This window comes from Rhipicephalus microplus, chromosome X, assembly GCF_043290135.1.
Source record: "Rhipicephalus microplus isolate Deutch F79 chromosome X, USDA_Rmic, whole genome shotgun sequence".
In the NCBI taxonomy this organism is placed as follows: Eukaryota; Metazoa; Arthropoda; class Arachnida; order Ixodida; family Ixodidae; genus Rhipicephalus; species Rhipicephalus microplus.
In genome coordinates, this window is record NC_134710.1 from 135,539,275 (window position 1) to 135,650,804 (window position 111,530).

The window sequence follows — 111,530 nt, forward strand, 5'->3', positions numbered from 1 at the left end:
TCGTCGAGGTAGACAAGACAAGTCTGCCACTTCAGCCCTGTGAGGACAGTGTCCATCATTCGCTGGAAAGTCGCCGGCGCTGAACACAAGCCGAAAGGGAGTACTCGAAATTGGTATAGGCCGTCTGGAGTCACGAAGGCTGTCTTTTCGCGGTCTCGCTGATCTACCTCGATTTGCCAGTACCCGCTTTTGAGATCGAGAGAAGTGAAATAATGGGCATGACGAAGTCTATCTAGCGAATCGTCGATACGCGGTAGCGGGTACACATCCTTTTTGGTCACGTTGTTAAGCTTTCGGTAATCGACGCAGAAGCGTAGCGACCCGTCCTTCTTTTTGACAAGCACGACTGGAGATGACCACGGGCTGTTGGATGGTTCGATAACGCCATCGTCAAGCATCTCGCGAACTTGCGTACGTATCGCTTCACGTTCTTTAGCCGACACGCGGTAGGGGTGCTGGTGTATTGGGCGTGCGTCCTCGTACGTGATGATCCTGTGTTGAGTGATGGACGTCTGGCGGATCTTCGAGCAACTTGCGAAGCAAGACCTGTACTCGAACAAGAGCGCTCGCAGCGCAGTCTGGTTATCGGTGGACAGATCAGGATTGATGTCAATGTTGCTCATTGATGTGTCTGCGTTATCCACTACTTCTGACGTGAGACAGTTGGTTACGTTTGCTACTTCGTGGGCAAACGCTATCGAAGTGCCACGGAAAAGGTGTCGATGCTCATTGCTTAAGTTGGTAACGAGCAATTCAGATCGGCCGTCGCGAACGTGTATTACACTTCTCGCTACACATATGCCTTGCTGCAGGAGGTGTTCTAAATTTGTCTCGGCCACCACATCGCCAACGCTCAAACCACAGCATGTTACGTCGACTAGAACACTGGCTCGGGGAGGAAGCGTCACGCTCTGTTCAGAAATACGGAGTACGTCGACACGCATTCCGTCATCCTGCACGTTGATTGCTCGCTTGGCTGAGAACGTGACGCGGCGCTCTTGCAGATCAATGATAGCTCCATTTTCCTGTAGAAAATCAACTCCCAGAATGACGTCACGGGAGCATTCACGTAGAACAAGGCAGCTTGCTACGAATGTGTACCCTTGAATCTGTACTCTAGTTGTGCAGGCACCCAGTGGAGTAACGACATGGCCACCAGCTGTCCGAATCTGCGAGTTATGCCATGGTGTGATTACTTTCTTCAGCTGCGTTGTCAGTTTCCCGCTCAGTATGGAATAGTCTGCGCCGGTGTCCACTAACGCATTAACTACACAACCATCAATTGTTACTGCTATGTCGAGTGAAAGCCGGCTATCCTTTGCAGCAGCAGGTGATGTCGGACCAGTTTCTGTATTGTTCTGCGTCAATAGGAGGTCTTCAGCGCTTCGACGTTCAGCGACCCCGCCCCCAGAGGTCGCTTCGGCTAGTTTTCCCGGCGGGGGCTGGGAGATCGTGCGGTAGAATACCGCTGGGGCGTTGATGAAAATCGCCTCGGTGATGGCGAGCGCGACTGGCGCCCAGCAGATGGTGGTGCATGCTGCTGGGAGAGGTAGTTTTGGATGTCGCGTGGTCTCTGACCGTAACGGGGTGGCGGCGAGTACGCAGAGAAGCCGCGAAGCCCAAGACGGCGATATGGGCACTGGCGGTACAAGTGATCAGCTTCTCCGCAGTGAAAGCACAGAGGCCGGCGATCAGGTGTGCGCCAAACATCAGACTTACGAGGAGACGTGCGCCGATCGTCGATGTACTGAACTGGTTGCACTGAACGATGGGCGACAGAAGCACCAGGGACAAAGGGCAGCGGCGGTGGCGTGTACGTGCCTTCGTAGTACGGTATGTGCTGCGCTGACTGTAGTGAAACAGCAGGAACAGGATGGACGAATAATGGCGGCGTTGCAGCAGGGCGTTTCAAGGCTTCCGCGTAGGTTGTCTCACGGCGGTATTCAGCAGGAGCTGGCACAGCTGTATCACGAGGCAAGGTGTCCCGGAGGGCCTGGTGCAGCTCATCCTTGATCACAGTCGCAATAGAGTTGACTGTAGGATGAGGTGTTACACCAGCCTTTTGTAACTCTTCACGTACTACATCACGGATGAGTTCACGTAGACAGTCGTTGTTGGTTATAGTGGCGGTGAAAATGTCGGCAGTAGACATGCCACTGACTCTCCTGTCGTATTGGTTGGATCGCTGCTGCAGCATTTTTTCCATTGTCACGGCCTCGGACAAGAACTCCGCGACCGTCTTCGGAGGACTTCGCACGAGGCCGGCAAAAAGCTGGTCCTTGACACCGCGCATCAAGTGACGCAACTTCTTGTCCTCAGTCATTCTCGAATCGGCCCGTCGGAAGAGGCACGTCATGTCTTCGACGTACGCGGTCACAGTTTCGTTCGGCGACTGGACGCGGGCAAGAATAGCTCGTTCAGCTCTTTCTTGGCGGTCAGTGCTGGCATATGTCTGCAGAAGTCTACGACAGAATTCGGGCCACGTCGTCAGCTGCTCCTCCCGATTCTGATACCACGTGCGAGCCCCGTCTTCGAGATAAAAGTAGACACGACCCAGTTTCGCCGCGTCGTCCCACTGATTCAAGTTGGCTACGCGCTCGAAGTCCGCCAACCAGTCCTCAACGTCTTCGTGCTCCGTACCATGGAACGTCGGCGGTGCCCGTGGGCTTTCCAACGTATAGCGGTTCGGCGACGTGCTTCCCGTGCCGGTTGCCAAGGTTTGTACCGAAGTGCTGGTCATGTTTGTTGATGTGGTGGGAGCAGTATCGTTGACTTCCGGAGGCAATCCCCTGATTCGGCGGCTGGTCCGATGCACGGGAGTGTTGACTGGCACTGGACTCGTATTACGGCTTCCTGGGGGGGTCTGCAGCATCCGTGAGGCTACCCAGCACCTTCCACCAGTTTGTCACGATGAGTCACAAGTACTGGGGGGATTTATTGAACAACCGGGTGGCTAGCTCTAGGACGATGCGTCAGTCGGGGCTGGCTCTCGAGCAGAGAAGGCGATCTTCTTCTTTCCTCCAGATTTAGAGCCGCTCTTGCTGCCAACCCACTACGTGCTGGCGGCAATATATATATATATATATATATATATATATATATATATATATATATATATATATATATATATATATATATATATATATATATATATATATATATATATATATATATATATATATATATATATATATATATATATCGAACGCGTTATTCGAAGGTCGTAGTTTTGTTTCCTGCTCACGGCTGGTTATTTTTTCATCCACTTTTCTTTCTTCTTATTTACATTCCATTGGTTCTAATAACTTCCCCTGTACATTCCTTGGCATTACTGTCTGTTAGATCTCATTAATATTGTGTTAAACCACGGGAAAACGAGCCCTTAGGTTTACACTTCTTTCCTTTATTATATATATATATATATATATATATATATATATATATATATAGAAGAATAACTTCGGTTGCCGCAAGGTTATAAATATGAAAGTAAATGCGCTTTCACATAACAACTGTTTATTGTGCCGATGTTTCGACGGGAACCCCGTCTTTTTCAAGGCATAATACTATTTACACATGTTCCGTGTCTTCTTATAGCCTGTCGAGACAGGAGGGAAGGGGTCAAAAGAAAAGTGAAAAAGAAGAAAAAAAGAAAAAAGGAAAGAAAAGAGAGAGAGAGAAAAGAAAAAAAGAAGAAGAAACAGTGAAACGGGAGGACAAACATTAAATAAAATATAGAAAATCTAGGAGAAGAAGCAAGACCGACACGGCGTAATTAGAAAGGGGCAGCATCTCATCAGAGTAGGGCAGAGGTAGATGAGCAGTGTCATCATTGTCAACAATACCTCCCCCGCACCCATTCTTCCCCAAGTGGGCAGTGAGCCGCCGTTCTTGTATTTCACCTTTCCGTGTAGTCCGCTGGCGGCTCGTTCCTCTTTGAAGATAGTTATAGCGCGAGAACAAAACGATGACACAGACACAAGAAGGACAAGTTAATGGGGAGGGCTTAAGTGCTTCGAGTGCGTGCTGGTGGCGTCGGGAGGAATGAAAAAGCCGGTGATTGAGGCAGAGCCATCGATATTCATTATATGTAATGGCTCCTTGTCAGTGAAGGAACAGAATGTGCGTTAAAAATTAGAGAAGAAAAAAAAGAGAACAGGGGGGGGGGGGGGGTGGACTGTACGACATTCGGGACAGTCACCACACAGTTGCGGCTCACTGGGAAGACATGCGCGCATGTATGAAAAAGTCAACGAAACCACCTAGCTGTCAGCTCCTTGTCAGTGAAGGGACAGAATGTGCGTTAAAACTTGAAGAAGAGGGAAAAAAATAAAAGAAAAAGGGAGGGGGGGGAAACCGCACGGCATCCGGGACCACTTATCTGTGCGTTCCGGCTGTGCTTGATGAGGCAAATCATTTCTATGTTGTCAGATGCATAGGCCAAAAGCTTTGTTAGCGGGTAATATTATTGTCGTAATGAAACCGGACTGATTAGAGAGAAGCGTTTGCGTCCTTTAGCGGTCGTATAACGCTGACAGAGTGCCTGGGTGTTCATTTATTCCGTATTTTATCGTGTTAAATTTGTAGATAAAATAAGATTCCCGTTGTTCCCGTTCTCTGATTGTTCGAAAGATGTTTTCTAGTAGTGTAACCCTGATGTCATCAAAGCTGTGGTCTTTTAATGTACAGTGTTTTGAAAGTGGAAGGCCTGGCAGAGATCGTACATGTGCCCGGTGGTTGTTGAATCTAATTCGAAACGGAGTGTCTGTCTGGCCCACGCATTGCTTGTTACATACCCCACATTCCAGGAGGTATATGACGTTGTCTTAGTCACAGTCTAGTGCACCTCTTATCCTGTGCTTAAAATCCGAGTGGGTGCTTTTCGCCACTGTCGTTGTCTGCATGTGTTTGCATACCTTGCATCTGCTTTTTCCGCAAGGGTGACACCCAATTTGAGGTTTCACACCTATCTCTGAATTTATTAAATGATCTTTTATATTTTTCGGCCGTCTGTATACAACACAAGGAGGAGAAGTGAAAATTTTGGATAGTCGCACGCTCTGTTCCAATATGTTGAAGTGTTTTCTTAGGACCTTGTTTATGTTCGGTGGGTTGCTCGTGAAAGTTAATAGCAAGTTTTTGTTGCGGTGTTGGTCGGCGTTTTTCTGGGGTTGAGAAGAATCTGGCGGTCCAAATTTTCAGCTTTTTTGATGGCGTCATCGATGATAGCTGGCGGGTATTCTTGATTAAGGAGTACTCCGCGCATATGTGTGCTGATTTTGTGGAAGTTCTCGGTGCGGGAGCAGATTCGTCGGAATCTGTGTGCTTGGGAATAGGGAATGCTGGTCTTGCAATGTCGCGGGTTGCAATGTCGCGTATATATATATATATATATATATATATATATATATATATATATATATATATATATATATATAATATATATATATATATATATATATATATATATATATATATATATGTATATATATATATATATATATATATATATATATATATATATATATATATATATATATATATATATATATATATATACATATATATATATATATATATATATATATATATATATATATATATATATATATATATATATATATATATATATATATATATATATATATATATATATATATATATATATATATATGTATATATATATATATATATGCAAGAAAGAGACGACGAAACTTTCACGGAAGCGTCTTTACTTAACGTTTTCAGCTGGTGGACCAACCTTCGTCAGAGTAATGTTACAGGAATTCATAGATTGCTTTAAAAGCTCCTTCCAAAAAAATCTTTCTGCCAGTGAATTTGATGCCCCGCCGCGGTGGTCTAGTGGCTAAGGTACTCGGCTGCTGACCCGTAGGTCGCGGGTTCAAATCCCGGCTGCGGTGGCAGCATTTCCGATGGAAGCGGAAATATTGTAGGCCTGTGTGCTCTCAGATTTGGGTGCACGTTAAAGAACCCCAGGTGGTCGAAATTTCCGGAGCCCTCCACTACGGCGTCTCTCATAATCATATAGTGGTTTTTGGACGTTAAACTCTACATATCAATCAAGCCAGAGAATTTGATGCTCTTGGAAGTTTTAATGCACGTATATTATCATAAAACCAACACACAAGGGCGGCTCGATTGTGATAATGGGCAAAGAAAGTTACGTAAAAGAAGCCGTAGGACAGTTATCTGACACTGCGTTTTACAAACAACTTCCCGCTGATTCTACCACTAAGTTTCTTATCATCATAAAAGACACCATTAAAGCATTGGTAAAAAAAAGGGGGGTCGACGATAAGACAGCACGCAGCCTTATTCCGCTTAGCCCTGTTGCCGGAAGATTTTACCTGCTCCCAAAGATACACAAGTCAGGAAATCCAGGCCGTCCCATTGTTTCAGGCATTCGAACAGTTACAGAAGACATATCTCGTTACGCTGAGAGTTTGATGAAATTTCTTCCGCTCACATTCGCTTCCTTTGTTAAGGATAACAACAATTTCCTCAATAAAATACCACACCTAACTGTGCCTGATGGTTCGCTTCTGGTGACGATGGACCTCACCTCCCTCTATACTAACTTCCTCCACAAGGACGGTATACAGGCTGTTTTAGATTCATATGACCACTCCGAATCTGACAAGCTAATGGACACGACAACTCTCGAAACAGTGCTGAAGCTAATTCTCTAGTTGAAGAACTTCGAATTCGATGGCTCTCATTACGTACAGATCAGTGGAACATCGATGGGTACAATTATAGGCCCTGCATACGCAAATATCTTCATGGGAGTGCTTGAAGACTCGTTTTTTTAAGAGTGTACCACTAAAGCCTGTGCATTTCAAACGCTACATCGATGACATACTTTTTCTTTGGACACATGGTGAAACAAAACTTCTAACCTTTATAGCGAAATTCAACCAGGTACATCCCGCTATAACATTCTCTCATACTTACTCAACCTTTTCTGTAGCCTTCCTCGACGTTACTATTGCCATTTCCCATGAACGCCTAACTACGATAGTTTTTAAAAAGCCAACAGATAATCACCAGTTTCTTCATTTTGAAAGTAGCCACGTGTGCCATTGGAGATTGGAATTCCATATAGCCAGGCACAGCGCTTTAGGCGCATATGCTCTGAAGATCAAGATTTCAATTCTTGCCCGCTTCTTTTTACCTTCTTTTTTACCTTACTATCCAATCAATTGTGCCAAGCATGACATGCCCAACAGCAACCCTGTGCACAATCGGGAGGCCCCTACTGCACGCGTAAACCATTATCGGGCAACAATTGACATTGCACCCGCTTTCCAGCCTCTGCGGCAATACGCGGCGCCCCTCTTTCAACGACGAGATGTCGACGAAGCGCTGAATAGTTAAAGGCTTAAACTTCTTAAAAAAGCTCTTTTCCCCCACACCGAACCGCCAGAGCCAGGAGGCGCCGTCTGGTCCGAGGGACAATGCGTCAGTGAAAGGAAGGATACACAGACCGCAGACATCCTAAAGGTGAAAAGGAGAAAAGGGAGAGGGAGAAAGAGGGGAAGGGAAAGGAAGAAAGAGTGAGAGGTGGCACCCGGGAGAGTCCACCTTATAATCTCTTTTTCTTCTTATTTTCTTTTATTTCTTTTTTCTCTCTTTATCTCTCTCCCCCTCTGATTTGAGATTGTATAAAGCTGAGCACCAACGAACTGTACCCCCCTCAATCCTACCTCTGAGGACGGGCCCCTTGCCACCCCTGCCCTTGCTTCCGGACTGCTGTTCGGGCTGATGACGACCGTGCATTGCTCACTTAATCTTTTTCTCTTCTTTCCACTTTTCTCCCTTTTTCCTTCCCCGCAGGCACTGCGCCGTGCTCCCGACCGGGTTGCAGAAATTAGGTGCCTTGTCTCATCTTCTAACCACTACCACCACCACCTGATGAAGGCCAGACTGGCTGAAACGTCGAAATAAACCACGTTGACTGCTCACGCAGGATCTACTTGACTACTTGCAACGCTACGGCCACTCAACCACCATGCCTGCATATATATATATATATATATATATATATATATATATATATATATATATATATATATATATATATATATATATATATATATATATATATATATATATATATATATATATATATATATATATATATATATATATATATATATATATATATATATATATATATATATATATATATATATATGAGATATAACTGACAGTAATGCCAAGGAATGTACAGGGGAAGTTATTAACATTAATGGAATGTAAATAAGAAGAAAGAAAAGTGGATGAAAAAATTACCAACTGTAAGCAGGAATCGAACCTACGACCTTCGAATTACGCGTTCGATGCTCGAACGCGTAATTCGAAGGTCGTAGGTTCGATTCCTGCTTACAGTTGGTAATTTTTTCATCCACTTTTCTTTCTTCTTATTTACATTCCATTAATGTTAATAACTTCCCCTGTACATTCCTTGGCATTACTGTCAGTTATATCTCATTATTATTGTGTTAAAAACACGGAAAAACGAGCCCTTAGCTATACACTTCTTTCCCTTATATATATATATATATATATATATATATATATATATATATATTGTCCCGACGTCAAGAGAGAGGTCGTACTAGAAGACGCTGAGAAAACAGCAGCGGGTCGGTCTTTTTGTTAACCGCGTGAGAGAGAGTTCCTCATCTTTGTCGTTGTTGCATTCTGCATAAAAGCGTGCAGATGCGCGTATGCGCTGTCGCCTTCGTCTTTTTCGCGGGACGCACGTGACAATATATATATATATATATATATATATATATATATATATATATATATATATATATATATATATATATATATATATATATATATATATATATATATATATATATATATATATATATATATATCTTAAGAATTGGTTGTCGGTATCTTTCACATCGAATAGTATAGTTCACATCTGAATGCTATCAGTACACGCTCGAAATTCAACTTTAGTAGAAATGTTCAAGTATAACAACCACACACCCAAAAGGAGTACGGGAAATACAAATACCATGCAGGCTGCTCCTAATGGTAAAATATCCCATGCCAATAATAATAATAATAATAATAATAATAATAATAATAATAATAATAATAATAATATAGTTTTCTGATGTTTTACGTGCCGCAACCAGGACATGGTTATGAGGCATGTGGAAGGTACTCCGAATTCATTTTACTGAACATGCGCCTACATCTAAGTACACAAATGCTATAGCATTTCCCTGCTGCCAAAATTCGGGCGTCGTGGCCAGGAATCGAACCAGAGCCTGGCCTCATCAGTGCTATACCTCATACGACTGAGCTACCTTCCACGGGTTATGTGCCAAATCGAAGTTATGATTGTGCTTCACCGTGGTGGTCAAGTGGCTAAGGCACTCGGCTGCTGATCCGCAGGTCGCGGTATCGAATCCCGGCTTAGGCGGCTGCATTTCCGATAGAGGCGAAAATGTTGTAGGCCCGTGTGCTCAGATTTGGGTGCACGTTAAACAACCCTAGGGGGTCGAAATTTCCGGAACCCTCCACTATACGGCGTCTCTCATAATCATGTGGTTTTCGGACTTCAAACCTCACATATCAATCAATCGAAGGTATGATTGTGAAGAGTACCATAGATATGAGACGTGCCATTTCATTTGACTTGGACGCAGCGTAAGAATTCCGGATTACGGCCTCGAACAAAAGAAACCGTTTTATCATATATATCGTGTACATCAACAGGTAATGAAACAAGCATGCAGCGTAAAAACATTTGTTTGTTGGAGTGTTGCACGGAATAGGCCTCTATCGACAATTTTAGGCATGCATCGGGTACTCATATGTATACCGGCGGTTCAAAGATAAGCGTTCTGATTTTTTAATTAGGCGCTCGAAGGCACGTGAAAACCACTTGTGCAATTAAGTTAAGCGGTCAGGGGGACAGAAAGTTAAATGAGAATTATCGCTGCTAGCAGCCCAATCAACTAAAATTTAATAATCAACTTTTTACTAGCTGTGATAAGTTGGCATGTTTATATTGACAAAAATGTTGGCATTTGTGTTCACAGTTTCAGTCGGAAGATTTTTTCTAGCACGCCTGTGCTCCGAGATATCCGGCTACAGAGTTTAATGATCTTTCGCTTGATTATACGCATGCAAGAGGGTGAGGGTCCGCGCAAAGCTCCTCCCTAAAGTGACGCATCTGTTGCGTGTGTGTGAAGAGGGTGGAAGCGTAGGCATACATGATAACAATTACGCTTGCTTTCTCGGCCGGCGAAATTAAAATGAGACAGCGCGGGGCGCCATGAGCCTTACGCATGATCCTGATGAACTCGATAGCAGGAAACCGTTTCTCACGACGTTTTTTGGTGACTCTAGATCACACGGAGACATCATCTTGTGAACGCGTTAGCTTGGCCGTTCTGCACTATATCACAGCATCTCTGCATTGAAGGTCTACCAAGGAAATCCCCCTATTTCGACGCTTTTGCATAACAGGCTCTGTCTCTCGGGCTCTGACGAAGGCAATCACGAAGGCAATCGTCTACGAAGACTGAAATCGACGTTCTCGCGTGCGTAACGTCGTTACCGGGGCTCAGCATCCAACGATCGATCAATGAACAGGCTATCGGTGGCTACGAAGGATGTTAGACGAGGGAAGAGGAGGAGCGAGGGGGAGAGAAGCAGCGCGTGCGGCGTCTCTTGATGTTTGTTTCTTCATTGCGTCGGTTCCTGTAACGTCATGTATGCGCCTGGTTTTCACACCACCGTTAAAAATTGAAGGCGCGCGCTTCCTTGGGCGCTCGTTTGTGACACTCACATTAATTAGGCTGTCACTGAAAGTAATGAACATGTTCCCGACATGTGTGTCGTTACGCACGAGAAACTATCTCCTCACCAACGACAGGTGCAGAAAGTATACACAGAAAGCAGTAATTGTTCTGCACTTTTACAAGAAAATGTATTGATATTTGGTATCACGTTTTTCATGCTATTTCCAGGCACGACTAAAATGACGTACGTTCATTACATTTCGTTTTGAAAATGCTACCAGTGATGTGTTAGAGGGTATGCGCAACATCCAAACGTTAATCGCTGTTTCTACTGCCCTTAGACATTAAGCCGATTCGGGATTTTATGCTAGAATGCAACCGATTTAGCATTTGTAATATTTGATTTTGTACTAATAACTAAGAGAAAAAGAGTGGCATTCGCTTGAAACTGTCACAAATCGATCATCTGTTTATTTCATTTAAGAATATCATGAGCGCTATCGAGTACTATATGCGGTTGGTGCACGGGACGACATATTCGATCATAAAAAACGAACTGATTACCGCTCTCGTCTCTCAGTTAACAGTACTCGGAAGCAACTAAATACATTTTATTTATTTTTTATTTTTACTAAGAACTCACCTGAATAATTACCGGTTATTACTTGACTTGTAATGTGGCTTAAAAGGAATGTTTTCAATGGAGAATTTCCTATCATCACAAATAAATTTCATTCTCTGATGATAGCTGCTGCTGTTTACTTTTTCCTTGGCTTCAAAAAAAAAAACCGTGGACGATGTTTATTAAAGTTCTACGTAGCAAGGTGCTGGACCGCAGTTACGTTGATGATCTCAAACATACTAAATGTACAGTGTCAATTTTTATAAAACAGAACACGGGAGCGTGTGACCTGCTTGCTCCGGTGGCTACTGGCAGCGCGTTCAAGCGGGAGCGAGAGCAACCACACTCTCTTGTCGCGTCATCTCACGGTGAGCAAAACAACCGTTCATTGCTGATCTGGAACCAGCGGAGAGATTGCGACCCCTTCCCCCTTCAAGGCGATTACGCGAGATCCGGTAATCGCCTTGAAGGGGGAAGGGCTGCAAGCTTGCCGTTCTATATCCGCAACAAATGGTTGTTTTGCTCAATCAGCATCAAATGAAATCCGAACAGCGGTGAGCTAGCGATATGGTGCGCGCCCTTTAATCATCATCATCCGGTTCAGCACGCTTATACGGTTCGGCAGCAGTGCACATATAGGCGCACTATATATATATATATATATATATATATATATATATATATATATATATATATATATATATATATATATATATATATATATATATATATATATATATAGAGAGAGAGAGAGAGAGAGAGAGAGAGAGAGAGAGGGAGGGAGGCCAATCTACAATTGTTTTAGGAGACGAAGCGAAAGGCCTAAAACGTGCCTGACCAGGCTGCATCACCAAAAGAGCGGTTGCGACAGTGTGTGACGTCATTCACAATTTGACATAACCACAATAGCAATTGCATGGTGCAATAAAAGAAATTAAAAATAATAATAAAATCTGCTCTTGCAGCTTTGAGAAGAAAACAAACAGTAAAACAAAAAGCGACAAGACAGCTGTGCAAATGTGGCAGTATCTGTTCTCCGATATACATTGCTCCACATATAACAACACTTCAGTACATAACTGAAGACTACATCTTAGAACTATATAGTTGCATCATCTCTGCAACATTTAAACTGAAAATTTCGGAAGTAGAAAATTGTATAATTCTTGTTCCTCAATTAATTATGTAAGGTTACATTAATAATTAATAATACTCTCATATAGTTTGATTTTTCGCTTACATTCTAGAACGCCCACAATGACGCCGATACCAGAATTTCTGCGAAAACGAGATCTTTAACGCTACCGCATTAATAACGTCGGAAGCCTTTCCCTTAGAGTGAATATGGGGGCATGTGAAGCTTGGCGTGAACGTGTCTTTCTTTCTTTCTTTATTTCTTTCTCTCTCTCTTTCTTTCTTTCTTTCTTTCTTGCTTTGTTTCTTTCTTGCGCAGTGAGTTCGCATTCATAGGCCACTCAATAATGGCTTGACTTGAATAATACGCATAATAATAGGTTGATATGGCTCTGCGTTCCCATCAATACACTTGCTCAGCTCCCTGTACGCAGCGTGATTAATGCTAATAACCCGAACCAACGCTCTAGGGGAACATTGAAAAGCTAATAGATGGTCAAATTTTAACTGAATTTGTCAAATACATGCTGCAGCGTTTCTTGTAGCGCCAATGTTACTTTTGATTGAACCACTTCAACTTCAAAAAGCGCGCTATTTGTAGTGTTAATTTCGTAAAAAAGTAGTTTTTTAATGTGTTAAAATTATTTTTTTGCGTACTAAAAACGCACATTTTTTAATATAAGTAAGCTATTGTAGTTATTACTTGCAGCGGGAGCATTTTGTTTTTTCTCAAGTTTTTACCGTTCGTCAACAAAGATGGCGAGCTTGATTGAGGCTCTGACTTCGGTTTACATATGGAGCCAATAGGGACATATTTCGCTGTAGCTTCTGCGGCGGTTGCCGCTGATGACGCCGTTTTCTGTTCGTTCTGCGCGTGATCGTCATAAATAGCTGCATCAGCTTTGATCAATATGCGGTAAAGGTAAGTGCGATCGCGTCCTTAAATTTCTTGTGTTCGTTGCTTGTTGTCCTGATGTAGTTGCGTTACTGATTGTACTGTGTTTGTGTCACGATGTTTGTGCCTTTGGTTTAGTTATGTGCAACTTAATGAAAAATTTTGCAGCCGCGCTAAACATTCGTTTCTGTGTTTCAGGATGGTTGCATTCTAAGGCGTTAAACGTAGCTTTATTGGAACCATGCTCAGGTAAGGGCCAAATGGCAAGTTAGGTTGTGTTGGTGGGTGGTTGGTCAGCGAATGAAAACTGGGCATTAATTGTGTCACCGCATAATTTTGGCTGCTTCTTGTGATGGTGCGATCGTTGTCCAATACTTCGTAGTGTTAATTGCTAACGGTTGTCATTACGTCGCAGAACAAACTGCTTTGTGGTTTAGGAAGGGTGTGGCATGCATGACGACACTAGCGCGAAATACCATTTGTCATGGTAGGACTTGCCTTTTAAAGGACACACTACATTCCCCGCACACATGCTGCTTAACCTGGACATTTGAACGTACTGCCGCTACGTGGTGGAGCACTTGGCGACACAAAGCTTTTGTTTCCAATGAATAACCCATGTGGAAGCTGAGGTTGCAAATATTTCATTTTGTCAATTTATTTCGCTTACTGGTGAAGGGAAGTTTTGTGCTAGCTGACCGTTATTCTTCCGTTCTACTTTTGTTGCAGAAACTTGCAATGCAACGAAGAAAAAATCAATATTTCGCACTTCTAAGAAAACATGAGCGGTAACGTCTATGTGCTGTACAATTCCCGCAATTTGTTTGATGTCTTGTTGCTTGAACCCTATTTCGCCTCTCCGAAAATTGCTTTTGAACCCTGCAATCCTGCTAATATGTCCTTGTCTGGCTACGTAATTTCCATGTGTGTGAGAGCTATGTGTATTGTTCTTTTTCTTAGCTTTGCTGGGTGTATTCACACCCACTGCTACTTCATGTTCCGAAAGGTTGTGCAAAAAACTGCATGGTAGGTGGCATCCTATGGGAATGTGTTGGTATATGCTAAGGATCAGTCAAGTCAAGCTATCACTTCAAATCTTTGAGAATCATGAATTATTGTGGGAGCATCACTTTCTGTGCTGCTAGGAAGCAAGTTGTGCTCAAGAGTGTCACAGTGCCATGGAGGAAGAAAAAAAAAATGAGGGAGCGTGACATCTCGCGGACAGCCTTGGCAAGCCGTGCCGTTTTGAAGCCAGCATTGTCGGCCCAACATGTGACCTTTTCCGCAAATCCATTACAGCAATGAGACTTGCCGATACTTCGGAGTACGGCGCTTGGGGACTTTTAATCAAAACGCGCTGGTTCAGTTCAGACCGGCCAGCTCACGCAAATGGTTCAAAGACTGAACAGCACTGAGAGTACTGAAACATACCGCAAGCTCCGATGTTTTGATCACGTATTGGGCTGGCAAGGTGGGCTTCACTCGTGTCACGTAATGCTCCCTCCTTTGTTTTTCTTCCTCCATGCACAGTGCACTGAAAGTAAATACATTGTGGCCAGCCTTGGTGGCTTTGTGGCTGGTGTGTTATGCCCTTAAGAAAGAGGTCATGTCAACAAATTTTTGTGTCGAAGGTAACATTTGAAGACATTGCAAAAGAAAAAAAAATAACCATAACAAATGTTCCAAAAGCCTGGCAAATTCAAGTTTAGGAAAACGTGGACTCTGACTTATCATGAAAATTAAGGAAAAAATTATATCAACAATTTGCCACCTATGAAGGTGGTACCTTTGTTCAGTGTATGTTGGCACAGGTGAGGGCAGGATGACCAGTTCACTAACCACATACACTAGTCTTTTACAAAAGGAAACATGCAAGTGCATGGTTGCCTGCAGCACTGTCAACTGACTGCTAAGAAAAATCCGTCCACTTTTACATCGTCTATAGCCAAACAAGGTAGCAATTGATGGCTGGTAGACAAGCACTGCTATGTTACGTTCCCTCAGCGCTTGCGCAATGAGTGATATTGGGTGATGCCTGCAGCTTGTGCTATTCTCGCGCACCACGTTTGATTGGGTGGCAGCGAATTACGTGCACTAGGCATCTCCCGTTGCATTAGCCGGGAGGGAGCGTAATCTAGCAGCACTTGTCTGCCGGCCATGACTCATTGCCTTGTTTGGCGATAGATGATGCCAAAAGTGAACGCGTTTTCTTTTGCTGTCAGTTGATGAAGCTATGGGCGGCCGCTGCAGAGCACAGGCCACGATGCACTCGTGTGTTCTCTTTCATAAATGATGACAGAGTACATCCTTGGGAACATATGTTAGATGGCGTTTGGTGGCCGTATACTTGGATGTATGTGATTAGAAAACTGATCAACTTCCCCTCATTTGTGCCAGCATATGCTGAAGTTGCCATCTGCATAGATGGCAAAACGTCTGTGCCTCTTTTTTTTTGTTAAAAATTTTTGTTATGTCCAAGTTGACCTTTTTTTTTTTCAATCAAATATACCTGGATGCTGTGCATTTGGTGCACATTAAGGGAATGCTTAGTGGTTAGAACTAATCGGCAGTGGGCATGCCTCATAATATGATAACGCTTGTGGTACATAAATCGTTTGAAAAGTTATGTACATTATTGTGCATGTATGATTGAGGAAATTTCGGGGGGATTTGAACTCTATTTTTAATAGGTCTGTATCTGTTACTGGTGTATTTGTTTCATTCATGTTGAATTGCTTAAAAAAATGGGCAGAGGACACCCTTCTTTTCAACTTCTGTAGTTACATCAACAAATTTATAAATAGTAAGCCCTGTCATACAGGTAATTCTTTCTAAATTTCTCATTTACTTTGTTGGGAGCACGCTCAAAAATTTTAATAAACTAAGATGATTATTCTGTGATGAAGTTGTGCTTCAAATGGTGCCAGAAATTTTTGGAGCGTATTCTGTGGCCTTTGCTTACTTTCTAACGCACTTTAACTTCATCTAACCCCAAGCATTAATCATGTTGCACTCATGTTATCTTGCTCGATATTCTGATGCATGTAGGGGGCTGTTTGTATAATTACTTAAACACATTTCTCTGTTAGAGTAACATAATACACAATGCAGCACTATGCATGCATTGTGAGATTGAATATCATAAGCTCTTGAAATTTTTAGTCTTTGCTGTAATGCTTATGCCTGACTGCAGAAGACTGTTCTGCGTATAAGTAAACTGACATATTACTGTCTGAAAAGAAGAAAAAAAAAACACGGGAGGGGAGGGGCAAGTTTTTGCGGGCGATTTCAACTCCCCCTTGTTTCTTGTATTGCATCACATATAATTTTGTCTTTTCAAGCTAATTATGCAGAGTTTATAAAATTTAAAAGCAAGTAAACAAATGCTCTTTTAATTTGATTGTGAAAGTACATTTTCTCTGATTGCATAAGGAAGCATTGCATTTTTTTCACTCGGTCTTACGGTAAAAATGATCATATTACTATTTGAGTTGAAAGTTTCCATCTTACTTAAAACTTATAGTTATGTGTAACTCACTATTGGGATCCAATCCAGTAATCTAAATAATATGTTTGCATAGAACTTTAAAAATGCAATGATGGCATATGAGGGGCTGCTTTCTGCTACAAATTAACCCCCGTAATCAGAAACACTCCTTGACTTGAACTTGACTTGAAACAGCCTTCAACACAGCACATTGGAAACGCTGCTGTGTGTTTGTGCTGCCTTGGCACCACTTAAAGACAGGGCGTTCAAAACGCATTTGCGCTGCATTGAAGTCGGTGTCAAGTTCAAGTTAAGCAGCGTTTCGGAAAACGGTTGTTAAATACGTTTCTTCTATGAGTAGTACTTATTATTGAGGCTGCTAGTCATTGGAACTTATGAGATTGCTTGCTTTAGTAGGCCACGTTTTTAATCAATGTCCAATTGTTTTAATACAGTTTCAGATTCAAGAATAAAAAAAAGCTTACATATATAGGATTTCTAAGGGCTCTTCAAAATTGTCGCAATGATAATGGCTTGCTTGCAAGTGAAATCCAGATCTGTCCATGTTTTAATCTAAAGCTTTATGATGTTTTTCCAGTCAACTTTTGAACTGAAAAAAATTATATTTGTAATGTGCTGTGAATCGGTGTTGCTGCATATTGGTTTCAAGGTTGACCTCAGTTTTAATGCTGGCATTGTTGCCAATGCTGCTTTCTAGATAGGATCACACCATAGTGCTTTTCCGCATAATCAGACTGTAAGAAAATGGGACACAAATCTGTTCTGAGGCTACATTATTGCTGGATTTTTCTTGCCTGACTATAATTACAGCTTATGTGCTTTTATGGCTATATTTATTGTATGGCTATATTAGTAGAATGAAATTCATGAAAGGCTGATGTTTTTTGTGCACTCCATGCACATGAAGCAAACAATCGTGCCTTATGCCTTATCTTCACGTATGTTGCAGCTAATGTTAGTTGTGACATGCACAAGTCAGTAAGAATTATTGAAACTAGGTAAAAACAGTTCTTGTTTTGTAAGGGCTTGTATTACAGATTTTATTCATTGTGACTGCTTTATTGTCAAGAGCCCTGTTAAGATTGCCAGCATATAGTGATGGTGCAGCTGTGGATTATTGCTTTGGCTTACAAAAGTATAAAAATATATGGTGTCTGTACTGCACTATCATAGCCAAAATGTTTTTTTTTTCTTTTTTCAACCATATGTGTGTTTGTGCATGTATTTTGGGGCATGTGTGTGTATATACACATGCAATATACAAAACTTAAGTGGGAGAGGGGGTTGAACTCACTTTCCCCCCTGGCCATGCCATTTCTGTGGTGCCTGTCAAAATGATGAGTTGAAGGCACCAAGTACCATATGGACTATTGTGATGTGCGGGATCTGGCAGTGACCTCTGCTGGCAAGTAACTTCAGAGTCTTCGGGAATCTGTGAGCCTTCGTTTCAATGTAAATCATGCTGAAAAGTCTATCACAAGTTGCTTGCAGAAAACCTGGAAGTACTCGTAACAGGTGGTCACTTTTTTAAAACCACTTCTGAAGCATTTGCTGCAGAGGCTCTATGAATGTCTCAACAAAATGACATTGTGAAGCGTGGAAACTTGGGCAAGTTGGTAGGACATAACTGAATTCAGAAACAGCGCAACCTACAAGTAGTTACTTCGTAACTACGGAAGCGAAAAAAACCAGCCGATGCGACACGTTAGCCGATGTTTCAGCCGATGCGACACGTTATGCAGATACGGAACTGCAGCATATTCCATCAGTAAAAAAATTTGTAAACGCGCTGGTGTTACTGTTATTTTTTCCGCCCCAGAAAAGCTTGCAAAGCTTTGTAAGCTGGTGAATAATCCAGCTGCTATTAAAGGAAGATGCACTGTGAAACACAGAACGCGCTTTGTACCTTGTGTCATTGGTGTCGTGTATCTCAGTCCGCTTTCGTGCGGAATGATATACATAGGGCGAACCGGAAGGTGCCTTAATGACCGGTTAAGAGAGCACAATAACAATGTTCACAACGCAGTTCAAGGACACCTCGGAATCCACTGCAGAGACTGCGGCTGCGTGCCAGTTTTTGAGCGTTGCGAGGTATTAAGCAAGCACAACTCGCAGGCCACGCGTGAGATTATTGAAGCTTATCAAATAAACAAGTTTGACGGAAAATGTGTAAGTTGCCCATCGGTTGCATTGTTGAAAAAGGAGATTGCGTATCTCGATCTTTTTTAAGTTACATATGCATTGTTTTCTCAGCCCTTTCAATGGGAGACAAGAGTTTTGCTGACAGTGTATCGCAGTTTGTCCCTGCACCCTTCTACGCATGCCCATTTTTTCTCAATTTTCGCCTATATATGTACTTCACTCCGATATTAAATCTTTGTTGAAAGTCAGCGCTCTTTTCTGTCCTTGTTTTTTTCGCTTCCGTAGTTACGAAGTAACTACTTGTAGGTTGCGCTGTTCCTGAATTCAAAATGACATTGTTTTTGTTGCAGAAATGATTCATAACTGTTTCATGTAGCAGTACTTACTATATACCTTTCACGAAAGCAGCCATTTCATGTGGAGTAAGCTGTTTCAACAGCAGGTGTTTCAGATGTTAGGACATGATGTAACGTATGCAAGGCTGGGACAATATTTTACTGTTCGTGACAGGTAATCAGGCAGTGTGTGACATAGTGTGAAATTTTACAAATAACTGAAAATATTTGTTCTTTCAGGATCTATTCAGCTGCATCAGGAACAAAAATACCTCTATACCTTCTGCCATGTGCTCCAATATACTTTCGATACAAGGGCATTGCTTCAGAGAAATGGTGTTATCGTATGGCTGCAAAGCTAAAAAGCTGTGCAGAACGAAGCAAACCTTGTAGATGCTCTTCTTATTTTATAAACTGATACCTATGCTGTTGTGCTTATCCAAAATGAATGAAAATAGGATCGAGAGCTTTTACTTTGAAAAAATGCATACTCACTCACATAGAAATACTGATATATGTGGAACTGAGCTTTCTAAAAAAAGTCTGTGTCTAGATACAAGACATGAATATACATGCGGCTAATTTATCTGTGCTTACTTATGTACAAAATTTTTATCATAGCTAAATGTTACAGCTCCAAGCTACAAGTCTTAATCTCATAATTTCTCCAATTCTTTTTTGAGGACTCTTTTGATATTACTAGTTTTGATGATTGCTTCAAAAGTCATATCAAATTGTGTCATAATTATAGGAAGCATTAAATTATAAAGTTGGGAACTAAAACTGAGAGCATTTACATTTAATTGATGCATTTCGTATTAAAAGGTGAGCTCTATTAATATGTTGTATTGTCAGCATTACCATGCTCATGTAGCTTATCGAGGTCAGTTTACCATTCTGAAAAATATTTAAGTTGTATGTACTATATTCATAGCATGGTCACTCATTTACGTCGTGTCACTGTGTGTTGAGTAGCATACTGCTGAGCGGTAACTGAAATTTGATCTCAATTTAGATCACATGAAGGATTCGGTTCACGCTTAAGTCTAAGTAGTGACGACGGATTTGATGTTGGAGAAAACGACAGCCTTTTGGAGAAACGTTCCGCCAGTCGACATTGCAAGAAGACTACTATGAATTGCTGCAGTTGCCTGACTTCAGCATTCCAGAGGTAAATAATAAAAACAATATAAGACCATAAATTATACTTCTCAAGCACAACATTGCTTTATGATATTGTGCAAAGGCAATTAAAAAATGCATATTTGGCTTCGGGGCACTCTGTGCACCCGACTGTTTAAATTCAATTCTTTCGCTACCGTTGACTTGTATAATTTTCGGGAGATTTTGTTACAAAATGATGGGCGACAGTTGTACTCGTGAACCAATATTATTGTGGCACTGAACTAATTAATGCACACTACACTCGTCATACTAGTGTTTCTTGATGCTAGGTGGCTATACATGTCCATGTTGTGGCTCTGCTTTCATTTTGTTGGCATTGTTCATTGTATTGCTATGCAGTGAAGCCATCTTTAAGTAAACCTTTTTTGTATTTGTAAGCCTTTTTTTGTATTCAGAGAAAAAGGCCCAAAGGATCAGGGGAAATTTTTTTTTAATTTTGGCACATTTTGAATTTTTTTCTTATGCTAACAGAAAGGTTAGTAAATGATGGTTCTGTAATGCATGAAAATTCAATGGTTCTAAGGGCTGCCGCATGGTGCTCGCCATGTTCATATCTGCAGTGTGCAGTGGTCATGTAGCTCCAAGGGCTGTTTTTCAAATGTTCTGTGCTGCAGGTGCATAGTTGTACTCTGTAAGTGTTAAGTATATCTGAGTGATCCATATGCTTCCACCAATGAGAGAAGATCCTGTACAAAGGTGTATGTTAGTACTTTTATGGCATGTGGCAAAGGTCCATGGTGAAGATATGCCTAGTTGATGCGTAAGACAAATGAAAAAGAAAAACCAAACAATTTTTTTGAAATCTTGCTAAAGATGGCTTAATAAAGCAAATTGATTAGCTTAATAATAATGTTTGCTGTCAGGCTAGTGGTGCATAGCTGAACTTGAATTGATGGCACTAATGTTTAGACAGAAGCAAAGAAGACACGTAAGATGCTTTTCCGTGTTTGTGTTTTGTTTGCTCCTGTCTAAACATTTGTCCCATCAATTCAAGTTCAGCAAATTGATTAGAATTCAAGTTTTTGTTCTTTAATGTGCATGCGGCCATGCATTGGATCATTTCCAATGAGACTAAGCAATAGTTCGATAAGTCAAACTACTCCGTGGTCCCCTCCTTTCGAGAAGTTGAGATGGGCAAGGTGGCATGCAATTTGCCTGTCTGAATGAAATATTTCGAAATGCTTTCAATTTCTTGTATTGCACGTGAAGCTACTACTGTAGAGTATGTAAGGCATAATTATTAAAGGGTCGCAGTTTAAATTCAAATGGTTTAAATTCAAGATTGTTTGTTTTAGTAATAGCCATTACTTTCCTTTAAAATGTGCAGCTGTTGTAGAAAGCTCAGCATGGGTTGCTGTGGTGCCCATGAGTATCAGCCAAGAACTGTATTTCTTGGAAGGCCACCATCAGAAAAGTTCCCACCTAACAAAATATGCAACCAAAAGTACAACATCTTCACATTCTTTCCTTTGGTGAGTATTTTGGTACAATATTCTTTTTAAAGCAGATAGTAGCAATAAGTTAAGTAGAAGTTGACATTTCTGTAGTCTAGGAAAAAAAGCAGTTTTGCCAACACTTCCTTGGCCAGTGCACTTCTGTAGTCCTTAAAAAAAAAAATCCAAGTCGCCCATCCCACACTTATCCTCAAACTCCTCTTTCAGTTTATTACAGTTCACTTCCCTCCTCCCAACTATTGAACATAACACCGGACAAGTGAAGATATACTCATGATAGCCAGTGCAAACAGAAAGCAATACAATTAAAGGAAACACAACGCAGGCATCTTTCCTTTTCTTGTATTGTGATGCTTGCGCTGGTCATTATGTAATTTTTGAATTGCACAGGGGCACTCTAGCATTTCCATTGTGTTTTCGTTAACTGAAAAGTGGTAGAACAGTTCATTTTCTGAAGTGATGCTGTAAATGTCTCGAGAATGAAAAGCCCTGGCACCCCTCATAAAATCTTTCCTATATAGATCACTTAAAAATCCTATTTGTTGAACCACTCACTGTACATATTTAAAGAAAAGAGAAAAAAAAGTTAAAAAGTTGTGTGTGAGTGCAAATTGTTACTGTTTCATAAAGCTGATATGCGTGAAAGCTTTGTTTTGTTCTTTGTGGCTTCTCGAGATTAGCTGTTTGCTTATTTTTTAATATTGCCTTCCTTTTCTGCTCTTTTCCAGGTCTTATTTAATCAATTCAAGTTCTTTTTGAATCTTTATTTCTTGGTTGTGTGTTTGTCTCAATTCATACCTGACATAAGAATCGGCTATCTGTACACCTACTGGGGCCCACTTGTGAGTTCGCGTTTCTTTGTATTGTATGGTATTGAGCATGAGAAAATTACCTTGACCAACTTCAGTGATTGGTGCATATGCCTATTATGAACTAGTACTTGTTTTATGGTAAATAACATAAAAGACAAGGCTTAAGAAAAGGCAAATAGTGGTACTGACTAGCAACCTAAATTTTTATATTGAGTGCACGCGAAAAAAAAAACTTAAAGGTGCATTTATGTGCTGTACCCCATAAAATATGTGCCGCCTTGCCCAAGCTTTTACTTTCTTGTACTTGTTTGGAGTGAGGCAATATAGTGGAGAAACTGTGGCTGGTAAAAAAGTAATGATTACTGTAGCTCGATTCTGTTCTTTTCATGTTCTCAACCATTCACGTCTGGCCTACATAAGTGTGCACGGAGTGTCCCTTAGGTCACTGACATGTGGAAAGAAGTGTCTTTGCTGTGAAATCATTACAATATACTAACCTAGGATTGTAATTTGTAACTTTTGGTGTTTGTTTCTGTACTATCAGTTGTTTTTAAAAGGGGTGGTGCTACCATATTTATTGGTTGCCCGTTCTTTGCTGCAAGCATTTCTGATAGCTTCAGAAAGCATGATACATGCACCAAGATTCTTTTATTATTTTTGCTAAATAATTTAATATCTCCTCTTTTATGTGGACAGTTTTTGGTTTCAGTTTCTCGTAGCTGAATTGGGCTGTGACGTGAAAGTGTAAGTGGCTTGGTCACGTGACCACACAGAGATGTGACACACGTCGGGCTGATTATCGCCTGCTCTCGCACACACGTCCACACGAGCACCTGCAAAGCATATGTGCAGCTGCTGCGATGCTTTGCCGGTACATGCAAGACACAGGTCTATGGAGGGTGACTCACCTGACTACAATAGGGGTGCGTTCTGGAGGGGTTTAAGGGAGCGGCCAATCCTGTAGTCGGTCAACTAGGGGTGGGGGGAGTGCAAAGACAGCCCCAAACATTGGCGTGATAGGAGGGGGTGCGCTGCAATGAACCTTTGCCCCCCCCCCCCCCCCCTGAAGGAGAAACCTGTGCATGCCTACACTCACTACAGATCTGGTGTGACGTCACTTAAACTTTCGTTGCCCTTATACAGAGCTATGACAGTTCTAAACGCGCTTCAATGGGCTTCGGTCAGGGGAATAAGCATTTAGGTACACTTTGGAGGTGAATTGAGATATATTCTAAATGTTTGCGGTGTCCGACCATTCGTGTGGAGTGTCCTATCATACAGAGGAAACCCACAGGAGTCTTGTCTGCCTCAATATTTGATGGCACCACCCCTTCAATGCTGAACACAGTAGCTGAAGCTGAGCCTTTAAAGGGGCCCTGAAACACTTTTTTGAGTAACTATAGAATTAATTCACTGGAAAAGCATATTACCTCACAAATTGAACACCGCAAAAGTTTTAAGAATCCGTCCAGTAGGAGTGGGGTTACAAAGATTTGTCACATGCTGCAATCACATGATCTCTTCTCTCATCCCTATAAAAGTGCTTGAAGCTGAGCAGGGAGGGAGGGATGGGAAAACAAAAAACGTCACTGGCACCTTGCAACCTTGAGCATCTTTTCATTTTATTTTCGAATACGCGACTTTTTCAGTGCGATCGCGAGCGCACGCGTAGACAAGCCCACATATGTGCTTACTGGGCTTAATTCCGTGATTTCTCAAGATAAGAGAAAGCTATTTTTAGATCGGCAGCGCTTTGTAACCATGCTCAAAAAGTGTTGCAGGGCCCCTTTAAACTTGTTAGAAAAAGGGGCTAAGACCATTCAACATGACTGTATTCGGTGAATTGAAACGACATACTTAACAAGATAAAGTTGCTCTGGTATTTGCAGTCTCGGAAATAGCAGTCACAAATGCGTTAAAAAAGAGAAGGTGGGGCTTGGTTGGGAGAAAACGTTTCTCGGGAAATCTGTATAGTGATCTATCTCTTATGTAGCTAAGTGGATGTGCAGATGCAGAGGTAACTTGAAAATGCGAAGGTAATCTTACACAGCAGCATTGCATTACGAATGTATTACCACAAATAGTGTCTAAAATGTACCATTTCAGCTTAGTGGCCATTGCATCACACTACTTACATCGCAGGCTGGGGTTTGATACTAATCATAGCTGCTGTACATCATTGAGGGTGAAATGGCGAAATGCAGATGTGTGCGCACATTCAGGAACCCAGGGTTATCAGAATTAACCTGCAGTCCTGGTAATATAATAAAAAATGAATGTCCTATATTAGGCAGTGTATAAATTATATTGACATTATTGAGTTGCTTTGAATGAATTTATGATCAAGGGAATTTCAAATTGTGCAGCCTGTTATTTCTGACCTTTTGTATATAATATAAATTTTAATGTTTCAGGGATTCTTATGCATGGGCTGACTTTAAAGGGATGCCAAAATGAAACAACAGATCAGTTTATTTTGATAAATTATTATTTGATAACTCTGTCTTCATCTGCTATTGTAGGTTCTTATTAGAACAAAAAATGAAGGTCCCTGTTTCATTACTGAATTTGGAACGAAAACCAGATGCCGGTATATCAGCGAGATGTGAAGCATGTCGAAGTAATCTTTAATATCCTACCCACACTGGCTCAATAATAGTTCTAGAGACTTTCCATACCCTTAAAGGTACTGTCAAAATTTGTAATGGTGCAGAAAGTTGGTGTGGAAACTTCAGAGGCATCATTTGTTTTGCATCTTTTCTTGCTTACCCAGATCTTCTAGCAGCCACAGTGGTGTTTTGGGCATTGTGGAAACATTGCATCTTTGATTTGTATTGTCTTGTTCAATGTCTTATAAGTGTGATTTGTTCCACGAGGACCAAATAGTTTACTTATACAAAAGAAATGTTGTTTCACCTTACTGTCCCTTTATCATGTTTTAGGGCATAATGACATATCCTAAACTTAAAAGCTTCATGTTTTTGTTTTTATGATGTTGTGAGGTGGGAAATTAAATAAGCACTGATGTTTTTGTACATGTGGGCTTTAGGAGATATGCTTATCCTCTGAGGATTTTGAACTTGAGTTTTGTTTAACCTTTCAAATGAGATTCCTGAGTATATTTCTCTAGTCGCCAATACACACCCCTATAAGTACCTGAGACAGTAATTTACAAATTTATAAATATGAAACATCTATAGACTGATTTTGCCATATATGCAGAAGCCGGAAGGTTGATTACAAAGGTTCTGCCTTCAAGGGACAGTGACAAAGAGACCATGTTGTCTGATTCACCTATTTCTTTTCTAGCTCAGTTCTAAATTAGAATAGTTGTAATAGTTCACATACCAACTCATAAAGGGCTGCATTTTTATGATGATGTGTTGCTGTTCGTTATATTGGACCATACAGGTAGACAGGACTTTATTTTCCTATAAATGTCCTGTAATTGCTAGTAAGCAATTATTCTGATTTGTTATAAATGTCCCAAACTCCTTTAGGAAAAGACATATTTTTGCTATTGTATGTCTTTATGCTAATTATGCCATAAAATTTCTAGTGTAAGCTTAGTACACCGTAAAAGGCGTGTACATTTTCAAGGTTTTAATTGTTAGCCATGGTGTCTTTGTGGCTAAGGTTTCACACTGCAGTGCCTCAGTATTCAATTTCAATTCCCAGCTATAGTGGCCTCATTTTGAAAAGGGTAAAATGTATAAACACCAGAGTACTTGATTTATGTGCACTATAAAGAACCCTCATATGGTTGCTACTAATTGGGATCCCTATGGTGTTCCTGATTATTATATATTGGTTTTGCATATAAAACCTCAAAATTTAATTTATGGTTGACATCTTAGGGCATTTTCTTAATTGCAGTAATTGAATCTGTTAATTTGCTAATGAAATCATGAATAAGTGAACCAAACTTTTTCTGCTTTCTATGTTCTGTGCACAACAGGTAATATATGCACACAGATTTACTCAAAAGGATCTCATGCCTTTCTTTGCTGTTCTGCAAAATCCCTGTCATCCCAGGGCCACTGTGGTCATATGTGCTTCAAAAATAACTGGTTGGGCAGACGAATTGGATTTTGTGCAACCAGTCATGATGAGCTCGTAAATGAAATAAACTCATGTACACACAGGCAAACATGTTCAGCACTTAATGACTGTTATCATTTGTTGTTGTAATGCTGAATGACAAATGGCAGCACATAGAATTAATTGTTGATGGCTCTAGAAGGATGGTTACTTTAGTTGGCCCTTCTTTATTTAAAGCTGCTTCGGGATGCTTATTTAAATGTGCAAGGTTCATTGTCTGTAGCCCCTTTATGCAGTTTATGCTGTGCATTTGCAAGATATGCTGCATCTTCTCACATTTTTTTCTATATAGGGATTTGTGCTAGCTGTCACACTGATACGAGAGTTTATCGATGACTGCCGAAGATATGCACGAGACAGAGAAGTCAACTCTCAAAAGTTTCAGAAATTATCAGTGAACGGAGTCAGTGCCATCCCCAGCTCAGACATTCGTGTCTCTGACCTAATCATAATAGAAAAGGTAAATATATTTTTTGCGTTGCATTACATCCCACGAGGAATGCATTGTTGAATTCGCTTTGCTATATTTTTATGTGTGTGTGTATGATTGCTTGATCTTTGAAGTAATTTAATTTCACTTCAACATATTAAACAAAGAGTTGGGAAAGGCAGGTGTGTATGTGTGCGTGGTTGTGTGTGTAACCACACACGCACTCACTCTCTCTGACGCTGACTTAGCAGTTGTATCTAATTTATGATATTGAGTGAGACCTAATATAAAAAAATGTGCAACTGCAACTTTATATGAAGAAGTAGGCGAGAGCTGGGCTGCTGCCATTTGGCATTAATTGTGGTAGGATCCACTAATGAGTAGACCAAAATTGCTTGCTTTTTAAAAATGAGGAGAGCAAACTGTCTAAAAACTGATCCATTGAGTGAGCAAAACCTGTCCCCTCAAGGGTGTATGGTATACTAAATCAGGCGAAAGCCCAGTTTTTTTTATTTTGGTTTTAAAAAATAATACACACTCTAAGAAGCAAAATCATTCAGTGGCGAGTGCACAGGTGTGCCCTAAGCCATTTAAGAATGACTCCAAAAACTGTGCCTTTTGACAAATACAAGGGCTTAATTACATGCTGTTTGATATCGTAATGTTGCATATATTTATTTTTTAAATAACAATAGATATTTCTATTTTGTTGTTTTCATAAATTGGGGCTGTAAATTTTTGTACTGTAGGTGCTTTTTTAGCATAGTCATTGATTTTTGCTTTGAACACTTTCTACAATAGTTTTTAAACTTACAATTGCCTCTTTCTTAACATCATTTTTTTTAATATTTAGACTTGTGATCTTTTTTTTTATGAAACAATCCAACCAACAAATATGCTCGAATTTCTTGCAATAATGCCTGAATTTCTTTCAAAGAGCTTTATTTAAGCTTTTGAATGAATGAATGAATAAACTTTATTTAAAGTCCGGCAGTTTTCACACGGCGAGTTGGGGAAGAAAAGATTAACCCCTGTCCCTTCCCACGCTCCATCGATTATGATGGCAGTGCCTCAGGTCACCGCTTGAAGTCCTTGGCCTCGGGCGGCATCTTCAGCTTGCTGGACAGCCCAAAGCTGGTCGGCCAGCTTGTCGTTGATTAGAAATTTTTTTTATAATTCAGTAGAAAAAGAATAATTGAAAGTCTTTCTGATGTTATTTAATAAGTGAGGGCAATATTAATAACAGGGAAGCTTTTTGAGCTAGTCGTATTTTGTGTAGCTTATCATGAACCAAGATGGTGCCACGGCCTATCACTATCGTCATCATAAATGAGTATGTGTCACTGAAATTGAGTAAATCCCACTACTCGCAGATAATCCACTAAAAATGAAAACTGTCATAAATGAGTATGTGCCATATAAATTGGGTAAATCTCATCACTTTCAACTGGTCTATTAAAAATAAAGAAAGCAATAGTTAGATAACGAATGGCTACAAAGCAAGCGGCTGCATGAAGACCCTCCCCCGAAGCAATAGAAGACCTACACAAACGACGACGTCCCCATAGATCTATGAGAGGTGCAAACGCTTAATTTTAGCACGAGGTTCAGTCACTGGTGTTCAGACATCCGTGTTCTGTCTGCGACTGTCTGTGGTCTAACTCGAACCTCCCTGAATGGAGAATCAGCGTGAAAACAGCATAGCATCACCTAGCTAAAGCGTATAGCAATGACCTAGAAGCAACCTAAAAACAGCCAGTGTTCGGTATTGTCCAGTTTCAATTTTTCAAGGCTTTAGTGACTTAGTTCAAGCTTCACCAGTTTCTTTTCTTATGGAGAAATGTAGGAACCCAGTCTTTTTTGGTAGGGATAAAACCAGTATCATGTGGCATTAGCGTGGAAAATTTCATGGTCAGGCTGTTTTTTGTTTCTGAAAAAAAAAAAAAAAAGAGGGGAGGGGGTACCTTCAATCTTACATTCCAGCCTAAAAATTTGTTCTCAAACAAAAAAGAAAAAGGTTGATGAAAAAGAAATTATACCATAAGAATGCCAGAGGCATTCTTAAACAACAGGCAAAAGTTTACACTGAAATATGAAACAGATGAGATGTAAAGCTAAAACAAAGATTACCCATTTGCTCTATCATACTTTAAAGAAAAGAACAGTTTCAGATCATTCAATACATCTTGATTTTATTATAGTTGGTCATTTCCACTTGAAAAAAAATGTACCGTGATTTGTGAACCAAAATTGAATTGGTTCAGCAAGGTAAATTATGTCCTTTGCCTTATAATAATGTACTACACAGTATGTGGTGCATGTACTGTTATGAAAAATCCAAAAACAAACAAGCCAGGTTTATTTAAAACTCAATCTTTCTTTCTTTTTTCTGTCAGTCCACATGATATCAGCATGATTTCGGCAAAGCTCATTTAATTTGAAATATAAAGAATCTTTAATAATTGTTTAATTAATGGTCTGAGTAGTATGTTCTTGAGTTCTCACTCGTGGTACCCTGTTATCTTTTTATTTGCTGTTCAAGTTTAATTTTTCCGACATGTTTTGACGGGAACTCGTAAAAGTAGATCCTTGGCACATGGGATACAACAATCAACGTTCTTGCATAAATATCAATGAAGGTGAATGCTATATGTCAGGAGCATTGCCAGTGTGTTCAGTATGTGGCATGGAATCTTGGTGAATCCACCATTTTGCTTCTACATTTGTGCATTTCCTTTTATTGTTGTCAATACTCTGCACAAAAAGTAGAAACGTATAGGTGCATTTGAATAGCGAAATTTTCATTTCCAATTTGACCATTCAAGAAATATATAATGATTTGATATGCACCAATCATCCCTAGATCATATACTACCTATATTATGCTATTACCGTCTTTCATCTATTGGGTGAGAGGCAGGGTAAACAGAGTTCTTCAGTGTATCTTCACCTCTTGATTTGTTTGAGCTGACTTGATTTGTTGCTGATTAACAGAACCAAAGAGTGCCTGCAGACATGGTGTTGTTACGAACAACGGAAAAAAGTGGCTCTTGTTTCATACGAACTGACCAACTTGATGGAGAAACGGATTGGAAGCTGAGAGTTGCCGTTGACACAACACAGCGCCTGCCAAGCATGGAGGTAGGTAGCTGTGCAGAGGCTTGCATTTTTTATTTACTGTTTTACTGTTACACTCGACTGACTGCCTGTGTTTTGTTTACCATCTTATAAATGCTGCAGGAATTGCTGGAGATCGATGCTTGTGTTTATGCCGAAGAACCAAAGAAGGATATTCACTCATTCATAGGAAAGTTCACAAGGGTATGGAACCGCTGGTCTTAAAATTTAGAGAAAAAAAAACAATAAAATGAAGGTAGATTCTTGAGATTGCATAGCAAAGCAAACTCTGCTTTCAGGATTAGTATTGTGTAGCTTCACAGCTGAGCTGGCATAGCTTTTGTGGTTTTCTTCTTTTCTATAACTTTCAGTGGCTGTTTTATTACGTTTCTTGCTTTTTTGGTATTCATTAATATTCAAAGAGTATATGTTTTGTTTTCTTGTTTCCTCTAGCATGATGGTGATGGGGCTGAAGATGCCTTGAATATTGAAAACACGTTATGGGCCAACACAGTCGTTGCATCTGGGACTGCCATTGGCATTGTAATTTACACTGGTCGTGAAACAAGGAGTGTGATGAACAACTCCGAAGCAAGAAGCAAGGTTATACATTTTTAAAATATGTGTTTTCTGGTTTATGTTGTGCTCGGGGAACAAAACACTGCGTCAGAATGTTACATACAACAGCTGCTATCCACAATTGCTTGAGATAATGACATCATGTCTATACAAATCTGGCTACTAAAGGTGATGTGTGCTGTGATGGATGTGCATTTCTTAGGCTTAAACTGACTCGTTTCATTCCATGAGCACTGCAAATCGTACTCTCATATCGCAATCATTTTCTTCCTAATGCTTTCGATATTCAAGGCTTTGTTGACTGACCTTTCATTGGTTTTTAATTTCTCAATTAGTCAGTGAAGTTTGTGATTGATTGCAATGCTGTTTATTTGAGGCAAACTATTGCCCGGTGATTTAGGTGCTCTTTACTGGCACAAAAATAACAGTGCTTGAGGTTTTCTCTGTAATATAAGGAAAATATTTTCAAAATAGTGAACATATATCAATACATCTGCAACTGAAACTCAAGGCACGTTATTATGATTACCATTAGTTTTGGAGTGGTAAGGAGCACTGGCGTAGCCTCAAAGGTGTTAAATCCCCCCCCCCCCCCTCTTTTCCTGTAAATTTTGAAGCGGTAAGCTGGTAGGTTGGTGGTAGTTTCTTGGCTCATGTCAATCAGTTGGTGTGCATGGGGGTGCAATTTGTAGCGAGTGTGAGCCAAGAAACCACATCGAATTTATTGGCCTACCGTTGTAACAGAGCGAACGAGCCACGGCTGCAGCCGATTACGTAAAATTCAACCGCGGCGGAGAGCAGCACGATTGTGGTACATGAATGCGCAAGTCATGCGGTATTTTGTGGTTTGAGGGCTTTCCTTGCAGCCTGAAAAAATGGTAAACGTGAGAGCTTTTTAATCACAAGTATTGAAATGGGAGCTTCTAAAAACGCTCTTGAACTTTGCAAATTCCATTTTTCTGCCTAAAGGCAATATTTAGCAATTTATTTAGATTATTCAAATTAAAAATAAGTAATTACAAAAATTTCTCTGTGGCACACAAGGTGGCTGTCAGCAATGTGCTACTAATTTCACTCGCCTGCCTCTAATATTGCATATTTTCGTCTTTTGCACAAGTTAGCTGGGACATCCAGTCACACCTAGCTTGTGCTGCACAACTCCGCCCTCTCCAAATAAAACATTTCTGGCTGCGCCACTGGTAAGGACTGTGCACATAATATATGTTTCGTTGGTTGAGTGTACTGGAACTAAATTATCAGTCCATATTTTACAGAATTTCTTTAGTGTATATGGGAGTAACTAAGTAAAAAGAAGTATATGAGACAGAACAAACGGGCACAGCTTTCATGCATGCATGTCATAATATAGACAAAGGCCATAAACCACAATGAAATTGTACTGGCACTACATCTGCTTTCTGGTTGACAAAATTAGCAGTATTATTTAATGATGAAGAAAGAAGTATAGGAGAATCTTCGGTGAACAAAAAAATCTGTGAAATGGAATCGACCTAAATGGAACAAGGGCGTCTAACAAGATTGTTTTCGTTCTTACATTCTGCACCCCTTGGTCATCTCTCAGTAAATGGAACTCCCGTTAAGTGAAACATAATATACTGGTCCCTTTAGGATCTGTTTAATGAGAGTCTACTGTATATTGAACTTTATATTGCCTAGGATTTATTATTGTCTGCTATTTAGTAGAAAGCAAAAAAAAAGCAACGGCATAAACTGATATACAAGAAGCCAATCAATGAGCTAGCAGTGAAAGGGAAAGTACAGAATAGATTCAATGTTCTAAACGAGGTAACCGATGTTAGCATTGACACAATGAACGATAATCTTACTACTATTATAAAAGGGTGTGCAATGCAATGGAAGTCGGAGGTACAGTTACTAGACAGGACACTGGCAAACTATCTCGGGAAACGAAAAATCGTATTGAGAGACAGCAAACCATGCAAGCCTCAAATTCAACTGGCAAAATAGAGCTAGTGGAGCTTTCAAAGTTAATCAATAGGCGTAAGGTAGCCGACATCAGAAGTTATAACATGGAGTGAATCAAGCAGGCTGTAAAAAGCGGTATAAGCCTAAAAGCTGCGAAAGCAAACTTGTGCATTGGCGAAAATCAAATAGATGCATTAACTCTTTCGTTACCTTGCAAAAATGGTTATTTTGCATATGTCTCTAGAAGATGGTTTTTGCCATTTTTGTGAAGTACTCCAGCACGCATTGCAGCATACCAAATTTTGCACAGTGAAATGCTCTTTCCAAAAAATATATGTTGTACAGCAACTAAAATATTTTGGAGTGAATAAAAATGTGAATGTGTAATTTTTGGTTACTAGCTGGTAAACATAGCAAGAAAAAACACTATATGCACAAAAATATTCAAAACGAAAAAATTTCAGATTATACATTTTGAGGAAAAATGACTCGGGAACAATATAAAAGTAATAAATGTAGTACAAAAAGTTTCTATTCACATAGACGAAGAAAATCGGAACCGAGGTGCTGCTTCATTGCTCTAGTCATGCAGTGAAACATTGCCTGGTTTTTCATGAGACACAAGTGAACCTGTACACATTTCTCAGCAAGTTTTTGTTTTCTTGGAATAAGAACCTCCAGGTGTTTCAGCCCCTGATGTGAATAATCTCTCTATAAATCAAATGTCTAATGAACTTTGCTATTTCGTCTAGCGTCACCTCTTTCCATGAGCCACTTCACTTTGCTGAGGTTGGCGTTTCTATATGTGTATCCAAACATCTTTCTTTGCATTTTGCACATCGTATTACAAAAATAACTATCGGGCGCAATTCTAAAACGTTCCACGCTGCTCCATAGTGAGACCTGAGGTGCGCTCTGGTGGCCTTCTTGTCGTGAGGAGAAGCTCTGCAGCTGGTGCCAGCCCATCCCACCCCAGCGAAGTGTAGACCTCGCACGTAACTAGAGTAGCAATAAGATTGTGCATTAAGGTCAGCAGTTACGCACTTGTGGCAAAGGAGACAACTTGAGGCCGTGAGCAAAACAAACCCATGAACAGCTGTGGATGTCTCGGGCTGTAGCTAAACATTGTCTCCATAAAATTTGAAGCTGAGATGCTGTCATCCTCGAACTCAAGCTCGCCCTCACTCAATTCAGGTGAGGATGCAAGGCAGTTTGGAGTGGCGCATGTATTTTGTAGAGCTGGTGCACACCCACACGCGTGACGACTATGCCATAGGAGCGACTAGTGACACTATATGCCACCCTGTGTCTGATATAACGACACAAGCAAAAGCAAAGCTGCTGGAAACTGGCTGAGATGGCCATGTCAACACTTTAAACATGCTGTGTACCATCGGAAATATTTTTCGCGAAATAAATTTTCTCTCGCTCCTAGCAACAACAGTCTACTGAATAGCTGGCGTGAATTTCTGGCAAATATTATCGCTAAAGGCTATTCAATTGTGAAGCTGACACTTTCATTTGATATTTGGCTTGCAAAGGTACCTTTTATAACAAAACTTCGATGTTATTTGGGAATAATCACGAGGGGCACGTGCTTTTGTCAAGTTCGCCATTCTAGTGCAGTTTTCCAACAATACACGCAACAAAAAAAAAAATTTAGGAAAAATCACTATGTTGCCCATACAGGCAAATTAAATTTCTTCTGGAAGTTGAGTGGCTGGACTAACTACTAGAAAGTGCTGCGTGCACGAGAAACAAATTTAACATGCTAAAAATGACGATCCAAAGCATCGATCACCGGTGATCGATTTGAATAGACGTGCTAACGAAAGAGTCAAGGAGACAAGGAAGGCGATGTCATAAACAATATGGATAGGATAGTTGAGGTGGTGGAGAAATTCTACAGAGAGCTGTACAGAAGCCTAAAGAACCTGGATGATACCGGAAGAAGAAATAATAGCCCAGATGAACATCCTACCAATAACGACTGGGGTAGTAAGAAAAGACCTAGAAGGAATGCAAAGAGGCAAAGCCACTAGATAGAATAAGGTAAATATGGACCTGCTTAAAAGTGGTGGAGAAATTGTGTTAGAAAAACTGGCCACCTTATATACAAAGTGCCTCTCATGGGAAGGGTGCCAGTATCTTGGAAGGACGCCAACATCGTCTTAATTCATAAAAAAAGGTGATGCCAAGGACTCCAAATATTACAGGCCTATCAGGTTACTGTCCACTCTCTTCAAACTGTTTAAATAATAGCTAAAAAAATTAAGGCGTCATTAGAGTTCAATCAACCAAGGACCAAGTAGAATTTTGCACAATTGACCATATTCATACTGTCAATGAGGTGATAGAGAAATGCACAGAATACAACTAACCCCTATACATAGCCTTCATAGATTACGAGAAGGCATTTGACTCAGTTGAGAAATTAGCAGTACATTAGAGATTTGCAGCATTGATGAACCCTACATAAACATACTGGAAGAAATCTAGAGTGGATCCACAGCTACCATAGCTCTCTATAAAGAAAGCAACTGAATTCCAATAAAGAACGGTGTAAGCAGGGAGACACGATCCCTCCAATTCTATTCACCACGTGTTTACAGGAGGTTTTCAGGGCCATAGATTAGGAAGTGTTAGGGATAAGAGTTAATGGAGAGTTTCTTAGTAACCTGTGATTTCCTAATGACATTGCCTTGATGAGTAACTTGGGGGATGAATTACAGTTGATGATTACTAAACTGTACACGGAAAGCAAAAGAGTAGGTCTGAAAATAATATGCACAAAACAAAAAAAATGTGCAACACTCTCGGCAGAAAACAGCGCTTTGCGATAGATGAAGGGACGCTGGAAGTTTTAAAGGATTATGTCTACTTAGGACAGGTAGTAACTGCGAAGCCAAACCGTGGGAGTGAAGTAAATGGAAGAATAATAATAGGGGGAGCATATTTGGCAAGCATTCTCAAATTAAGACGGGTAGATTGCCACTATCTCTCAAGAGGAAAGTATATAACAACTGCATCTTGCCAGGAGTACTTACCTACGGAGCAGAAACCTGGAGCCTTACAAAGAGGGTTCAGCTTAAATTCAGGGCTACGCAGCGAGCGATGGAAAGGAAAATGATTAGTGTAACCTTAAAAGACAAGAAGAGAGCAGAGTGGGTCAGGGAACAAACCGGGGTTGAGGATACCATAGTTGGAATGAAGGAGAGTAAATGGACATGGGCCGGGCATGTAGCACGTAGGTAGAATAACCACTGGTCTTTAAGGGAACTAACTAGATTTCCAGAGAAGACAAGTGCACTAGAGCGAGCCAGAAAGTTACGTGGGCCGATGAGATTAAAAAGTTCACAGGTGTAACGTGGCAGCACAAAGCACAAGACTGGGTTGAGTGGCGGATCATGGGAGAGGCCTTTGGCCTGCAGTAGGCGTAGTCAGACTGATAATGATGATTTAGTAAAACTTGTCAGGAACACGTCTGTGCATAATTGTGTTTCTTCACTATCTGCATCTCTTGCTTTTACTTTCTCTAGACATACCAGCTCACCCAAACATGAACAACTTTTTCATTTTCTTTCCATATACTTGCTTTGAGGTCACAGGTTCAATTGCCAATGGGGCACCGTGTGTTAATAAAGTGGAATGCAAGAATGCTCATTTACCTTCCTTTGAATGAACAGAAATGGTCTTCATATAGGCCAAATCATTCCAAAGCCTTCTATCGTAGTGTTTCTTGTAACCAGCTGTACTTCTTTAGACATCGAACTCCAAAAGATATAGTTTTTAAACTTTCTTCCTTTCACTGCAGACGAGGGAATCTTATGGTCGTGAAAAAAATTTTTTTTCATATGGGGTTATTGTGTGCACCATTGTGCAGCACGATAAGGAGTGCTGATTATTTTTAAGAATTCAGTATGCTAGTGCAAATGTCGCACACAAGGATGTTTCGAGTAGTATACAAGTGCAGCTGTTCCTTCTTTTATTTCTAGCACAGGTGTTTAATGTTGCACATTAAGTTAGCTTTGGGAGACGTATATAAGGACACCACCTATGCACAATCTAAAGAAGGCACAGGTACAAGTCTCCAGAGACACCTAAGTAAAAAATTCAAGAACATTGACAGCCTATGCTTTTCATAAATTTTTGTCATTAAAGGGACACTAAAGTCAAATAATTTACGTCAGAGTGAAAGCTCAATCTATGAAAACATCTAAAAGGACAATATTATCAACAACAGTGCCCTACTTACCGAGAAATTAAGGTAAATGCACAAGAACACCAGCGCCGCAGTAGGACATCTTCAAAATGATCACAATGACATCACATGGATCGCCTACAATTAATCACGAGTAATCGATCTAACTGTACTAAATAAAAAACCTTCTGTACATCAAGAGACGCAATAAAATGGTGCTTGTTTGTTTCTGTTTGATTCATGAAAAAAACAAAAAAACGCCGGACGTTACTATAAGGAATGTCGCGAGTGGCTCAAAAATTATATTTTCGCATGGTTCCACGGGGCAGGTGGTGCCATCTAGTGGGGCGCAGTTTAAACAAAAGACGTCTGCTGTCTCGAAGCCAATGATGGAAAATTGATCAATGGCCGTTGTTGCTGCTGTGGCTCCCGCTGCTTTCGGTCTTCTGCTACCAGCGCAGTAAAGCCAGGCAACATGCACGGCAACAGGGACGTAAGTCGGTCCGGTCGGTCCGCTTTTTAAAGCGGGTAATTTAAAGTTCGCTAACCCAACGCGGACCGCTAAAATATGATTTTATTTCAAGATAGGCTCTTCCTTGGCACTAAAGTAACACTACGAGGTTTTTAGACCACTATTTCAACAATCAACGTCGACCTAATAGTTTCCTTTAGTGTCCCTTTAAACTATTGTTTGGTGATGCAAGTCTAATTTTTATATTTGAATAATTGGTGATTGACAGGTTTGTGCTGGCTGTGTCGAGCATGCGAAAGATGACACTTGGGACACACTGCTCAAACACAAAGAAGAATACACAAAAAACACTCGCACTTATCCTGTGTACTGAGTGTTTCTTTTGTCAGTCTTTTTGTTTGAGCAACGCATTGCCAGTGTCAACTATGCATAACCAACTCTACCTACTCTGGCTCGTCATGCAGGCCAGTCACCTGTAGAGAATTGGTGAATAGTCTTTTGCATATAACTGCCAGTGAAAGATTTGTTTCCTGCACAGCTTTTAAGTAGACCATAAATTCTTCTGAAACAGGTAATCTTGTGGATGGTGAAGCCTTATAAAAGCTCATTTATTCACACAGTGACAGCAAAGACAAAAAGTGTGTTGTTTTATCTATGGTAGTTGACTGTGGATGTGAATGGTAAGCAGAGTTGCTAAAATGCGTACAAACTTTGACAGCTCCTTGTTATTTTTACTAGCTGCATTGAGACCTGAAATTTTCCTATTGGCATTTATAAAAAAATTGTGATGCTGTTATCGTGCATGATGTGCAGTTATCGTTGGTCTGTTGAATCTGCGCTCACATTTCGCATACATCGGGCAACATCTTAAATTGCAGGTTGGCCTTCTCGATTTGGAAATCAACCAGCTCACCAAAGTTTGTGTGGCTGCTGTTGTAGGTTTGGCCTTGGTCATGATCCTTGTAAAAGTAAGTAAAAGCGTTTTAGGCATTGGGAAAGCTAATTTCAAGTTGTATGGGGAATGTCAAGTAATATAGCCAAATAATAATTTTGGTGGCAGTGATAGATTAACACTTAAAATAGGCAAAAATGTATGAACGACCACTTAAGAGCAATTGAGAAATTAAGGTTAATGTATGGTGTGACTTGCAGTTCTAGCGGGATATTCTGGTTTTAGCCTGATGTAGAAATTCCTCAGTATGAGTGTCGCATTGATGCACAACTACTTCTGATAAAGAAGGCCAGTGCACTGCATTAGGAGATGGAATTCTTACGACCGTATGCCGAATGGTCGTCCTTTTATTTAACAATCATTTTCAGAAAATCTCTTGAAACGTCCTCATTACCGCAAGACTGGCGCACTGCAATTGTAAAGCCTATATACAAAGCTGGCAATCGGCTTCATGTGAACAGTTATCGCCCCGTTTCACTGACCTCTGTGTGTTGCAAAATCATGGAACATTTCATAGCAAGGCACATTATTATTTTTCTTGAGTCAAAAGAGTTTTTTTATCCCCATCAACACGGATTCAGGAAGGCGTTGTCAACCGTTACTCAACTGGTAGAAACAGTTCATGATTTTTATTTATCTCTCCAAGGTCAACAACAAATAGACGTCATTTGTGTAGATTTCGCCAAGGCATTTGATAAAGTTCCTCATAGCAAATTAATTTTTAAGCTTCAGCAACTAGGACTTAGCTCAGATATACTAAATTGGATAGCCACGTATTTGGAGAATCGTCAACAAAAAGTACGTGTAGATGATTGCACATCTAGTTCATTGAAAGTACTGTCTGGTGTGCCACAGGGGTCTGTGCTGGGTCCTTTGTTGTTTTTAATTTTTATAAATGATATTTCCGCAGTTGTCGAAAGCCCGGTTAAAATCAAACTTTTTGCAGACGATTGTTTAATTTACGCTCCTGTAACTAACGCAAACGACCAAATAAAAAAAAATTAGTCGCTGTCTGCAAGCCTTGCATAATTGGTGCACCCAGTGGGGGATGGAAATTAACTTTTCAAAGACTACGTTCACCCGTATAATCAAGAAAAAATCCGTACTCGCATATGATTATAAAATCGGAAATAGCCTTCTGACCAGAACACACAGCTTTAAATACCTGGGGGTGACTATTACCAGCGATTTGGGGTGGCACACTCATGTTGAGGAGGTGTGTTCAAAGGCCTACAGGAAGTTGTTTTACTTGAGGAAAAAACTCGAACATTCCCCTAGAGATGTCAAATCACTAAGGGTGTGGGAATATTCGAAAGTTTTGAATATTCGTCGAATATTAAATTCGCACTATTCGTATTCGATTCGAAAAAAGTGTATTCGAAAAGTTTGAATATTCGAATCACTTCGAATATTCGACAATATCTAATATTTGATTGGATTATCATGCAGAAAATAACTCTTCTTTAATATTTCCACTGGGTTCAGAGATATTAAAACGCTGCCCAGAGAGGCGATAAGCGTCAGAAGTGCACGGAGGCACTATGTCGGCCAGCGACGGTCAACAATCAGCAGCAAAGTTGACGTTCATGTAAACGTATTGCACGCTTTTCGTATGCTGCCGTAACGTGCTGCACTACCACACGTTCACTATGCGGGACCTCGTGTGCAGGAACGAAGCTTAACCGTTGCCGCGTTGTCTCATCAAAACATCGCTTGATAACGCGCGACCGTGCACGCGCGTGCTAAAGCAGAAACTTCGTCACCGTCGGCAAACGCTTCAGTTAGAAAACATAATAAGTGACAAAAAAAGTTCTAGTGGTAATTTGTACCATGACGTCGCATTTATTTCCTTTTACGAGGAAGTTCCGCACGTGAGCAGCCGCACAGTTATACAACATGATCGAAAGCGGTTAGTCCCAACTCGGGATTTAATTGCTACCTTGTTATGTCGTATTCCCGGCAAGTGTGCATTAAATAACTTGGACTGCATTCTAAACATATTGAATATATGAAACGGTAATCATGCGCCGACCTTTCAGTTTTATATATCTGTATATGCATATAAATATTTTTCGTGCTGGCCACCAGAGCGCATGAGTAGTGGTAGTGCGCCATGTAGTGCACAGTGCTACGTTAGTAGGGTCAGCGGCGTTGGCTAGTGCTGTCAGCCGCTACGATCAGTTCTGCTAGCTGCCATAAGTGCCATGGCAGATAGTGGAGGCTATGAGGATTCGCCTGCGAAACGGAGGAACAATCAAGACACGGCACCGAAACGGAGGGAAAGAAGCGCTATCTGGAAGCACTTTGTGAAGACATCATCGTCGTTGGCGCAGTGCAAGACATGCGGCGCAACACTTAAAACGCCGACGGGTACGACTAGTCCTCTTGTTAACCATCTAAAACAGCACCCAACCGCGATGATGGAGTACCGGATGGCTGCAGCAGGTGCGCCAGAGAAAGACCAGTCAATGATATTTGATTTTGTGCACCGTACTGACCGTTTGTCGGAAAAGAAAACTCAAGCACTCAATGCCAAGGTGGCTGCTATGGTAGCGCTTGATTAGCAACCATATAGTTTTGTTAAAGACCGCGGATTTAAGGAACTCATGGCAGAGGCTGTGCCTAACTATCGCCTACCGTCGCGCACCACGCTTTCACGTACCCTTGTTCCGCGCTTGTTTGATGACACACGGAAGAAAGTGAAAGACGAGCTCAGCAGTGCTTTTGAAGGGTGAACATCTGCAGTCACCTTTACCAGCGACATGTGGACATCACGCGCCAACGAGAGTTATGTGAGCTTCACTTGCCACCTTCTCACTCCAAGTTTTAGGATGAAGCGGTTCACGCTTAACACTCGCCACATGGAACTTGCTAGCCACTCCGCCGAAAACGTTGCGCAAATGCTTGTCGAGATGTGCGCGGAATGAGAAATACCGGATGGCTGCTGCAAATACATCGTCACAGATAACGGACGCAACATCCGTGCCGCGGTCAGAAGGCTCCCCGTGCGTGTTTCGCCCACACCTTGCAGCTAGCAATTCACGATGCAATCTCCAACACACCGTCAATTGACCGTCTGTGCAAGAAAGCGAGGCACATCGTGGGCCACTATAAGCACAGCTCGTCTGCGCAAAAGAGATTAGATGAGTACCAGAAGAAGATGGGCAAGGATCCACTTCGTCTGGTGCAAGATGTAGATACGAGGTGGAACAGCCAATACCTAATGCTGTCCCTCCTCTTGGACTTGAAGGAGGCTGTCTCTATTGAGCTGGCAACGTCAAATTGCAGCATTGGTGGTCTCTGCTCAGCAGAATGGAAAGAGGCTCTTGAATATCTGGACGCACTGAAGCCCCTATATGATGCAACTGTGATAACTAGCGCAGACAAATACCCATCACTTTCCACTCAGATACCAATTATTTTTGGTATGCTAAGTTGCCTCAGCAACTTTAGCGGCACAACAGGCTTTCATAAGGAACTGGCAAGGTCTCTCAATACCAGATTCCCCTTATATACCGAGGACAAAGAAGCATGCTTGGCTATGTTTTTGGACCCACGCTTCAAGTCAACGGTATTCAGAAACAACAAACAAAAGTTGGTGTGGCTGAAAGATCTGGTGTTTCAGGATGTTGCCCTAGGCCCTGCTGTGGAAGTCGTGCAGCCAGCAGCAAAAGTGCAGGAGCCACAACAGTGTGTGCAGCCATCCTCTGATGTTTGGAGTGCATTTTATAATCCTGCAAATAGTCAAGTAGCAAGTACACCACTGTCTACTTCAGAATGGGAAATTAAAGCGTATTCTGAAGAAGCCCTACTGAAGAAAGACAGTGACCCATGTGACTGGTGGCGGACTGTGGGCACCTTCAGATACCCCAGTCTGGCAAAGCTTTGCCCCAAGTACTTGCCCATACCAGCCACTTCAGTTCTAAGCGAGCGTGCCTTTTCAGTGGCAGGGGAGGTTGTCTCTGTTCGGAGGGAGCGCCTCCTGCCTGATGAATAATTTGAAGTGGTGGTCAGCACCAGATCAGTTAATTCGAAAACTTACTGATTTTGCTGCAAATTTGCAGAAACCCCAGCCCTTAGGAGCAACAATGCAATGCAGTGTAGCAATACTAATGATTGACAGGAGAAGCACCTCAGCTTCGATGATGTAGGCATCTTAAAGAAGAAAAATACTAAAAGAAGTGGTCTCGTGGTCAGCTCTAATGCGCATCTGTGGATTGGAAGACGTACTTTACTCCAATACTGTAGTGATATGTGGGCAGCGTGTCACATGCTTCTCGCAACAACAGCACATCATGATTCACCCATCCTTTCTGGGAATATAAAGAAGTTTATAAAGGATGGTCTGACAAAATTCGCGATGTATGTGAACCTCCGATTGGCCATTGCCCAGGCCATTCGTGCACTTGCACTGCTGGTGAAGTTCTGGCCTGCAACGCCTACTTCTAACACTTCAATGATAATGTTTTCCGGCCAAAACGCATCGCGAATTCCATCCCTTTGGCCATTAATAAATTCTTTATTTTACCAAAAAGAATGGGCAAATGGTTGCATCATGGCGCACTGACACTGCGAGGAGCAGCTGACATACTTCCCGCATGTCGCTTCTGTGTTGCAGTAAAGCATGCATTTTTTTTTTTTTTACACAGGTGCACACTTTTTTTTTTTTTCACTGGCAGCAGTGAGGTTCAGTGTTACATGGTGCTTACGGCGAATTGGGACCAGGCATTGCTACAAAACATAACCTTTTGGAGCTGCAAACTAGCTGACACAGCGAACGACCACCTCTGAGTACTTTCAGTAATTCAATGTTCCATTTGCATATTTCGCACGTTTCGCTTCAAGGTTTCAAATAGTACAAGTGCCACTCTGGTAACTTAGCTACCTGTTCCAGCAGGTGTCATTGTCAGCCAGACCTTAGAAGCGCCACAGTTGTATCCGGATTCGCGACCTAGAGGTACGAGAGAAAGAGAGATCGGAAGCCTTCACGATGTGCAACCTTGTCAAATATTTAGTGTTGGTGGGCCATCTGTATTTGAATAATGATGGAATGTCATTTTTACATAGAAATTTAAATATTAGACTTGGGCACAATCGATGACGTGATGCAAATGGTTGTTTGCCTGTTGTGTGCTAAGCACATGCCACCGCTTTCTTTCTTTCTTTCTTTCTTTCTTTTATCCTGTACATATGAGTCATGTTTTCATTATCAAATGCTCATGTTGTGTACTACATGTTTTTTTGGTAGTATTTCTTCCTGTTCAGTGAGCGTGTCGCAAGTGTCAGTTACGTGCAACCAACTAGCCCCTATTCTAGTTCGTCATGCATTCCACTTTTTGTATGTTTTGTTAATTTGAAAACCCGCTTAATTTGAAGGGTTGTCGCAGTCCTCAGTGGCTTCAAATTAACAGGGTTTTACGGTGTTGTGCTGGCCTAATATATAACATTGTCTTGTAATGAAGCCAGAGACTTAAAATGACAGTGAAACTTTATTTGGGCCGAGTTGTTACATAATCGTGAGGTTGGAGTTCGAGCACGAATACACAATATGCCCCACGACACCAAGGCACAACCCACACAAGCACTGCATCTTTTTTTCGTGAGGAGTCTTGTGTGTTTCCATTACTACTTTACCTCAGAATAACATGACAAGTTTCAAGGAAATTTTATTGAGCTAGAGTTGTCATATTGCAAAAAAAGGGGGAGTGAGGTCAATGATATCACACTGACGTTTGGTGGTTGTAGTTTCAGAATGAAATTCGAAAGGGAGACATTGACCTTCATTTTGTCGTGTGTTTAAAATCCGTTATAGTGAAATTAATGAAGCATGCAATTCCTCAACTGAAACTGTGCCAAGAAGCAATACAGAAAAAAAAGCCGAATTCGTCAGGTCTAATAAAAAAAATAGTGTTCCATTGCCTCTGGCAGTAGTATGTGTGCAGCGCTTGTGAAGGCTAGCCAAGAAAAAGGGAGAGAGCATTCTTTTGAAAGTGAAGCTTGCTTCCTGAAAGCACGGTAACAGTCACTTGAATTTTTAGTAAGATGCCCAATATGTAGTAAAGAAACTTGAACTTTTTCAATTGAGTGCTTATTGATGCCTTACAACTTCCATCAGTCAACACAAGAGAATATGTCAATACAAATACACGTATATAAAGCCTTCATTCTGCAGGCCACATAAAATATGCTGATGTTCAAGGTGGCTAATTCATGGATAGCATATCCAGTGCATCATCATAGAGGAATCTGGTTTGCATTTTGAATGCTGATCTGCCTGCCTTCGTTTAGTGCGTAAATGGAATGAAGGCATTAGACATCTTCATTTGTGCTTTTTAACTTGCCTGTTTAGGTTTTCAGCCTCAAGTGTTCTACATGCACATTCGACAACAGGGATGTCAACAAAGAACACCGTTCTGAGTCCCTATAATATCGCTATTGCTTTTTCTGCCAAGTTTCTGATAGGGTAGCTTTTTTATTGCAAACACATTCATACACAGACAAGTGAACACCCTGGCACAATGAATGAAGGAAGGTAATGTTTAAAGGCCTGTTTATTTGGCACACCCTTGATGAAAACCAGCAGGCCAAGGAAGGTACAGGGCACGTTAATAGTACTGTTAAATGTGTATTGTAATAATTAATATATAGATTTGAAGAAAGTAAAGTGGACAAAAAGGCAACTTGCTGCTGGCAGGGACCAAACCCGGGACCTTTGGATCTGAAGGTCGCAGGTTTGCAAAGGAAGATTTAGCCTGTATAGTTGCTTTTAGGTGGGAAAGAAACCATGTGTTAAGAACTCTCTTTTTTTTTTCTTTACATGATAACTGTTTCAGCACCCACCAAAAATAAAAGGGGAAGATCTTGTAGTAAAATATTGTGTGTAATGGAAATTACAAATGTGGGAATAACTCGCAAGCAAAATGTCAAATATTAAATTTTGCTTTCTCTTATCCTCCTTTCTTAGGGATTTGATGGTCCTTGGTATCGCTACTTTTTGCGTTTTGTCCTGCTATTCTCCTATATTGTTCCAATAAGGTAAGTGTGTGCTATTTCTGTTTGACTCAAATGGAGCCAAATGAGGAAGCAGTATTCAAATGATTCTCGGTAACTTCTTGTCATGCAGCCTTCGTGTAACCCTGGATATGGGAAAGATGGTGTACTCTTGGATGATACAACAGGACAAGGACATACCTGGGACAGTTGTGCGTTCCACCACAATTCCAGAGGAAATGGGCCGTATAGTCTATCTTTTCACTGATAAGACTGGCACTCTGACCCAGAATGAAATGGTATGTTCTGTAAAATGTGGAACTGTAAATGTCAAGTTGTTAAATGTCAAGTGTAAATGTCTAGTTGTTGGTGGTGCTGCTGGAGACTATCGTACAAAAGGAACTAAAGAAAAGTGCGTACAAGCAACGCATGTAACTGCTGTTCCTAAATTATCTTTTGGTAAGCCAGCAAGTGCAACCATTCATAAATAGCTTAACTTAAGGAAGTACTAAATGCAGCTGCCAGGTGATTCAAAGGCTTTGGCAACATACCAGTCCTTCTAGACTGGTTAACATCCCTGCCTTTTTTTTTCTTCCTGTTGTTTCCTTCCTTCTTGGCGACATTGCCACTCTAAAGGTGCTTCTCGATTCACTCATCACTGCTTGTGGAACATGAGTACATGCACAATCAAGAGGCCTTCCTAGTTTTTGAAGCAACACAGTGGCCCTCTTTCTGATAACCTTAATTACAAGTAGTATGCTTCACTGCACGGTGGTTAGTTCTTTTGGCTGTTAGTGTTTCTCGCCACATTACACGGCTGTGCCGCGATGACGCTTACTGAAGCTAATCTGGCATAATAAAGCACAGGTAAAATTCCTGGTGCACAAGACATCTATATTTTACAACATACACTTTGCTCATTTTCCTCGATAGCTTGCACTGTCCTTCAGTAGCTGCGCTGCCCTTCCTGGCTTTATGACATGATGGCTGCACGACGCTTTAGTGTGCTTTAGTCTCTGCACGCTGTTCGATCAAGCTCATCTGCCAAAAGCAGTGCCTTCGTGTCAGCATGAATATTTCTATTTGTGCAAGTGATTGCAGGCCACTTAGGATAATAGGCACTTGAGAGATGCAGTGCAGTGTATCATTTAGTATATGTAATGTTGAAGTTGACTGCAGTTCATTATATGTATGTACATGCAGCATAATGGCATACTTTTCCAAAGAATTTTCAAGGAGGTGTTCCTGCTGATTCGATATAGTAAATAATGGGATATATCCTGGTTGTGTATGTCTGGGTTCAACTGTAGCGACTTGTTCTGGACATGCATGATAGCTAGGATATGAGAAATGCTTTCGAGCCAATGCCATTGAAATAGCTACTGCTATGGGCATTTGCCAGGTCTTTTTTTCTCTTACTGTTAAAATTCTTTCTTTCTTCAGGTGCTGAAAAAGCTTCATCTTGGCTCAGTGTCCTATAGCTCCGAATCTTTTGGTGAAGTGAAAAGTAACCTGAAGGCTGCATACACCCCTGGAGCCTCCACAGTGACACCTTCTGCTGCTAGCGCTACCCAGGGGGTTCGCGTACGGCGCAACATGGCCACTCGAGTGCAGGAAGCTGTTAGAGCTGTGGCCCTGTGCCATAATGTTACACCTGTCTATGAAAATGGTGATAGTGATTCTGATGAGCAGGCAATGGCAGAGCTTTACCAAAAGCAGCCCACCTACCAGGCATCTAGTCCTGATGAGGTATGAACTCGCCACTTTTTTTTTCCAATATTTATGTCATAATAGTTCATTTGGAAATTATAATTTGGAGTGCATTTTGCTATTTTTACATTTTCAGGTGGCTTTAGTGACCTGGACTGAGAGCGTGGGCCTCGAGCTTGTCTACAGGGACCTCAGTTCGATGAAGCTCCGCACTCCACATGGAAATATCCTACACTACAGTATACTGCAGACCTTTCCCTTCACTTCAGAGCGAAAGCGCATGGGTATTGTTGTCAAGGTTTGCGGCAGTTCTTGCACATCTTAATTTGCAATGCAGATAAAGCCCAATCGTGTTCTAGCTTAATATTTAGCAGTATTTTTTCTTAACGTTTATAGCGATGCATAATTGGTCTGTAACAGAGGTCACAAAGATTGTGCAGTTGGTGCATATTGTCATAAGGTTGTAATGATTCTTGATCTGAATGGTTAATGATATAATTAAGGAATGTTTTTCAGGGAACTTTGCCCATCATGGCAAGATGACAGTTCTATAGCATCTTTACTTAAAGCGTGAAAGGCACAGCACTTGCATTTTGTACTCATTCTTCAGTTTCTCAGTCATTTCATTCATGCTGTAAGTAAACATGTATTACTGGTTACACTAGAAAAGACTATAAGCTTACAAGCATGACAGTAACCTTCATAAAACAAGTTTATAATTGTTGCATACATTTAAAAGTGTAGTCCATTCAAACATAAATGTGCTAGTAGGGCTTATGATTTATCAGATATCTTTTCTGGGATGCTGGCACTGGGAAAACTTCCTGAAGTACTGTAAGTGCAGTGAGGCTTGTGCTATATATAAGGTATGCACTATTATTTCCAGGATGAAGGCACTGGCGAGATATTCTTTTTCATGAAGGGTGCTGATACTGTGATGAGTGGTATTGTCCAGTATAATGATTGGCTAGATGAAGAGGTAAGCGGGGAAAGTTAAGGGCTTTCTAATTTCAAGAATCTTTTTTTTTGCATTTTACAATTCAGACAACTACAGTTTTGAACTGATGTTGATTTTCAGTGTGGCAATATGGCTCGTGAGGGATTGCGCACCCTTGTCGTAGCTAAAAAAAATCTCACCGAGGAGCAGTATCAAGAGTTTGAGGTAGGTGTCAACCACGCAACGGGACTTTGCTTTTGTGGTAAATACCAGTATGGACTGCTGTAGTAGTTTGGATTTGTGGTTTTATAGTGCCGACTGTTCTAAAGTTGTTTCTGAATATTCATATAATGTTAATTCCAAAACCATAGGCTTTCAACATAATTACCCAGCACAAGAAAACGAGTAGTTGCAGTGTAACTACGGAAGGAAGAAACATAGACTGGAAATTGTAAACTAAACTATCATGTTAACTCAGCTGTTCAAGGCCATCTGGGTATAGTAGAAGTTGTAGTTGCAAACCAGAATTTGAAAAGTGCACTGTTGTCGCAAAACATTGTCAGTCGCTAACATGCAAGATCATCGAGGCTAATGAAATGCAACTTCTGGGTGACTTATGTGTTAGCATCCCTTTGGTTGTGCTCACAAAAAAAAAAAAGAAATACAGTATCTGACTGTGGCGCGATAGATTTGTGCTGAGGTGTGCTCTTGTACCCACTTAAGATGTTGAGCATATGGATGTAACACATAGGTTTTGCGGTGGTACTGTGGTGTGCTGCTTGCTATCATGTGTATATATTTCCAGCGCTTTCGCTAATGGCTCGTTTTAAAAATTTAGTTTTAAAGTCGACACCCTTTCCTGTCCATGTTTCTTTCTTCCGTATTTACACTGTAACTACTCATTTTCTTGCGCTGTGCAAATATGTTGACTCCAAATCACCAACTAGCCCAAGCATCCGTCTTATATTATGCTCTCGTGTTCTATGTGTTAAACTTATTTCTGTATTCATTGCAACCCACATTTATAGTGCAACATCCTACTTTAAGCTACGATAAAATCTTGAGAAACATTGCTATAATTAAGGACACGAATTTCGTATCAAATTGTGTCTTCGGCAGTGCTTTGCATGCAGTATATTTTGTACATTGCAGATGACAACAAAAACAGTTGTCCTAAAATAGTATGGTTATACTAGACAATAAATGTGTAGTATAATGCTACAAGCTAAATTACCTGTATAAAGCAAGAAAGTCAACGTGGTCAATCACCTTTTGGGTATTATATTGCAACCATTATATTGAAGATTTGGCGGCAAACTTGCCTTTTTCACCAAAACATTGTGTGTCCCTGGCAGCATGTTTTAGTCTTTTAAAGCAAGTTTATGTCGGAACACCGGTCTAAGCTCATCACTTCAACTTTAGGTGATAAGGCTACAAGTCTCGCCAGTGCATGAATAACATAGCCATACACAGGAAATCTCTTTTTCATTGAAGCACAGAGCTGCTAAAGCCTGTGAGCACGAACCAGAAGGCAGGTGTGTGCTAGCTTCTGTAAGCGGCTCATTCTGCAGGCAATGCACCAGTCAGTTACGACCACAGAAGCCCCTTGGAGCTCAGTGAGATCTGTACATGCAGTGTTCATAATTGTACTGAAGCATCTGCGAGTGTGTAGCTTAATGCATTTGTCTGCTTAGCCTTCATTAAAGAAATGCATGCAGAAAAAGGAATCGTTTATTTTTTTTTAGCGAGCTTCTCTGATGTCAGCTTGGCCGGAATAAAGTTTTACAAGTTTCAGTCTGGTTCTTTTGCCTTATTTAATGTTTTGAGGGATGCAACTCTTATAACAGAGTGACATCTGGAATGTATAATGAAGAGGCTTGTGCGAATAGTGAAAGTTAGGTTTGAAACAAATTCGAAGCGAATGTTCTTTTAAGTAATTTGGAATTGAATTCACATGGTATTTGTCATATATTATAAAGAAAAATGGGCATATTTTTCATAAACCAACTAACCTGCACAATATTTTCAAAAAATTTAAACTAGACCTGTGCAAATGCCATTCGTCTTGGTTCAAGTAAGTATAAACAACTTTGAATAGTAGCGGGATTTGACTTTTAGTGCAGTTCCAGTGATAACCTGTAAATTATGCTAAATTTTAAAATTTGCAATACTTAGAGCATATAAGGTGGCATAACATGGTTTTAAACTTAAAGAATAATGAATCGATATGAGGGTAATATGTTCATTTAACCTTTAAGTGGGGCTTTGCAGCAGTGTGGATTTCATTTAAATAGATGTTTTCACAGCTTAGCAACCCTTCACTGCAGTGAAATGATCTTTTCAAAAAGTTAGAATATACAGGTAAATGGGTGCTTTTACGGCTTTGCATTCCTCCACTGCAGTGAAACCACCTTTACAGTGAGTTATATGCAGACTAGTGTACACTTATTCGTTTTGTCTTCAAAATTTTGGATTATTTAAATTTGATCTCAAAATAATTTCAATACAGTAATATCCGTCTGAATATTTGCACAAGCTTAATAATGAATATTTTATGTCCAACCTAGTTACAAATTACAGCATGATTGGACTGCATGATGGTGGCATGTATATAGTTACTTCAAAATTTGCAAACAAGATGGATGGTTGGGAAACACGCAGACTTGAAGTGATGGGAACTTGTTGAATAAAGAATATGGCAGAGGCCAACGTTTTGACTAGTGTACTTGTCTTTGTTATGGCAGCAACTGTTTCTCATGCGTATAGTGTGTTGGGCAGTCCTGTTATTACTGACTGTCAGTACTAATACAGCTTTTAGCATTCTGGAAGGCAGCTTTTTGATTATATTTAACCATTTTGCTCTTCCCTGCCAGGCTCTGTCATGTCTGCAAGTATGCATCATTATATTCTTTTGTTATAAAGTAGCTGAGTAGCTGGACACAAAGATGCTGTAGATGTGTTCTTTTTAGTCACATACAATTCTCATGCCTTGAGTTTTTTTCTTCCTATATTGTTTCATAGCAGCCTATTTTCAATGTCACTTTTGTTCTCAGCAGCACATCTGAAGCTGACATTTCATCTTGAGCCATGTCTCTTACACTTACTTTTAAGTTTGTGGTAGCACTATATCCATCAAGAATGCCTTGGAAGCATAAAAATATTCATTAAATCTAGCATGTTCATAAGATTGAAGTTATTACTTGTTGCCTTGTATCTAAATGAAAAGGGTCAGTTCATCTTATGAGAGCCTCCTGTGTAACTTAGATTCTTAAGGGTACATATTTAAGGCCCCCCGTAAAAATGCTGGCGACCTTGACGCAAAATGTGCCTGGATGAGAAGTTTTTTTCACGGATGTTCATAAAAACATATTTAAAAAATCAATGTGTGCGTACCTGATGCCACCTCTCTGCTTTACTCTGCAGAGTAGCAGGTGTTCTTGCATTTAATAGAGGGTACACATGCACTGCAGATTTATGTCAAACAGCTCAGTTGCTGCGGTATAAGCATTTACTGGCAAAGCTAGTCTGTGATGAGGAGGTGAGAAATAGAGCTGCCCACCCTGGTGACTTACGGAGATAGTTGCTCAAGTGTCATTTTGGAAGAAGGATGTGCCTTTGCTCATGTCTATGAGCACAATGCTGAAGGCTAGAGGATCCTGAACTGCAGAAGAGGGAAAGAAAACATTAGGGAGTTTTCGAATAGTGTACACTAAGTTAGCAGGTGTCGCGGCCGTAGCGTTTGCATGTGAGCGCTGTATAAGTTTTCGAATAGTGTTGTCCATAAGGGCGTGTGATCTGCTCGAGGTCACCGCAAAGGGGCTTTGTGGACCTTGTGGGCTGCATGCTATCTCTGATTTCCTGCGGGGGGACCAAAAGCACTAACAGCGGTTAGCATTATGGTGCATGCACAGTGGCAACGACCGCAATGAATAGCGTGCACAAAGCTTTGTGTGTGCTATTCGAAAACTCTCTAATGATAGGCACAATGAGCATAGATACATGCACAACACATGGATACATGCACAACACTAAAGGGGGCTCAGACAAGGCATTGAGAGCATTTAATGCTTTAATGCTAAGAACATGTTAGTGGCTCATCTTGTCCTATATGGGTGCAGCAAGGCTTTTGCCTTCTCGTGTTACAAGAGTGTCACGCCTGTTGAACCTTTTTGTTTCCATAATTGTGCTTACTTGTCTTGCAGAGTCGTTACAACCAAGCCAAAGTAGCTATACAAGACAGGAGTGCTCGAACATCAGCAGTCATCGAAACGCTTGAGCGCGACCTCGAGCTTCTCTGCCTCACTGGTGTAGAAGACAAACTTCAGGATAAAGTCAGGCCAACCCTTGAGCTTCTGCGCAATGCTGGCATAAAGGTAATAAAGGTACACTTAGCAGTGGCCTAGACCGGAAGTCATTTAGGGGGATGTCTTTATGAGCAGAATGATTGGCTGCCGCTTGGGACATACTGTGCTCTTTTGAATAGACAGTAGGGTGTTTCACTTGGAAATGGCACGTTTTCAGTTGTTTTGCCAGGGGCTAGTAATAACTATACAGATAAAGAGACCCCACCTCCTATAGCTTCAAGCTTCAAATTCTTCACCTTCCTATACCAATTAGAGAACAGTGTTTATTATACAGATGTGCAGCATGGCACACCTTATAGTGTGAGTAACCTGCACTTTTGCTGAAGATACTTTGCTGAAAGTGTATGATCTTTCCTCAGTCTTTTCATTTGGTGCTTAGACTTACAAGTATGTTTATGTAAGTCCCTTTTTACTTGTAACTGTCTGTTGGCAGTGCAAATAAAGTGCATTTACAAGAAATATTTTTCATTAAAATTTATTGGAAAGATGTGCAAATAGTAGGAGTCTGCAAATATTTGAAAATTTTAAATAACGAATTGAATAATACCGTGTCTGATTTGGTAATCTAACCAAATAGTACATGTTTGGAACTACCAAATAGTTTTCGAATAATCAGCACCGAAAGGAAAACCCCAAAACAAACAAAGCCTTAGAACAGCTATAGGTCATTTCTCTTCTTTTAATCCAGAAGTGATCTGCACGCAGCCCAAACAATTACTGGGCTTTTAATGCTATATGGACTGCCAGATAAACATAGTTCTTTTGAAAACTCCACTCATGCTCACTTTTTATTTTGCTGAGCTGTATTGCACTAATCAGCTCTTGTCTTTATCTTGGGATCACTGAAGGTGCGAACTACGACTGATTGTAGCTTCATGGCTCACAACTAATGCAAGTGTTGCATTTGCGTAAATTGTTCTTGCAGATGCAGCTTGAAACGCCAATTGCTAAATGCTTTCAGTGCGCAGGCCATGTTGTGATAACAGGCTGATCTGCTTCATAACATCTTTAGTGGTATCTGCGGTGTTTGGTTAAAAAGTGTTTAGCTTTTGTATTCCAATTTTATTTAAAATCAGGCAGCAAATCGTATGTTGATAACATTGGTGAATGCTGTATTTTAACCTACAGTTACAGAATATTACGAAGGCTGTAGTTCCTGCTGTATACAGGGTTGCCTTAGTTTTCGTAATTGTATTATTTTAAGTCTAACTGTGATGTTTTTTGGTTAAAGTTATTGAGCATTTGTTTCAAATAAAATGTTGTGTTCTAGGACTGTTTTGAAATTGGTCTACTCGCTATTTGAAAACTACTCGAACAGTATTGGATTACTATTCATGTTCGTTTCAATGTTATCACTATTCGATTCGGTTCCAAAATTTCATATTCGCACACCCCTAGCAAATAGTCATAGTATAATGCTCAGATACAGTATCAGTGAATTGAAACATGAAAACTTAGGCTAAACAATGCATATGCTTTCATTTCCAGCATCTATCGTTCATGTTATATTGATGTCATTTTGACTCGCATCATAGCCAACATTACCTTTAGCAGCTAGATTTGCAGTGACATGGTGCAGTTATATCAAGCAATCACTCATAGAAGTCATTATATTATTTACAATGTGGTGTTATAATCCATAAATACAGTACCTTTACTTATACCAAGCCTTCTTGAACTTTTTGGCTTTGAGGGAACTGCCTACTTTCCCAAGAATATTCGTTAACTCTTTTCTTAGTCTTTACATCATGCTTATACAGAGACATGAATCAGCATATTGGTGTGCAGCGTATTGGTGAGAATTTGAAACAATGCATGAATTAGTGTATCTATTAAGCGGGAATGTGTGTCCCTGTGGATCTGTTTAGAGAGGGAGCTTCAGGATGCCTGCTGTGCACTTGAGCTTGTGTTATGCAGGATTGAGACTTGTGTGTTTTAAAAGCAAAAGTAATTGTGTATCTTTTCATAAGTGACTTGTTGACTGTCTTGTTGGTCGAGGTACTCATATTTAAATGTCTTGCATTATAAATTTGGGCATGAGTTAAACTTGATAGCCTCATGGCTGCAGGGGCATGTTGGTTGAGGTACTCATATTTAAATAACATTGCACTGTAAATTTGGGCATGAGTTAAACTTGATAGCCTCATGGCTGCAGGGGCATATTCAGAGTATCCCCTATCAGTAGCTCAGTTTTGCAATCTCTTAAAATATCAGTGGAAGAAGCTAAATCATTGTTTAACTTGAAATATTACCTTGTTAATAATAATATATCATGGAGGGAGAAGGAAAAACACTGGAGGGAGCATGACGTCATGCACCCAGCCTTGGCAAGCCAACCAATTTTGAAGCCATCAAAGTCGGCCCAACACGGGACCTTTTGCGTGAAATCATGCCAGCAATGAGACTTGCTGATACTTCGGAGTACGACGCTTGGTACCTTTTAATCGACACGTGTTGGTTCGGCGCAGACCGGCCGGCTCACGCAGGTGGTTCAAAGGCGGAACAGCACCGAGAGTACTAAAAGCTACCGCAAGCTCTGATGTTTTGATTACGTGTTGGACCGACAAAGGGGGCTTCACTCGTGTGACGCAATGCTCCCTTCTTTCTTTTTCTTCCTCCATGTAATATGGTACCACGATATGATTATGAGGCACGCCGCAGTGAAAAGCTCTGGAAATCCTCAGCACCTGGTGTTTGTTACGTGCACCGACAGCGCCTAGTAAATGGGCCTGTTGAATTTCACTTCCATGGAAATGCGAGAATCAAACCCTCCACTTTAGTGTTAACAGCCCAGCACCATGACCACTGTACCGCTGTGGCAGGCTAAGTTCTTGGTCATATTCAAATATATACATGTTTGTGTTACCTTTATATTCTAATAAAGCAAATATTTGCTTCTTACTGCATTTTGCTTGTAAGAGCTATAAGTTAGCTTGTTGTGGGTGCACTTAGTGGGTGTTTGTGAGGCTTGTGCCAATAGTGAATTTTAGGTTCGAAAGGAATTTGAAGCAAATAGTCATTTTGCAGAATAATTTTGAATATAATTCGAATAGCATAATATCAGATACAAAAAGAAGAAAAATAATGAGCATATATGTCATAACCCAACTAACCTGCACTATTTTTTTCATTGAAATAAAACTTCTGCTAATGTTATTCTTTTAGGTTCAAAGGAAGTGGAATTAACATTTAATGGTAGCAGGATTTGACTTTTGGTAGAATGCAAGTGATAACCTGTGAAATATGTTACATGTTAAATTTACTGTACTTATGGGATATAGGCCAATATAGCAAGCTTTTAAACTTGAAGAATTATTAATCGATATGAAGGTAATATGTTGACATTCAAATATGAATTGTGGCTTCATGACAGTGTGGATTCTCTGTGGAAAGGTGGAAAGGTATATTCGTTGTATAGCATTCCTTCACTGCAGTAAAACCATCTTTACAGGGGGACTAGTATACACCTATTCGTTTATTTCTAATACTATGAAATTTCCAAGAATTTAAATTCAAATTGAAGTGAATTTGAACATTGTGATATTTGTTTGAATATTCAGTGTGTTTTGATATTCACATGAGCCCAGCATTTGTAATTGTTCTTGAGCCTCTGCGCATGCACTTTTGTTGTGTAGCTGTGTAGCTCTCGTACTAGTAGTTTTGACTTGTGCAAGGGTCATTCCACAACAACTGTCCCAAACTTGGTGCTTGACCATCTGCGATTTACTTGAAAAAAAATTCAGAACTATCCGCTCGAAACCATAGGTGTTCCCAGAAACATTTTTGCAAAATAAATTTTCAAGTACCGCAAGCCTTATGTGAATTTTTTTTGGAAAGCTTGAAACAGTAGCTCATAAAACATATTGTCAAAAAATCAATTCTTTTTAAATAAGATTAAGACAATTTTTTCCTTTAGAACAATGGTAGGCGCTTCACTTAAAATAAGTATTATGAGCTTTTAGGCTTTCGTGAATCTTTTCATGTGGCCTCGATTATGAAGAATATGGTCCATATTAGGGATTTTTTCATAGGAAGACAGCATATGGCAAAATATGTTAGTTGGCATTAGCACATTTCTAGAATGTTTTACTGTACACCAAAAATAATTTTAGGCATATACAGTGCAAAATAAAGTTTACAGGTGGTGACAAAGTTCAAAATATGAATATTTTTGCAAATGTTTGGCTGTGAATTCAACATTGAGGCTGTCCTACTAAAAATATGCCCAATAGCAGATTTACTAGCGATGTTCATTGGCTGCTATGAGAAAGCTTTATCAAACTTGTCTTTGTTTTAAGCAAAACAATTTTTTTTTTAATTTGTGTGTTACTGCTCTCGGGGTTTGCACGTGTTTATATGCCGTAAAAATGCGTCCTAGCGGTAAGTACAAGCTGCACGGACGTGGGGATTATCTGGACAAAATAATAAACTTTGTCCATGCTTATTTAATTTATTTACAAGCTTGTATTACCCTTAGTTAACGAGAGACACGAGATCTACTAGACTGCATTTAGCCACATGCAGCTGTTCGCTGGCAGCCTGCATAGTATGTTTACACAGAACCGGAAAGTGGTACTGATGTGTACAACACACTGCTACCTGTATTTAACATTTAGAAGTAGGAAGAGCATTACTGTTAAGAAATTGATCTATATAAATAAAATAAAATGTTTTGGACCGCGGACAAGCTGCAGTTAGGACCAACATAATCATATATAATTGACCATTTGGCACCGGTGACCATATGTTGATGTCCCGCAGGGGCACCTGCGCAAGTAGGCGTTTGGTGTGTAGCGACACCACGGACCCGAGCTAACGGGGCAGTTTTGACTCTCCCACGCCTAGCCGTGCGTGGCTTTGCCGTGTCCGGGGAAAAGGGGATCCTGGGTGTTCAGCCAATGCTGGGTGATTGGACCTTTAAGGCCCCCGGCAGAGGCTTTGGCCCCGGCTTCACGTAGACGGCACCCCTGGGCTGACCCACCCAGGGGAAATCGGCAGTCGCCTTTTCCTATCTCTCTCTTCCTACATCTTCGTCTTTATCTCTCACTTTTTATCTATGCTGTCATCTTCTCCTTTCTGTTTACTTCCGAATTTCGTGGCGGCGAGGGTTAACCCTGTGTAGTTACCCAACCTTGGGTACTTGTATTCGGTTATAGCGGCGATGCATGGCTGGCGTCTCCAAGTGTTCCAAGTGTTCACTAGTCAACCTTGTAGCGTCCCTTTGTTGGGCTCGGTGGTGGGTGGCCACCATCGCCGCCGAACTTTATTGTATTTTTATGGCAAAATCTTTTCCCCACTTTTCTGATCGCTCCCTAAAAAGGTGGTGCACCGAAGATACTTTCCTGCCTAACATACCAAAGCCGACATTCCCAAAGTACCATGCAATCCACAGTCAAAACGAAAAGAAGACAGTCCGAGCCATTTCACCTTTCCTCGTTTCAAACTGCCCCGCCGTGGTGGTCTAGTGGCTAAGGCACTCGGCTGCTGACCCGCAGGTCGCGGGTTCAAATCCCGGCTGCGGCGGCTGCATTTTCGATGGAGGCGGAAATGTCGTAGGCCCGTGTGCTCAGATTTGGGTGCACGTTAAAGAACCCCAGGTGGTCAAAATTTCCGGAGCCCTCCACTACGGCGTCTCTCATAATCATATGGTTTTGGGACGTTAAACCCCACAAATCAATCAATCAATCATCATCGTTTCTAAAACTCTCACAGAAGCAATAGGCCCAGGTTATAAATTTAGTGACAAAGATGGGAAGTGGCGATCTTTTTCTCGAGGTTCGTGACAAAGCTCAGTATGAAAAGCTGTCTAAGCTTGTAGCCTTTGGGGAAACCCCTGTTTCGGTGGGCCCACACAGGTCCATATACACGAATAACAATAAGGCGCAACAACAAACTGACCCCTACAAAGCACGTAATAATCACCTTCGGAACAAGTGACCTACCAGAATCAATCGAAATCGGCTATTATAAGCTTCGTGTAAGACCGTAGATTCCCAACCCTCGTCGATGTTTCAAGTGCCAACGTTTCGGTCATGGATCCCAGAGTTGTAGAGGGTGTGCCATTTGCACAAAGTGCGCATTCATTCAACACATATCGGACAACTGCACCTCAGAAACAACTCATTGTTTGAACTGTGAAGATCACGCTGCCTACTCACGATCATGCCCCGCATGGAAAAAAGAGAAACAAATAGTAGAACTTAAGGTTAAATTCAATCTCACATTCCAAGAAGCACGCCAATGTTTCGCAATACACAACCCATCTTATCCCTCCTTTGTAGATGTGACGCGCCGGGGCGCCGCGCCACATGCCTCGGCACCCGCGAATGTCACACAGTGTGTGGCCACGGTCGTGCCGCCAGCGCCCCCGGCTGGAGCAGCCTGTACTGCTCCGCCACCTGACAAACAGGGCCGGCAGACCCCAGTGTCTGCTGAACCTCGGACCACTGCAGGCGCAGTTAAGTCCCAAAGTTCAGTGAAAGTGCCTGCCCAGCAGGCACCATCCACCACCTCACAAGAGGTGATGGATACAAGTCCCACTCCTCCGGCGCCTCAGACGCCGAAAGATAGGCGCAACTCCTTGGAGCGCGCCAAAAAAGAAAAACCTCGAATCACAGGGCCCTCAAAAGGCCCTGTAAACTAATGCAACACCTCTGTACACACAGCACCACACTACATTAAAATGACACAAATACTACAGTGGAACGTCAGAGGACTGTTGAGAAACCTCGACGACATCCAGGAACTTTTACACAAACATACACCTAAGGTGCTGTGCGTACAAGAGACACACCTGAAACCTAAACACACCAATTTTTTACGTCACTACGTTATCTTTCGGAAAGACCGGAATGATGCCATTGTGCCATCCGGTGGTGTTGCCATTATAGTAAATCAAGGGATTGCATGCACTCACCTACCACTACAAATATCCCTTGAGGCGGTGGCTGTTCGAACAGTTCTTTTGAATAAGCTCGTCACCATCTGCTCTCTCTACATACCTCTCCACAACACCGTCTTCAAAAGCATGAATTCCAGTCCCTCCTAGAGAAACTTCCAGAACCTTATTTTCTCCTGGGAGATTTCAATGCACATAGAAGTCTGTGGGGTGACTCTCGCTGCGATGCTCGAGGTCGCCTGATTGAACAGCTCCTTTTTTCTTTCGGTGCAAGCCTGCTGAATCGGAAAGAGCCAACATATTGTTACGTGGAAAATAACAGTTGCCAGTCCGCAGCCACAACGCAGCTCACCGACAACGTCCACTTCTTCACTCTCAGTCTGAGGCACCTTACTTGGGTATGCCCCACTATGCCCTCTTTCAGTCAGACGAAATCACGTAACACGACCCCGGTGGCAAAAGCGCCGACCCGGCGAGTTTACGGGGCCACAGCAGGAGCAGTGTGGTAACGCTTGAGCCTTGATGCGTGGACGATGTCCCTTGACAGCAGAGCGGAAGAGGTTGATGGATTATCAGGGACAATTTCATATGTAGTGCCGGTCACTCGTCTAAGCACGTGGTATGGGCCCGTGAAACGAGAGAGAAGTTTTTCTGAAAGGCCTGCATGTCGCGTAGGGGACCAAAAAAGAACGAGGGAACCTGTTGGAAAATGTTTGTCGCGATGCCGCTCATCATAACGATGCTTCTGCGAGTCTTGGGACGCCATTAATCTGCTGCGGGCAAGCTAACGAGCGTGGTCAGCTCGGGTATTAGCGTCGCGTGCATATTCAGAAGTAGACTGCGCAGCGGCTGGCAGGAAGGTATCCAACGGCAATGTTGGTTCGCGTCCAAACAGAAGGTAAAATGGCGAGTACCCGGCAGTGTCATGCCGGGAGGAATTGTATGCGAACGTCACGTAGGGTAGTGCAAGGTCCCAATCACGATGGTCGGCCGAGACGTATTTCGATAGCATGTCTGTCAGGGTGCGGTTTAAACGTTCTGTAAGCCCGTTTGTCTGGGGGTGGTACGATGTCGTGAGCTTATGTTGGGTAGAGCAGGAACGCAGGATATCGTCAACCACTTTCGAAAGGAACGTACGACCTCGGTCCGTCAGCAGTTGACGAGGGGCTCCATGCACTAAAATGAGATCGCGTAGTAAAAAATCAGCGACCTCTGTAGCGCAGCTTGTTGGCATGGCTCGCGTAACTGCATAACGGGTCGCGTAATTCGTAGCCACCGCGACCCACTTGTTTCCGGAGGCGGAGGTTGGGAAGGGACCGAGAAGGTCCAAACCAACACGGAAGAATGGCTCTGATGGGATGTCGATGGGCTGAAGATATCCGGAAGGGAGTCCCAACGGCTTTTTGCGACGCTGGCAAATTTCACAAGCGTTGACATAGCGACGTACAGAGCGTGAAAGGCCAGGCCAGTAGAAGCGGCGACGGACACGGTCATATGTGCGAGAGACACCAAGGTGACCTGCGTTTGGCGCGTCATGGAGCTCGCGTAGGACTGTGGAACGCAGGTGCTTTGGTATGACCAGAAGTAGGTCGTGACTATTGGGCGATAAATTACGCCGATATAAGGTGTGGTCCTTTAAGGTAAACGTGCGAACAGAAGTGTCTTGCGGTGAAGATTCGAGCTGTTGTATTAGGCGGCTGATATCCGGATCGCGACGCTGCTCGTCCCCGAGATGAAGCAGCTGGGAGATGGAAAGGACGCAGCCCACAGAATCAGTGCTCGTAGGATCGCAGTCGGCTACAGGGTAGCGTGACAGACAATCCACATCTTTGTGCAGTTTTCCTGATTTGTACACTACGGTGTAAGAATACTCCTGGAGGCGGAGTGCCCAGCGGGCGAGACGACCTGTGGGATCTTTGAGGGAGGCGAGCCAGCAGAGAGCGTGGTGGTCGGTGAGAACTATAAATGGTCGGGCGAAATTTCGCGACTGCCCACACCAGCTCTAGGCATTCGCGCTCTGTGATGGAGTAATTACGCTCCGAGGTGGACAGCAGCCTGCTGGCATAAGCTATCACGCGATGCTGCCCGTGTTGTCGCTGAGCCAACACAGCGCCTATTCCGTAACCGCTGACATCGGTGCGCACTTCGGTCGGTGCCGTAGGGTCGAAGTGAGCCAGCACAGGAGAAGAAGTAAGCAAAGATGTCAGGTCGGAAAATGCTGCTGCTTGCGAGGGACCCCAGGTAAACGTCTCATCTGGTTTGAGTAAATCTGTTAGGGGCCGAGCGATTTCCGTGAAGTTCTTGATGAACCGCCGAAAATAGGAGCAGAGCCCCACAAAGCTGCGGACATCTTTGGCGGTTTTTGGCACAGGAAAGTCCTTCACAGCTCGAACTTTTTCTGGGTCAGGCTGTACGCCGTAAGCGTCAACAATATGTCCAAGTATTGTAATGCGACGGCGACCAAACTGGCACTTGGATGAATTCAGCTGAAGGCCGGCGAGACGGAATACATCAAGAATTTTTGACAGTCTCTCAAGGTGCGCTTCAAAAGTGGGAGCAAACACAATCACGTCATCCAGATAACAAAGACACGTAGACCACTTGAATCCATGGAGCAGAGAGTCCATCATTCGTTTAAAGGTGGCGGGGGCATTACACAAGCCGAAAGGCATGACTTTGAATTGGTAGAGGCCATCGGATGTTACAAAAGCCGTCTTCTCTCGTTCCATGTGGTCCACGGCAATCTGCCAATAACCAAAACGAAGATCGATGGAAGAAAAGTAGGCGGCACCATGGAGGCAATCAAGGGCGTCGTCAATGCGGGGCAGAGGGTATGCGTCTTTGTTGGTGATGTTGTTAAGGTGGCGATAGTCCACACAAAATCGCCACGATCCGTCCTTCTTTTTAACTAATACCACCGGGGATGCCCAGGGACTGGAGGATGGTTCAATAATGTCCTTCGCTAGCATCTTGTTCACCTCCTTCTCAATTAGGCTCTGCTCAAAAGCAGACACTCTGTAGGGACGGCGGTGAACAGGGTTGGCATCACCTGTGTGTATGCGATGCTGGGCAAAGGACGTCTGCCCAAGAGGTCGGTCACCAAAATTGAAAATATCCTGGTAGGCCTCGAGAAGATGTTGTAGGGCTTCAACCTGCGGAGGCGGAAGATCAGTGGCGATCATGTCTACAATTTGACGGCTGCGCGAATGTGTTGCGAGTGATGTGCGCTGCGGTGAAACAAGTGTGTCTAAGGCAAGCACTTCAATTTGTGAATCGAGCAACGGACACAGGTGGGCCACAGAAATGCCTTGTGGAAGCACATGATTCATGTAGCCGAAATTGACAAGAGGTAGACAAGTTTTGTTATCTGTGATGCTGAGCACCGTATAGGGCACTGCAACATTGTGCGCAAGGAGTACGTCGGTGAGAGGCGTAGCGTAATAGTCACCGTCGGGCACAGCTGGTGAGCACAGAAAATCGACGTACCTCACAGTTTTGGAGGGCAGGGGAGCAAAGTCGCTGCATTGTAATCAGAATGTAGGTTGGTACGAGGCGGCACTGATTTGTGGCAGTTCAAGGCGGAGCACAGCAGCGGAGCAATCAATCAGAGCAGAATTGGCGGCAAGAAAATCGAGGCCTAGTATGAGGTCGTGAGGACATTTTGCAAGCACGGTAAAAAGGACGACCACTTGATGACCGGCTACGGTAAGTTGAGCTGTGCACATACCGACGACAGGGACTTTAGCACCATCTGCAACTTGGACAACACTGGTCAAGGGGGGCGTGAGGACCTTCTTCATGCGACGACGAAAACGCGAACTCATAATTCAGACGTGAGCGCCCGTATCTATCAAACCTTCAACAGGTGTGCCATCAACATATACTTCTAGGGTGTTCCGGTTTAAACGTAAGGGCAACAGAGGATTTTTAGGTAAGGTCGACAGGGCAGCTTCACCTCCAGAAGCTGCGCAGCTTAGTTTTCCGGGGACATGGGGCGGTTGAACGATGGCGAGGGTGAGCGGCGACGCGTATTTGAACGAGAAGGGCGGCTTTGAGGCGGTGGTGACGACGGGACAGGGTGGCCGTAGTCCTCAGGGGCAGTAAATGCTGTAGACTCAGTGCGAGTCGGATAACGGTGGTTTGGCGGACGGAATGAGTTACTGTAAGCGGGGTATGAGCCAAAAGACATAGATGGCCATTGGCTGCGGCAGTAACGAGCGATGTGTCCTGCGCGACCACAGCGGAACCAGATTGGCTTATCATCAGCTGTTCGCCATTCAGATGGGTTCCTGGTTCGAATAGAGTACGGACGGCGACGTCTCATGTCTACAGAAGCTATCGAGGGACCAGTATTATCCAGTGTGGGTGCAGTGGACAGGATACCAAGGTTAGCGAATTCCTGGTGGACAACAGCCTGGATCAAGGCGACAGCTGGCGTTGAGGCGTCGGGCAACGTCGGTTTGTTGGCAGCCAGGTAAGCGGCCTCGAGTTCACGTCGGACGATGCGCGTCACGTCTTCGGTTGTAGACGGATGAGAAGGAGTGGCTTCGCAAGACGACGTTGCCGCGGTGTTGGGTAGGCGCTGAAACTGCTGAAAAATGCGTCGACTCTTCGCCTGCTCGAGACGGCGGCACTCTTTGATCACGGCTCGATGGTCGTTACGTTGGTAAATACAAGCAGGCTGAACGCATCGTCGGCGATTCCTTTTAAAATGTGTGAAATCTTGTCGGCCACATTCATGTTGGTATCGGCCCTTTGACACAACGCTAAGTCGTCTTGAATATAAGTCAAGTAGGGCTCAGTGGACGTCTGTGTACGTACAGCCAATTGCTTTCGGGCATCAAGCTGTTGACCAAACGGGGTGCCAAAAAGGTCGTGGAGCTGTTGTTTAAACATTTTCTAGCTTGTGATTTCGTGCTCGTGGGTCTCAAACCAGATGCGAGGGGTCTTGTCAAGATAGAAAATGACATTCACAAGCATAACGGTTGGTTCCCAGCCATGTTGCTTGCTGACGCGCTCGTACATGCTAAGCCACTTGTGCACATTCGCGTTGTCCTCTCCAGTAAAGGTACCGGGATCACGGGGTTGCGTTAGGGCGACGTACCGGGTTGCTGTCGTTGCTGAGGTAGGTGGCGAAGCCGTATCCTCACCCGGAGCCATGGTAGCAGACTTAAGAAGGCGTCTACTGCGTAGCTCCATTGTCAGAAGAGTACCCAGGACCTCCACCAAAATGTTACGGGGAAAATAACAGTTGTCAGTCCGCAGCCACAACGCAGCTCACCGACAACGTCCACTTCTTCACTCTCAGTCTGAGGCACCTTACTTGGGTATTCCCCACTATGCTCTCTTTCAGTCAGACGAAATCACGTAACAATATTACAACATAGCTAACAATGCGTACTCAGCAATAGACCTCAGCATAATATCCCCATCCCTCCTGCCTCTACTTAAATGGGAAGTCATTAATGATCCATATGGTAGTGACCATTTTCCTATCGTTATCAGCACACCAATAACAAATACATGTCCTGCACAAGTTCCCAAATGGCTAACCGGCAAAGCCGATTGGGAAAAATTTCAAAAAATGACTTTATTACCTTGGACTGACATGGCGGCATTGAGCGTAGAGGATGCTGTATGCTACTTTACAGCTTTCTTGGTTGATGCACCAACAAAATGTATTCCCCAAACATGTGGACCGTCAAGCAAACGACGAGTCCCATGGTGGAATAATGAGTGCCGTGATGCTTGGAAAAAACAAAATTAGGCATGGAGGTTGCTTAGAGTCTCGCCCACAGCTGAGAATCTTGTAAACTTTAAGAACGTCAAGTCGCAAGCAAGGAGGACGCGCCGACAGGCGAGAAGAGAAAGTTGGCACAAATTTGTATCAGGCATTAACTCATACACAGATGAGTCGGGAGTCTGGAGCATGGTTGGTAAGGTGGCAGGACGAGGAGCACATTCGCTTCCTCTAGTGAACACACAAGGGGAGAGTTTGGAAGACCAGGGAAACACTCTCGGAGCGCACTTTGAACAGGTCTCCAGCTCAACACACTATAGTGAAGCGTTCCGACGATGCAAAACCGTAATAGAAAAACAGAAATCAGAGCGCAAGCCCACAACACATGAGGCATACAACAAACCTTTCTGTTTGGCTGAACTGCAGGCCTCACTTGCCTGCTGCAATAAATCTGCCCCAGGCCCGGACCGTGTGGCATATGAAATGTTAAAACACCTGCCCACTGAAACCCAGAAAGCTCTCCTCTCTCTGTACAATGCGATATGGTCTTCTGGCGAGCTACCCTCAGCCTGGAAGGAAGCTATCATTATCCCAATTCTAAAACAAGGCAAGGACCCGGCCTCAGTTTCCAGCTACAGGCCAATAGCATTAACCAGCTGTATTTGCAAAGTCTTTGAAAAAATGATTAACAGGCGCCTGATGCACTTCCTTGAAATTAGTGGCCTACTTGACCCATACCAGTGTGGGTTTCGAGAGGCTCGGTCCACCACTGACCACCTTGTCCATATCGAAGCACAAATTCGCGACGCTTTTTTTCATGAGCAATTTTTTCTTTCTGTGTTCCTCGATATGGAAAAGGCATATGACACTACATGGCGCTTCGGCATATTGCGAGACCTGTCACATTTAGGTGTGCGGGGTAGAATGCTGACAGTTATCGAAAGCTACCTGTCCAACCGTACATTCCGTGTCCAAGTTGGCACTGTCTTATCTCGAGTATTTGTCCAAGAAACAGGAGTGCCACAAGGAGGTGTATTGAGCTGCACACTTTTCATAGTTAAAATGAATTCCTTGCACCTGTCTTTCCCACGAAATATTTTTTACTGCATATATGTCGATGATGTGCAGATTGGTTACAAATCGTGCAACATCTCAATGTGCCAACGTCAAGTTCAACTAGCGTTGAACAAGGTATCTCAATGGGCAAACGAGAATGGTTTTATACTCAACGGGCAAAAGAGCACTTGTGTCTTGTTCAGCCGAAAGAGGGGCCTCCATCCTGACCCCGACATTGACCTGCATGGTCAACCTCTGTCAGTGAAGACCGAGCACAAGTTTCTTGGTCTCATATTAGACACTAAGCTAACCTTCGTCCCACACATCAAGTATTTAAGGGACAGGTGCTTAAAAACAATGAACATTTTGAAAGTGTTGTCACGCACTACATGGGGTAGTGACAGGAAAGGTTTAATTAACTTATATAAAAGCCTCGTATGCACACGCCTAGATTACGGTGCTATAATCTATCAGTCGGCAACACCATCAGCCTTGAAAATTCTCGACCCTGTCCACCATCTAGGCATTCGCCTCTCTACGGGTGCTTTCCGCACCAGCCCTGTGGAGAGCCTGTAAGTGGATTCGAATGAATGGTCGCTCCACCTACAAAGATGTTCCCTGTCCTTTTTGTACTTTTTGAAGGTGAAGGCAGACAAGAAACACTCTCCCCATTTCACAATTAATGATTTGTCTTGTTCTGGCTTGTTCGAGAACCGTCCTTCGTTTAGGCAGCCCTACGCGCTGCGTGTAAGGAGCCTGGCCGAAGAAACAGGTGTGCCTCTTGAACACAGTTTGATGGCTCCTGCAACATATCTGCCACCGTGGCAGTGGCAGCTTATAGACTCTGATGTCTCTTTTGTTGATGTCACAAAGCACGCACCACTTGCACACATACATACATACTTCCTAGAACTACAACATAAATACACATGCCCTGAGTTCTTTACCGATGCGTCAAAGTCAAACACTTCTGTGTCATATGCAGCGGTAGGACAATCCTTTTCCGAGGCCGGCGTTCTTCATCCTAATGCAAGCATTTTCACAGGAGAAGCTTACGCAATACTGGCGGTCCTAAAACACATTAAGGGGAGATGCTACTCGAAAAAGGTTTTTTTTTATTTCATAACCCAGCTCCTTGAAATTTTAGGTGTTAGTAAAGCTTGCAGTGCTGATTTCATAACTGCAATTATTTGTTTGATAGCTATAGTAGTTCCGGAGTTACTACAACTTTGATATCAAAATATAGTGTTTTTTGTGCACATAATAAAGCTTACTAAAAATTTTCACACAGAATTGCAAAATGGCTCATTCTGCTGCACTTGAGCAGTACAATACAGAAAAGTACCTCAAACAGAAAATTTATTTGCTACATTAAAAAAAAAAATTAAAAGTACTAAATGCATATTTTACATCTCTCTATCAGTGTATCAAGTTGTGTAACAAAAAATCTGTGATGTATAATGCAACCTAAAGTAGATACTTGTATTCTAGAGTGGCTGATTAAGCTCTGTGCAAAATTTCATCAAGATAGGACTATTTTATGCCTAAAAAAGATTGTGCACAAGATGAGAGAATTACCTCAAAATGGAAATCGAGAAAAATGCATTTGAAAGTTGTAAATATGTTTACTCATGATTACACAGTGCGATTTGCACAAAACTTGGTGATATCATAGAAGGGACACAGCTAGAGCACCTAAAATTGTCCTGCTCCATATGTGGATCCTTCTCGCCGCTTGAGAAGGGAGTCATCAAGGCGCGCTTTCTTTGCCACGTTCCGCCGATGGGCCCTTGCCTCGGCTGTTTCACACGCAGACATTCTTTCGATTCTCCTCTGGTCGCGGGATTGGCCCAGGGTGATCAGTTGATCTGGTGGGACTACACCAAGCTCCTCTAGCACGTGTTCAAAGCTTGAATGTCCTTTATTGAACCACAACACGGCCATAGCAGCTGCAGTTTCCACTGTTGTCCGGGAGGCAAACTTAGTCTTCGGACACAACAACCAGATTTTGCTGTTCAAAGATTCTGCAGCGTTTTGGGTCTTCCCTTGGATACAACGCACCAGCAACTTTTCATCTGTGAGCCGCTTGTAAATGGGAAGCACAGCCAATCCTTGAGCCTTGGTCAAGATTGGTGTGTGGTCGGGTGGGGCCTCCCCAAGCGCTTCAGCTCGCCTATGCTTGCACCAGGAAGTCGCCCCTTCTGGACAGTATCGGTGGCTGCCTGCTGTGTTGCTCGATGATGAATGGAAATATGAGGCCCAGATGGCACGATGCATTTTCAGAATATCACCTCTGTTGTTTGTGATTGCAATACGGTAATAGTTCTGCAGCTTCTGAATTGTGCCATCTGTCAGCTTTTCCCCTCGTGGAAGTCTTGTTGGCAGTTTCCGAAGTGCAGTGCCTAGACGCTTGGCCACATGGTTTGTGCACTCCTCCTTGTCCACAACAGCTTCACCATATACCTTGGCCTCAGCGACAGCGGTATAAGCTTTGCTGTCCCCATCACTGAGGAACTTGGTGAAGCGCAATGGTGTTGTGTATGAGGATGTCCTGCCCCATATGCGCAAAGCTGCCTCAGTCTCCATGGCATGAGAGGAGCACTCTGTATTTTTTTCGCAGACAGGTGTGTGGAATGCTTGCCATATTTCTTCCTCATCACCCAAGTCCTGGTGCCGGCTACAGGCAAGGCAGTAATTCGATAGCACTTCAAAATCTAGGCACAAACCAGTGTCCACAGACACAGCAGTGCCGATGCCATTGTGGCTCTTGTGCCCTCTTTTTTGCCATGTGCCATCATACATGACAGCAACATCAGCCCCATCCACTTTCTCTTTAGTTATCATCCGCGCTTTCGCCAGGTTTTCTTGCACAGCTTTGGTAGCTGCAGCATGAACTTTTTTGCCAATTGCAATAAAAGTCTTATGATGCATAGGTATTGGCAGTCCAAGAATAGCGCAAAAACGCGACAGCTGTTCATGCCCAATGCCTATTGCACGTGCAGCCACAACTACCTTCACATTGACAGCGAAGCTGTCACGCGAGCTGCCGCTTCGGTAGCTCCAGTCATCACCGGCATCGGTGGGCTGTCTTTCCGGCAGAACACGCCGCGAACTATGCGCGGCAGAAACCACTGACTCAGGACACTCACTGTTATCACAGTGCAGCTCGAGGAACGAAGAGAGGCCCTTACGTTTACTTGCGGTGTCGCGAACGACGAGTCCAGCGGTGTGGCATGTTGGACAAACAGCACGGCTTACCATCGATGTCAGTGCGCCGATGTCACAAAATACTCCGCTCACAGAGCCACAAACACTCTTCGTTCTTTCGCTTTCGAACTGTTCAATCTTTTTTTCTGATGCGCTGATGAACTTGATCGCGGCGTCGATTTCGTCAAAGTTCCCGCAAGCCGCCGTATCCCCGCTGCCTTGATTAGGCCTAGTGGCCCGCGGCTCGCATTCTTCTACCGCTGCTTTGCGCTTCGGTTTACGTCGACGCCCTTGGTACTTGTTCTTGCTTGCAAACTTTCGTGCTCGGAAGTCTCGCTTCTTCGAGTTATCCATGGTGAACTCGGAAAAACGTAGAAACGCACGGCAAGTGCCGATCGTCGCAAGCGCTCAGCGAGCGAGGCCGATCAGATGTAGCCAATGGCGGCCTCGGTAGCGTACCATGTGACCGGTAGAGATGCGCGAAGCGGCTGCAGCTTGGCTGCAAACCGACTTGGAAACGACTGTTTTGTGAAATTCCTCACTAAAATACGAAACTAGGGGGACGCCTGTACACTAGAAGGAGCCTTGATCTACACCACCGAACAAACCCCGATGGCGGACGTCATCGTGTTGCCGAGTGGCGGATTTTCAAAAATAGCCGTCGGATGCGTGAATTCGCGACTTCGGCAGCTACCTTCACTAGCGCAGATCGGCTTTTTACCACTTTCTCGTTTGAATTCAGCTATGACCTTTGGGGAAATGATAGTTGAATGATCAAAAGTGATTTTAAAAGCAATATCTCAAAAGTGGAAATTTTCGCAAAAAACGCGATTTTTCGACCCGCATCTCCCCTTAAACAGATAAAATTACAAAAGGCAGTAATATACACAGATTCCCTAAGCGTGATCAAAGCCCTGAAAACTCCTAAAAAACACAAGAACCCCGTGCTGGTGTCACTTTACTCACTTCTGTGCACACTCTACACATCAAAACAGCATGTTGTTGTCTGCTGGGTTCCAGGGCACCGTTTTGGCCGACAGGGAACGTTTTGGCCGACAATCTGGCTGCTTGCGCCAATGTCACTACTGCCAATGCATCAACACCAGTCCCTGCACTTGACTTAAAACCTTTTATAAAACGCAAGTTCAGGGGGTATTGGCAGAGCATGTGGGATAAACACACAGATAATAAACTCCATGCTATTAAGCCGCAACTAGGTTATTGGCTGCCACTATCAAAATCACGACACACAGAAGTAATACTAACAAGGCTTAGAACAGGACATACACATTCTACACATTCATTTCTTCTGTCTACCGGTGATCCACCATATTGTGAGAGATGTGGAGAGCCCCTTACGGTTCTCCACATTCTCGTCCAGTGCAATGAGCTAGATGCTCTAAGAAAAAAGCACTTTTTACTGCCCTACCGACAGCAGCTCTCTCTACACCCTGGGATGCTCATCGGTAGGGATCCGCTTTTTAAACTGCAAACACTTTTCACGTTTTTAAAAGATGTACAAAGCTTTCACCCGATATTTCGAGGTCATCCGTAGCACGACCTCTATAGAGTGGTCGTGGCTGCGGTGACTACATCTTATCATGGTTTTATTATCATGACATTTTGCCATCCGCTATCGCTACATATATGTCATGCCACTGTCATGATTTTATTACTTTCATGTTTTAACCCGCGTTAGTGCGAGGAATTTTAAGGCCCCTTTACAGCCACGCACCATATCATTGTTCATATCTGTAGTCAATTGAAATGGCGCTCTTTGGCCATCAATTGGCCCTTGCGCCACTAAAAACTACTCATCATCATCACCATATGCTGATCCATAAGTGCAACTTAGCTGTCAAGCAGCACATCTTTTGTTTTGTTTTGTTTTCACTTCAATTGAACCTTTCTTTCATCATATTCTTCCTACTTCTAAATGTTAGCATATAGGTAGTGGTGTATTGCACACATGGGTACCACTTTCCAGTGCTGCGTAAGCATACTGCACAAGCTGCATGAATACAACTGCATGTGGTTAGATACAATCAGTAGGTCTCGCATTTCTTGTTCATTAATCCGATAAAATCAAATCAAAGTTTATCTTGTATAGCATTGTTACAGCATGAAGGATATACAGAAAATAATTACCTATATAAGGGTAATACTAGCTTGTAAATAATTTAAATAAGCACAGACAAAGTTGATTATGTTGTCCAGATGATTCCCACATCCATGCAGCTTGTACTTACCACTAGGGCGCATTGCTACGGCGTATAAATACATAAAAACCCTGAGAGCGGTAACACAAATTTAAAAATGTTTTTCTCGCTTATTACAAACACTAGTTTTATAAAGCTTTCTCATAGCAGCCAATGAAGGTCGCTAGTAAATCTGCTATTGAGCATATTTTTAGTAGGACAGCCTCAATGTTTTATTCATGGCCAAACATTTGCAAAAATATTCATTTTTGGAACTTTGTCACCACCTGTAAACTTTATTTCACACTGTATATGCCTGAAATTATTTTTGGTCTGCAGTAAAACATTCTGGAAACATGCTAATGCCAACTATCACATTTTGCCATATGCTGTCTTTATATGAAAACATCCCCAATATCGACCATATTCTCCATAATCGAGGCCACTTGAAAAAATTTACGAAAGCCTAAAAGCTCGTAATACTTATTTTAAGTGAAGTGCCTACCATTGTTCAAAAGGAAAAAATTGTCTTAATCTTATTTAAAAAGAACGAATTTTTCGACATGTTTTACGAGCTACGGTTTCAAGCTTTCCAAAAAAATTCTCATAAGGCTTGCGGTACTGGAAAATGTTTTTCGCAAAAAAATATTTGAGGGGAAACGTTGGGCTTTAGGTAAGTAGTTTTGAATTTTTTTCAAGCAAATCGCAGACGGTCGAGCGCCAAGGTTGGGACAGTTGGCGAAGAATGACCCGCAAACAATTACGTGGCATGTTGTGGCAAATAATATTGCTGTGTTATTTATGTGAGAATTTGCAGTTGCGATATTTTACCTTTCACTGTTGCTTTTTTTTTTTCTTCAGGTGTGGATGCTGACAGGAGACAAACTGGAAACTGCAACAAGCATTGCCAAATCATCTCGTTTGGTGTCCAGATCTCAAGATGTGCACATTTTTGAGTCCGTTGCGAATCGAACAGAAGCCCGATGTGAACTGATGAAGTTCAGACGTCGGAATGATGATGCCCTCATTATTCGGGGCGATGCTCTTGAGGTAATAAACACATTTGAAAAAATATCTGCCTTTTTTAGGAACTATTTCTGGCTATTTTATGTGTTTCTGTATATAAAAAATGTGTCGTAAAAATCTGGTTAGGTTTTTTTTTCTAGGGATTTTGCTTCTTTTAAATATTTTTAGTACCATGCGTTATATTACACATGTCCTACTTCATTTTGTTGGTAAATTAAGAAAAGTTCTTGGATTATATATCTCGGTGCTTTTATTTATCATGGCTACATCTTTCCAATATACATTGCCATCTCTGTACTTTTCAATGCACGCTGGTCATTTCGATGCAAGTTAACTAGAAAATAATTACAGTAGAATCTCATTGATACGTTTTCTAGAAAACACAGAGAATAACCGTACGAGCTCAATCCGATAAAAATTGAAACTGACAAGACCATAATAGAATGCAAAGGCTAAAAACATTCATTTCTCAAAAAGAAATAAAAAATGAAAAGAACGGTAGGGAGTGGGGGGGGGGGGGGGGTTCAATTTTTTAACTTCTGGCATCTCGATGGCAGCTAGAGGTCATCCAGCTAGTTGTGGTCCTAACAGGCAAAAACGTCGTGGTCATCGTGAGACAATCCGAATATTGTAAAATTTATTGTTGCCTCATGCATGCAACACTAGTACTATCAAAGATATGCCAGACCTTAACTGTTAAACATGTTTCTGGCCTGGTAGTGCGTATATTTATGACAGTGGTAGCACATGCGTGAGGCAACGTTCAGTTCAACCTGCATAAAGATGAAATCAGGTGTCTATATAGTTATCTCTCACATTGGCCCCTATGTGTGCCGGATGGATAGGTTTGCCTATTGCATTGGCATGTGCAGTTAAGTTTTATTACTTCTTTCTTTTCTGCTGTTGTGTGCTTTTGCTGTTGCTAGTCCGCGTCGGTGGTGTCTTGACTTCTTCCTTTGTCTGTGTTCACACGCCTTGTCTCTTAAACATCATGCACAAAGTTGAAAGAAGTGTAGGTCACTGTGGTAATCGGTGTAAGCCAAAGCTGCTGTGCCTAATCTGCTCGGGCTTTTCATGAAATGCCCAGTTGTTGCCCTTCATAGCATGACACTGATGTTGAACCAATTTGCTTTTCCTGTACTAAAGGCACCAGCAGAAGCTGCAACTTATTGCCTCTTTTTCTTTTTGCTGCAGCACTCAATTTTTGTTATATTTAAATCATGAATTAATGCTTCATTGTATGTAGATTAAAACTGTGCTGGATTTTATGAATGTCAAGTTATAAAATCTTGACAAACTTATATAACCTCATTATACAAGAAGTTCACTAAATCTAAGCTTGTTATTTGAAGTCAATTGTACAAACTGTATGTATAATTGTATGTGCTCCTATGTCATTGCTTCCCAGACAACACAAACACAATCTCAGGACGTCCTCAGTATGCCTCCGTGAGGACAATGACACCCTCAGAATGTCCTCTCATGGTACTAGAATGGCACTAATCCCGTCCCCTTGTCCATACACATAACAACCTCAGCACATCCTCAAAACAACACTTCAGGACTTTTTCAGTATCTTTTCATAACAATGATTGCGCAGTCGGTTCGGTACTGTGGGCAGTCATACTACTTAGGACTTGCTTCTTTTCATGATATTTTCATACATCTAAAGAAAAACACCTGCGAGGTCTCGTGTATATATACTGTGTCAATCAACACAGAGGTGACAGTGCTGGACTATTACAGTAAAACAAACAAAGCTTGTTGGCCGAAATTTATTTATTTACTAGTATTTAATCACAACTAACAGATTCGTCAGGCATTCGAGTCCGCGTATGGTCTGAAAAAAGAAAAGCAGTATCAAGGCAGTCAACACAGTTCAATCAACCACATTTGTATTCTTTCTCGAACGTTTGACACAGTGCCCTCATCATCACGTGTAATGTGCCCAATGCACTCACTAGTGTTATTCGACACGGCCCTTGACTTGACTTGCTTGAGGCTGGGCCATGTGTCATATGCAGAAGTCGATCCTTTCACGTTGAGACCAGGCTGCTTCGAAGCACAACTGATCTCGATTGGCTGGTGTTCCAGGCTGCTTCGAACCACACCTCGCTGCGGTAGGCTGGTGACAATACATTCATGATCAGTCCGAACGTAGAGCAGCCCAGTGCACCCTTCAACATGGCAATTTACCTCCCGTTGTCACCTACAACTTACACTCTCACACATATCTCACTTTTAACCATGCGCACAAATAACAAAGGACACGAACCTTCACTGCATCTTCTCTGACAGACCTAATTTTAACAGTAAGTTGTCTTGGAATGGCTTGGCTACTTGACTATCCAGAATGGGGCTGCATGGTCAATTGTTGCCAGCTTCTAGTTTGTTATTGCACGCTACAGCAACGTATAATGACTAATTTAAGGCTGTGACATTTAAGAACACACTGTTTCAAAGAGACATTTCGCAATATCAGGTTCGATACCTAAGCCAATTAATTACGCATGTCTCATCAAACAGAACGTCTAATTTGAAAATTTTCTGCCAAAAAAAAGAAACAAACGAGGCAAAAATAAACAATAACTTTATGATTGTATGAAATGAACAAGTGGAGAAAGTTTTCACATATGAAATGCATCTACTTAGTGTGCAAAGGTCTTGAGGAATTATATCTAAGTGCTCGGTGCAATGCTTTTGTCATCCCCAAAAGGTCCTTCACAGGACCTTTTCCGGACCAATTGCTGTTCTCAGAAAGCACTCGGAAAAGACGTTTCAACCGGCACTAGTAGATTGCCTTGTCCTCCGCAAAACGTCCTAAAGTTACTTTTTCAGGATAAATTGTTGTCCTCAGAAAGCACTCGAAAAGACGTTTCCGGGTCATACCAGCTTGTGTCGTCCTCAGTAAATACCAAGGTCAATGAAAACTGTGCGAGGACGATTGTGCCATATGAGGACGACATCAGGACATCGAGTAATGTCTGGGTTAGTTTGCTGTAGCTGTGTGCTGTCAGTTATTTACTTGCCACCTCTCCAGTTTTTATTATTATAGCAATGCTGCAAACAAAGGAATGATGAGGGGGCTGTTGTGTCTCATTTGTGTTTTTTGTCTGCTTTCTTGTTGATATACAATCTCAGTGTGATCAGAACTGACTTAAATTGCCGCCTTGCTGACATCTTCTTCAGGTGTGCCTGAAGTTCTACCCACGAGAGTTTATAGAATTGGCTTGCCAGTGCCCTGCTGTGGTGTGCTGTCGCTGCTCTCCTACGCAGAAGGCTGAAGTCGTCCATCTTATCAAACAATATACTGAGAAAACTACATGTGCCGTTGGTAAGGCTAAAGCACTCTTTTTTTTTTAATTTGTGGCATTCACACCCTGAATTTCTAAATTTCTTGTCGAAACCAGTAGGCAACTTACCTTTTTGTGTAGCACAATATAACTTGTGGTTGGCCTCAAAGAAAGGTAAATTGATGAATGCATCAAATATCGGACATCGCATAAGGTGACGTCGATATACATTGGAGCTCTACACTAGATGCAGCAACGTTTGTGAAGACTTCTGAATCTTTGTACTAGACTATCCCCATGCTGCAAAGCTGTTAATTTGCATCATACATCTTACATTACAAGTGTAATACAAATTATTACACTAAGACGAAGTGATTTTATTGCTTGGTTGATGGAACATATTCCTTATTGCGATAGCATGACTATATGAGAAGGCCGCAGCTAAAGCCGGTAAAATATACTGCACCACTTTTCAATGTCTTATGAGTGCAAATAAGCGCAACCAACAGGAGGTGACAAAAGAGAGGACACAAAGTGCTGACATCAGTTCTCTCTGTCCTCTCTTCTCTCCAACATGTCCAATCCTACAGTCTTTCAAGTTTAATTTCTTATTTATATAGTATGAGTACTAGTGGGTCTGTCTTTGCATTTGTTTCTGCGTAAACATAGCCACTGTGACAGAAAGTTAAATTCATGACATAGTGTTCAAGAGGGAAACGACATATCTAGCCAACTGTCTTGACTTGTAAACTATGGTAGTCTAACCATGCTTTTGTATTTTTTTATACAAGTCGCCTGTATCCTCTGTATTCTCTTCTTAGCACTTGAGAGTCGAGCAGTATTTGTGGCACGCTCTGCACTAGTCTGTTATTAAGTCCTCTTTCACCCCCCCCCCTTTTTTTTCTTGCACACATGTTTTTGTGTAATGTTCTGGAATGGCTTGTAACCTAATTTTCATATTTTGAACTGTAGTGTCTGAATGTGAAGTTTTTTCAGAGCTGCGGCTGCAGTGAATCTGAATTCTGAATGTTATTAGTGTGCTGAAACACTTGTATAATTGGAATCTTGAAAGCTTCTTTCTTCGCTCCAGGCGACGGTGGCAATGATGTGAGCATGATTCAGGAGGCTGACGCAGGCATAGGCATTGTGGGTCGGGAGGGCAACCAAGCTTCCCTGGCGGCTGACTTCTCTGTCACCCAGTTTCACCACATTGCTCAACTACTGCTTGTCCACGGGCGTTACAGGTGTGTGCTCTCGCTTTTTGTGAGCCTCTACAGAGCTTAAGGAAGACGGAAATCTCATGCAATGCCCTCAGGTTATCGATGTTTGTTTTCCTACCAACATAAAACACTGAGTTCTGTACATTGTAAATGTTGACTTGCATCTGCTTGCCATTTTCTCAGCTACAAGAGGTCAGCTGCTCTGAGCCAATTTGTTATTCATCGAGGATTGATCATCTCAACAATGCAAGCAGTTTTTTCATCTGTGTTCTACTTTGCTTCTGTTGCACTGTACCAAGGGCTGTTAATGGTTGGGTGAGTGCCTGTCTATTCGAATGTTCTCTTTAAGCTGCTTGCTGTTTTGAGGGTATACAAGAAGGTTAAAGAGTGGACTTATCCTGTTTAGTGCAGGTACTCCTTTGCCATAAACTTATTATGTTTGTTTTCTGATTTAAAAGTAGCAGTTTTCTGATGGTAATGTGTTGCTTCATAAGGTGGCCATACTTCAGTAAATTTTGCCATTGGAGTGGCACGTCTAAATCACTCTACAGAATATCACTTGATCGGTGGTGTTTTTCAAATTCAGCACTAATTAGATATACACGTCCCCATTGGTGGAGCAGTCCCGTCATGTCGCTCCATTCATGCCAACAAAAACAAGCGTGCGAATGTCTATGCACAGTTGACCTTCTGTTTTCTCGATGTTTTCTTCATTTTTAGTTGTGTCAGCGTGATGACATTTGTTCGTAGCGATGGCAGTTTGTTGCTTACTTCTATGCGTGCAACCTCTTGTGTTTAAATTCTAATGCTGCTATGATATCGTTACTGAAGTTGGTCACGCATGGTGCTTCGTTGCAGTCTTAATAATCCAGGAATGTGGTTGCTTTCTGTCTGGCTGCTTTCACACATTGGTGATCCCAAAGGTCTCAGGGATGTAAACTTTGTTTACCATGGCCGCTGGATGAAAAACCGCACGGTACGGCCTGCCACTTCAAGCGGCTTACTATGGGAGAGCGCGTGTCAGCTGTAGTTGCAGTTGCAGCCGCTGCAGCGCGATAGGGCGGGGAGGGAAGCAACGGAGAAAGACGTGGCAGAGGCTCCCTCAGGGCAGCAGCCGCTGCAAATAATCTGGTGGTTGTCACAACAGTGACCCACTCAGTTGTTCTAATCAGTGTTTTTTAATTTCATTCAAAGCAGTAATGACATATCGCATATTTAGTAAAGTACATAGGCGCTATCTAGTTAAAAAGCCAATTGCAATTTTGTGTGTGTGCCGAGCACCTGATTTTTTTTTTCTATAACCAGTTTCTTGCCTTGAGGCTGAAAGAAAACTCCACAATGCATGCAGCAGAACTATATAGTACTGAATGTGTAATAAAGTGGTTGTTCTATTTATAAAGATGCAATGCATCCTTTCTTAAATTAACGTATTTTGATTTCTGTCGTGTTTATTCAGCACATTCACGTTTTATCAACCGGAATGCTTAATTGACAACTATATTTTTGGACACAATAGACGTTCATAGTTTCTATATGCTGAAAGTGTATAAAAAAACATAATTTGAATCTTTTTTTAAGTTATCCGGCACACTATCATGTGCCGAAAAATAATCCAGCTTTAAAGTCTGGATAAAAGTGGTTTCTACAAACATGGTGACGCACTCCTCATAAAATTATTAAAGATGCTGCGCTGACAACATTAGGCCTGAACTCCGCAAACAAAATCATGAACTTTAAGGGATAAGCTCAAGATATATTTATTCGTGCGTGACATTCACTTCCCGAGTTAACCATGTTTTAATGTTAACACATCCCAAAACCACGGTTGTTGTAGGGCAGTGGAGTACACGTGCCTTTGTTGGAGCAAGCACAGGTGCCAATTTGTCGACAATACATAGTAGAACGAAGAAACGGCAATAGATGACAGAACCGTATCTCGTCAAGGAGACTGCCAGAAGACAAGCGCGTTGGAGTTCTGTTGGGATTCGCCAGTGCCTGTGGAGAGGCTAACATGAAAAGACCGAACGGATAGTTTCATTGTCGATTGACGCATAAGCCAAAAGTTGGGTGCCCAAGCAGGAGGCAGAACAAAACAGCAATAATGAATAACCTGTAAAGTAAGGAGAGTCGAGTATAGCAGATTGTTTGTGCCATTTTTTTTTCGTACCGCAGCTCTTTCCAAAATGACCCTCCTCACTTTTTCCCAGTGAGAGACTCTCAACGTGTGTGTCAGCTGCCATGTATATATTTGTTTCAAATAATAACTCTTGTCGCCCACCATGCTGCTTTTCGGCACCTTTTTGCCGCTCCATGTTTTGCTGGGGTAAGTTTGAGTCTGTGTACTGTTCCGTAAAGGACCTCAAACAGCCGAAGTTTCTCAATGGAAGGGGTGCGCGAGCTTTTTTACAAAACTAAAATCAGGACCATATGGAATTGCGGGAGAGATCACAACACCGCAGCACTGTGGCAAAAGTGCCAAGGGCTTAAAGGCAGGCTTTTGAAAAAAACTAAAGATAAGCCAGGAATTCGAAAAAAAACTAGAGATGAGAGAAAACGGCATGCTGGTGTCACAACTCCTGGTTGCAACAACATTTGTAACCAGCTGCTGTGGTGGTATGAATGTGAACATGTGCTCATTGGGTGCGGAACCAGCACCTTTTGTGTTCCCGGCCGCAGCGGCTGCATTCTCGATGGAGGCGAAAATGCTGTAGGCCCGTGTGCTCAGATTTAGGTGCACATTAAAGAACTTGAGGTGGTCGAAATTTCCGGAGCCCTCCAGACATATCAATCACTCACCTTTTGTGTGTGCCCTGCCGCAGTGGTCTACTGGCTAAGGTACTCGGCTGCTGATTCGCAGGTCGTAAGATCGAATCCCGGCTACGGCGGCTGCATTTCAGATGGAGGCGGAAACATTGTAGGCCCGTGTGCTCAGATTTGAGCGCATGTTAAAGAACCCCAGGTGTTCTAAATTTCTGGAGCCCTTCACTACAGCGTCTCTCATAATCATATAGTGGTTTTGGGACGTTAAACCCCACATATCAATCAACCTTTTGTGTGTGTGTTTTGTGTGTGTTGCGAACTAATATGCACTCACTCAAATATTCTCCCTGAAAAATATCGCCGACGCGGCTGTGAAGCAATCGTCAACTAGTTTTATTATGCAATGGTGTAGAAAGTAAAAAAAATTCCAGGATCAGCCCTAAATTGAGAATAAGTAAAATATTTTCACCCGTTTTGTTTCGATTCTGTGTTAACTGTTGAATGTAAGGTTGAATTAGTTGCATCAATATAAGATTGTCGTGACAGAAAGAGATGAAAATGTTCGAAAGCGACGAACACAAGCAGTTGGGTTTGAATTTTTCAGCCTTTCATCGCTTTTTTCATCTCGCAGTTTTCATATCATTCACTTCGTAACAGCTCGCTCAATCGCCAGCTTTGAAGTTACAGTCACTGAAATTTCAAAGAGGCTCAAGCCCACTTTTACAAGATCACACACATGCTAAGTAGTATTTAGTGGCTGTTGCATCTTAATACTGTATTGTATGAATACTTGTAGACCTGTTTGGGGAAAGTAAAAAATATATTTTATTTTGTGTTAAATGAACAGTTGCAACTGCAATTGCTGAGGTTACTTATTCTAAATGAAATGATCAAATCTGGAGCAACATTTTCTGAAGCAACATACTCACAGTTGAACCAATTGTCAATGCATGAACCAATAAATGTCAATGCATTAGAAAAGATGTAGCTCTTCCAGACCTGTTAGTTGTGATCTTGTAGGATCCCAGTACAATGTGCTCACAGTTCTTCCACGAAAACTGATCGGTGTGCAGGGTTGCATGTCCGGCGAGACAATATCGAAAATTTGCAAGGACTGCAGGTATGTAAAAGCAAGATCAGTAATTATCTGACGCGCACACGCTAGTCGAATATTGCAAGAAGGTTTCGTGGGTCACACAAAGATGCATGCACTCCGTCGTAACAACTGCAAGCGTGCTGCGCATGCGATTCAGTGGGTGCTCGCAAAACCCGTTCCTTTCCCCCCCTCTGGTATTATGATAATAGCAATAATAAGAAAAAAGTCTTAGACTTTTGAAGGGGGTTTGAGAAAAATAACATGATGTACTTAGTTTTTCTCATGAGCATCCGCACGAACCCTTTCATGCTTTCTTTCATAGGCACTTAGTTTTTTATTGTCCGACAGTAACTTCTAAGTAGATGATACATCATGCTGTATTGTCTGTATCATTTTTATGCGGGGTGTTTCATGTAACTGGAACCAAATATTTACAAACAAGTGGCTGACATAAACTGAACAAAAGCACTGAAGTGATTTACCGTCATGTGGGTCTTGTTAGGGTATTCTTATACATCACTGACAGTGGGGTAGCCAGGGGGGGTGAAACTTTTCCTTCCCCCTCCCCAAACTTTTTCGTGGGAAACCTCCCTTGCTGTCACTTACCTACCTTTTTTTTTTTTCGTCGCTTCACGCTGATGACATGGTTTAGAAACTAACTGGTGCTACTATATATCGGCACTTGAATAAGCGCTTGAATTGAATAATGTCTGCACACGAGAAAATATGTTGTGAAATTGGTCAAGGCTTTGACACTATGCGAGATTTTGCACAGGAATCTCGGCAGCGAGCGTTGTGAGTCCACTCGGCGACGAGATTATTGCTGCAGCAGTGGTTATACGTGTACCCTACGGAACATATCTTGCTGGAGTCGATTACTACGATAATTTTCACTAGACAGAGATTCGTTTTAATAGTAAAAGCCAGACACAGTTCCAAGGTCTGATAGGCCATGTTCAAGCATATTACAGTGTGACTCTTCGTACGTGAGCTAAGATATGCTCAAGCCAGAGAACAACATTTCTATTGAACCTTTGCAAATTCTGCTAACATCTAAACGCACAGGCATGAACACAGGCACACGCAGCATGCGACAGAATATTAGGTTTATCCAACGAACTTTTCTTGTATGCCAGTGTAGAGTATAAAATATACTGACACATATCTTTACTACCTATGCACTAACAGCAAAAGGCCCTCCAAAGTGTTGTCTGCTGACGAAGGTGCAACACAGGCAAATGTGCAGGCCATTCACAACCTTAGGAAGGCCTACTAACATACTAATCATGAAACTTAAACTGATTTATAAAAAGATGGTGATCATAAACCTAAAGTAGCATATTGAGAAATGCAGAGTGGAAAGCAGTAGTAAGCACAAGTTTTATTGTTCAGCAGTGTGGCAAACAGTGCAAGAATAAGGAACATGAAGCTGGAAAAACATATGGCAAATTAAAAAATATATATATATTGATTCGCTTCATCTGTTCATCCCTGATTGATTGCTTGATTAATATGTAGGGTTTAACATTCTAAAACCACCACATGATTAAAATAAATGCCATAATAGGGGGCTTCGGAAATTTCGATTACCTGAGGTTCTTTACCATGCACCCAAATCTGAGCACACGGGCCTACAGCATTTTCACCTCCATAAAAAATGCAGCTGCCACAGTCGGCATTCAATGCCATGACCTGCGGGTGAGCAGGCGAGTACCTTAGCCACTAGACCACCACGGCGGGGCATCTGTTCATACCTTTACACCGACATTACTAGAAGGGCACACCAAGCGATTTCTGCAACTAGTGACATAATGCACAACAAGAAATACATAGCATGGAGAAACATGGATGGACAGGTTCTTATGTAAAGTTAAAAACAGTATTCACAGTAACTATAATCTTTTTAAAAGAAATGAAATAAACTCTGTGCAAGCGATGTTTCATGCAGAAAACAGACACATGACATAGAGGAATACTGTTGATTACCTTTTTCAATTCGCTTGAAGATTATCTTGCACACTACGTGTCATATTATATGCGACATATGCAAAAATTATGAGAATTGTTACATGCAAGCATAAGCATTTGTATTGCTGTTCACACTTTTCGTATCCGCGAACCACGTCTGTGAGTGAAAGGTGCCACTGAAAAGCAAGGAGTAGGCAATGGGAGAGAACGGAATCACACTGCCACGGTGTGAAACTGATTTTCAGCAATATATCTCAATCAGTTGAACTTGTGCCCTTACAGGTGGACGAAAAGTGGCGCATAAGGATTTTACCCAAACCGTTTTTATTACTACCCACCATGATGATCCAGTGGTTATGGTGCTTCATTGCTGACCCGCAACTCGTGGAATTGAATCCCTGTCGTATTTTTGATGTAGGCGAAAATGTTCGAGGCCCGTGCACTTTTATTTAGATGCACGTTAAAGACCCATAGTGGTAAAATTTCCGGAGCGCCCCTCTACAGCGTGTCCCATAATCTTATTGTGGTTCTCATAATTGTCTCTCATAATTATCTTGTCGCCCACAGAAGATCGCAGTGTCTGTGATGAAGATCAGTGTTTTTTTTTTTTTTTTTTGATTCGTTTTGTGCTTGCGCTGATGACTCCATTTTTGCACCGATTGACTCTCCTTTGAGTGCTTTTAGAAAATTGCCCCGCCGCGGTGGTCTAGTGGCTAAGGTACTCGGCTGCTGACCTGCAGGTCGCGGGTTCGATTCCCGGCTGCGGCGGCTGCATTTCCGATGGAGGCGGAAATGTTGTAGGCCCGTGTGCTCAGATTTGGGCGCACGTTAAAGAACCCCAGGTGGTCAAAATTACCGGAGCCCTCCACTACGGCGTCTCTCATAATCATATGGTGGTTTTGGGACGTTAAACCCCACAAATCAATCAATCAATGCTTTTAGAAAATTTGTCGCGTATAGAGCAGCGGTCTTGTGGTATTCACACTTGTGGCTTCTGAATTTTTTAGTGCGTTCTTCCGACATGTGAAGGGAGAGGGAACCAAGCTTGCACGAAGATAGTGAGTTTCTTGCCTGAACTTTCTTTTCCAAAAAGCACACATGTCTTGCTCCTTGATAATTGGAATACACCAGCAGCCAGGAAAAGATTTCTTGCCAGTGAGGTTGGAACTTCAGTTAGTGCTTACTAACTGAGGGAAGGCTGTAGTTAGTGCCTGATTTCCACATCGCCATTTGCAAACATCATCTAGTCTCATCTTGCTGCGACTCCTGGCATCCTGGCCCGTTGAACAAGTCAAGACCAATGTCGTTGTCTGTAATCGCGGTTTTCTGTGCATGCATGATGCTCCGATTGGTGCTCAGGCACACGAGTCATTCAGGCAGTGTAGTTCTTTTGGCACACGAGCCATATTCAGGCAGTGCAGAACTACAGCTGGGAACCATTTCTTCAGCTGCTGTAGCTTTTTCGCAATTTGTCAAGTGTGCACTAGGAGCAGCGTTGCCTTTCGAGAAATAATCGTCAAGCATTACCTCACAGCGTTTTGGTATGGCCACCGAGTCTCAAAGAAGGGCGCTGTTTGACACAGAACACAAACTACCCAGCAATAAGCGTGGGTAGCATGTTTCAGTGGGGTGACTTCACATTGCTATAGAAAGGAACGCACTCAGCAAAGTTTGGGCAGCGGCACTAAATGTGAGAAACAAGAACTTTAGCGACGATACATGTTGGCTCGTTAAGTTTTGCCTTAAATACTAGCACTCGTTTCTCTCTGGCGGAAAGACTCTCGAGTATGCATTTCCTCCACTTTCCCTCAGGTGCCGGTAAGGTTGCACTCACCCAGTATCTTACTCAGCGCGCGAAACGTCTCGCGTTTGTGATCGCGCCTCTACAGAAGGCTGGTAGATTCTGTTGCGTTGTGATCCCATACCATGAATGCGAATGAATGCGAAGAAGCTGATGCCAGTAATGAAATTCCAGGGACTCAAATCATAATGCCTGAAATAGACAACCGGCAGGCATAGATGGTAGACACTAGAGAGTAAGTAAACTCCTGTTGCATGCGCTGGCATTTCTCGTCAGAGTTCACGTGCGTAAAAAATTTATTATGGTGAGCTATGCTCTAAACAAGACTGGAGCTCATTCCTTCATCACTAGGTAACCGACCACGCGAGATTTTGTGGTGGTAAAAGGGTGCTCCTGCTTATGCCGGCGTAACTCCTGCAACATGAATGCACGTACTAGTTAGAACAGTGTATATACAGCATATCTATGCTACGTGGTATTCCGTGCAGTTCTAAATGAGTTGACGTAAAGGGAAATGACGGCAGCACGCTTTCAAACAACGGAAGACACATTGGCGCAACGCTATCATTTCAGGGGGCCGAGCAACGAAAGCTACGAAAAAAATTGGTAAAACAAGAACATTACACGTTTTTGTGCGTATATAAGTTTTCTAGCGCTTATATCCAGCATACGAGCTATTTCTAGGTGAGTTGCTGTAGTCTCGTCCCGGATGCATTTTCGATTTAGACCAACTGAACATTCCTCAACAATGATTACCTTGTCCTTGCAGAGAGCACAATAAAGCCTCTATGATTGGAGTACTTTATTACTATCAAAAGTCGCAGTACAACTGTAATGTGAACCAAGGTCTACCCGAAAAATAACACGTGCAAATTTGTGTTGCGTACGTGCAGCATAACTTACAAAAAATTACTTATTGCATATCGAAAGCATGCTTGGGTGTGTGCAGTAGAGTAAAAAAATGTTGTCTAAAAGCTATCACTGTGTCAGACCTGTTTGAAATTTAAAGTTTAACATAAAAATAATTCACATAGCACGCAGTCACAAACATAGACAGTAAGAAATTATACGCTCAGCAAAGTAAAAAAAACCGAAATGTAGTTATGAATGTACAAAAACATGCTGCGTATACCTGTCATTCCTCGTTGTAAACAGAGCCGTCCTTGACTTGTTAAACGCACTTCGCCCTGACGAGGGCCACGCCATGTATGCTTAACAGAGATTAATGATTAAGGATGTCTGTGATCGGGTGGGTCATCGTAATGATGCATTTTCGAAGACTAGTTCATTAAATGGTGTGAAGAGAGGCCGTCGCTCCTAACGGTCACTCTACCTGTCGTTTACACCCGCCCCGGTGGTCTAGTGGCAAAGGTACTCGGCTGCTCGCCTACAGGTCTAGGGATCAAATCCCAGCTGCGGCGGCTGCATTTTCGATGGAGGCAAAAAATGCTGTAGGCCCATGTGCTCAGATTTGGGTTCACGTTAAAAACCCCTGGTGGACAAAGTTTTCAAGCCCTCCACTAAGCGTCTTTCATAATTATATGGTGGTTTCGTGACATTAAACCTCACATATCAATCAAACAATTACCTGTCATTTACTGTATTTTACTGTGATTTCTTTCACTTACTTCACAAGCATACAAATAAAGAGAGGCGGGGAATCCCATGACTTTGATATACATGTACACAATCTGCTCAAACTACCCGATAGTCACGTCACAGAGGAAAGAAAGCTGATGCCTGTGCCCCCCCCAACTCGGGTCGGTGTGAACCCTTCCCAAAAAAAATTTCCGGCTACGTGCCTGATCAGTTAATTTACTAATCAGCTAAGATGAATAATGCAATGTTTTTGATATTCGCTTTCAGGCCAAGTACATTTCAATTTGTTGTAGAGGGTATTCCAAAATGACTGATTCAATATTGTATAGAAAAACATCCTGCGTTGTGATTTTTTCTGGTGTTTAACTTCCTCTGGCCCAAGGCACTTCCAGGTCAATTTATTGCAAACTTCTTTATTTTGGTCTCGAGCGGACAAGAAAATGAGAAAAAAATGTTATTTCATATGAACAAAAAACAAACATTTCTAAAATTTATGAAATATAAAACAATTTATTTAATCTATACAGCTGTTAACTGCAATTTAGAATACATACTATGCATAAAAATTGTTTACTAGTTCATTGGAAACCATTCAGCAGTGCTCTCACACATAATGGGCAGACAATTATGGAAAGTTTTATTCATGTGCTGCGTAGACGAAAAAGCTGACATGTCTTAGAAACACCAATTTGAAACTTCTGTGCATCTGAGTTGTTCAACATAGAGCGCCAGCTTAAGTAATGCGATGCCTTCCACGTGAAAAATTATGTTGAAAGGAGAAAAATATTTGCTTCAGAATTAACGGCTCTTACTCGACACAATCACCCCAATTGAGGTCACAGGGACTGAAGAGGTTAAAGAAAGACATGGAAATATGACCACTTTACTGCCCTCATCTGCTGCTGTACGACAGCAAATGTGCTTAGAGTGCAACAATAAGCTCGTGGACCATGGCTAAATGAGCGGCTGCTGCTCGACTCATTGTCTCTACAGTGTATAGGCACTGTAGAGACTATGGCAAATATTCCCGGAGGGTGCGGGGATCTGATTTGCTTTTCCACCTTTCACCCTCGCTCACTCTCTCCGCACACTCAATTAAATAATTGAATGGATTTTAGTCTCTAAGCTGTGCCAGTTTGAGCAGGTACCGCAGTATCATTACAAAGGTCTCATTTTTTAAAATTTGTACAACGACGTTCATACACCTGTAATGCTTGGCTCAAAGCAAAACAGATTCGCATAGGGTGCTACTCGCTGGCTGCTTGGCATAATATTGATTCCCACAACACGTTTGATCTGCCTAAGTTTTTTTATCGTCGCATTCTACTTATTTTGTTACAACATGAACAAGTTGTGACAGAGTGGGCTAATGTTAGCCTTGGTAGCTTTATTTATGGCCATGAATTTAATTGAAGATCGCCAAAAATTATTTTCAGATGTTTGGACATTCTCTTTGGTAACACTACTCTTTGTGCGAACCCGTGGTTATGAATTTTTCTATAAAAGGTTCTGGATCAGTATTTGAGTTGCTCTTCAGGGAGCAAACTCGTAAGAAACCCTTTGCTTATAAATTAAAAGTATGTACCATCTTTTCTCAGCACTTTCGTAGGCAGGCATACATGTCAAAGGGTGTACTCATTTGTAGACAACACAGAAATTGCATTTTTTGTGATGGTGACCAAATTTGTGGGAAAGCATTCACTGACTTGTGTCGGGGATGCTTTGTATTCTCAGAAGCATTTTTGTTCTGTGAAGACCAGTCAGCTTTAGCAATCATGTCAGTTGTCAGCACAACATATTACGTACGCTCAGAATACATTTGAGGGGCGTTTTACATTGAAAGTTTGAAATATCACTGGCCTATGATCCAAATTTTAAAAGCCTGAAGGAAAAAGGAATCAGCATAAATAAATAGCCCTCTCTTAAATAGCTGCGAGACAGAATGGCCAACAGCTTGTTGTCAATAAAATGGAACCAAAGACAAGCTCTTAAAAGTAGGCTTGTATTATTTATTCTAAAGAAAATAGTGATTTTAATCTAATAATTTCTAATCGAATTCAAATATTATATATATATATATATATATATATATATATATATATATATATATATAACACATACTTTTAAAAAAAATGGCCACATATTTCATGACCCGACTAACCTGCACAATATTTTCAAAAAATTTAAATTAGGCCTGGGCAAATGCCATCCATCTTGGTTCAAGGGAAGTATAAACAATTTTGAATAGTAGAAGGATTTGACTTTTGCTACAGTGCAAGTGATAACCTGCAAGATACGTTGCGTTTTGAAATTTTTCATGCTTAGAGCATATGAGCCGGTATAACACGCTTTTAAACTCAAAAAGGGGTGAATCGATTTGAGGGTATTGTGTTCATTTAATCTTGAAATGGGACTTCGCGGCAAGGCGGATTTCTTTTGAATAGGTGCTTTCACAGATTTGCACCCCTCCGCTGCAGTGAAACTATCTTTACAGGGAATCACATGTGGACTTGTATACATTTATTCGTTCATGATGTACACTTCGATATTTTAGTACTTTTAATTTGTATCGAAGTGAATAAGAATACAGAAATATTCATTTGAATATTCCAAGTATTCAAGTATTTGCACAAGCCTACTTAAAAGATATTCCGGACCGGCGCTAGGGAGCTCTACCCCCATGAAGCTGTCTAGAGGGAGCTCGTGCACCCAAGCCTCCCCTGTAATTTCCACCTATGCCGCAGTGCGTCAGTATTTCTGACCAACGCATGCGGTTAGCAAATGCTATCATCCCCGAGAAGCGATAGGCTGTCAGTCCACGCGCTGGTTGTTTTGCTTGAAGACTGTCCAAGAGCAGCACTCCAGTGCAGTAGCACATGAGTGGTTTGATTTCATATTACACGGACCTTCTTTAATGGCCAGCAGATATTCATTACGCAGCGTGCATGTCGCCAAAAAAAGAAGGATCAGTCATTTTTACATAGGCTCTGTGGCGTGACAAAGCACATTAGGCCCAAAGTGAATATAAAAAATGTTGTATAATTGCCATTAATTAATGAACTATTACCAATTTAAAAAGTATTATAATGAGTGCCACATGGCAGTAAACCATATTTCATTGTTTTCATTCAGTCATGGTTAACCACTTGTTTGAGTCTTAACGTTTGGGTCTTAACTGAAACGATCTGTATACTTATGTGATGTGATTGTTTACAACGGAACCGTCGTGCTGTTTGACTTGGACATAGACGTTTTATTCGGGGGGTTGTCACCATAAAGTTATTTATTATTATAACAAATCACCAGGTAAGCAGAGCTTCAATTTGTAATAGTGTGAATAGCAGTACATAATATACTGAGACGTTTTGTGCCACTAAGGCACGTCTGAAAATTATCTGGATGAGGCAAGTCCTCATCAGAAAAGACGTGGTGAATGATTGTACATTAGTAATAATGTTGCTAACACACGTTTTATGCCAGAAGATCGGTAAAATATGAATACAGTTACCGTAAAAACCAAAATATAGGTTGGACAGGAATATAGGAAGACCCTCCAAACTTTGAATCTCCGAAAAATAGGTTGTAAAAAATCACAAAGTATAGCAGCACACTCTTACCTTGGTAAATACACGACACAACCAGCTGCACTATGGCACCATTTCTTTTCATTTGGACACTTATCGTATGTAGTTAAATGCCAGAAGGCCACAAAGTGCTGTCACTCAGACTCGTCTAAACTTGAGTCCGACAATGTCTGTTTTTCACTATTAACGTCCCAGAGTGCATCGTCCTCCATTTCGTTCAGTGTGTCAATGATGTAGAATTTGCGAAAAGACAGACGTACGCCGCCTCAGCGCAAACCCCTTCAGCTTCATAAATCGGCGCGCCCACAATGGCGATCCCTTGAATTGCACCCTCATGAGTTCAAAGTTGCGTGCTATCTCAAGAGCTTTCACGCGGATGCACTCCGCTGTCATGGGTAGTGACCTTGCATGCAGCTCCTGGACAAATTCGGTAAGTCGCGTTTCTAGTTCAGGGTACGCTGCAGTCAGTCAACGAAACAATATTTTTTTTTGTTTGTACAGGATGTGATGCACTGCCTTTGGCTCCTCCAGTATCGGACGCTTTTCTCCGATGCACTGATTTCTTGTGGTGCGGCTAGGTTGCCATGCGCTTTGGCATACTCTATAAATTTTCTTAAAGCCTATCATAAACTGCTGTTGACTACCACTCATTTCTGAAGGAAATAGAAAACAGCAGACTGACAGCAAATAACCGAGGCAAAATGGCGTTGCTAGAACACTACAGGCATGGCCTAGCCTTGCCCAACAGCGCCACTGCTGATGCTCACGATGGCAAAGGAGGCTTTCAACTTCAGTTGCCCATTGTTGTGAGACTTCTACACATTCTTCTACCAATGACCGGTATAAAAGACCAGGGTAGACTTTTTTTTTTTTTAAGAAATTCAGTTCACTTTTATTTTTTTAAGGGCCCTCATTCAAGGGGTGTTACATAATGAGTGGGATTGCAAGAAAAAAATTTAACAGCGATGATTCAATTAAGATTGGAGATGATGAGTGATGTGTTCTTGAAAAGTAGATGATGAGGCAATGTTGATGATGTCATAGGGTAGGCCGTTCCAGTCTGAAGCTCCTTTGATGAATAATGAAGCAGAAAACGTAGTGGTATGCGATGGCGGGCAGGCAACTTGAAGTGCATGACTGGGGCATTGGGAAATTCGTGATGCGGCTGTGATGTAAGATGCTTGATTGAGAGATGAATAAAAGAACTTATGATAAATGGTGAGACTAGCAATGCGACGGCGATACGAAAGAAGTGATAGACCGGATGCAGCTTTCAAGGGGGAAGTGCATATGTCATATGAATATGAAAAATGAATGAATCGAGTGGCCTTGTTTTGAACGGCTTTCAATGCAGTGATTAGATATGCTTGATGCGGGCTCCAGATGGCAGATGCATATTCTAGTTTTGGTCTTATAAGTGATTTATATGCGAGTAATTCTACCTATATTCCGGTTTATTCAGTAAACCTGCTTATAACGAACTTCCATATAACAAGTTCCTTGATACAACGAAGTTTTTGTATTCTCCATCATTACTCCCTAGAAGAACATATATTTGCGACCTTTATGTAACAAAGTAACAGCAGAAGACAACCTTGATATAACAAATTTTTTGCCACGGACAATCTAAGAATTTTGCCCTGGATTTTGTCATTTTGGCACGAGCATGCACCTTCTGGGCCGCCGATGAAGCAGCAATGCGAGGTGGGCCTGTGTCCCACGAGCCGGCATTGCTGCCTCTTCTTGCACCCGTTGGCGCATGCACGGGTGTGCCCTTCTTCTCCCCAAAAAAAAAAGAAAACAGACTATTTTTACAAGTTAGCGTCACATACGTGGGGCTGTGCTAGGTATGAAGGGCGCTTTATAGAATAGTTTTCCGCGGTATATGTGTCATTCGCTCTTTGTTTTTGACGCCTTGCGTACGTGCATGGTTTCACTGCGCGCACATTGTATGTCCCCCGACGACGTTCAGCTTTGCTTTTTTTTTAATGCAGTCAACCGTGTCGTCACTACCAAGGGGATGTCAGATTAGGCGCTGATGGAAATTCTCCGAAACCACGGTGACAACGACAAATCTTTGGAGGTCGGCTCATCACGCATTTTCATTTGCAAGTTTGAGGAACCGTAGCCTTCGCGATTCCGATTAGCTCCAGCGACAACAAACGGCATGTTGAATGCAATGCAAAGAGTGCGAGAGCAACAAGTCGTAATTTGTTTTATTGCAATAGCATTATATGGACACTCGCGGCTAGATTTCGCTGTGGGCATCGGCGTTGATGTCATGTACCGTATATGTCTACGTATATATATATGAAAATGCAAGAAAGAAAAAAAGATCCCAGAAAAAAAGACTCTGGCGAGGGGAATCGAGCGTGGGACCCCTACGTCGTGAATGCAAGGCGTTAATCACTGAGCCACCGAGAGGTACCTCCTTCAACATTCAAACGGCAAGCTATTCATATTACCACTTACCACTGTTGGCGGGCATCTCGGGGGCGGGGGGAACTGTCGTGTTTTCAGCATTATCAGCAAGATGGTGCAGTGAGCACATGGTGACTCTCATCTTTGACGCGTACTTTGTCCTGTGTAAAGAATAAGGGGGTGTACGCTCGATCACGCGCCCTTATCTTGCAGTGGGGAGAACCGTACGTCTTGGCTAGCCTTTGAGTTTCGTCGGAACAATTCTGTTCTAGTTATCGGGCGCACAAAGGTCACTGCAATCGTCACACAGCCTCCGTTTGCAAAAAGGGCGTGCTTTTCAGACACAGCGAAGTAACAACTGAGACGTTTATTCGCGTTAATCTTTAACTGTGAGTATGTTTTCATGCGTCCTTTGTGCATGAGAAATTCGGGGCACATTTCGATCTGCTTGCCATTCTGTGCGTGACCTTTCAATTTGTTGCTATCACCTTCATTGCTTTATCTTTGCGGCAAACCTGCGACTTTTTCATTTTATTTGCCCTAAAGGCCCAACGCATTACATGAGGGGGAGGGGGGTAAATAGTTTTTTCACATTGAACACAAAACATTTCGCATAAAGAACAAGGAAAATAGTGGTGTTCAATCACTGTGCAGTCAGTCAAACTGAGAATACGAAAGATATAGGGTGAATGGTCTGAGCATGGAAATCTTGCATTTAACGTCGTTATTAGTGAGGTAGTAAAAAATGAAGGGCTGTGATATAACCTATGGAAGAGTAATAAACGAGACGCCTTCTGTCTACATAGTAGGGTTGCAAGGTCAAGATGCTGTTTGATTTGAGATGCACTCGAATTGATAGAATAATCTGAGGAGATGAACCTAGCAGCTTTGTTTTGTAATGATTCTAGCCTCTTAATGAAGTATGATTGGTGAGGGCACCAAATAATTAAACAGTACTCAAGTTTGGATCGGACTGATTGTTATACGAAGTGAGGCTGCCAGCCAACTTTTTTTAATCTGATATCATGGTATTCCTACAAAATGCTGGTGTAAGCAAATATGGCCACTCCAGAGAGTAGTGCTCTTTTCACAAAGTCTATGCGTTTAAAGCACACTGATGCTTCCCGAGATAACAGGCACCAGAGGTTGCGACCGAGCCCTTAATATCAAAGTTGTCTATTGCTACACGAGCGAACCCCCTCCCCACTCTACTTGCAATTTTTTATGCTCGTTCAATACGGGTGATTTTCTTACTGCTTGAGCGTTTATGACGGCAGTTCTAAAACGTGGGGGATGTTATCGTATGCGCTCTCCCGGGGATAGAGAGTGGCCGGCTCATTAGATCTCTGCTTTTGCCCCCCCCGTAAAAGTTGATTTGTGGGGTTTAACGTCCCAAAACCACCATATGATTATGAAAGATGCCGTACTGGAGAGTTCCGGAAATTTCAACCACCTGGGGCTCTTTAACGTGCACCCAAATCTGAGTACACGGGCCTACAACATTTCCATCTCTATCGGAAATGCAGCCGCCACAGCCGGGATTCGGTCCTGCGACCTGTGGGTCAGCAACCGAGTACCTTAGCCACTATACCCGTAACGGGGCCCTCGTAAAAAAAAATGATGCGAAAAGTTACAATACTCGTTTTTTTTTTTTACTGAATTTTCGTACTAAACCTTCATATAAAGAAGTCCTCTTTATAAGGAATTCTTCCGGGAATTTGTCAATTTTGTTGTATCCAGGTTTAACTGTAATCATTCAAGTTTCACTTTCTCGATGAATTGTGAGCACTGATCCTTTTGTTAATGTTTTTAAACAATGCAACACAAAAAAAATATTGCTACCAGCAGGCACATAGCCAGGAACTTTTTTTCAGGGAGGGAAGGAGGGGAAGGAGGCAAGGCTACTTGTTGGAGTCTTTTCATGGCAAATAGGAAGTTGCCCGGAAATATAGAAAATGCTGAATTATTTGGAATAATTAAGAACAAAGAGAAATGCAGCACAAGAGGCGTGTTAATCAGTGATGGAAAGCAGATTTTGACACTGCAGTAAAGCAAGTGCACGTTCACCAAAAAGAATGCTTTCCTACCAAATAATCTTGACCATGAAGGTTCATACAGAGTCAGTAATAGGAAAACAAGGGACAAAATTTTAAAAAAGGGGTCGAGGAATGCAAGGAAAACAGTCGTCCTCTTATGCATGTGCAGGAATAAAATATATCAGGACGCTTTTTCTGCTGAACTTCTCAGACTCTGTCTTAACAACAGTCGTGCGAGAAGAACAGGAGCCATTTTAAGGCAGAAATTTTTAAACAAAGAACACACATTTGGGAAAGCAGTTTTATTGGACAGCAAAGAACTAAAACACGGATGCTTCTCTAACACAAAAGCGACGGAAAGTTATCGTTCTTTTTAGCAAGCAATATTAAGAAATGGCATTGCAAATGGTTCTACCATATAAGAAAAGAGAATCCAAAATTAAAAAAAAATGAAGATGTAGCTGAACCCAAGGGAGCAGTTCATGCTACAAGCTTCGTACGTCACGGTTTCTCCATACACTCAGCAATAATCTCGTCAACACTGAGTTGTATTCAAAGAACCGACATTAGGGCCAGACCATCAAGCCCCTCCTCAATCATCTGGTTACTCAAATACGTTTTTGCTTTTTTCATTGTCTAAAAGCTGCGTTCCGCAGCAGCGGTACGCACTGGGAGCGTTGCCAATATTTTTAGGAGTATGTGAATGTTCGGGAAGAGGTCCTTGTCGCATTCAGGCAAAGCGTTCATCGCAAAGCGGGGAAATCGTTCTCTTGCGTGGCTTGGCGTTTAGTCTTCCAGATTTCCCATCCACCTTTTAATGTAAGGATATGTGCTGTTGTCATATCTCTCGAGTAAAAATCGAAGGCCGGTTGCACGGATACAAGTTTGCCTTTACAAGGTTCGGCAATACAAAGTGCAAACTTTTCAGTGTTTTGCAATGGTTTGCAAAGCACTGTTTGAGCAAACCTTTCAGGTCATCTATGTACGGAATGAACAAGGCTTGCCTGTAGTACTCTTCCGCAAAACTACGATCTTGGTTTGCCCAGTATCTCTCTGTTCCTTCCTCTCACGGAATCTCGCACTTCACTCTGAACTCCGCTGCTCTATCTTGACATAGAGAAAATATTTTGTAGAATTCCGCCTCTGCGTTACTTCCCAGCTCTTTCAGCTGAGTCAGCACCAAGTCAATCTGCTCCAAGGCAACGCTCATGTCAATATGTGGGCTCCGCAGATACACAAACAAGTGATGCCTGAGGCCTAGGAATGTCTCGCTAACAGCGAGGCATATAAGAAGGTTGGGTGAAGTGTATTCATGGCACATCCATTGCTCATTCAAGATGAAAGGTTTAAATGTGGTAAAATGTTTGGGGTGCTGCCCTTTATGATACCATGCAATTTCTTCCTTTTCACATGTGGAGCTGTAATTAAAAGAGCACTCTCCTAACGTCTCCAAAGTTTGAGTGCATGTGATCTTATAATTAACTATTCTAGATTTAATTATTATTTATATGAGTACATTTATGATTTAATTTCTTGATAATCAAACAACCTTATCATAAATGTGTAAAAGTCATAAACATAAATAAGGCCGTGAGTAGTTCTTTAAGGAAAATCAAGACCACTACATAACACTCTGTCAGAGCATTGTTTCTTCATCCTATTTTTTAGCACTGCCTCCCTTGAAATGTCTTACCATGTGGGTCCAATCAGTAACTATACTGTATTCGCACTCCCATTCTCTTTCACAGCAATAGGTCTTACCCGCTCACTGGTCATTGCAGGAACAGCCATTGCAGGAATGTCAGTGTGCCCACAAAAAGTCAGTGTGCCCACAAAAGCTTTTGGTCGTATTGCAAAGCATGCCCCGTCGCGGTGGTCTAGTGGCTAAGGTACTCGGCTGCTACCCGCAGGTCGCGGGATCAAATCCCGGCTGCGGCGGCTGCATATGTTGTAGGCCTGTGTGCTCAGATTTGGGTGCACATTAAAGAACCCCAGGTGGTCGAAATTTCCGGAGCCCTCCACTACGGCGTCTCTCATAACCATATGGTGGTTTTGGGACGTTAAACCACACATATCAATCAATGTCCGCTGTATCTGGAGTTTGCGGGGGGGGGGGGGGGGGGGCAATCGTATTGTTAATAGCACATCAAAATGTTACGGAGGCGTACTTTTTTTAATTTTGGTGCTCCTGCCGGTAGAACAGCTGATTTAAAAAATCCGGCAGATCCCACATACCTGAGAATCGACGTTATGGGAAGCTTGCGGAGGGGAGGTGACCATGTTGCAATTTTTTTTATTGAGGGACATGTCATGAAGTGACGCTGAATTTATGTACAAATGTTGCACGCACAGACATATATTGCATATATCTTTTAACCTATTGTTTGCACTTGCGTAACGATACCAACTGCAGCATGCGTATTAGCAACACCAGAAGCTGATATCAAGCGCTGATGCTCGTGAAGATGCTGGCCCTGGACACTGCTACATAAATCAACTTCAGCGCATAGAAACTAAGCCCTATAGAGGTTAACACAACATGATGGCCGTATCAAAGGAGCACATATCTAATGTTTATTAAATCGGGTAGGGAGCATTGCAACCACTACTGACGTTTCACGAAGATAAGCGTCGATTTGAAAAGTAGTTCTGAGACCTGGCGTAGCTCTGTGGTAAAATGCTTCATTGCCACGCAGAATGCTTGGGTTTTATTCCAGCTGGGACCCTGGAATTGGTACCGATGTCGGGTATTTCTTAATGCTCACTTGTTAAAATTCCCATGTGTGTTCTCGTCGTTCCTGGGTAGATACTAAGTGTCATCACCTGTGGCACATACCCGCATACCAGTGGCACACACCCATCCGTGGGTATTTGCCACTGTCTGGCAGAAAATGCTTGACCATGTACGAGATTGTGACATTATTCATGTCTTGACCAGCGCTTCATATTCGTAAAACTATCTTACCCTCTCATGCTACTTTTGGTTCATGCTAAGTTAAGGGGGTGACCACGAGAACACCCATACGTGAGCGGCTAGACAGACAGATAGATAGATTCACTCAAAGTCGCCGAAGTTCGCTAATGTTTTGCATTTAAAATAATCTGATGAATTACAGGAATGGGATCAAAGAAACCAGTTTGACACTGCACGGCAGCGGCAGTTAGTACACAAGGGTTCGGTACCGTCGCCCTGCTTGAGGCAGTTACTACCTTTTTTTATCGTACGTGAGAGGTGCATGCAAGGAAATAAATTTCACTGAACGTGACTTTATTTCACAAAATATTGAGTGATGAGGGCCTGCTTGTCTCCTGCCAGAAAAGCCACGGTCAGTTTGTGTCGCATTTTGGTGAGCTGCAGAACTTCCGCAAAGCAGTCACCTTCCTGCTGCAGAATATATTCTCTCAAGGCCTCAGTGTAATTCATGGCCTGGGACGAAGAAAGCTGAACAGGAGCTCCAGCCTCCTCATCACTGTCCTCTTCTGATAGTAGTTCAGAAATGTTGTTCACGAGTGCTGCAGTCTCGTCGTCCATCATTTCTTCCCTGTCGACAATGTCATCATCAGAACTGACGAAGTCTGCGGCTCCGAAAGCTCCTTGCATTTAGGGCCACACACTTGGCAGATGTGCATCTTGTGATGCAGTGTTGGGTGCTTCATTCACTCTGCAAAAGCCAGCCTTCTTGAAGTAGTTGTGGATGAATTGCTTTTTAGCCATGTCCAAACTGCTGGAAAAACTTCCACAGGAAACTTGACAGCAATTTTCGATTCTCACTTTTTCTGCATGTCAAAAAGCAAGCGCTCTGTAAGGCGGGTCCAGTATGCAACCTTAACGGAATGGACCACACCTTGGTCGATTCATTGCTGTGCCGGCGTCGCATCAGGCAGAAAGTACGCCAGCTCTGTTTCCTCAAGTGATGGGGTTGCATGTGGGATGAACAGTTGTCTAAGAAAAAGAATTCCTTTTTTCTTTTGATATCCTTCTTTCAAACTTGAGCAGCCAAGCATTGAACAAATCTTTCATTATTCATGCTTTTTATTAGCCTCCCAGTTGACCGAGAGGCTTTGCATGTGACGTGAGGCACAAGGCCGCTTTAACTTCCCGATCAGCAGAAGCCTCAGCTTTTGTGAGCTGTCTATTCTACAGCAAAAAAAGAACAGATAAGTGCCTTTTGAGCACTTTTCACTGGGACACTTTCGCCGGATAATGTGTACAACTTGCTCGGCGTGGCTTGAAACACCAGTCCACTCTCATCCGCATTGAAGATGTTTCACTCCTCATATTTCGTGAAAAGAGCAGGCAGCAGATTTGTTTACCATTCCAAGACAATGCTCTCATTGATGCTGTCCCGCTCTCCACACATTGCACTGAACACAACACCATGCCGTGCCTTAAACTGGCTGAGCCAGCCCTCGCTGAAGATGACTTCGCTATGCTCCAAAATCAAAGCGACTTGTGGAGCTCTGCTCCCGAGAACCTGAGCAAAAGTCCGTTAACTGGAATTCTACGAGCACACGCATCTTGTAGCCACATCAAAAGGGCACACTTGATGTGGCTACGTAATGACACTTGTATCTCGCTGGTGTCACAGTTTTCGGTGACGTCCTTGTTCTTTAGGATGAAGTTGAGTCGCTGCTTAGACAGGCCCACTCTTCTGGCGATGTCCGCCTGTTTTTTGCCAATGAAATCTGCTTCCTCTGGCGTCCAGGCATTGTTCACTCAAGCACGCAGCCGAGCCATGTAGATAGTCGCTGGTGGCACAAACACAAGTAAAAAATGGACACAGCAGCGAGCCGTTGTAAATGTCACTAATTGGCTCGGCTCGACCACGCCAAAAACCCGTTCGATGCCGACAATGTTGCCAGACATACTAGTTGTTTCCCAGCTAAGTGAAAAAAAAACATTATCAGGTTTCGGCGCCCCATAAGTTCGCTATATACGCTCTGTCCAAACAATTTTCGGTCTTCCAGCCGATAGTCCACTATAGCATGGTCCACTGTGAGTGGAGTGGATGACATTCAAAACGCATGGTGACGAAACAAACTTACGGATGCAATTCGTTTTAACCAGAAGGTGGTTGTTGCTGGATTCGTTCTAAGGGGTGGAGACTGTATTCATATTTGGTCGGCGCGTGTTCCAATTATTTATTACTTACAAGCTGTGATTTTTTCAGATGCTTGGCTTCAATGTCATTAGTGCTTCTCTATTTTTCAGGTATGCCACAGTGTACACTATGTTTCCTGTTTTTTCACTTGTTTTGGACCAAGATGTGCAACCCAAAATAGCCCTCACTTACCCTGAGCTTTACAAGGAACTTGCAAAGGTGATTTTATGCTTTGTAGACTGATATTTTTTATGTAGTTTATATTTCATTTTATTTAACTAAGATCAATTGTAGAATAATTTTTTTAGAAGCTATGCCACTTTTTTTGTAGGGGCGATCTCTGTCTTTCAAGACATTCTTCATGTGGGTGTTGATTAGCATTTATCAAGGTAACCTCTGCACTCTTTACTCTGGCTGAATAGTCTATCAGATTTTTTTTTATTGTTAATTGGGACTTCATTGACCAGACATTACTTTTTTTTTTCCAGGTGGAATTATTATGTATGGAGCACTGCTGCTGTTTGAAGACGAGTTTATCCACATTGTTTCCATCAGTTTTACCTCCTTGATTTTGACGGAGCTGCTAATGGTTGCTTTGACAATACGCACTTGGCACTGGTTAATGATTGCTGCTGAAATGCTTAGCTTGAGCATATATGTTGCCTCGCTTTTTGCTCTCAATGAGTTTTTTGGTAAGTTATAGCTAGGGCTGTTTCTCCATTTGTATAACGAACTTGATGCATGTGAGTGTTTTTGCATAAGCAACAGCAGTTAGTTCACAAGTACAACTTGCCACAAAGCTGCCCTTCAGTCACAAATTAAGATTATGGACATTCTGTGTTTGGTTAAGTATTATAAATGCAAAAAAATATTGCTCCCCAAAAAAAGGAAAATATGGCCTTCCTTCAAGGTTATGCGCTTTTGTAAAAGCAAAAAGTTAGTGTAGGCACTATAAAACTCGTGAGTTCTGTCCAACTTGTGGTACCAAGTAGTGAAGTCTTATTGTATCAAAGTGTTCATGTATGAATTTGACGTGCTTCCGTTTTCTCGAATGTTCAAGTCAGAAAATGGCATTTATAATGCAGTTAAAGCTGAGTAGTACAGTAAAGTCACAAAAAATCACTCTAGGTTACTACATCGAAATTTCACCACCTTAAAATGAAGTGCAGTCACCTCAAAATTTTTATTTCAGTTTGCCGTAAAAAGCAGCTCAATAAATGGGCAGTATGATGAATTGGGGGTACTTCTCTGAAGTAGAGCTGACATGGTACCATATATTCTAGTCAATGCTGTTAGTTATGGAAGAAGTAAATATCAACTTCAGTGCTCAATTATTTATTTGCTACATTTTTTGCAAGTGGACTGATTTGCTCAATTCACAAAATTATTTATTGGCTGCAAGTATCATGAGGAAGAATGCCTATTTCGCCGTGGCCAACAAAACGGAGAGTGTCGAACAGTTTGTAAAAAATTGCAGGGCCTTCATTAAAGTGGTTCGGTGTTGTGTATCAATACTCTGCTTAGTGGACTGATGTGGGAGCTACTATTAGTATGCATAGGGTTCAACTTTGTATGCAGCACGATGCAAAATGTTTTTTTACTCACCACAGCTACGCAGAACTCACAATGGCAAGTCACGGGCTTTGTCAAAATGCAAGATATAGTGTAATGTTTTGCAGTATGGAAGGTATTTTCAGAGTACGACCTCAACGAATGATCTGCTTTGCATTTTACAATCCTTCGTTACAATCAAAGGTCATAATAACAGAGTAGCGTCGGGGCCACAAATTAGTTTGTTTTATCTGATATTCGTTAGAAGTAAAAGTAGAAGTAAAAATCAGATCTCACGAGGAGTAAGCGGTCTGGCTTGTGAAAACATCTTCGATACAACGACGCATTATTCAAGGCTTCAAACCCACTATTGTAAACGTTTTTCCAAAGCAAAGTTCCCCGTTTTGTTCATACAGTGGTACAGCCAGTCAAATGCACTTTTTTTGGACGATCGAGTTTTCACGAGGTCTTCAAACAATTAAAGAAAATGTGGTTGTGAATTACTTTTCAATATATCTGTTTCTTTTTATGTTTCCTTATGAGTTTTGGGCCTCGTGTGAACCAACTATTTCTTTGTTACAGCTGATGCTGCAGCAGCTCATGTGTTTTTTTAGTTTCTTTGTACATAAACAGCCAACGTTCATATTTAGTTTGGTATAACTGATTATTAGCTGTGTCGGTGCTCAATATAATCAACTTCAACAGTACCATGAGGCATGGCTGGTGCTGTCTTTCTTACTTTTACTTACACAGTGGTGCAGTTGTTGTATAAAGTTTCTTTCTTTTCAGATACCCAATTCATTCGAACACCTGCATTTCTGTGGAAAGTTACGGTGATCACGTTGGTGAGCTGTTTACCGCTCTACATTCTCAAGTACCTTCATCGTAAAGTTGCTCCGTCTATCTACTCCAAGCTCACGTGACACAATTCCTGCGGACTGCCTGTATGTGAAGTGCTTTACGTTCGGAATTTTTTTTGGGCGTTGCAAATTTGTTTGCTTTTTTGCTAGCTTGGCTGGCCTAATTTAACAGCCGTGTTGGCTATAATGATGTGTTTACCCAGTGAAGTATGTCTGGGTGTAATTATCGAATTCAATCTCGTAATGTTCAATTAAGTTATTGATGTCACTTTAATTGATGTTGTTTCTTTGTGTTTTTAATTCTTTTTGTCGTTGTATTGGGACAATGTTGAAATATAATCTAGTGCAAGCGAATATTGACTATTCTTTGCAACATGGTTAAGGTGCACTTTGTGTCGTTTAATAAAGATTGAAGTGGAAGTCTTTATGACCATGTAGCTTTCTGTGTGTGTGTGTGCTTTGGTACTGTTCTGTCTTTGTCTGGTGCTTTCGCTGCTGTGTGTAAAGTTTTTGTTCGAGACCACTATTATTGAGGGGTTTTTGGGCAAACACTGCTGATACATTAGTCGCACATTGATAGTTGTGTAGGCAAAAGACCGCACCTTCATTTTCTACAAAAAACAGCTTAAGGGGATCATGACACCCAGTTTTCGCTCATAATCTGTGTTTTGTGGGTTCACAAACAAGCTGGCTGAATTTCAGCACATTTGTCGAGGACACGGTTTATAATGGGAATTTTGTAAACGCTCGAGTGGCCCGAGAGTCTGAGGTGCATCGCGCTAATTGCGGAACTGCGGCTAGGCGCAACTGCACAGCGCATCGTCTCAGCTCTTCGTGGACTGATGAAGACGACAATCGTTTGCCTTTGGAATAAACCCCGTTTTTCTTGTGGTCCTGCCCTGTGTCCGCTACATTACTTCAACTGGGTAATGTTATCGCATGCGCCTCTGTGCGACGGAGATGGCTGGCAAGGTATGCTGCAACCGTGTTCTTGGCCAGCGTTCATGCGCTTTTAGGCACGGGAAAAACACACAATGTGCAGGGCGATGTTACCGATTTGGACATTATACGAAACATGACGGCGACGGCAAAACACACCGAGAGCATTCGTATAAAAAACCTGTTCATCGAAATAAACTACACTATACCGACAGAAGTAGGCAGTATGCAGAGAGTGCTAGAGAACTCTGTCATGAAGTCGGTTTTTAGTGGCCATGCCTTGATTTATACTGCTGTCAATAATTCATGCCAGCTTATGTAGCAAAGATAGCTTTTTTTTTTTTTCGATATATCCTGCTGTGTCAGCAATACGGCCGTGATTCGCAACTCCAGAAAACGCTCCATGTGTTGGCAACACTGGTAAAAAACACTGGTAAAAAAAACTAAGATGGCTGCGCTTAACGGAGTCAACACGGCACTTTTGCTTGGAGCTAGGCTGAAGTTTCTTGACTGCGGCGTCGGATCGCGTTGCTTCGTCAAAGGCGTAAAGTAACTGACCACGGACTGTCTCCATTCTCAGCGGCCTAAAAGCTTTCACTCGAGAAACAGCGGAAATCGTGGCGCTGTGCGCGCAAACGTCAAGTTTCATCGGCGAACCGCATAAATTTACTTCAAGTTGAAGAACCTGCCTAGCAAGCCCGAGGTTGAAGAAAGCAACTCCTCATGCGCAGTAGGCCTCTCGGAAAGGTGCTAGCACTTTTCTGCTGCGTTGATATACACTGCTACAGGCAAGGCCCCAACAGTTTTCGAGGTAACTACGGTGTAACTCGTGCTGCCGATTGCATGTATTTTATTGAGTTCTGTTGTCGCGTGAAAAGCTAAATACGCATGCTGTTCACTTTATTATAGAACAGAGCTATACCTGGGCCAGCATATCTTGCGATGAAGCAAGTCCTAGTCCCGATTGCAATAGGAGTGCTCCTTTTTTAAATGCGGAGGATTTCTTAGCGAACTTCAGTGATTTTGAGCGTCTCTATCTATTTATCTAGCCGCCTATGACTTTTAGCTCTCGAGGCCGTTTCGATAATGGTATCGATACCAAACTTGGCATAACATGACTATGAAGAACATGTTTGACTAGACATAACATGGAAATCATGACATGTATGTCATTAATGCCATGATTTACATTTCATGGTCCTGCAGCTCTTGCGGTGGTTTCGTTCACATGGCATGTTGCAAAATGTGTATGGTATGGCATGATTGGATGCCAAACGCAAATAACCGATCCTGAAATGAAAATCATGAGATGCGTGTCTTGTAACATGACTACATGCCCCGCTCATGATGCGCTGGCGGCCGTTTCGCTAGCTTTACATGTACCAAACTCGGCATTACGCAACGCGAACGGACCTTATAAGTAAATGACACATCCAAACATGAGAATCATGACATGCGTGTCATGTAACAACATGACTACATGCCACACTCATTGTGCGCTCGTGGCCGTTTCGCTAGTTTCACATATGCCAAATTTTCTATTACGTTACGTCAATGGATGATGAAGGTATGTGGCTGGTGCAAACATGACAATCATGAGATACATTTCATGTAAGAACATGACTACATACCACAGTCAACGCGCCAATTCATTTCGACATGACGCAGTGCGCGTGCTCCCCGGCATTCATTTCGTCGCGTAACGCCGCCGGTCTTGCCGTATACTCGCAGGCGCGCCGCGCTGCGTTGCTTTGATGCATGCGCGTTTTAGCGCGTCCCGTGCCCCTCCGTCTCGAAAAAAAGGGAGACGCAGTGCTGTCTGGGTAACGTATTGGCGCGAAATGCAGCACATCGCATTTCGCGCTAGTAGCCGTCGGACCGCGCCGACGGACGCTGGTTGCGCCGGTCGCGCCTGGCGTTAACGTAGTGTTGCTGTGCCCAGCCTGCGTGCGCGCCAACGCTACATTGGAGTATATCGGGCCCTTCATGATGCGCTCGCGGCCGTTTTGCTAGCTCTATATATACCAAATTCAGTGTTACGTGACGTCAATAGATGACGACATATATGACTAGTGCAAACATGATAATGTTGACAAGCGTGCCATTTAAGAAAATTACAGCATACCACACTCATAGCATTCTCTCAGCCGTTTCGCTAGCTCCACATATACTAAATTTGGTACCACGTGACGTGAATAGATCACGAAGGTAAACGACACATCCAAACATGATAGTCATGACACGTAAGTCATGTACGGCATAATTTACCTCATCCTCGTAACATTTTGCTGATTTTATAGTGACATATCAACCTTCCTCATTCGTGCTTCACATATCATAGATTCCCACTGTACGTAGGATCTGCCGTTTTTGTTTTTTTTTTTTTCGTTTTTTCGTTCGTGAATGTTACGAAGTTTCTAATGAATAAGGTCGTGCGCTTCCGAACGCTCGCTTAATCGTTCGTGTTGGCAGTATAGTTTGTATTCAAAGCAGGTATATGCACGCACAATAAGCACACTACGAATGCACTGACATGATATTGCCACTAGTACAAGTTCTGAAACTATTATTTCCACAGATGCTAGCATGCTTGTATGTGCCGCTGTTCAGAAGAGGACAAAGATGCGCGTGCAGAGAAAAACAATAGTCGTACTGCCGTTGTTCGAATCAGTTTGACGTCCTTGTGTGCCATTATCAGCAGGTTACAGTTACGTTGTAACGTGACACTGGTGGAGGTGCTGGGTAATAGTCTATGCACTGTTACCACGAGGAAGATCTCGGTCCCAACATTGACGCTTTAGTAGAAACAGCCAACCTTCGACGCAGTCGGCGGCAACTAGGCCTACCACCCCAGTTCAGCCCTCTTCCGGAATGCTCCAGAACCATGGCATATGCGACAACTGCAAGCCAGACTGAACAGACCGCGACTCCGCCAGCACCATGGCTACCAGCCTCTCGAACGCCAAAGCCCTTCCATGGGGAGCCCTACGAAGACGTTGAAGACTGGCTGGACCAATACGATCGAGTCGCCGTCGCCAACGAGTGGGACGAGCACCGGAAACTGCGGTATGTCTATTTCTACCTGGAGGATTCGGCGCGTATTTGGTTCGAGAATCACGAGGCCGCCCTGACAACCTGGCCGGTGTTTTGCACTCAGCTGCGGAACACGTATGGTAGCGCTGACCGGAAAGAACAAGCCGAACGTCTCCTCAATTCTCGCAATCAACGACCCAATGAAAGCGTGGCCATGTTCGTTGAGGAGATGTCTCGTCTGTTCCGTCGAGCAGATTCTGCAATGACGGAAGACAAAAAGGTGCGCATTCTGATGCGGGGTGTCAAGGAGCAGCTGTTTGCAGGACTTGTACGAAACCCACCAGCCACCGTGGCAGAATTCCTCCGTGAAGCGACGACAATGGAGCGAATGCTGAGACAGCGGTCTTCGCAGTATGAGCGGTCCGACAACCTTGCATGTCTGTCAGCACCCTTGGTAACACCCGATGTCACGAGCGTGAGAGACCTTGCTGAGCTAGTCCGTAGCATTGTACGCGACGAGCTGCAAAAGCTTCACGCAGTGCCTTCACAGCCTCAAGTGGCTGCTCTGACAGACGTCGTCCGTGAAGAGGTGCGGCAGCTGGTACGACCATTAGCGCCACCTCCAACCGAAGCTCCTCTGCTAACGTATGCGGAAGCTGTACGTACTCCTGCACCGGCAGCCAGCTATTTCCCCCGACCGACTAGCCTGCAGACGCCACAGCAATTCTCGGGCGGGCCACGCTATGAAAACCAACGACTGACTTGCCTGCAGATGCCGCAGTACTTCTCGGGCCCACCACACTATGAGAATCCGCGACCCAATTTGCGGAAATCTAGCGTGTGGCGCGCTTCCGACAATCGGCCACTATGCTACCACTGTGGTGACGTGGTGAGCCAGGTCACTTGTACCGGGAGTGCTCGTACAGACAGATGGGCCTACCTGGATTTAGGCCAGACGCTCGTCGGCCCAGGGACGGCGAACGACCCCGCGCCATCGCAGAATACTTGGCAAGTCTACCGTCTCCGAATCTTCAGCGACGCCAATCACGCTCTCCGTCTCCTCGACGCTCTACGTCCGCGAATCAATACTCCACTTTCGCCGATGTTGTTGCGGGACGATCCGCTAGGTCCCCAAGTCCACGCCGGGGAAACTAGAATCAGCGGCCTCCGGGGGTGGGACCGCTGTTAAGCTATCGTCAAAACAGCCTCCTCCGACCCTTCCACCGACCTTCGACGATTCCTTTCAGCCGACACCTCACATCGCTGACGAACCCGTTTCTGCTGACATTGCCGTTCGTGTCGACAACCATCCAGTGACTGCTCTGGTCGACACCGGCGCCGACTACTCAGTTATCAGCGCTGAACTTGTGGCTGAACTCAGGAAAGTCACGACTCCTTGGGGGCATGGACCAAACCTTCGGACAGCCGGTGGTCATCTCTTGACACCAATCGGGAGATGCACCGCAAGGCTGCAAATCTGTGAGTCGACGTTCGTTGCTTCTTTCGTTGTGCTTCCCGAATGCTCCCGGAAAGTAATCCTTGGCATGGATTTCCTTCGTGAGCACGGCGCTGTTATAAATCTTCGAGACTGCCTCGTAACGTTTGCTGACGACTATGGCCCGAAGCCTAGAGATACCAATCCGCAGAAGACTGCGCTTCGCATTGTCGACGACACCGTCACACTTCCGCCACGCACCAGTATGTTCGTTACAGTACAGGGCGACATAGACCATGACAGTAGTGGTATCGCTGAAGCCAACCTTTCGGTGCTCTTGTCTCAGCAAATCTGTGTTGCCCGCGGCATAATTCAATTTAAACGTGGGATGACTGAGTTGTTGGTCACCAATTTTAGTGGATCATATCAACATTTGGCCAAGCGAACAACTATCGCTCATTTCGAATTCATTGACGATGAAGCGTGTACGACGATAGCCCCAATTTCTGCAGCCGTTGAAAGTGACACCGCGGTAGCCGATGCAGTCGATGTCAATCCGAAGCTGTCATGTGCACAGAAAGAGCAAATGCGCTGTATCCTCCGCATGTTTAGCGACTGTTTCGCGTCTACATCCAAGATAAAACAAACGCCAACCGTAAAGCACCGCATTGTCACTGACCATTCTGAGCGACCCATACGTCAACACGCCTACCGAGTATCACAAAAGGAACAAGAGGCTATACGTTCTCAAGTGAAGCAGATGCTCGAAGATGGCGTAATCCAACCCTCGAACAGTCCATGGTCGTCCCCCGTCGTACTGGTAAAAAAGAAGGACGGCACTCTCCGATTTTGCGTCGATTACCGCAAACTCAACAAAGTCACAAAGAAAGACGTTTATCCGCTTCCGCGCATCGATGACTCACTAGACCGTCTCCGACGCGCCCGATACTTCTCCTCTATGGATTTACGCAGTGGCTACTGGCAGATCGAAGTTGATGAACGCGACCGAGAGAAAACAGCATTCATAACGCCTAATGGTCTGTACGAATTCAAGGTGCTGCCCTTCGGTCTGTGTTCTGCCCCTGCGACATTCCAGAGGATGATGGATACAGTGCTCTCCGGTCTCAAGTGGGAAGCATGCCTTGTTTACTTAGACGACGTCGTTGTCTTCTCCCAAACGTTTGAGCAGCATTTGAGGACCCAGACAAAACGTTTGAGGACCCAGACAAAACATTGGCTGTCGCAGATTTTCCACCACCTACCAACAAACGTGATGTGCGTCGATGTTTAGGCCTCTGCGCACACTACGGTCGCTTTGTGCAAAATTTCGCAAACATTGCCGAACCCCTCACTCGTCTGACAAAAGACGACGTTCCCTTCGTGTGGGGCCTTGAGCAAACACGCGCTTTCTCCGAGCTCCAGCAGCGTCTCCAATCTGAGCCCTTACTCGGACACTACGACGAATATGCCAACACTGAACTACACACAGACGCCAGTAACATCGGCCTTGGTGCAGTCCTCGTCCAGTGGCAAGGCGGCGTCGAACGCCCTATTGCTTATGCGAGTCGGATTTTATCATCTGCGGAGGCGAATTACACAACAACCAAAAAGGAGTGCCTAGCTGTTGTCTGGGCAATAGCTAAATTCAGACCATACCTGTATGGTCGCCCGTTCAGAGTTGTTATCGATCATCATGCGCTCTGCTGGTTGGCGAACCTTAAAGACCCTTCCGGACGTCTGGCCAGGTGGAGTTTACGCCTTCAGGAGTTCAATTTGACAGTCGTGTACAAGTCTGGCCGGAAGCATACTGACGCGGACTGCCTTTCCCGAGCTCCTCTTAAGACAGTGTCAGGTGATCACGATCTGGACGACCGTTTTCTCTGCGCCGTTAGTGTATCCGACTTGGCCGAACAGCAGAAGAACGATTCCGAGCTTCGACAATTCATCGAATATCTCGAAGGCCGTACGCCGCATCCACCACCAGCATTCGCCCGCTCGTCATCATCATTCTGCGTCCACAGAAATATCCTCTATAAAAGAAACTTCGACCCTTACGCGACTGAGTACCTGCTCGTTGTCCCGCCAGCGTTACGAGCCGATGTCTTGTTCGCCTGTCACGATGAGCCTTCCTCAGGCCACTTGGGATACACACGTACCTTGGCCCGGATTCGCCAACACTACTACTGGCCCAAGCTCAGTCGAGACGTGAAGCATTACGTGAAAACGTGTCACGAGTGCCAGCGCCGTAAAGCACCACATCAGCGCCCAGCCGGCTTTTTGAAGCCCATCGCTCCTCCGACACAACCGTTCCAACAAATAGGCATGGATCTACTCGGACCTTTTCCCAAGTCTCGTGACGGCAACCGCTGGATTGTAGTCGCTACTGATTTCATGACGCGCTTCTGCGAAACGAAGGCATTACAACGTGGCACCGCCATTGAGACTGCCCACTTTTTTATGAAAAACATCGTCCTCCGACATGGAGCACCAGCAGTTGTCATAACTGATCGTGGCACAGCTTTTACCGCCCGGATGATACAAGACGTCATGCAGCTTAGCGGCACAGTACATCGAAAAACTACTGCATACCACCCACAAAGCAACGGCCTTACAGAGCGACTAAACAAGACGATCGCCGACATGCTATCCATGTACGTTGACCAAGACCACAAAAACTGGGATGACATCCTCCCTTATGTCACGTTCGCTTACAACACCGCTGTGCAAGAAACAACTGAATTCACACCGTTCCGGTTGCTTCATGGCAGGGAGGTCACTACAATGCTGGATGCCATGCTTCTACCAGACAGACACCAGATTAGTGTCAAGACGAACGAATTTATCAGACTGGCAGACGCGGCTCGTAAGCTTGCAGTCGAACGAATCCATAAGCAACAATGCATCGACTCGCTGCGGTACAACGCTCGTCGTCGCGATGTCTCTTACCAACCCGGAGAACGAGTATGGTTGTGGACTCCCATTCGACAACGGGGCCGGTCGGAAAAGTTGTTACGCCGCTATTTTGGTCCCTATAGAGTTCTCCGTCGTCTCAGCGAAGTGAACTACGAGGTTCTTGACGAGGACATGGCTCGTCAATCCCGCCGTTCACAACAGCCACACGTCGTCCATGTTTCGAGGATGAAACCATTTTACCAACGCTGACTATTCGTCACACTCCCTTGAGTAGACTTACAGTGATTGTGAACACCCCTTTGTATACTGCTTATCGTGCGTGTTTTCATCTGGCAATAATGTTATGACATCGGGACGATGTCCTTTGGGAAGGGGGGTAATGCCACTAGTACAAGTTCTGAAACTATTATTTCCACAGATGCTAGCATGCTTGTATGTGCCGCTGTTCAGAAGAGGACAAAGATGCGCGTGCAGAGAAAAACAATAGTCGTACTGCCGTTGTTCGAATCAGTTTGACGTCCTTGTGTGCCATTATCAGCAGTTTACAGTTACGTTGTAACGTGACAATATCATCACGGCGTCGTGACGTCGGCGAATTGAGCAGACTGAAGGTCGAAGATAAAACTGTTTATTTGGAAAAACCTGTAAACAGTGAATGGAAAGTCAGATTACAGCGATATACACTGGCACTGACGAACAGTGACGAACAGAGTGCCGGCGGTCGATCAACTCACAAGCGGTGAAGCGCGTCGGCATTAATACATGTGCTCTTTCTAGTGTTATCGCTAGCGGCCACGTAGGTTCCAGAATAATTGTAATGTTCCCGTAGTGCGCGTAATCTTGAAAGGGTTTTGTTTTGATTTATATGTGGGGTTTGACGTCCCAAAACCACCATATGATTATGAGAGACGCCGTAGTGGAGGGCTCCGCGGAAATTTCGACCACCTAGGGTTATTTAACGTGCACCCAAATCTGATCACATGGGCCTACAACATTTCCGCCTCCATCGGAAATGCAGCTGCTGCAGCCGTGATTCGATCCCGCGATCTGTGGGTCAGCAACAGAGTACGTTTGTCACCACCGCGGTGGGGCAATCTTGAAGGGG

The 111,530-nt window shown here is 42.7% G+C and overlaps 1 protein-coding gene across 3 annotated transcripts; it reads left to right on the forward strand.

The window, feature by feature from the left end:
* Positions 1–13,321: 13,321 nt before the first annotated feature.
* LOC119176494 (putative phospholipid-transporting ATPase IIB) lies at positions 13,322–102,542 on the forward strand. 3 transcript variants are annotated; one of them, XM_037427803.2, is made up of 26 exons: positions 13,340–13,480; positions 13,652–13,702; positions 14,183–14,241; positions 20,454–20,609; positions 21,951–22,095; positions 22,806–22,919; positions 27,283–27,450; positions 30,415–30,561; positions 30,661–30,741; positions 30,991–31,140; positions 38,615–38,704; positions 45,653–45,723; positions 45,812–45,977; positions 47,122–47,427; positions 47,525–47,686; positions 48,275–48,367; positions 48,467–48,550; positions 52,528–52,698; positions 72,650–72,838; positions 76,004–76,148; positions 77,198–77,351; positions 77,511–77,642; positions 99,805–99,913; positions 100,026–100,083; positions 100,183–100,386; positions 102,035–102,542. In XM_037427803.2, exons 3-26 carry the CDS (start codon positions 14,192–14,194, stop codon positions 102,166–102,168), a joined length of 3,279 nt encoding a protein of 1,092 aa, XP_037283700.2. In that variant the 5' UTR covers positions 13,340–13,480; positions 13,652–13,702; positions 14,183–14,191; the 3' UTR covers positions 102,169–102,542. The 3 variants fall into 3 exon arrangements, with proteins under 3 accessions (XP_037283701.2, XP_037283700.2, XP_037283702.2); XM_037427804.2 differs by lacking the exon at positions 14,183–14,241 and having other exon boundaries at positions 13,322–13,480; XM_037427805.2 differs by lacking the exons at positions 13,652–13,702; positions 14,183–14,241 and having other exon boundaries at positions 13,346–13,480.
* The last annotated feature ends 8,988 nt before the right edge of the window (positions 102,543–111,530 follow it).

Coding starts and splice junctions, on each gene's coding strand:
- LOC119176494 (XM_037427803.2), top strand. CDS start 14,192: ATGCAACGAAGAAAAAATCAATATTTCGCACTTCTAAGAAAACATGAG. Junction 22,096..22,805: donor TCTTCACATTCTTTCCTTTG/GTGAGTATTTTG, acceptor GCTCTTTTCCAG/GTCTTATTTAATCAATTCAA. Junction 27,451..30,414: donor ACCTAATCATAATAGAAAAG/GTAAATATATTT, acceptor GCTGATTAACAG/AACCAAAGAGTGCCTGCAGA.